At 35.1% G+C, this 121,896-nt stretch overlaps 2 protein-coding genes across 3 annotated transcripts; one reads left to right on the forward strand and one right to left on the reverse strand.

Annotated features, from left to right (window-relative positions):
• Positions 1-19,366: 19,366 nt before the first annotated feature.
• Positions 19,367-113,403, reverse strand: LOC126745840 (dynein axonemal heavy chain 7). Its single transcript, XM_050453859.1, has 57 exons — positions 113,300-113,403; positions 103,710-103,953; positions 103,360-103,583; positions 97,860-98,161; positions 97,498-97,801; positions 97,256-97,441; positions 96,831-97,201; positions 96,548-96,769; positions 96,293-96,499; positions 89,377-89,671; positions 89,199-89,319; positions 88,851-89,142; positions 88,417-88,797; positions 88,117-88,366; positions 84,821-85,007; positions 84,650-84,765; positions 84,452-84,593; positions 84,262-84,398; positions 84,014-84,206; positions 83,755-83,958; positions 83,515-83,660; positions 83,209-83,457; positions 77,834-77,994; positions 77,606-77,777; positions 77,369-77,551; positions 76,946-77,299; positions 76,699-76,896; positions 69,747-69,870; positions 69,516-69,691; positions 69,301-69,452; positions 69,095-69,242; positions 68,827-69,039; positions 68,596-68,768; positions 59,128-59,437; positions 58,818-59,063; positions 49,734-49,963; positions 49,458-49,668; positions 42,909-43,106; positions 42,629-42,854; positions 42,421-42,578; positions 42,182-42,365; positions 39,247-39,475; positions 37,764-37,917; positions 37,576-37,709; positions 37,331-37,522; positions 37,109-37,277; positions 36,869-37,054; positions 31,254-31,495; positions 30,951-31,135; positions 26,489-26,787; positions 26,031-26,402; positions 25,811-25,967; positions 25,593-25,759; positions 20,112-20,498; positions 19,914-20,051; positions 19,717-19,860; positions 19,367-19,664 (listed from the first exon to the last, which is right to left on the reverse strand). Exons 2-57 carry the CDS (start codon positions 103,939-103,941, stop codon positions 19,458-19,460), a joined length of 11,940 nt encoding a protein of 3,979 aa, XP_050309816.1. The 5' UTR covers positions 103,942-103,953; positions 113,300-113,403; the 3' UTR covers positions 19,367-19,457.
• Positions 113,137-116,949, forward strand: LOC126745844 (elongation factor Ts, mitochondrial). Of its 2 annotated transcripts, none has more exons than XM_050453869.1 (5): positions 113,137-113,273; positions 113,574-113,729; positions 113,788-114,039; positions 116,220-116,373; positions 116,432-116,949. In XM_050453869.1, the coding sequence occupies exons 1-5, from the start codon at positions 113,271-113,273 to the stop codon at positions 116,800-116,802; spliced, it is 936 nt and encodes a 311-aa protein (XP_050309826.1). In that variant the 5' UTR covers positions 113,137-113,270; the 3' UTR covers positions 116,803-116,949. The 2 variants fall into 2 exon arrangements, with proteins under 2 accessions (XP_050309826.1, XP_050309827.1); XM_050453870.1 differs by having other exon boundaries at positions 113,172-113,273; positions 113,577-113,729.
• Positions 116,950-121,896: the final 4,947 nt, after the last annotated feature.

A 121,896-nucleotide genomic window follows, 5' to 3' on the forward strand; every position in this document is an offset into this window, starting at 1 on the left:
AATATTGATTTGTTACTCGTTAAGAAAAAGTTATGTTATGGTTGTCACAGAACTAAGTATTAAAAAAAACTATTAGTAACAATATTTAATATTTGGTCATTATATGCAGCCATAAACATATTTCCTTTTTTTCCCTAGATTTTCAAGTACTCATCAAGTATATTTTATCCAAGAAGGTTCTTTTTTATCATTGCCATAATAATGTTACACGCCATATGAAAAAAGCTGGCTTGGTTGTTACAAAACAACGGAATAGACTCAACGCAGAATCGGCTCGTTCATTGCTGTGCTTAAATTCATGGTACACTTATAGATTAAAAGATTAAATAAATATTGACTACTGAAACTTAACTTTTTATTGAGTATTTATTTATGCCTTTTGGTATTTATTAGCAATTTGATCTAAACATTTTACGTACATAGATAAATTTGAACTAAATGTCTATTCTAATTAAGTTTATACTTATATCTTACTTGTGATGTTATATTGTTTTTTAAATGTATTTATTTGTTGTTGCTGTTTATAAAATATATTTATTTAACGTAAACTTAATTTGTTCTCGTATTTTTAATATTTAAGTTTCAGAATTTATATTATTTCTTTATGAAGAGTGCAATGTAATAACTATAATGTAGGTACCTATTAAAATATTAAACATAGATTTGTGTATTTGTTTGGCTCTATATTTTTTTATTCTAAAATTTATAATTTAATATATTTACTTTATTCCATAATTAAGTAAGTAATTTATTATAAAGGGTATACACAGCCTTTGAAGCATGGCTTAGAAGGTTATATAGGAATACTTATTTTAAGAAAAAAATTCCAATAATCATATCGAACATATTACCTGTAGACGTCGACATTTTTCATAGCCTTTTTTAACAGATGATAAAGTATCATTCGATTTTGTTTGTTCGAGACAAAAGATAGGTATTAAAAAACATAATATGTATGTAAATATATTATTAAATAGGAGCCTCTTTAAATAATAATTATAAAGCAAATTGCAAAATGTGGCAAAACCAAAACTCTAGGGACAAATCAACACGTTATGAATGCAGTTATTACCATTTTTCGGAGGGTTTCGATAGAGTTTAGTTTTGTAACAGTGACGCAACTGTTCCGTCCGGTGAATGCAGGTAATATTCTTATATTTTTGGTAAATTCAAAAAATATAATAATATATGATGTTTGTTTAAAATAAGAAAGCCCACCGTTTTATAACACACCTTGTATAAAAACGTTAAGTTGAAAAAAAAATGCGCAGCTAAAATAAAAACAGACGTGACTGGTCCAAGAGATTTAAATAAACATACCCCTAAATTCTAAGGATATTTTTTCCAATGTACACACCACCTGTTACACAAATCGTAAGCCCATTAGTATATTAATGGGGAAATAAAAAAATAATCAAAACCTATTCCGTGATTTTAATGACAATTTTACCACAATTACTGGAAGCATTTTACATATATCGAGACGTCTCGTCTCGTCTCGTCTCGCCTTGTCTCGAACATTTTTATCTCGTCTCGTCTCGTCTCGATATTCGAGACAAAATACTTTCGAGACGAGACGAGACGAGACATCTCGTGTCTCGTGTCTCACGGCATCCCTAAGTGGAATAAGGTCTTCGGGGTCCCATTCCTCCGGTTCTTCATCAGATAGTGATATTACCATATTATCCGGTTCTGATAAATTATTTGTGATTTCTGGCTCGTCTACATCATTTCCATTACAACTATCATTATCCGACAACACCCATTTCGCATTAATCTGCCAAGCACTCGAGAGCCGCGACTCAGAACCCTATTTGGTTAGCTGGATAGAGGCCATACTCTCGAAACGTCATGTATCTGCCCAGCTCAACAACGAGATTGTCGAAACGTCTCTTTTAAACAATGCTGGCCTATACATACAGACCTACGCTGATGATCTGGTAATCCTTTGCCCAGGGAGAGACGCCGTCTCAATGCGGGGCCCTATGATGAGAGCCCTGCGTATGGTGGACATATGGTGCCTCTCGGGGGGTCTCAGGATTAACCCCAAAGAAGCAGAGCTCCTACTATTCACGAGGAGACGTAACTTTGGCACGCCCCCTGTTATATGTCTAGGTGGCGTGCAGCTGCATTACTCCAGGACAGTTCGATTTCTGGGAATCAAGTTAGATCCCAAACTCTCCTGGCACGATCATGCAGACACCAGAATGAAGAAGGCTACCTGCGCGCTATCGGCCTGCAGGCGGGCTTTCGGCAATACCTGGGGTCTGTCTCCTAAGATCCTCCACTGGATCTACTCACGCATTGAGAGACCTCTTCTGAGGACTGCGTACAGGCTATACGTCCTCGGCGAACTACGTGCTGGCGAGACCGGTTACGCAAACATTTGGTCACGGGCCATACAGCAATGTCCTCTCCATCTGATGGGCAGTGACTGCATGACTCCAGTGATTGTGGACTGCGAGGGATTCGTTACGCACATTGCAGGCAGAGAGGAGTGGCAGCATTCCAACACCCTGCATTGCTAAATAGGGAGACCATCTGGTACACAGATGGCTCCAGAATGAATAACAGAGCTGGATCAGGGCTTTGTGGTGGGATTCCACATACCAGTAGGGCATACTTGCTACGGGAGCACGCCACTGTCTTCCAGGCCGAAGTATTCGCTGTATTAAAATGGGACAGAAAATCCTAAGCTGCAGACACCGCAATACAGTCGTATCAATATGCTCGGACAGCAGAGCTGCCATTAAGGCTATCACGGCCGCAAAGGTAAGCTCCAAGCTTGTACTAGAGTGCATAAAAGTCCTGAAAAAACTGGTACAGGTTAGCTGCAGGGTCCAGCTCGTCTGGATACCTGGCCACGCAGGCCATGCAGGTAATGAGGAAGCGGACTCTCTTGCCAGACTGGGATCCGCGAATGTGACGATGGGGCCGGAACCCATAGTTGGTATCGCCAAATGCGTTGCGGTCGCGTCAATGAAAGGTCTGCTGGACAAGTGGACCCACCGAAGATGGACTGAGTCTCCTGGTATGAGACAGGCCAAAGCGCACATAGGTGGGCCCTCTGCCTGTCTCACCAAAAATCGACTACGCCTAAAAAGACGCGAAATTCGGCTAGTGACAGGTCTTTTAACCGGTTACTGGCACTTAAGAAGCCATCTCCATACTATCGGTATTGCGGACAACCCGGAATGCCGATGGTGATGTGAGGAGGATGAAACCGTTGAACATGTAGTCGGGGAGTGCCCAGCACTCACGCGCGCCAGGTTCAAATACTTGGGTAACACTTTCAGTGTACCGAGTGACTTTAAGCCCTTCAGACCAGAGAGCCTTATCGGTTTCTCTAAGGCCGTTGGGCTCTGGTAAACCCCGGTGGGGCATGACGGGTCCATCAGGAGACCTATATGCATAACTGCCTTGGCAGCCTACTGTTTCGACAATTCAATTCAATTCAATCATTATCCGAGTCGATATCTGATGGAATGCCTACAAATTCACTGTCCGAATTTTCAATATTCTCAATTTCATTATAAAGATCCTTTTTGGTCGAACCAATAAGCTTAAAAGGTAATGGTTCTGGAAATCGGTCACTTGCCATATTTTGCTCCTACCTAAAAAAAAACCGTACTTGTATGATGGGACAAAAGTTAACCCATAGTTAAAAATACAGAATATAGAAGTAAGAACTCAATAATTTCAAGTTATTTAGTATTAAACAGTTATATAAAAAGTATATCAAATATTTTTAACAAAACAAACAATAAAACTTAAAAAAAACAAAAATACCTTACCCTTTTTAGAACGAAACGTGCAACAACAAAATATAGACAAACGAATAACCACTTGAATCACTAGGCACAATCTAGCGACATCTGCACTTTATACGCTTAATCTCTGAGGCTTATATGATCATATAGTCAGACAGTTTAATAAATAAACCGACGTACATTACTGGGAAAAAAACAATTGTAGGTGGGTTAAATTTTGTCCCTAAGTACTTCAAAGAGTTAAACAAGACTGCGTTTTATAACCAATGTTGTTCAATCTCTACTCAGAAAGAGTGTTTTTGAGTCGATTTTAGATTACCCTATAGTTATTAGAGTGAACGGGATACATATCAACAATATCAGATCTTCAGGATTTATTAAATAACGTAAATGAAATAAGAACAAGATTAGGTCTGAAAATTTATATAAAAAACGAACTTTATAACCGTTAATAAGACTAATATTGCACAACTTAAAATTCAAGTAAATAAGAAGATCATTGAGCAAGTGACGCAATTTAAGTATCTAGGATGTATGTCGAATCAAAATTGGCCCTCACAAACAAGAGATGTAGAACTGAAAAATCTAGAGCAACCTTCTAAAATTCAAATTCAGGTACTGAACCCTAAAAAGTAACACTTGGTCAGTTCTTTAATACGGTGTAGAGGCCTGGACATTAAAAGAAAGTTCAATGCATAAATTGGAGGCATTCGAGATGTGCAATGCTGAAAAAGTCATAAGTAGACCACATAAGAAATTAAGTAGTTCTTCCAAGAGCATAAATAGACCTAAATAAAACTATTACACTATAATAATGACTGTAACTAATGTATATTATAAATTTTTATTATCTCGAGATTTTGAGCATGTATTTTGTTAATATTATTACGTCTGCAGGATCAATCAGTTCAACCCATTGAACTGTTTAATGATATTAATTTTATGAATAAGCTACCTGACTTAATGCTTTAAATATAAACAGTTAAGTGTTGTTTGTAACATATTTTGCAGAAGGGTAAGTATTTTATTAAATACTTTTTTCGTGAAAAAGAATCTGAATCCCTTGTCGTAGAAATTGCATCTCTTAAGACTAGATCTTTTAAACCTCATATCTTGCTCAAGTTTGGAAAAGCTACTAAAAATTGATCAAATTAGAAAAAAAACACATAAACCAGGTAGAAAAACCTTTAAATTTTATTATTGTTAAATCTCATTCAAAAAAGTTATTGTAATAATTTCAATTATCCTACGAATTGTATTTACAACTTGCTGCCCTGAACATGAACTAATTTATTATTTAGAAATGATATTATTTGCCCTTAGGACATGCCTAATTAAATTAAAACCTTTTGTACCTGTAACATGTTATCAAAAACAAACCGTAAATTCAAAATTGAATTTCTAGCCCAGGGCGTTTCCGTACTGGCTCTCTATTTAATTCCATATTAAAACATCTACCTGAAAATGAAATTAAACTTGTTTCGGAACCTGCATCCTCTTAATTTAAAAAAAAAAACATTTACTCGCATATTTTCCACGGTTCCGAATGTTTAAACGGTTTAATTAAAATATGAAATGTTTTTAAAGATGTCCGGGGAGCTTAAGTAAATGGGAGCTGTATTTTGTACATGAAAAAAATATATTTTAATTAATGAAAAATGTTATTTTTTTTTAATTACATTCAAAGATATATAAAAAAAAACAAAATAATAAAAATAGCTGTTTAAACACATCGCTTGAAATATTTACGAAATCTCAGCTGCTGTATAAACCCGAGAAAGGCGATACAAGGAGCTGCGTAAAAACACCATAAATTTTACTGACAGTAGTGACAGAGGCCTATTAAGATCAGTTTACGATTCTTTGTTTAACGTTTATTATCGTAGCTGAGAGCTCTGTTGTCAGATTGGGGATTTAGTGACACTTTATATAGGTACCTAATATGGTTAACGTTATAAAAAAAATATTAGATTGTATATACCGGGTGGCACAGAAAAAAGGGTACACTCTATAAATTTAGTATGGAAAAATAATTAGGTATTTTTCTTTTTTCATGTGCTTGACAGTAATTTCTATCTTCTTCTTCTGGTGCCGTCTTCTACACCGATCATTCTTGCTCTCTATAAAATAAGATCCGATACTTATTCCATACCATTCTCTCATGTTTTTACTGTGTTGAAGATTTCGGTCGTTGTATTTAGATGTAGCAAGCAGTCCAGGAAATCCTCAGTATGTGATTATAAGCCCAACTTTCAAAGGCTTTAATCTTTTTGTCAAGTCCGATCTAACAGTGTTCAACCCTCTACTCTATAAAGCAATATAAGAAATATCTAGCATTATCCATGCATAGTATTAAACTTAGATTCAGCCCCTTCAATTCACTGTTTAGGTAACATCCGAATAATTAAACTTTTAGTACTTCAAAAATTCCTATAGAATGGAAAACTGCTATAGTTGTGGCGACCCATATCAAATGACAAAATATAGAGCAATCTCACTTCTAAGTAACTTTTCCAAATTACGGGAAAAATGTGTTAAAGCCCGCCTCGTGGATTTTTTTGAATCAAAAAATCTCAATTATAGTAAATACTTTGGGTTCAGGCAAAACAGAAGCACTGAAGATGCTGTGTTTTGTTGGCTCCGGGATATACTATACTTGGGTTACCGAACATATGGAGTGGTCATGTGATCGTTCTGCGACGGAGGTAGATAGAGCCACGATAGGGTTTTATTTAATTTTATTAGTCGAGCGGCTTTAGATCGTTTTGGTTGAATTTTCTGCTATTCGAATATTTGAATCTTAGTCCAGTTTACAGCAGAAGCAGCAGGTAATAAATATTTTTAATATACAGTGTGTCCCAGGATGAGCGAATTTATACGTGAAAATGACAAAAAATTTTGTGGTTAAAATTTGCTTGATTGAAAAATAAAATTTAGCATATTATTATTTTTTTTAAATCAATCTTGCCTTGATACGAACTTAGATAGCGCTCGGTTCTGATGAACCTGGCCAATTACACCCTAAATGTTGGACCTGGCACGATTATTTAAAAGGATTACCTATCCCTTTTCGGTAAACCCCAATATATTAGCATAACTTTGCATAACAAAATACTTAAAAGGGATTATTATATCATTACCTGGCACAACCTTAAAATCGGTTTGGACCCATTTTACAGGCGACCGTATAATATTTTAAAAAAAACTGCTTACAAAGCAAAGCTGTACGGTAAAATAATTGAAAATAAGTATGCATAATTCTCCTCGTCTAAATCTGCCAAGGTTGCATCGATGGGCGGGCCTATATTTCGCGCACATCATTTACTCCATCTGTTCGGTAATCCGACTATATCTAAAATGCAGCAAAATAAAAAATGCATCACAATCTATATGGATTTTGCTAAAGCATTCGACACGTATTGGGACTGTATTGGGGTGAGAGGCCGTGTGTTAGATCTTTTTAAATCATATTTGGAAAATCGTATCCAAAAAGTGCGGTCTAATGATACATTAAGTAGCGTACATTAGCGCTGGAGTACCTCAAGGCACAGTCCTGGGACCAGTTTTATTTTTAGTTTATATTAATGAATTGGGACAATTGCTGAAAAATGATTCAATTATTTGGTTTGCCGATGACTGCAGTAACATTTACAGACAACAATTGGGAAAATAAATTTTTGAAAGCTGAACAAGGCCTTAGCGTTTTACAAAAATGAATAAGTAGCAATAAAATAAGCCTAAACGTTGTAAAAACTAAATTTATAGCATTTTCATTAACGGCTGCCGATCAACCCGAACAATCTGATATTAAAATTAATGCCACAACCTGTAATTTATTAAATACTTCTTGTACCTGTCCAAGTATATAGAAAATAAATAAAATTAAATATTTAGGCTTATATATTGATCAACATCTTCACTGGAATGAGCATACTATCGAAACGGCAAAAAAACTTCGAAAACTATATTACAAATTTTACCAGCTTAAGTGGAAAAACAATAAAAATAGTTAATAACTCCCTTGTAGAGTCTATTTTGAGATACTGTCTACCAATTTGGGGTGGTCTTCGTGAAACTGCATTGCAGATTTTAAAGGTGTGCTAAAACAAAATCTTAAAGATAATTCTATATAAAAGTATCCAGTATCCTACAATTAATCTTTATTCTGAATGTAATGTTTTAAACATAAGAGGATTATTTGTAAGTACAAGTCAAAGAAAATTTGTAAGGACAAAAACACCCTGGAAAAAAAATTGCAACAAAGAAATTCACGGAAAAAATTCTACAAGAACTACAATCCTATATCCTGGACAAAAAATTCATGGAAAAAAAACTGCTTCAACGAAGAAATTCCCAAAACCAAATTTTTCAAGGAGCGATGTTGCAAAAATATTTTGTTCAGCTAAAAAATTCCCGGAAATTGATGGAATTTTTGAACATGATATTATACAAATCCATCTAACCATTTTATTTTTAAATAACATATAAGGTGCTCCATTTAAAAAACATGTATACAATTTTTTTTGTTTAAACAACGTACAATTAACCATCCTTATCGCATCTTCAAGAATCAATAAATAAGTTATCAATAATATCGTCAACCTAATTTCACACACTCCATATACACTTCTCTAATCATTGTTACCTAAACATGCACAAACTCAAGTTTTGCCATAAGGTGCCCGTTTTACTTCGTTCCACGACAAATCCGTATAAAAGCTGAACTATTTCAGTTTTATATAAAGAAAAAAAAACTTTAGTGTAATTACCAAATAAACTTCGCGTATTTCTATCGATTTAACGGAGTTTATAGAGCTTGTCCCTTGATAGACATTTAGTTATTAGGTAGGACATCGGAATAATACTGTTTTCATATTATACAAATTTTTTTTTTAATACTTTATTGATGTACTTATTTTTACACGACAAGATTTCTTTTTTTTTCGTTTAGATATATTTATCGTCTTATTGCTTTTTTTTTGTTAAGTTTTATGAAATATATATTATATTATAACAATTTTAATTTTGATTTAAATATATATATTCAGAAAAATGTTTTGTTTCTTTTGTACCTTAGTCATACATCGTGCGGTCTGATTTTTGAAAATATCTCAAAAAGTACAAGTTTCTCAAAAAATTCATAAAAATATAAAATAAGGCATTGATTTTTTGTTAGCGAATGCTTTTTAAATCATCTTTATAACTATAACAACAAAAAAGTTATAACGAATTTTGTTAGGCACCAGTCACAAACTCATTCGTCAAGCCCAACTTTTAAAGATATCTCAAAAACTACAAGTTTGTCAAAAAATTTATAAAGACATAAAATAATTCCTTGGCTTTTTGTTAATGAATGCCGTTTAAGTCTTCTTTTTAGCTGTAATAGCAAAAAAGCTACAATAAATTTTGTTAGAAAGCAGTCACAAACTCATTCGCTTGACTCAACTTTTAAAAATATCTCAAAAAGTACAAGTTTCTGAAAAAATTCATAAAAACACAAAATAAGGCATTGACTTTTTCTTAGCGAATGCTTTTTAAATCACTTTCCTAACTATAACAACAAAAAAGTTATAACGAATTTTGTTAGGACCAGTCACAAACTCATTCGTCAAGCCCAACTTTTAAAGATATCTCAAAAACTACAAGTTTGTCAAAAAATTTATAAAGACATAAAATAATCCCTTGACTTTTTGTTAGTGAATGTCGTTTAAGTCTTCTTTTTAGTTGTAATAGCAAAAAAGCTACAATAAATTTTGTTAGAGAGCAGTCACAAACTCATTCGTCAAGCCCAACTATTGAAGATATCTCAAAAACTACAATTTTCTCAAAAAATTCATAAATACACAAAATAAGTTATTGACCTTTCGTTAGTGAATGCTTTTTAAATCACCTTCCTAGCTACAATACCAAAAACGTTACAACGAATTTTGTTAGGCAGCAGTCACAAACTTATTCGTCAAGTCCAACTTTTGAAGATATTTCAAAAACTGCAAGTTTTTAAAAAAATTCGTAAAAAGATAAAATAATTCCTTAATTATTTGTTAGTACACGCCGTTTAAATTTTCTTTTTAGTTATAATAGCAAAAAAGTTACAATAAATTTTGTTAAGCAGCAGTCAGAAACTCATTCGTCAAGCCCAACTTTTGAAGATATATCAAAAACTACAATTTTCTCAAAAAATTCATAAAAACACAAAATAAGTTATTGACTTTTCGTTAGTGAATGCTTTTTAAATCACCTTCCTAACTACAATACCAAAAACGTTACAACGAATTTTGTTAGGCAGCAGTCACAAACTCATTCGTCAGGCCCAACTTTTGCAAATATCTCACAAAGTACAAGTTTCTCAAAAAATTCATAATAACATAAAATAAGGAATTAATTTTTTATTAGCGAATGCTTTTTAAATCATCCCGCTAACTATAATAACAAAAAAGTTACAACGAATTTTGTTAGGCAGCAGTCATAGACTCATTCGTCGAGCCCAACTTTTAAAGATATCTCAAAAACTATAAGTTTGTCAAAAAATTTATAAAGACAAAATAATCCCTTGACTTTTTGTTAGTGAATGTCGTTTAAGTCTTCTTTTTAGCTATAGTAGCAAAAAAGTTACAATAAATTTTGTTAAGCAGCAGTCAGAAACTCATTCGTCAAGCCCAACTTTTGAAGATATCTCAAAAACTACAATTTTCTCAAAAAATTCATTAAAACATAAAATAAGTTATTGACTTTTCGTTAGTGAATGCTTTTTGAATCATCTTCCTAAGTCCAATACCAAAAACGTTACAACGAATTTTGTTAGGCCGCAGTCACAAACTTATTCGTCAAGCCCAACTTTTGCAAATATCTCAAAAACTACAGGTTTTTCAAAAAATTCATAAAAACACAAAATAATCCCTTAATATTTCGTTAGCGATTGCCATTTAAATCACATTTTTAGCTATCATAGTAAAATAGTTACAACAAATTGTGTTAACCAACAACGGAAAACGCATTTCGCAACTAATGTATAAAAAAACTATATTAAGCTCTTTGAAGTGTTATTATTCAGAATGCATTAAAATGCATGAAAAATCGGCAAACAACATGACGACGGTAATAGAAATAAATCTAAGAGAGTATCATGATTACGCATTCTTACTTTTGAAACCTGTTCGCTGCCACAAACAGAATAAATCAAACAAACCTGCAAAAAATATGTACTATTCCACCCATTTATTCTATAAATATTACTCATAACATTATATAAAATTCGATTTCGCCCTCTTGCACCAGCAGAAAAAAATAAAAACATACACATGCTCAAAACTTTTCTGATGCCGTCCTTGTCCCTCTCGCTTCGTGCGAGGAGAAAAGGATGCTTCCCTGAAAAGTCCCTGCTCCCGCACACTTGTGCAGATCAATATCCCGGGATGCCCGTCGCTATGGTAACCAGCTGCTGCTAGACAGAGTGCCGCCCTCGATAAGCTGACCACGCCCCGAAAAGCAGCAGCGTTAGCTCGTTTTCCGTCGCTTTCGCGCGTTTTCCTCTCTTCTTTCCCGGACTTTTAATCTCTTTTTGCGTGGCCGTTGCGAAATTAATTACGAACCACTAACAAATTTCGTATCTACCTGGAATAAGAAGGGGCTTTGGCCTGCAAACGTCAACCCAGAAGCAAAAGCAAATTACTTTGTGCTGCCACCCCACTGGAGTTGACCTCATTCTTGTTGCACATTTCCTTAATATAATGAGATAAAAAAAATTATTTCCCTACTACGGTTTTTATGAGATTGCATTTATTATTAACTTAATTGCTACTGCTGCATTTGGATTAAATTATTTTTAATAAGATAATAGTTTATTTGAAAAGTGCAACAATTTTGAGTTTGTCATCTGTTTCTAGTTAGCTTCTGTAACTCACAATACATTAGAAACTGTGAGCTCTAAAATAGTTAGCAGTAAATATAAGAGAAACATTATGTATTTATTATTAAAGAATCTGTTGAAGTACACATTTTCTTAGTACTCAAAAAAAGTATCAACAATTTTCCAAAAGACCTGTCGCATCCTTGTAAGGTTCTGAGTTCAGTCCTCTTTTTCCAATTTCCTCCTTTTACGCTCAACTTTTTCTTTTTTTAGTACCTAAATTAGGTATTCATAATTTTTGGATACAAAGCTTCAGAAGACCATGATGTGCCATAATACGCTTCGTTCTTTAGTTAATAAAAAATAACAGGAACTCTCAAAACTTTAATAAATCAAAATTATATCAGTCTTCTGATATTATGTAAAATCCTAAACCAAGTTAAAACTAGAAATATTTTTAAAATATTGTTTGTTAATTCTTTAAATATGGTTCTTTTGTGCGATAAAAGAATTATTTTTAGTCACATCCATTGGTTACAATGAAATTATAGAATTCTTTCTATTAATATTTTCAATAATATAAAGCATACATTTTAACTTCTAACCATTATTTAAAATTTAATTGTTCCTTGGAAAAAAACCAATTAAAAACGTCGACATTGTTTGGCAAGTAAACTGCGTAATTGCTTTAAGTAAAGCCAGTTAACGTATTTTTTCATGCTATATCACTCTGACGTCACTATCAAGCCCAAGCTATAGAAATCGCACAAAAAGAAGTAGAAGAATTCTCACATTCTGGCTGAAGCATAAACACCACCAGTGTTTTGTGACATCATAAACTGTCGAACTGTCATAAGGCTTTCAAACAACTGTTGAGAACATTATAAAATTTCATAAGCAACATGAAAATTACACACACATAAAAAATCTTTTAAAATGCAGTTTTATAATTACTAATTTTTCGTAAAATTGTTGAAATTTATGAAAATCCATAACAATTGTTCTATTTTTATTTTTTTTTTTGATGGTAAACACAAGCACAAGTGTAAGGCCTATGTCACTCTTGGAGTGGTGCTTGCGCGAAGACATTTGTGGGCATTTATCTTGAATCGCTGCAGGTTGTATGCGTCGGGAAATATGTGAGGTGGAAGCCCGTTCCACAAAGAAGATGTTCTCCAGATGAATGAGTCCCGATACAGCGACGTCCTTGGAGTAGGCAGGTGGACTCGATGTTGATGAGCCGCAACTGCTAGACGCGTCCTTCTTGCCGGAACAGAACTGGGTGGAATCAGGCCTGCCAGCTCAGAGGAGCACTTACCGTGATAACAACGGTAGAATAAACAGAGATCAGCCACCTTTCTCCTGTGCTCCAGACTATCCAGACTCTTTGTCAGTTCTGGTTTGTCGATAAGACGAATAGCTCTCTTCTGTATAGAATCTAGCAGCTTTAAACTATGCTTGGGTGCAGAGCTCCAGACATGCGAGCAATACTCGAGGGAAGGGCGTATTTGAGCCTTATAAAGAGTCAGCAGCTGTTCTGGTGTATACAGTTTTTTCGTTTTGAAAAGCACTCGCTTTTCAAAAACGTGGCGCGACCACACAACGTGGTCATGCCAGGACACACTGTTGGTGACTTCGACTCCTAGAAGATGTAAAGATGATTTCATTGGCAATGTTTTCCCTGGCATAACCAGCTCCGGGCCACCAAGGTTAGTCTTCATCGTAAATACTGCAGCCTGCGTTTTTTTAACGTTAAAATTGACCAGATTGTTACCGCCCCACTCCAAGATTGCTCTATTATTATTGTTGGTTGAAGCTACTTGTTGCTGCCTAATATTCTGAGAAGTTGCGGCTGTCGTTGGTTTGGCGGACTTAAATGTGGAAATAAGTGTGCTATCGTCCGCAAAGCTGTAGATTGGATTGACAGTGGTTTCTAGCAAATCGTTGATATATATCAAGAAAAGGGTAGGGATAGAATGCATCCTTGAGGGAGTCCAGCGTTAATGTTAAATTTGTCGGAGAGGTGTACATCGACGGCTACTTGGATTATTCGTTGTTCAAGAAAATTTTTGATCCAATTCAATAATGAGTTTTGTATGCCGATTGAGGAGAGCTTGGTTAGTAGTCCCTCATGCCACACTCTGTCAAATGCCTTGGAAATGTCAAGAGTGACTGAGCGGGACTCGCCGTGCTTCTCCATGGCCTCCGTCCACAAGTGTGTGACGTAAGCCAGAAGATCGCCGGTGGATCTAAGCTTTCGGAAGCCGTATTGATGATCGCTAATTAGTCCAGATGATTCCAGATATCTTAACTGTTGTTGGTTGCTGCTTTCTCCATAATCTTCGATATTACTGGAACTAGTGCAATCGGGCGGTAATTGGAGGGCATCGTCTTCTTACCCTTTTTGGGTACAGCTTGCACTTGAGCAGTTTTCCAGCTTGTTGGAAATGAGCCCTGCTTATACGATGCCGTGAACAGTCTACATAAGGGAGGAGTCAATTCGTCTGCACAACGTTTTAGTACTAGGGCTGGAATTTCATCGGGTCCAGAAGCTTTGTTGGTGTGTACGCATTTAAGAATTTTATTTATAATTCGTTGGGAAAACGAAATTTCTCCCATCGATGAATTCACCCTTGGCAAATATGGCGGTGTTTTGCCTTGCGAGTGCAGAGTAAAATTGGACGCGAAGAGTTTACCCAGTAAGTTGGCTTTTTCCCTTGCTGTTACCCCGATAAAACCATCATCTGCTGTTAGGGATGGCAAGGCCGACTTAGCAAATCCTTGACTAACGGCTTTCGATACCGACCAGAAAGATCTTGTTCCATTTGGGCAGTTTAGCAATTTGTTTTTGATCCTGTTGTTGTGACTCTCTTTGCATTCATTAATATTTCGCTTGCAGCTATTTCTGGAGGTTACAATTGATTTGATTTGACGTTTGCTATTTTAGTGTAGTTACACTAATAATGGTAATGTTTTGCACAAGATTGCACGCGTTATAGCGAACACCTGTCATTTCTTTAGATCCAAAATATCTCCTGGATAGAAGGAAATAGATGTCGCTGCTAAGGAATAATAGTTTTTCTTTTTTATTATACTTAACAAGTCGATTCTGACCCAATTTAGCAATTGATGCCATTTGCTTAAAAACCATGCGGATCTGGTCATACGCTGCCCGATTCAGAATGTGTCCCTATACTTTTACATTGGGTGCTGGACCACTTATTAATTGGACCATGATACCTCTCCGTATAAAGCCAACTTCAACCCTCTAATATACGAAACTCAAGGAAAAGACTGAGTCAGTCGTATCTACGCTTAAAAGTTAAATACATCTATCATGGAAAGCACACTTTAAGAGAAGTTTCAAAGTTGCAGATGAAAAGACAACTAAAACTTAATGCTTAAAACAATGAGGCCAGTCGGGTAGTCAGAATTCGTCAAAGTACGAGGACAGTAACAAAATCTTCCTAATGTAATATCTGCTTCTACTGGAGTTACAACGGATGAAGCGGCAAAGATTTCTAGAGTATTAGACTGAATAGAAGATAAAACGTGTATTGCAAACTCATAAAGATGGCAGGATCTACTGTCAACTTCTAGAATATATCTCATATGGTAACAAACAAAGAAACCTTAAAAATCACCGAGGAAACTACACATTGACATACACACAGTAGAAAAATTTGACTTTAGTGAGGAATCTTATTAAATTATTAAGTCATTATGGAGATGGGTACTGTAGTAAAATAGTGCAAAATTTTTCTCAATTTGTCTCCAAGATTATTCTTACAGTTTTTCTGAAAGCATATAATTTCATATTTATAGAAATCAAATGGAATTTTAGAAATGGAGCCCTAGGTTACGTAACGCAAAAGTGTTAAAGTTCTCCCTGGTATACTTTATTTCAGTATCCATTTTCTGCACCTTTTGAAAATAAAATGTATAAAAACTGAAGCAGATAAAGCGAACTCTATTAATAAAATGTTGAAAATCCATAAGAACTGTTTTTGTCAATGGAGGGGTTAAGTATGAAAATCTGCGTTATTGCAAATTGAAGAATCACGCGGTTCAACATTTCCTAAAATACAATTTGGATGCTATTTACATGTTTACCAACGCTCCTGGGCATAGTGCCACTGGGCTCTTAGCAAACATCTCTCACGAGTTATCTAACCACGTGAACACTTTGGTTTGCATCTGGATTCGAAAGAAACTACGATCGATATGGATCTCGGAAGGCAGAATTTTCAATGAACTGGCGAAACAGTTTCACAAGCTTGGAGTGAGTTGAAAATCGATGGTTACGATGTTACAGCTGCAATCAAAAATCAAGATCACAAAGATCCTTCGGTCAAACATCAAACCTGGTACGATGCTCATAAATCCCAGTATTTGTTACAAGTTGTGAAATGAAAAGATGATTCCTGTTCCTGCTGCACCTAAGATGATTCCTGCCACCTCCATGTTTTTTGTTAAAATTAACTTCAGTTAAGATTTAGAAACAGCAACATTGCCCCAGAAAGGCACCTACACATTAGCTTCACTGTTAGACAGACTCGTTTAATATGTCAGCCGATTTCAAAAATTTCTTTCAGATACCTTCTGACATCTACTATTACTTTTTTGTAATAACAATAAAAATAACAATAGTATAGCTCAGACCTTCGTCCTTTTCCCACACTACCCTTCTACTCCCACTAATACTCATTCTATAAAATTAGCCTCATTCGTTTGCATGCTTTATTTATATTCGTAATCATATAGCTGTCCTTATTCCGCCCATTACCCTGAAAATGTAAATCTGTATAACGTCATCACACGGTGAATTTTTTTAGCTCAATAAAGATAAATCGATAAAAGATAAGCACATATTCGGAAAATTCAAAGTTGCCGGATATCGTCGATACCATTTTCCAATCATTTCGACCTATTTTAGGCCTCTACTTTTCGAAATTAATGTCGGTTCTGACCCAATGTAGCAATTGATGCCATTTGCTTAAAAACCATGCAGATCTGGTCATACGCTGCCCGATTCAGAATGTGTCCCTATACTTTTACATTGAGTGCTGGACCACTTATTAATTGGACCATGATACCTCTCCGTATAAAGCCAACTTCAACCCTCTAATATACGAAACTCAAGGAAAAGACTGAGTCAGTCGTACTACGCTTAAAAGTTAAACACATCTATCATGGAAAGCACACTTTAAGAGAAGTTTCAAAGTTGCAGATGAAAAGACAACTAAAACTTAATGCTTAAAACAATGAGGCCAGTCGGGTAGTCAGAATTCGTCAAAGTACGAGGACAGTAACAAAATCTTCCTAATGTAATATCTGCTTCTACTGGAGTTACAACGGATGAAGCGGCAAAGATTTCTAGAGTATTAGACTGAATAGAAGATAAAACGTGTATTGCAAACTCATAAAGATGGCAGGATCTACTGTCAACTTCTAGAATATATCTCATATGGTAACAAACAAAGAAACCTTAAAAATCACCGAGGAAACTACACATTGACATACACACAGTAGAAAAATTTGACTTTAGTGAGGAATCTTATTAAATTATTAAGTCATCATGGAGATGGGTATTGTAGTAAAATAGTGCAAAATTTTTCTCAATTTGTCTCCAAGATTATTCTTACAGTTTTTCTGAAAGCATATAATTTCATATTTATAGAAATCAAATGGAATTTTAGAAATGGAGCCCTAGGTTACGTAACGCAAAAGTGTTAAAGTTCTCCCTGGTATACTTTATTTCAGTATCCATTTTCTGCACCTTTTGAAAATAAAATGTATAAAAACTGAAGCAGATAAAGCGAACCCTATTAATAAAATGTTGAAAATCCATAAGAACTGTTTTTGTCAATGGAGGGGTTAAGTATGAAAATCTGCGTTATTGCAAATTGAAGAATCACGCAGTTCGACATTTCCTAAAATACAATTTGGATGCCATTTACATGTTTACCAATGCTCCTGAGCATAGTGCCACTGGGCTCTTAGCAAACATCTCTCACGAGTTATCTAGCCACGCGAACAGTTTGCATCTGGATTCCAAAGAAACTTCGATCGATATGGATATCGGAAGGCAGAATTTTCAACCAACTGGCGAAACAGTTTCATAAGCTTGGAGTGAGTTGAAAATCGATGGTTACGATGTCACAGCTGAAACCAAAAATCAAGATCACGAAGATCCTTCGGTCAAACATCAAACTTGGTACGATAAGCATGCTCATAAATCCCAGTATTTGTTACAAGTTGTGAAATATAAAGATGATTCCTGCTACAGCCAGCCACGAAATGCAATTAAAAAAGTTATTCGTGAAAGATTCCTGCCAACTCCATGTCTTTTGTTAAAATTAACTTCAGTCAAGATTTAGAAACAGCAACATTGTCCCAGAAAGGCACCTATAGATTAACTTTACTGTTAGACAGACTCGTTCAATATGTCAGCCGATTTCGGAGATTTCTTTTACATGCCCTATGACCTCTACTCTACTCCTTCTGTTAAGAGTGAACTCAAGAAATGCAACAAATGTGGTCTATACTTCTTATCTCAAAAAATACCCAAGCAACATACTTCTATGACGCACAAACTAACTCTTGCAATTAAGGCAAAAATTAGGCCCTTAAGTATCGTCGCACAATGAGCAAATGAACTACTTGTTATGAGCTCCATTGTTAATGATCCAACAATGAGCTCCATTGTTAATGATGAAGAGAACTTTGGAGATGCCGAATAACTTGAAAGAGATGATGTTGATCTAATGATTGTAACTACTCATGTTTCATCCTCTGTAGCGTCGAGTCTTCTAATCATGTATGACGCAGAATTGTTGTCTACTTCAGGGACAAAATGCCAGTATCATAAAAATTAATTATTATGCTCGTAACCAATAAAGGATATTTTTTAGTAATGGTAAGAAATAGTACACACAAAGCACAAGAGGTTAATATTCTAGTATTCGAACCATTAAATCCTCATCGTTTAGCGAAGGTTTGAATAACAGTTCAAATAGGAATTATCATAGTAGCGGTTACACATGTAGATATCAGTCTTTGAACAACATAAACACTTTCATGAAAAACAAGTATTTTTTGAAGTATCACTTCACCGAAGACTAAGGCTGGATAATTTTTTTTTAAAAATGCGTTAGGTCACCCACCAGGGAGGGATGAGAGAATCAGTCTGTTTGTTACGATGCGTTAGGAGGAGGGACAGGGGGATAAAAAATCCCTAAAAAGTGTATTACGTAATACTTGACTGCTCCCTTTGACCAATCTCCATTAGTGGCCAGACTTTTTGGATTACAGAGAAAGACTAACCGATTAAAAGCCGGTATGGGCTTGTAAGCACGCTAAGGGAAGTCCACAGCTATGAGACAAGATAGAAAACTTGTTCATTCCAGCTTATTATAGACTAAAAAAATGTCAGGAAGACCCACGCTACACAGCTATAATATTTTTGAATACTCTTCTATATTACATACAAAAAATATGTTTTGATTAAATTTAATATTCCACTTTGGTGTAAAGAAAACTTTATCCACATCAGTCTGTACTATAACCAGAGCACCTATCTAAATTTGGTAATTTAGAAAATTCCAATAAAATGCAAATTTGATCCACAACAACAAAACTCTTTTTACTATAAAAGGGGTTTCATAAAATATATTTTTTTATGTTTAAGAAACAAACAAGGTCTGTTTTGCTTTAGACTTTCTGAATAAATTTACATTAAAAAACCACGTTGAATAATGAATCTAAATATATTTTCATTAATCAATATATAATAAAACTAAATATTAAGGTAAAAAATTATAAAAAAGTGACACCACACATTACTGAGATAATTGACACAGCATAGCTACTCCTCTCATTATCCAATGAGCTTGTGTCTGTACGGTAGGTAGCATCATAGCTATGACAAAATTTGTAGAATGCCCAGTCGTCGATAACACGCCCCTTCTTTCCGCTGTTTTATAAACTGGACATACGTAAGTTTGGCGATCTGCCAAATCGTCCCGCTTTAAAGGTTTTAACCAAATCTGGAGAAATATTTATCACTAATTTATAGCACTTTAATAATGTGAAACTTACATAAGGCACCACATCATACAAAACTTTTGGCAGAGACTCGTCAAGGATCATTAAGTCGCTGTTCCATCTTGCTCCATCTAAGAAGAGGCCGTAAATATATACTCCATCTTCGGGAGGTTTTGTAAATGATGACTGTTTAAGAACCTATAGAAATATGGTTTTTAACAGAAATTTAGTAAATAAGATTAAATGAATACTTCATAATCGAATGTCAACAAGTCTATAGGGATGGTGTATTTTCTGGCATAGTTTTGCTGAGCTCCAGTAAGAAAAGCTTGAGTAAAAAAGAACCCTGATAACCAAAAAGTTGCTGGTGCACCCTCATCCATCCACAGCTAAAAGATAAGTAATTTTTTCCTAGTAGTATTATTATGATATATTTTTTAAATCATTACCTGTAAAAAGGACAACCTCTGAAGAAAATCACTAATGTAACTTCCCAAGGGCTTCAATGAGGGGTAAGACTTCTTTGCCCACATGCCAGGTATCCTTCCCGTTAACATGCTGGTGACAACTTCCTCTAAATCCAACGACATCACAATAAGACCTTTTATAGCCTTTTGCACGTTTTTCAAGCTACTTCTAATAATCGCCAACAGAACATTGAATCTGTTCATCTCTTGAACTAATACGGTGTTCATACTTTGAGAATAGGAAACTGGGTATTTTTCCATAGCAGCGTCACGATCAAAGTCAGCAGGTAGTTGGGCCAAGATGGCGTTTGCTACGTCCATTACAATTTCGTCGGGTGATTTTGATGAACTTGATGCTGACATGGCGTCCTAGTAGTTGTGTAAGAATTAATTAGTAAATGGGTGACTAATTGAAGTAACCGTCTAAATTGCAGTAAATAATAATTTTTTTTATAGCGAGTAAAAATCTAGACAGTAAATATTTTTTTACGAAATAATATGATTCAAGTTGGGGAAAATCTCTGTTATTCGTTCCTTGAGGGTTTTCCATCTAAAATTCACGTCAACTTAAGGAGTCGTCCTGGTCTCATATTCATTAAATGAATGTTACTAGAGAGTTGAATTTACAATAAAGATAGATGAAGTATTTTGCAATAAGGATGTCAAAAATCTATATCTATATCTATCTTCTTCGCACGTTAGAACTAAATTCTGTGTTTTTTCTCTCACTGCTTAGTCCTGCGATGTTGATGTCCAGCTTTGTTACCATTGGTTTGGTGGTCTCCGGGGAGTCTAGAGCTGTTGGGTTTTTGGTCTTCAAACTCTTCTTTTTGCTCTAACCCATCTTACAACATAAGCGACTTAGAGATATCTATAATTTCCTCTCTTCTTTTCCTATCGTCAAGTGTGTTCCGTTATAATTCTTAAACCCGCTTTGCTGCTGTTCTTATTGTATTTTCTGCTCTTGTTTTCATGCTCGTGTATTTCTTCTCCAGATGAGGTCTCGTAAGTATCTCGATATTAAAGCGGGTTAATATTTGAGTTGAATATTTGTGACTTGCTAAATTTAATGGAAACCCTATATTATGTAGACAGATTAAACAGATGAATTCTGCAACAAACTAAAATATTAACTCATTAATTTGGAAAAACGTAATTACAAATATTAAGAACATTATCTAGTTTGTTTCTTTTCTTAAAAAAGGTTTTAATACGAGGGTGGTCCCAGAAGTACCCGACCCAAGAAAGGAAACACGAAAATTTTGAAAAAAAAAGTATTTATTTTTCAACATAATCTCCTTTCAGCTCTATACACTTTTCCCAGCGATGTTTTATAAGTTCGATACCCTTTTTATAATAAGAACTCTCTTGCGCCTCGAAATAGCCATTAACTGCAGACATTACTTCTTCATCGTTGGAAAATCTTTGACCTCTGAGCCAGTTTTTTAAGTTTGATAACAGAAAATAATCTGAGGGGGCTAAATCTGGTGAATGCACCTCATGCACCCTGAGGTGCAATTCAAATTTTAATTTGTTAATTTTGGCCATTGCAATAACGGATTTGTGAGCTGGTGCATTGTCTTGATGAAACAATACATTCTTCTTAACCAAATGCGGTCATTTTTGCTCGATTTCTTCGCTCAAACGTTGCAATAAGTACGCATAATACACGCCGTTGATAATTTTATTTTTTTCCAGATAGTCAATGAAAATTATCCCTCACGCATCCCAAAAAACCGACGCCATGACCTTGCCTGCAGATGAAACGGTTTTCGCCTTCTTTGGAGCCGTTTCTCCCTTTTGAGTCTATTGTTTTGATTGTTCTTTTGTCTCAGGTGTGAAGTGATGGACCCATGTTTCATCCATGGGTATGAAACGACGCAAAAATTCTGCTTTGTTGCTATTAAATTTCGCTAAACACTCAATTGAAACATCTTCACGACACTGTTTTTGCTGGAGTGTGAACAAACGCGGCACCCATCTTGCACACAGCTTTCTCATGTCAAAATTTTCAGTTAATATGCGATGTACCGCACTTTTTAAAATGCCTACTATGTCCGCTAGCTCGCGCACTTTCAGTCGACGATCATCCAGTACCACTTTGTGAATTTTCTTTAAAATTTCTGGAGTCGTCCGCTCATTTGGTCGACCACTGCGATGCTCGTCTTGGCAGTTCGTACGGCCTCGTTTAAACTCTGCTACCCAATATTTTACTGTTGTTAACGAAGGAGCAGACTCACCCAGAGTAGAATCCAGTTCAGCTTTTATATTGGTTGCGCTGAGGCCTTTCAAATAAAAGTATTGTATCACATAACGATGACCAACTTTCTCCATTTTCACAAATTCACTGAAAACGTTCACTATTGATGGCTGCCAAACAAATACTAAACAACGTGGCATCTTCAAACTTGAAACATATGCTTTATAGATTGTATACTTTCTAATACACTGATATTTTTCAAACTACTACCGACATCTCTAGGTCAGGCCGGGTACTTCTGGGACCACCCTCGTATATAAGATATTGAGGTTCTCAGGAAGGATGGCATAGGAGGGATGTAAATCAGCAATATCACATTAAGGTTTTGATATACCTTACCGCAAATAAATTCAGTGACATAAGAGTAATAAGTAGTTTGCTAGTTTTATCAACTTTTTGATAGGGTGTTATATAACTAGTAGATTGCATGTTGCAATGTAAACCAAATTATTTATTAGATAAATTGCTTTATTAAATATATGGCCTCAATAGATAAGAAACTATCAACAGCTTCGTGTTCTTGCAAATCACAGGCTTTCAAAAATAACACTTAAATTTATTTTCGGTTTAATTCTCATGGATAATTTAAATGCACTTTACTGGGTGCCGATTTTTGCACCAGCTTGTAGTTAGTTGCAGTCATATATTATTATATTTATTTTCATTTCATTGCAGTCGCTTTATGTTCTCGATCATAATTACTCGTATTATTGATAGGTCTATTATTACTCATCAGCGGATCTTTAAGTATAGTGCAGTCTCAGTACAATATCTTCGTTATTTTTTCATTCTTCATTACTTCATTTATTCTTCGTTATTTCAGGTAACATTATTTTGACGTGCCTTCCATAATGGGGGATGTTCAATACAACTTTTTTACTTTAACCTACTACTGTGATTGATTAGACTAGCTTACATTACCCTGGCCTCTATTATACTGGACTTAATGATTTATAGATCCTAACTGCGTTTGTTTCTCCAGATGATGTCTCGTAGATAAATGATATTAGAACGGCTTTTGATGTTTGAGTTGAATAGGTGTAACTTGCTAAACTAATGGAAACCCTATAGTATGTAGACAGATGATACCGACGAGTTTCACAACAAATTGACTCATTTATTTGGGAAAACTTAATTACAAATATTAAGAGCGTTATCCAATAGCCCAATAGAAATATAAAGTTCTTTTCTTAAGACAAGTTTAAATTTTTCAAGATATAGAGGTTCTCCAAGAAAAAGACTGGCATAGGAGTGATGTAAACCAGCAATATCAGATCATGCAAAATCAAAATTGCGATATAGCATACTTCAAATGCCAAGATAGTATTAATCAATAGAGATCTTATCGATTTGGTCAGGTAATCTCAAAAGCATGAAGTCCAGATAGTCATGAGTATGATTACAATTCTCCTTGAAGTTACCCTAACAGCAGATGAGGGGCAATTGCAAAAATTATTGAGCTATAGTGAACAATGTTAACGATAAGAAAAAGAAGAAGAAGAAGAAGCAGAATAAATATATCCAAAGTGCGGAAGGGGTAATTAAAAGCAACGCACCAGAGATGAAGATAAAATTATCGAGCCTTGAATACTTTTCGGACGATCTCTATTTCGACGTGAAAGCGTTTTGAGAACTAAACCATACTCTCTTCTTTAACAGAGTGAAATGTTACTTGAATGGCTATGATAACAAACAAAGTTGCTCTTAATCGCTACAAACATTCTTAGATGAAGCCTTACAAGAAATATGAGGCAGCTTACTGTCACCAACTAAAAAAAATCTACTGCATGGCAAATGCCATTAAAACGGGCTTCTAAACAGTTTATCATATTATATCAGCCTCTAGAAAGACATTAAAATGTGAAAACTGACATATTCTCCTAAATTCCTGAGAAGATATACTAATTACATTTTTTTACCACTCCTGGCATGCTTAATGACATGCGTCACCGGTTCTAAAAATCGTGAAACCATCTTTTTTATTTAAGAAAACTATGTGATCTTCTCGCAATTTTTTAGTTAGAATTGTTTTTTTTTTTATATACAAATAAAGTATTTTCAGTGTAGAGTGACACCTTAAAGTAGGGTATACACATATCGATATTATATACTTATTTTGCAAAATATCTAATATTAAAAATTGTCAATTTTCTGTTCTAACAATTTCCATCAATATAATTTTTCTCTTTTTAAAATATTGGAAACTCCGAGAATACGAGCGGCATCTCAGTCATTCCGGAATGACACAAGTGACAGACCGCACGACGTTTCGGGAGACGCGTGGAAGGTCAGCGAATCTTCCGGAATCATGGTCAGCCGATTATATAAGGAGCCGCTGTGTGTCAGTTGGCAGTTCAGTGCCGTGCAGTTCGAAATATTGGCGCGATATTTAAATCGGACATAATTAGTAGTAAATGAATAAAGTGAAAATAAATATTTCTAGTAGTTGTAAGTGTGTAACTAAATCAGTTAACTATTTTTGTGTATCGATTATTTTAATTCACTACTGAATCACTAGAGAGGAATATTGTTATGTTATCAGCAGAGAGACGATATTTCATGTCAACCCAAAAATCCAGACTTTTTTTGTAGGGTTTCATAAAGAAGTAACTTTAATACAATAATTGAACCTCGATGGTTGCAAACGCACAAAAGAAAGCATGGAAGAAATAACCGACAGTGACAATTCTAAAACGTCAAAATAAAATAATTTGTTTTCCATTTTTTATTGTATTATACCAAAGTAAATAAAGACATAAATAATATAATAAAATTATATACAGAATTGAACTGAATAAATTTAAAAATGATTAAACATAAAACAAGCCAATAGTCAACTTACCCTTTCCAGCAGCTACGAATAATATTATGTTATTTAACATGTTGTTTTAATTTTATTTTTATACCCCTTACCTTCTTTTTATAAAGATCCTATTCAGGCATAAAATTTAATATTTTGGTTATTAGCATTAAATTTTATCTTAAACTACCAACCTAACCACTTACCACTCGATCCTAATAGTTGCGAATAAAAAACAAACAAGAAATCATTAATACTAATTAAACGAAAATAGCGAAATTGTTTTTTTACGATACTTTTCACTCAACTGAATTTAAATGAAGCTAAAAAAGAAAACCAACTCTATTCAAGTGTAACTTTTCCGAACAAAAGACCGATAAGAGAGAATAAATAGGCAATATACCTGTGTAAGTAAAGTGCTACTGAGGAGCAAATTGCTTTCCTGCTGATCTTTCATAATATCGGCGTTCTCGTTCATACCGAATACTCCCGGATGAGTGATCAAAGGGAGCGATTTCGTATAGTTCATAAACTCGTCGTATTCGGTTTTATCGGGGCAATAAAATACACCTAATAAAAAAAAGACGGTATAATACTATTTTTAATTACGAAAAATCATACCGCTCAGATCATAAGCATAATTTTCCTCTTCGACACAGCTAGGACAGTAAAATTTCCTTAATATCGTATTAAGGGTTCTTCTGTCCCAGTCATCTGTAACTCTTCCACCATAATTACATTCCCCAGTTAAGTACAGTAAAGCATCAAACTGAATATCCTATTAAATGAACGATATTTATTTCAAATTCAAAAGAAAATTACTTAAGCGGAATGTAATTACCTCGTATTCGTTTAAAAACATCTGTAATTGCATCACGCTAATCCTCAGGTCTGTCTCATTAAACTCGTAAGGTATATTCCAACCCAATGGTCCGAATTTCCGTCTTTCCTGAACTACAGCATGGAAAAAGCATAAGCTGTACAACAGTTTCTTGAACGCCAAAGGCTGTTTACAGTTTTCAAACCATTCGAGGTCAGAAATAGGGTCGCTCATGTAAGAACGTGTAATATTGGCCCTTAGGCCTTTTGGAGGCTCGTTGGTCATTTTTACGCCGTTTTGTAGAACCAGCACAGGGAAGTGGTCCGCTGGATAAGACGTTAACCAGAGACGAAAGTCGGGGTGGGTCGAATCGGGTGTGAGATTTTCACAAATCTATTTAAATTTTTGTAATTCATTCACCATATAATGCGTCAATTAAGGCTTGCGTCTTTAAAACTTCATTAGTCAAGTATACTTACTCTTTCTAGGGTCGGCATAAAACTCTTAGCCAAATGACAGTTTTGCAACACGACCCAAGTACCATTTTTGACCCCCTCGTCGATTAGTTTGACGGCGATGGGACCTTGACCTTGCCCCAACGACAGGGCAAAGAGCCTGGCTGCTCCAAAGCCTTGGTCGTCAGCAAATTTTAATAAAACGGCCGTAGGATCTGCACCCGGGGTCAACACGAAAATTAACGGGATACAGCAGTGGGAGTCCGCAAACGATGAGGTCAGATCAAAGGGGGGCGGCTCGACGAACTGTTTACCCAATTTCCCTAAAACCGAAATCAAGGTCGAGTTTTTTTTTTGCTTTAAAAAATAAATGTTACAGAATGAGGCTCTTGACTTATAATAAGTTTGTGATATTTTGCTGATTGAAAATTATTTTGATTGTAGTTTTGTATAAATTATTATATTTGTATATTTGTATTTAACTCTAATTTGGGTGAGTGCTGGGCACTCCTCTATGAAGTGATCAGCTATGCAGCTTCTTTCTCCTCTTAACACCAACAGCAATCTGGGTTGTCCGAAATACCTGAGATAAAGAGATGGTGTCTTAAGTGACTTTGAGACTTACTGCCAGTCATATTTTGCATATCTTTAGGCGCAGTAGTTGTCTGTTGAGATAGGTAGAGAGCCCAGCTATGTACAGGTATGCCTTAGCCTGTTTTAGACCAAGCGTTTCTGTCTAAGTGTGTTACTATTGAACAGACTCTTAAGTGGCGCAAGTGCTACACTTTTAACTGTGCCGATTATATTGTAACGACCTTGAGAACGCCGCGAATATCAGCTGATTGAGACAAGGGGCACACCGCACGACATCTCTGGAGACGCGTGGAAGTTGACCGAATTTTTCAGATCAGTGGTCTGCCGAGTATATAAGGAGCCGCGTCGTCGCTGTAAGGCCAGTTAACACTTCAGTTCAAGTACAGTTCGTAATATTAGCGCGATATTTAAATTGGACATATATAGTAGTAAATAAATAAGGTGTTAATAAATATTTCTACTAGTCTTACGTGATGCATTGAGTCTTTTAATTTACACCTTAATAAACGGTAAAATTACTAAAATTTGTTTGGGGCCTATCAGAAATTTCTCCGATTCTAAGGTAGAAAGACTTTTTCGTTATCAGCATAATGGGCATTTATACATTCCAGTAGAAGCTTGTAGCTTAGTTTATCGGTCGGAAATAGACACGACTATGCTTCAGAGCAGTTCGAAAGACAGTAACGCGTTCTTTCAGCTTGTGGGTCCTGCTGGTATATCCCACTTCAGAAGCCTTGCACCAGCTACGTTCATTCTGGAGCAGTCTTGTATCAGATGGTCCTACTGTTTACTAATGCAGGCCTTATAAGAGCCCTGCGACTCCTCTCTGCCTGCCTTATGCCCTTATAGTCCAATGTCGCAGTTAGTATTAGTATTTGCTAGCCAAAAAGATTTCAACAATGCTAATCCAGCTGGTCCGTAGTTCCCGAAGGACATGTCATGTGTACGTAGTCCTTATAACCTCAAATTGTATCTAAAAGGCTAGACTAGAGTCTCAAGAGCTCTAGTTGGGACCGTTTGCAGATCTTGTGATGCTTAGACATACAAGGCATTGCAACTGGATAGAGACTCAGTTCCATCAGAAATTTTTTCTCCATGCACGGCCACCCGAAGGATATCTTCATATGTCAGAAGAAAATTAAAGATAGGTAGAATAAATTCAGTATGACATCTTATAAGAAATTTGATTCTCGATTTATTTACTACAGACCTATAGAGAGACCTCTTTAGTGAAATGCAATGAAATACATAGTCAAAGATTTTGGAAAGCTTACAGAAAACTGAACCCACAAAAGTTTTCTCCTCAAAGCCCTGACTGTATAATCACAAAGCAATCCCACAGCTTCTGTAGTTGCTGTGGGAATCTGAATTTCGGAAAGGTAGAATAGACTTGCATTCAAAGTATGCGTAGAGTAAGCAGTCACTCAACACTTTTCGAGACTACTGAGGTCAGGGAAACAGGTCTATAGTTTGGGACACAAAGCTTATCACCACTTTTATAGACTGGAATAGTCGTGCTTATCTTAAAGGATTTGGGTAGGCTCATTCATTAATACTGTAATGATATCGGTAATGCCGCGAATATCAGCTGTGCTTCGTCATTCCGGAATCATCGAGGTGAGGCAAGCGAGCACACTGTACGCCATCTCTGGAGACGCGTGGAAGGTTTCATAATTTTTCGGAACCATGGTATACCGACTATATAAGGAGCTCGCATTGCCTGGAAGTCAGGTCAAGTCGAAATATTGGCACACATTTGACTTTTAAATCAGATATAGGTATAAGTAGATCAGATATATTTCTAGTAATATTAAGTGATCATTTAGTGTGTACGTGTAAAATAAATTAGTTGACTATTTTTGTGCATCGAGTGTTTTAATTTCCACCTTAAGCAACGGTAAAATCGTTATCGGCAGTTTCTGGGATTTCAAGCTAGAAAGGCAGTTCTCGTTACCAACATTACCTAAATTATCGGTCATCCTTACAGGATCAACCCTGCAACCCTTCTTTGTCAGTTTCTTTAGGACATATATACACTTCAGTCCAAGCTTTGAGCCCACCTTTTCGGAGGTTAAGTACCCTGCTGATATATCCGACCTCAAAAACCTGTACCACCTAACTTCATTCTGAACCAATTTTATAAAATATCGTTTGTTCTGGAGCTATTGCCTGTTAGAGCTCTGCGACTAGTGCGACTTCCCTCTGACTACCTTATGCCCTTATATTCAAATATCGCAGTTGCCGTAAAGTTACTTCCAATCACAAAGATTTTAGCATGGCCAGTCTAATACGTTCCAGATCCAGAGGCCAAATCGGCAGCAGGCGTTGCCCTATCCAGGTGCATTCAAGATTTTGTTTTCTCCATGCCCTGCTGTCCGAACAATAGCCACGTATGTCAGAAGAAGTTTAATAATAACTGATCCGATACATTTTGAAAGAAATATGAATAGAAAAGTAACATTAAGATCGAACTATAGCATTTGATTACTGTTTTGTTGATTGAGTTTCGGGTAATAGGCTTTCTCTAATATCATCCAGCCAGCGCTTCTGTGTTCTTCCTCTACTTTTCTTTGTTTTAGTACTTAGTTTAACTAGGTTCAACTAGCTCAAGCTCGACAGGAATGGAAAAGCCTACATCCAGGAGCAGAACAAATAGAGCTCTAAAGAAACCTTGCCACATCGCATCTTTAATGTAGTGACCAGAGATCCATCCGATTAAATTAATCTGCAGCTGATCATTCTTAGAATTTCCAAAGGATGTGAGTTAAAATTATTTAATTTGCTCTTTATACCTTGCGGCGAACTTGCCATGACTGTATCATAAATCTTTACCTCAATAAATATAAAGGTTGATGATACAGTCGTTGAAAAATATCCATTTAAAAATTCCCCAAACGACACGAAACTGTATCATGTACTTACCATATGATCAACTCTATCAGCTGATTGCTGATGTATTGGAACATCATTATACTACCTTATTTATAGATTTAGGGTCCGAAATGCGTTGTGTATTTTTGTGGTCAATAGTCAATTTTCTTTATGATATACAGGAAAATATTAATAATTATTTTAATATTAAGTGGAATGCTGTTAATAATAGCACTATAGTTTTCCCCTCATATTTATATTTTTCCTCTTTAAAATGGGCTACTTGCGATGATACTATGATGCGTAGAAGATTAAAGAACTTTGCGGAGCCATGGTCTGCAGAGTATGCAAGGAACCGCGTTGCCGCTGGGAAGCCAGTTGACAGTTCAGTTCGGAATATTGGCGCGATATTTAAATTCGACGTAAATAAAAATGGTGTAAATAAATATTTCTAGTAGTTGAAAATTATCATGTTTAGTAGTCTAATAAGTATGTAAAAAAATCAGTTGACTACTTTTGTGCATCGAGTGCTCTAATTCACACCTAACCAACGGGTAAAAACGCTACAGTCTAACGAAATCTTTAGTACTTCAGATAGGAACTAAATATAATTTTTCTAATACGGACCTAAACTTTATATTTCACGTGTGAAAATAAAGTTTATTGCCTTTAAAATGGTATATGATGCAGATATTTTCAACGTTTTATAGATAAAAGAATCATCATCAGGGTTTTTTCCTAAGTGGTGGACCTGGTTTCTTTGCCCATTACAAATTTGAATTTTATCCGCCAAATTGCTTAAGAGGTAATAAAAACGCAAAAAGCGAGATCCGTACTTAATAATGGCCCTTCTTTCAATCAATTCTATCTGAAAAGTTTCCTACAAATATTAGTTCATTTTATAGAGAAATTTTAAGTCAATAAACTATTTTTTATCGTAAATTAAATGTTGAGCAGCAAACGCTGCCCTAAACAATGAATATTATTATACACATCCATCGTTTCAGTGACGGCTCATTACCTGTGACAAAATCTTGTACTCCCGGTACAATTTTATCAAATCTAATACATCTCAGCACCAACAACTTCTGAAAGGCGTCCAGCTTATCATTCCATGGACTTGGTAACGGCACGGCTTGAGGCTCACCAGAGTCAAAAATTAATTTCCATTGAGACAAGTTATGCACGAAATGTTTCAATATTCCGCTGAAATAAAACATTTTTCATGTACAAGACAATTTAATTACAGACCCGTGATTGATCAACGTCACGTCAATTCCCTGATGAACATCTAAATAAATAAAAAAACAACCAGTCGACTTACTTGAAATTTGGCAAATCGTTCAACCGACAAAGCTCGTCCCAGGACTTGGTCACGAGCCAATCGCAAGGGTTGACATTTGGATTATCCAGGCCCACACCTCCTGTCAGCAGGAACATCCATTCCGCTAAGTCTATTTCGTTCCGGCTTTTCATTAGATTTACCCCCAACAGGAGAGAGAACAATAATTTGTCTTTTTCGAATAAACTACGACATATATTTACATACAAGTGATATGTGAAAACCTGGAAATAAACGGAGAATTCAGAATAAACATTATTTAAGTGCGCTGCGGATGGCAAGCTAGACAGTATCTGAGTGTCTTAAACAATAGTGAAGGAAATATATGGTACAAGCTTGAAGGGTTTACGATTTGTTTTATTTATTTATTTTTGTTTAAGTGATAAATAAATAAGCAAATAACAAAGATTGCAATACTGTTAACTTGGGTGGTTCAAAATAAGTGAAATAGATGAATGAATCGTGATTGGCATCATTAGGTGATTTTAAGGCGAAAACTAGGTCCTTCGAGCTAACCCTTTATTTTTTAGGACAGAGCGTGTTAAACTTTAACAAAAAATATTTATTTATTAAGCCTTGATTTCGCATAAAAAATAAATATTTAATATCTACTATTTGCTCATATTTTCAATGACTTAGTCACTTTTTTTTTAATAAAAATAATTTCTAGGTAGGGATCTACCGAATTTCAATATTTATTATATAAATCAATGTAAATAAGGAAAAATAATAAAACTAAAAATTATATTTGTAATTTTTTTATGCGCAAGTCTTGTAGGCAAGAAAAAGTTTTAAAAAATGGCCTAAAATGAAAGGGAATTTTAAAATTAACTTTTAATTTAGCCATGGTGTATTTCTATACATTTATCCCCTTAAGAATTAGATTCTTGTTTTAAAACATATTGTGTAAATAGTTAATTTGAATTAAATTAAATTCATTTATTAGTTATGCATATACAATTAAAATTTGCCTTTATAAAGTCTTATTTATAGGATATTAAAATTTGTATTCAAAAATTTATTAAAGGCATTAAAAATTTATAAAAAATTGATCCTTAATTTAAATGCATTGGGAGGGAAAGTTTTTAACAGAGGTGGGAAAAATTTCAAGGAAAAATTCCACTATTCTAATGTTTACAGATGATGTCAAACTCTTTAAAGGGTGTTTCAATAAAAAAAACGCAAGATTTGAATTGCGCGCCATGTTTGACAGTCATAATGTCATATGATTATGACGTGACAGATTAGTAAATTAATAAACGTGGAGCATTATCACGAACTTAATAAATATACCTAGACTGCCAACCCATTGAAAAATAAATGACCACTAGATGGCGCCATTTTGTGTGACTGTCACCTTTTGATGTTGGTCACTCTGACAAATTTCAGTGGCGCCAATTGTAAGGAAACAAAAGAATTAAAATTTTTGGGAGTTTATTTTTACAAAAACGAAATAGAAAGTTACATTTAGTTAAGAATTAAAGATAGTTGCATAAGTTCTAATATCTATTTTCTTGCACTTGTTGAAGAATCTCTTTAAAATTTACATTTCGATTAACTTACAGGAATAGATGCATGCACTTTAAAATATGTATTTTATTCTTCTCATAAACGTGTATCTTACGAATCCTAATATCATAAAATTGATGGTCTTCGCTTAAATTTTTGAAATTAAATCAAAGGTTATTGAAACCCTCTCATTTGGTTTTTATTATACCTATTTCAATAATTCTAATCTCTGACATATATGTTTTAATTTAGAATGTGGTTTAAAAACAATATCAATAAAAATGATAAGATGGTGAACGAACAACTAACTAAAAAGTATGTACTGGATAAACAGTTAATTTCAATTAACTTGAATTTATTTATTATATCTCCATATACAGTTATAACAAACCTAACCTAATATACACTAAAAGCCTAATTATAAGAAGATATTAGCATTTGTATTAAAAAGTTCTTTAAATTTATAGATATATAGATAATCTTTTATTAATTCTTATAATAACAAAAGTTACAAAAATGCCTAAGGCTATAGAACACATCAACATAAGCTTACTTTAATAAGTAAAATGTAATTCCCTATCCATTTATCTGGAAACTCGTCGTCTAGCCATTGCCGAACGGGAAGAACATAGTGAGAAGGAGCGCCGTCTTGCTGGAAATATATTTTGGACGACGAGTTTCCAGCTAAATGGATAAGGCGAAGGGGGCCTATAGAATGGCCTGCTAGATCTCCTGATATAACGCCGTTAGACTTTTTTCTATGGGGTCATTTGAAATCTATTGTGTTTACTCCCCAACCTGAAAGTTTGGATAAACTTCGTCAACGCATTTTTGAAAATGTCCGTCAGGAATTTGAACATCGCCTATATCATTGTTTAACCAAAAACGGGCAACATTTTGAACACTTATTGAAATAAAAACTGATATTTTCATGTTTTTGTTTTCTATCTGAACAAAGATTTTTCTAATTTTCTCGAAAACGAATCGACCGATTTAAAAAAATCAAACGTCAAAATAAAAGACTTCGAAAGACCGTTTAAACAAGCTATTACTCGATACCCCTTACCATTTAAAATTTTGAAAGGGATGACCCAGGGGGGCAGAGGGTGAAAGAAGGTGAAGTTATTTTAGGTTAGAAAGTTGTCCCCCTTAATAAACCTTTTGACGTATTTCGGCGTTTTTTTTCTTAAACAGTGGTTTTTGATAAATCCGTGGTGGGAAGTTTTCAAATGAACACCCTGTATTTAAGATAAATTACAAAGATACATTCGATTTATCTCAATCTGCAGTTCTTTAGATTAGTTATCCTTGGATCGAGTGACCTCTGTGGGATAGGGGTTTAGTCAGTAAATCTACACCAACTATGTGAATTCTTTAGTTATCCGCAGGAAGCTTTAGTTTTTGACCACTGAGGGGTCTGTTCACTCAACAATAAAAAACTGGAGTAACGAATATGTATACAATCTTGCTTTAAAATCGAAAAAACTTGTACAGAGATTATCAAAATTATGAAGATTTGGAGATGAGTCTAGCGTATACGTTTAAAAGACTAGGAAGGAGTGGGCCATTAAGCGTTTGGAACTTGAGCCAGCTGTAATTTTAACTATGGCTACTCAAATGTCAGGATGTTTTTATGGAAAATATAGTCCAAGTTTGTATATTTACGAAATGGGATGCTATAGTCTCGAGCAAAATTGGAAAATATTGGAAAATTTCTTTCAAAGTCGAGAGTGTTCAATCCAAGCCGTTAGAAATTTGGAAAAAAAATCGGCAGAAGTAACTGGCTTTCAAGTCAGTTTGTTAATCAATTTTTGAAACGAGTTTGTAAAAGCGGTAAAAAAAACCCAACCCAACCACTCTCGTCCGATGTGCACAGCCGAGAACTTTCCTGCTGTTGCTCAAAATGTGCATCAACGTCCATCCCCCTCAACTCGTCATTGTTTTCATGAATTTAATGTTTCTCGCACTTCCCTGGAAGAATTTTAAGAGCTCTTTCTCTTAAAAGAAAGCTCTAATTCTTCTCTAGCTCTAATCTCTCTATTATCTGAATGAAATTATTAAGAGAAATTAAAGAGAGGGCTTGAAAAAAGTTCTGGGGCTCTCTTGAAATCCACACATAATCATTGAAATTGAAATGCATTTACAACGAGTCACTGTTTGATGTGTTTTTTGGTTTGGCGGCATCATTAACTAATTGTTCTTCGAAAATGTTCAAAGAGCTGCCGTTACCGTCAATTGCGAGCATTACCCAGCCATGCTCAATAAATTTTTATTTCCGAAAATTGAAGAGGATGGAGCAAATATCGTCCTATTTGGTATCACCAGTTTAGCACAGCTTGCTACACAGCCTACGTAACAATTGGACTTCTGGAGTGCATGTTTGAAAATCAAATGATCAGCCGCAATTCCGAAGTCGTTTGGCCTCGTCGGAGCTACGCTTTAAGACCTTTGGTCTATTTTTTGTCGGTAGCTAGTCGGGAGAAATATTACGCCAACCATCCAACGATAATTGAAAACTTGAAACGCGAAATCGGAATTGTATCGAAAAAGTACTGGAAAATTGGTTTGATCGAAATGGCTATTGCAACGCAAGTCGTGGTAGCCACATGAACAATGTCATTTTTCATGCTTAAATAAAAAACTTCTATCTTTTCAAAACTTTTTCTAAAAATAAGAATTTATAGAATAATAAGAAGAAAACGGCCACAGCTTTCGTGAAACAATGATTGGCTCTTTACTCATTTTTTAGTACATTATCGAGGATTCAACAACCATCTCCAGCCAGTAGTTCTGACATATCTCCTTGTGACTTTTGGCTATTTCTATGATTAAAAATAAGAGCAAAGGATACCAAATTTGAACATATGCACTCGATTCAAACTGATGCAATGAATGCTTTTAAGATAATACCGAAGAGCGAGCACTAGAACAGCTTGAAAAAGTGGTAAGAAAGTTTATTGGTAGCTTGTTGTTTATCTTAATAGAAAACGCTTTAATATTATAAGCACCAGACCACATAGAATAACTCTGGGGAAGAAATCTGGTAGGTAACCCTCCTGGGCCTCGGCCTCTTCATGCCTCCTAGTTTTCCTGGTGTATCTTCCTCGCTATTAAGACCTTCTACCAAATGCGTGACCTGGAATAGGGAATGAGGTGCGTCAAGAGCTACAACGATCTTCGGTGTGTCCCAACGTCGAGATCGTTGCCTCGCTCCATTATCCAAAATGGAATCCTCATTCCGCCTTGTCGTGGTTCCATGGTGATTTGAAATAATTTAGTTTCTCTCAATATCCTTCCAGGTATACGCGTTATACGCGTCTAGACCCCACAGCCCTTTAGGTTGTCCAACGGCCTTTCCAGGGAGCCTATTAATCCTTGAATAGCCTAGTTTGCTCTTCTGAGTCGTCTCATTGCTTTTTCAAGTTGCCCAGATCAGCTACTTCTTCTAGCTAGTCTCTCTCATTTGAACTATGGTTCATGTTTCCGTCTCGACGAGTTGTCCCATTGTCTATGTCATCCATCATCAGTCCTCTTGGTTAATCCTCATTGTCCAATTTCTGCCTTTCTACTGCCTGTCATCTATCTTTGACTCGTCTTTCCTATCTGGGAGCTTTTATATCGTATTTATTCCGGATCTTTCCTGTTCAATCTGTTAATTTGGGAATAAAGGATGCTTTCGAATCTTTACTTGTTCATCCGATCTCGAGTTTAGAAGTTTTAAGCCTTATGGCCCTCTCTATTTCAGCAAGCTAATATCCGTTGGACTGGAAGGAGTTTTTGAGGTGGTTTATTTCTTGATTGAGGTGTTGAAACAAAAATTTTGCGTGCACGTTCTATTAGTACTTTTATGATTTTATGCTTGGGTAATGACTGGATAATGTGTAAACAAAGATGAATAAATTAATAGGAAAAAAGTAACGGTAACGTCGTTTGAACATGCTTGAATCAACCGTTTTATGTAAAGAGTTTATATTAAGTTTTTTTTTTAAATATGTTTTAAAATTTAATTTTAACTTAATATACCATTCTTATTGTATAATAAACAAACTTGCACGAACTTATTAAAAAAAACGTATCTCAAAAAATACCTTTTTTAAATCATCCAGTCTCATAGCAACATCTTCAACCTTATCGGTATTATCAATGGTACTTTTAAATAAATTCACGAACCACACCAAGGAATATTGGTACATGGGATCAATATTAGCCAAATCGGCAATAGTGAAGAATAAAATAGTTGAATGGACCGCTATAGGAGTATATTCCAACCGAGCCTAAAAATGTTTTAATAATGCTTATTTTTCGTATGATATTATCGAGGATCTAACCTTATCAATTTGTTTTTCTGTTACTTCTGCCACAGCTTGCTTGGCAGCAATTTCATTCGACAACTGTTTCGACGAACTTAATATTGTCACAGCAGTCTCATCCTCTAAAATGTTGCCTTGAGAAGTGCTCAATACTTCAAGGATCTTATCTTCGATTTCTTTTAAAGACCTTAAAAAGACAGTCATAATATTGTAAATTATTTATCATTGAGCTTTTATTACTTTTTATTCTCAGCTCCTTGGATAATAAGTGCATTCTTCTCCGCCTCAAGGTCAGGTCGTTCTTTGGCCACAACTATTCCTAATAACTGATCTTCCAAACCTGCACTAGTTATTACAAAGTTAACCAAAGTTACTTTAACAGCAACCTCTGGTAGGTAATGTGGATTACGAAGTTTTGTCGTAATATACAAGCTAAAATCAATATAGGGTTTCATTTTTAATTTATTTTTTAATTTTGTATTTACTTGAAATCTGGGCTGTATTCCACAACAGAATCTCCTAGTTTCAAGCACAAAGCGCCACCTTGCTTGAAAGTTTGTTGGGCTAATACCGGTTCTAAAATTGGATCTAATTCTTGACCAACGTTTTCCAAAAGCACCTGAGAATTATATCAATGTTAAGTTTATTTATGTTACTATCGTGAATTACCTACTGGTTGCCCAAATTGTATGGCATTTTCCAGGATTCTCACGTAGTCTGGTTGGTTCAATCGTATAATTGCCAAATTGTTTAGTCTCTCCATATTTTTTACCCATTTGTTTGCTTGTCCTTGTGGGTCAATCATTAAGGCGTACCTTCTGGCATTTCTGTAAATTTCAAATACTAACATTAGGATATCATTTATATAAGGTATTTTAAATATGGTGAGCATGTGGTACTATTGCTATGTTCAAAAGATGAATGAGAAAAAAATCGTCCTTTTTGATACTCATTGCTGATGCGTATCAAAATGAATTTTATTCAATGTCTTTACACCTGCATTTTTTATTGCATTTTTTAGGTGTATATCACAGTTATCAATAACATCATTCTATTATTACAGTTAAATATAACAACAACTAATATAAATATATTTCAAGCGTCAATGACACAATACTCTGATGAGGGAGTACAATAATTCTTTGCCGAAATTAGAAAGATATTGTAGGAATTGCCCAAACAAGAATTAACAATATATATGGGTTATTTTAAGGCAAAGCAGGTTGGAAAGGGACGGGTAGGAGATATCTCCTGGGACCATATGCTTGGTTTAATTGTAGTAAGAGTAACTTATGATCTGGTGAAACTAAAAGAAGTTCTGTCAGGCCCGAGCCATGAATACTAATTGAGTAAACTCAGCACGAAAATTAAGAACATCAAAGAGGACTTATTATAACCTGATGAAATGAAAAAGAAACTATGGATGACCGACGAGATTCTCCAGTTGATGGAATAACGAAGCAAAAAGAGAAACGATGATAGCTCATATAGCATAAACAAAATCATTAAAATAAAGGTCCGTCAAGCCAGAGGCATTAACGAATATGATACTGAAATAGAAACACTGGAGGAAAACCAAGATACCTTTAATATAGATCAAAAGGTTAAAGAGTCAAATGAGACGTCTAAACTTAAACATTTGACCACCCTGATTTTCAAATCCATCCACGAGGAACTAATTTTCCAGCAAGATGGTGCTCCTCCACATTATGCTACCACTGTGCATACATTGGAGGCCATTCGATGGGAGGACTTATCGAATGGCCTGCTAGGTTGCCTGACCTAACACTCCTAAGTTTGCACCATCTAATGAACAGCGGCATTATTTCTCTAATATAATGGCCAATGTGTCATATCGGATCATATTGAGCAACAAGTGATACTATTTATATCATAAAATTTTAATACTTAAGAGCACTGAATAATAGAGTTTATATCACACGTCTCAAATTATCGACTAATTCAACATTAATCAACCACATTTAAGGCTCGAAAATACAAAATAGAGACTAAAATCTGTCCATCAATATGCTATTGGTGGACTATATAGGCGCGTGAGGAAAGTGAGTATTTTCAAGTCAAATAGAATGTTTTAATAGTCAAGTATGTTTTGTCAGATAATACCAATTAATACTTTTACACATAATTTTACTTACGAAATAATAATGGCGTTTTCCACGCTAAAATTATCCGTTGGTAAACCGAAAATGTTCCACTGTCTAATCACGACCGGTTCGCCAAGAATCGCAGTTAATTGAAAATCCCTTGTCGTGACTATTCCGTAGCCGATAAGCTGTGTAACCCATTCTTCGATTTGCTTTTGTCTAAATTGCATTGTAAAGGCTCCTAGGTAAGCTACCACGCCGGCTGACACCAAAATATCACCTGTAAATGTAAAGGGCCTTGCTTAAATTTCCTAAGCAGTGGCCTTTTTTTAGTTTCAAAATATTTGTGAATAGAAAAATTATTTATCAAATACCCATCCGTAGGTAGAAGGACCAACCTGTTGTGGTATGGTGCTAATGAATGAAATGAAGTAAATGATAGGTAAAACATGTAACAAATTAAATCACAGTTAGACCAAATATAGACAATTATTGTTGAAGGTGGGTCTCTTATATCGGAAAAGGGTGAATCACTGAATAATTTAATAGTACACTTATGTTGGAGATAGAGTATCCAATATTATTATAAATTATTTTTGTATCCTCGTTGGAAATCTCATTTTCTAGGAGGGTAAATCCCTTATATACTAAAGCATAAGTAAGCTGGGGAACCATGGTTATATCTTGTCCTAGTATCTCTAAATTATTTTTGCTTAATTGATCCCTTATGCTATCAGGAAATCATCCCAGATGAAAATTAGACCTGCAAGCCTTATAACAGTGTGTGCTAAGTTATTTGATAAGTGCCCCAAAGATAGACTATATGACTATAATATTGGGGGATTAGTACAATTCATGTATAACTTTAGCTTACAGATTCATACTCTTACATCTTGCGAAGGCATTTGACACCATACCCCATGAAAAACTTCTAAACGTGCTTGAGTGCTCTGGTATTAGGGATACGGTTTTAAATATTTTAATTAATTGCATGATCTTGCTGAAATCTGAATTTTTAACTACTAATCGTTTTCAAGCAATAAAAATGTTAATTGATCTTCTGACTAAAAAAAGCTTTAAGTTGAAAAAAAGCTTTTCTGCTGTTTTCTCGGAAAGTTTACACTTCTGAAAATGGTATTTTTAAATAGATTAAAAGCTTTATTATCTTTGCTACCTATTTCTTCAATTGTAATACTGGCTGGAGATTTTAATATAAATTTTTGTGACTCTGCTTCATTTGCAATTAATTTAATTAAATATTTTAATTTACAAATGCATGGTCAATGTCTAACTCACTTATCACAGTTCTCGTCCTCATTAATTGACTATGTTTGTCTTAATTGTATCAATTGTTCAATAAATGATGACTGAGATGGAGTAACTGCGGCAGCTTTCTGTGATTTATCAAAACATTTGATAATGTTAATCATAGAATTCTGCTGCGTAAGCTTTATCAATATGGCTTCAAGGGTGTGGCACTTTCATACTTTAAATCTTATTACCTATTTTAGTGTTATATATATGTAGAAGATAATTGGGGCGTTGCTCAGTTCTTGACCTACTTTTATTCCTAATTTTTACAAATTATCCTCAACTTTTAACCTTCAAAATACTTCTGGTAAATTTATTTTGTTTGCTGATGATACGACCATTCTATGAAATTCTTCTGACAAGCAGGCTCTCATACAAGCAATTCTCTCCGATCTTCAAAAGCTGAAATCCTGGTGTGACTGAATTCTTCTTCTTGTGAACTTGGCCAAAATTAATTTCCTGCCTTTTAGGTGTATTGCAGCTCTGCGGCAAACTTTATGAGTTGCTATTGATGAGGAACTTAGTTTTAAGCCTCATATTATTCCTACTATTGTTCCACTCCTGATTAGTTCCAGGCCTCATTCTTTTTACCTTTGGGTAATAAGCATTCCCCGTCTCCACGAATCTCGCGAATAACCTTTTAAAAGATTTTTAATCTATACATCTATCACGAACTGAAGGAAAATCGATTGGAAGAAATGGACCCTTTAATTGGCCAGCCATATTGCCTGACTTAACAAAATTAGATTTTTTCTTATGGGGTTTTATAAAAGATGTTTATAGATGCTGTTTATAGAAATCCACCTACAACGGCAGTAGACATGGAGCAGAGAAAACGAGATGCGTTTGCTCAAGTAACTCCACAAATGTTAAATGCTGTAGAAGGAAATTTTCAGGAACGTATTAATTTATGTTTTGAACAAAACGGAGGACATATTGAATACTTGATGTTATAATAATAAAATGATTGATATTTTTAATATGCTTGTTTAATTATTATCGTGAATATTCTAAAAACGACTAAAGATAGCTAATAATTTTACATAATAAAAAAATATGCGTTTATGAATTCTTCAATAAATGCATAAAAAATATACAAGGTTGTTCCATTTAAGAAACACGAGAAATTAAGCCTTGAAAGTCGTAAAATTTAAATGATAACGACGGACACCCTAGATATGACAAAAAGAAACCATTTAATTCAAAGTAATCCTTCATTCTACTAGAATCCGAATTTAACCTAATATTGATATTAAATTAACATTTCTGATGTCAAGATAAAATTAAATGATGTAGTGATTTTTTTTCTAAAAAAAAATCATAACAGTCAAACTACGCATGACAAAGTAGTGATATTTCAAGCATATACTAAGATGCCTAAGGTGGTCCTAAAAATGAAATAAAAAGAATGGCATTCTTGTAGCAAGCACCTGTAGGTATATTTTTCAGACATGTGCTATAACGTTAACCCTTTTTTTAGGCTTTATAGAAGACTGACGCACTGTTGCAGGACCTTGTATATACATACTTTGGTTCTATTATACAGGGTCCCTTTTTTCCTGTTTTTTTTTTTATAAAATATAAAAAATGTTTCCACATGCCACAGCTTCTGTTCCATTGTGGTTTCGCCACCCTATATATCAGCTGTGAGTCCACTAAATCTATTTTAACTTACCAACTAACATATTGTATCTTTCACCCAATGCCTTCGCTGTGGCCTTCCATCTGTCTTTTTCACCACCTAGCCCACCAATCAAATCCTCGGCTCTTTGTAGTTTCAACTGACACAGGTTAACTTCATCGGTCAACTTCTTGAATTTTTTCGATTCTTCTGCCAGTCGTTCCTCTAGCTTGGCTACCTAAATAAATAAAGCTAATAAGCTTATTCAAATTAGCTAGATGTCCATTATCTACCCTTTCTCTAGCCTCTCGAAGCTGTTGCCGCTTAACTTCTAAAGAAGCCATGGCTGTATTGAATTGGTCCTCAGCTATGGCTAACGCAGCCTTCTTTGGTGCAACTACTTTAGCTACTTTGTCGTATTTTGATATCGCTATCACCCACTTGCATATACCTAAAATTGAATTTTAATTATAAGAGTTTTATTTTTATGTTAAGAAATACCTTCTGCAGCGGATGACGCTGTTTTAACTTTCTCCGGATCAAAACTTTCGTCGTTTAAAATCTGCTCTTTCAACTTAGCCATGACCCTCGGTGGAATATTGTCTTTATCAAAGTTAATGAGACCCTCCAAAAATTTCATATCTCCTAAAACTTTTTTTGAAGGCCCCCAGTAGTCGTCTATCGTGCCTATGCCACTTGGGGCAGGCAACTTATCCGGTTTTAGATCCTAAGAAAATATCAAGTCTCTAAATTATATTTTTAACAGCAAGTCTGATAACACCTTTAGAATACAAACGGCTTCCATGACCAATTTAACGCCTTTCGGTGGATTTTTCATTGTTTTTACTATGGTAATATCGGCCGGTGTAAGGGTATTCAAAGCAGCCAGTGCGGAATTCAAAATAGGCATCGCCTCTGCCATATCGGCCTCGCATTCGTCTTTTATTACTTGGGCTGCTTTTGCTTGTTCGTTTGCGGCCTAGAAAGAAAAATTGTACTTTCGAATTCACCCAAAAGAATTGACTCCATTGGATCATAAAATCATAAATTCACTTTGTTTCAGAATTATTCAAATTGCTGATCAGTGTTCAAGAATGTAATAATAATGAATTAAGATATCCTACTCATATCACTGTTGTGTTATGAGTAGGAGTTTATTTTTAACCATTTACAATCAAGTGAAACGTTTAAACATTATATGATAATTTAAAGGTAAAAGTATAGTGTTTTATTTTAGTGCCAATTGCTGTGTTGCTCAAATATCCCTGGAAGATCTGGATATCCTAATAAAAGGAAACAAATTATACAGTCCACTCTTGGTAAGGTGCTTCCACGTGCCTTAAAACTACGACAGGAGGGAAAAGCTATCGACCCTCCCGTTCAATTACTATACGCAATTTAACTGAAAGAGCGCATGCTGGACATCTTGTTTGTGAACAGAGGCGTCACTAGTACTACGAAAATGATCCTCGTACCGTAGTTGTACTCGCTATTATTCATCTCCGTCCGCCTATTTGCAGTCACCAAGTCTAATAAGAACATGGTATACCAAGAAGAACGTTTTTAAGAACTCTAAGAGTCCTTAAATACTATGCATACCTTATTACTTGCAGGTTCAAGCATTACAGAGAATGTGAAAAATATGCAACAGGAGATGCAACTTGAAGGAGATTGCAGATATTGGTAGACGTCGACTAAGAAAGGAGGCCAAGAATGGGTACTCTAACAAAATGAGGCAACGCCACACTTTGCAGTAGTTGTTCAATAATTTTTATACGAAAATGACGCTGGGTGGATTGGATAAAGGGGTCGGGTTAACTGACCCGCAAACTCACCCGATACTACATTTCCAGGTTTTTACTTGTGGAGTTATTTGAAGAATGTTATTTTCCAACAATGACCTACGACGAGAGACAACATGCAGGATCGGATTCCTGAAGAATGCGCTAAGATTCCAAGACTTTGTTAGGCACCATACGAAAATTTCATTTTTCATTTCAACATTTGCTTCCTAGTTAAATTAGTGAAAGGCAAGGAGACTCGCGCTAATCAAGCACCTCAAAGGACACAGAACTTAGTCTACGTGGTTGTTTCCAAATAAACAAAATTATTTGAACCTGAAAATTACCCTGATAATTGACATCAAAGTTACGATAAAAAATTTCATTACAAAACGTAAAATTTCCCGCTCTTTTTGGGTGTATATATTAAAACATCCCACCCTCTAAAAGAATATAAGACCTTAATGCATTCTGCGTAATGCCAATGAGAGAATTAGTACATTTGTGGCATTTTGTAGGTGAAATATCTAAAAAAACTTATTTTCTACTCTTCCAATAATTGTAACGGTCTTAACCGCGAATATACCAGCTGTTCTCCGGCATTCGAGAATCATCTCGATACAACGAGCGGCGAATATACCTGGCGACATCTCGGGGCACACGTGGAAGATTACTGAATGTTCCGGAACAATGGTCTACCTAATATATAAGGAGACCTCGCCGCTAAGAGGCTAGTCTGAATATTGGAGCGACTTTTAAATCGAAATAAATAGCATTGGAAATAAATACAACATAAATAAATGTTTCTAGTAGTCTTAAGCCACTGTGTTTAGTGTGTACGTATGTAATTAGTTGACTAATTTTATGTATCAAGTGCTTTAAGGAAACTGGAAAAACTCTACAATGTATAATGGTCAGAATTGGAACACCATATTATCAAATAATACTCGCAAAAAGGATGAATATAAGTAAAATACGTCTTCAGTTTTAGGTGAAATATCTGCTATTACGATGGATAAAACCTAGCTGTTTGAATACATTTTATTTATATGACTATAAAAGTTTAGCTGCTATCAAACATAAATCCAAGGTCTTTTACATCGCCTGTCTTAGGTAGTGTAACATTGTCAATATGATATGGAAATTTGAATAGTAAAAATTAAAACACATGAACTTTGAAGAAATAAATTTGTTCGATATCTTTCTGTAATTGTGGTAGAACCTATCCGTTTCGGATGTTGGTAATTATGTTGGCAATTATAACTTTTTTTGTAACAGTTAGAAGCAGTTCTACTGGGCATTTCCGAAACCGCAACCATGATAACCTGTGATATTCCAAAAGCCTTTGACTCAGTTGATCACAGAATATTGTTGGAGAAGCTTAAGCATTAAGAATTCCATGATATTGCTCTTAATTAGTTCATTTTTAGTTTCTTGATTAGAATATCTTACTTAGAAAATTGGACTTGATGGTTGTCTGGTCAAATTAAATTATCCATTTTAATAGTTTGACGTAATTTTTTGCGACTGGTATTTGACGTAATTTGTAATTATCTTTATACATTTCATAACATCTGCTGGGCGTTATCTGTCCCGTTTTTAATGGAAATTGTCATTAGCGGATATTTTAAGGTTTTAACAATTTTTCGACAGGCAGCGACTTTGGAGGTCATTCTGATTGTAAACGCCGAAAAGCGAGCACGTTGTTGGTTTGTTGTTTGTTAAATTATGACATACCTTTAAGTAACACCCTGTATAATAGCAAAGTATTTTGATGGATTTTTTGTTTTGGTTTTTGCATTTTGGGTGTAATATTTGGCTACGGGATATATGTATCCCAGTGGGTTTTCTGATAGGCTGATTTATATCGCAATGGTATTTTACAGTATGTCAAGAAAGAAGTTGACTAGGGCAGAGCTTCAAGATCTTGCTGACGATTTAAAAGAGTTGTCATCCGGAGAAGAGGTGCAATCTCCATATGAAGATCCATTCCATAATAGTAAAGAGTCCGACGAGTTGTATCAGCCCTCGGATACTTCGGACGAAGATAGTGGAGACATTGAAAGTGATGCAAACGAGAACCTAACCCAACCCAACGACGGCGTTATTTCTGCTGAAAATTCAGATCAAGAGGCTAAAACTCCTGTTACAACTGGTAATATAATTTGCTCATTACCTACAAATATCTGTCCCAATACTTAGCATTCCAAATGAAAGTCAATGTATCATACATCCTTCAATTGCTGCAAATGCCTCCCCGCTGGACAAATTCACTAAAATTTGTCCTCGAAATTTATTTACTTTTATTGCTGAGTCTACAAACCAGCGAATCAAAATTTACAAAGAAAATAAAAAAAGCAGGCGACTTTGACTGATGCAGGGGAGATTATGATTACTATGAGCTGCACATTAGTTATGTGTTTCAATAAGGTGCCAAAACTTCGCCATTACTGGTCATCGCATCCATCTTTGGGAAACAAGGCGGCCTGCATCAAATCGGTCATATCCAAAAACAGGTGTTTGTTTTTACTAGCCAAGCTTTAATTCAATAATCCAGTCAAGCCAGAAGGGGCCAGTAAGATTTACTACGTACAAGAGCTTCTATCTTGCTTCAAATATACGTTTCAGAAATATCGATCCGACAGTACAAGTCAAACTATTGACGAGAGCATAGTAGGCTTCAAAGGAAGATCTTCAGTGAAACAATATATGCCACAAAAACCTGTGAAAAGAGGCATAAAATTATGGTCTAGATGTAATGCCAAAACAGGATATACACACGATGCAAATGTATATTGCGGCAAGGACGACGTTGAAAGGAGCGGAACTTTGGGCGAAACTGTTGTAAAAAAATTATGTGAAACTATACAAAATCCAAACGTAGTTCTGCCATTATTACAAGAAAATACATGCCAAAAAAATTATTCGAAAAACTAAAAATGTCTAGGGGTGAATGCGAGTTTTTATCAAATCAAACAAACTCTATTGCGATCAAATGGCAAGATACAAAGCAGGTTATTCTTTTGAGTAACTGCCAAACCTCTGATATGACCTGTGTGAAGAGAAAAGACAAGACCAAGCAGAGAATTGACGTATCATGTCCCACGGCTATTGCATACTACAATGAAATCATGGGTGGTGTGGATCTGGCTGATCAGATGAGTGGTGTGTATGACTTTGGCAGAAAATCATGCAAATGGTGAAAAAAGTATTTTATCGACTTTTGATAATTGCTGTTGTTAACAGCTGGGTAATATATAATGATTTACGTCGTACCCAAAAAAAGATACCCTTACAGGAATTTTTATTTACCTTATGAGAGAACCTAATCGAAGAAGGACAACAGCAAATTTCAGTCAAACTTCGAAGAAACAGTTGTGGAAGGCCATCAAAGAGATTAAAAGTAATGAAGAATGTAGGTGATCACCTTCCAATAGAAACATCGAAACGGCGAAGATGTACTCGTTGCGCTCTTCAGAAAAAAGAACGTAGAACCACTACTATTTGTACAATGTGCGATGTAGGGTTGTGCAAGCATTGTTTTGCGCTTTATCATTCGTCCTAAAATACTTACCTTTGCGGGTTGTTTTTTTGTGAATAAATTAATAAAAATGTTGAAATACAAAAATGTGTTTATTTGGCCCCTAGGAATATTTATAACCCACCTAAAAATCCCGCTGGGATATATTTGTTCCACAATTTTTTGCTCTTCCTGTATATATTTTGTTTTATTTTAACTAGTATATATTGCCAAATGATCTCTTAAAATACCATAACTCGCGAAAACATCCTTAAAATCATTAAAAATTAAATTGGGTCCCAAAGGGTTAAAATTGGTAATAGGCGCACGCCCCAGGGTTTGATTACATATCAAAAACCCTCTATTTATCACAATTGTTTTTAATTTTAATTTTTATTTTTATTTGTTTACATTCTGTTGTTGACAAGCACTGTATGTGACATCTATGGTAGAGGTTCTAAAGGTGCCATGGTACCTGATGGTGTGTTACTACAATTTTTTTTGTGCTTGTCAACTACAGAATGTAAACAAATAAAAATAAAAAATTAAAATTGAAAACAATAGTAATAGAGGGTTTTTGATATGTAATCAAACCCTGGGGCGTGTGCCTGTTACCAAATTTAAACCATTGTAAGTGTACCTTATATTAATTTTTTCTGTGTCTGTCTTTTGTTCGTAACTATTTCCTTTTATTATCCTCTGATGATGGACACCACTGTGTCCGAAACACGTAGGGAATTTTAAGCTAACTGAATGTTTAATAAATAAGTGGAGGGAGATTGGAGGATTTTCATTTTACTTTAACCTACGACTCCGCTGCAAGTATGGACTATTTCTTCACTGTTATTTTTAATGTTGTATTTGTCACTTTTTTTTCTTTTTGAGGAATATTGGGCTTGAATTGACACTTCGTTGTCTACCAGTTAACGTTATAAAGGTCATTTATTTGTCTTAAGTTAACGGTAATCAAAAACTACTATCAATATTCTTATAAAATTAAAATCTTAAAAAAAAGGAATTAAAAGTAATACAAAATTCCTCTCTTAACAGGTGCATTGAAAGTTTACTAGTGGTTACCTCTTAAGAGACTCTTAATGTTAAATTCTTACCTGGTGGGGGTGAAAATTACTTTCGTCCCTAAGGTAGAAAAATTTATTCTATAAAAGAATAATTTTACTTTTGTTCCAAAGACAGTATAGCAAAAAATCAAGACTAAATATCTAACTTAGGTAACGCGTGCTGAAAATTCTGACTCATTTTATACGTCGCTTCTGATTCTGTAATATACTACTATTATATCACTTTTAATTTAATTATACAAGTGCTCAACTTAATACTATTGCATTTGATAACAGCATTAAAAGGAAAGGCAACATCACAGCATGTAATTAATATTTACACAGTTTAATTAAAAATTGGTTCGGTAAAAATAACAGACCCTTGCAGCGTAAATATCGCTGACATCGCATGGAACATATTTTATTAAAAGTGTACTATTAATAAAAAACTTAAACTAGAAAGAAACCATAATATAATAAAATAAAATAATTATCTCTTCGACGAAAACAAAGAAAAAACACAAAGTCACGGTCTCTCACAACATATAATCACAGGCTACACGTGTTTTGCTCTGGTTAAAGCATCATCAGGGCTAAAATTAAAAATATTACTTAAACAAAATTAAAAACACTAAAAAAGCTTTTAAAAGCCATCCAGACACTTCACAGTACATAAATAAACAATAATTTTTAGGTTATAATTGTACAAAACAAAAAATTAAAAAGTGAAATGCAACAACTGAGACTCATCGAGAATCGAACCGAAATTTTTTTAGTGTTTTTAAATATGTAAGTTTTTAGTTTTGTAATATTTTTAATCTTAGGCCTGATGATGCTCTAACTAGAGTGAAACACGTGTAGCCTGTGATTATATTTTGTGAGACCGTGACTTTGTGTTTTTTCTTTGTTTTTCTCAATTTTGTATGTTGGTCTCTCGGAGAATAATGGATGATATTTTTGTATTTAATTACCTCTTCATCAACCATCACGATCTTCTCCACCTCAGCGGCGTCGGCAGACTCAGCTTCAACGATTTTCATAGTTTCTTCCACTTTAGCTTGAGCAACTACCAGTTGGGGTTGCAAAGCTTCTAAGGCCGCCTGCATTACCGCTACCTCTGCACCCGCAGACGCAAGCTTTTCCAAACCGATCTCGTATCTCTTTTGACCTAAGAGCAGCTGCCTAAATTTGAAAAGAAATATTTTATTAATAAAAATTAAATGGGGGCTAATAAACAAACAACGTACTTTCGTTTATTTCCCAGGAACGTCTTAAAAGTGTTAATCATCTCCAAGTAAGAGGTCGGAGTGACGTAGTTGTACCTCTTTAATCTGAGAAAATATTCATCGGATAGCTGTTGTGTGGAAACGTGGAAAGTTTGACACATATCTATGCAAACTTCACGTTCGTGGTCTGTTAGCTCGATTTCTCCCAAGAATTTCTTTGCAACGGCTATTAGAGCATCTTCTGGCCAGCTCTAAAGAAATCTTGTCTTAATCATGATAATAAACAAAATTTATACGGAGTTAAATGACGATAGACAAACAGATTCAATTGAATCAAATTGATTTTGTTTTGATGCAACTGATGTGTTAATTAGGTTATAAATGGACATAGTTTTCTCTACTAGGCGAAAACCCACATTAAAAAGATCTTGAAGTTCATACTCAGTAATGGTGTGGGGTTATGAATAGGAGACTTTTAGGCCCAAACTTCTTTAAAGATTGGGTTCATTGGAAGAACATTGAGTTTCTTTAGTTTGGCCATATTTAAGCTTTTATCGCACCTGATCTGAAAAGTGACCAGTTATTTTTTCAGCAAGAGGGTGCATTCCAATTTCTTTTAATTTTCATGACATTGAGTAGCCCGCGAGATTACCAGAATTAATACCAACCAAACCATTATTATTGGAGATAAATGAAACAACTCAAGAAGAAATGCTATTGAGCACACCGGATATTATTAACAATGTACTGATTCCAAGAAAGGCCATTATTGCCAAAGAGACTCACGATTCAGTTATTAACAAAAAAAAAAAGAAAAAACGAAACCAAAGCTCACAAATATGTAATTGAAAGATTAAACGCGTTTCTCCTATTTAGGTCTTTTCAGATCAGTTGTACATCGTCGATATTACCTAAAGAAGGAAGATTAAGTGCAAGAGTTGTCCTGGCTCTAGTAAACTCCAACTTCTAAGCATGACCTGCAAACTTTTTGAAAGATTGTTATATAACAGGATTGGTGCAACAATACTGCAACCTGTGGAACAAGAGGATTCTGTCTGAACCGCAGGTGCACAGACCGAGTACACGCAACAAAAATAATCTCTTGCTTTCATAGGGCACTGGCAACAAGAAGTTATATATAAATTAATGTGAACTATCTTAGATGATGGCTAAAGATGTAATAGATCTTTTCAAGTCATTATGGGCATTAAGACCGGTATAAAAAAGCAACTGAATAATGGTCTTCCGCAAGGGTCGGTGCTTGGGAGATATTTTCGCTACTAGAGATTGCAGCCCAATGCCGTAAAGACAGAGGTATCGTGCCTCTGTCTAAACAACAGGATGACCAACTAATAGTCTAAATATTTGGGTGTAATACTCGACAGACTAAGAATCTTTAAAGAACTCCTTATGGAGACAGCTACAAAACTCAGAACCCGAAATATTATTCTGCAAAAGCTGTGTCGTATCACATAGAGCATCTACATTTAGATTGCGTCGCAGAATAGTGTGCACCATTGTGGATCAACAGCCCACACACCAAACGTGTTGAAGTCCAACTCAATCAAGTTCTGCATACTATATCAGGCACAATCAAGGTCACGTCCACTTATTGGCTACCCACAGTGAGCCACGTAGCTCTGTCATAAATCCGCCGAGAACATTGCTGGAGTATGGAAAAATTAACGCCGATCCTCTGCTCCGCTCACATGTTGGAATAACCGGAAGAACTATAAAATAAGCTACGTTCACGAATCCCCCTTAAAAATCCCTTTAAAAGCTCCCTTTAAAAACGGCAGAGACTCTTATCGAAGAAAACTTTAACATGATTGAGCGGTGGAAAGAATTCTGGGAGAAGAATACAACACTTGACAACCGAGATATGCCATCCGTTACAAGCAAGCCAGACGTTTTGGTTTTAATCAACAAAGATGAATCTGGATAACACTTAATAGAATAAGGACGAATTGCCGACTCAGGTTTCCAACAAGTGGGGAAAAATACCTTTCCCAAATTGTGTGCGGCGCTGAAAGACAGACTATTAAACAACTGGTAGAGGACTGTCCAATAAATTGCTACAGTGGTAACCCATCCGATTTCCTGATTGCGACAAGATAGTCAATAGAATATATTCGTAACTGTTACAGTTACAAAACAGTAGCCACTTCCATTATTATTTAGTTTACCCGGGCGGACATGCGCACTAGCACATGCTTAAGTGGCATCGTTCAGTTCCTTTCCGGTCGTCTCTCAATTACAACCGTTTTAGGGTTGGTATTATAAATATTTTTCGGAAGTTAACTTTTACCATCAAGTTACCCTTAGCAATAAAATGTTAGTTTTATAAACGTTCCATTTCTTCTTCTTCATCTTTGAGACATTATTAGAGCCATGTTCTATTGTCAAAAGATGGAATTTACGTGTTTTTATTTTGGATTGGCTTGGCCGTATATAGATATGTTTTTAGATAGAAAGCCTCTACAAGCCAAAGAACTATGAAAAATTGTGACATTTTATATGACATATCAGATGCTTGATAGTCCGGTAGTCACGAGAAGAGAAATTTAATCTTTTTACCGACATCTATATATCGAGGAATAGAAATTTTTTTAGTGTTAGGTTATATTCAAACTTATTGACAGAATATATGTCAAAAACCAGGATAATATATTATAAAGTTAACTTTAGCTGATACCCCATCCACCCGATAAAGTTAACTTCTACATTTTGAAGTTAATTGTGACATGTGACATTATTCCACAAGTTAACTTTAAGTTATTTGTCAAAATAGATTTATAATACCGGCCCTTAATCGTATTCTTTTTTTTGTTTTATAAAAGGTAAAAAACACGAAATCTACAGCATCACAAATACATTTAATAAAATAACGAAAGTTACATGTTTCGCTCGACTAGAGCATCATCAGACCTAAACAATAATTAAAATTATGTAACCCGAAAAAAGGAGAATTCAATAGATTACAAATAGAGTGGTGGAAAAAGAGTGGCAAAGATTACAATAAAGTAGCACTATCTATGTACAAAGAACTCAACTAAACAATCAAATCACTTTATACATTTTAAAAATCTAACCATCATTTAGAGTCTAGAACTACTTGAGGTTATTAAAAACTAGGTGGCCATCAAAATCAAACCTTTCATTAACACAGGACAGATCTGGGCTTTTAAAAGCTTTATTAATCTCCATTGTCTCCAACAAGTCTAGTTTTTTACTTTTGTTGCATTGATGCAGTATTTTTATATTTTGGCTGTCAGGAAAATCATATTTGGAGTCGAGAAGGTGATTAGCAAAAGCTGATCTAGTCACTGTGATTTCGGTATTTTTAAATTTATTGTATTGGGCCTTGTGTTCACTAATCCTAGTAGAAATCTTCCTACCAGACTGGCCGACGTTTCCTTAATCGTATTGTTTCGTCAGCTAGCCGTGTCCTTGTTAGTAGGTGTTAAAAGTCCCTGACTGTAAAATAAATCGGTGTCTGATTTAGAAAGCTCGATTCACAACAGTAACCTTAGTGTTTGTTTGTAAAATTTTAAACCTGTGGTGTAGCCATATGATAAATAAATAAATAAATAAATCTCCAAAATCTACTGCAAATTATCATATGTTCTTAACACCTTCACAATAATCCGGCAAAGACGTAGAGTATCCCAAAAGCAGAAGATGGTTTACAAAAGCCAATTTAGTCTTGGTTGCATCAGTCTTTAATTTTATTATATAGGTTAACAACATAAACAGCTCCACAGCAATATAAACGCCATCAAATAATCACATGCTCTAGATATCAGACAGTTGTTACTTTAGATATTTCTCATACTAATAAGTACAAATTCTATCTGATAGACCCTAGGACTCCTCCCTGCTTCATGGATTATTCAATGTCCAAGATCAGGATATCCAATAGGACTGGTTGTTGCATTTCTTTACTCTGCTACTTGTTCTCTTCACTGTCTAATAAAGTTCCAAGGGGAACGACGGAATTTATGTATGGTACTAAATATGGAGATATGGACTAAATATAAGTCTTCAGTTTGAATTTTCAAAAAAATTTATTAGGTGGACAGTGTTAACACTGATTTCTCGAAGACATTTGATAAAGTAAGTAATATGAATGATTTGGTGTGCCTTTAAGCACAAAGTCCCTATTATGGGAAAACCGTGGTCTGAAAAATGGTCTAGGTCTAGAATTAAAAATAGCATGCACAGTGATAAGCATTCAAAATTTAGACTAAAGAATACTATCTGAATTTGCACTGACTGGTTTTACCTTTTTGTCTGTGGCAGTTAGATTAATTGTACAGTAATATCTTAATACACTTAAGCGACATATTTGATGATTTTTGTTAATTAAGGAATACTTTTATTTAAATGCACAACTTGGCACAGAAACAACTAACCCGCCATAATAAAGGTTCCGCGTTATGCTTTTATTCCCATTAGGTTTAAACCATTTAGTGTAGATCATGTGTCATGCAAAAAAATTTTAGCAATTTGCAGGCTAGCTTAAGAGACGCTTCGGTGTCAAATAATTTTAATTACTATGAGGCATTTTTTACGAATATTGCTGGATCAGCTAAAGTAATTACTAGAAGATGCCAAGGTACATCCAATAACATGCAATAGAATATCATAAGCATTACACAACAATACACTTCAACGATTTCCTTCTCTTTATTCAGAGTAGGAGACACGCTATCTTTCTTCTTTTAACTTGATATGTTTTGAGACTTGGTATTGCAAGATAATGATTTCTGCACTCAAGATCTCTATTTGCCTGCTGTGTATACCAGTCCAATTGTGACTCGATAATTCTGGTCAGCTGAGGAATATATCACGTGCAATGTCGCTGGTTCTATTTATTGCCCTACTGTGATGTTTGCGAACGTGAATTATGTGAAGCACGAAGTCAGATGCTGATGACAATTATACAATTGATAAAAAATGTATGGAAAGGATGCAAGGTTAAAACATTTGAATTCCTCTAGGGGTACCAAGACTCTCCTCATTTCAAATAATTAACTTTCGTTATTTCTTTCTTATCAAATAATTCTTCAAACACTTATTATTTTCAGATACCATATAAGCGACTACCTTATCAAGAAAAAAATTAATTGATTATGTGGTAAATATATGGTTGTATTACAATGGATTTTAGACGACGCCACATGACCTTCTCTATGTTCAAGTTGAGTCTAGTTATAGTTAGTAGAGGGAGAGCAGGAGAAATACTACCTTTCTCCTTTTCACTTGATGTGATTTTGAGATTTGGTATTGCAGTATATTGATATTCGCACCTAAGATCTATATTTGCCGGCCGTGTATAACCGACCAATTAGGTCTCGACAGTTCTGGTCACTTAAGAAAAATCTCGTGTACATTATCCCTAATCCTCGAAAGGGTTTTGTGAGATTTAAACGACTTTCAATTAATGCATAATCATGATTAGCAATAAAAAAAGGCATCCTGCAATGCCTGAGAATAAATCCAAGCATTTTTGATGATTTAACTGTAATTTCGTTTAGGTGTTCATTGAAAGATAGATTTTCTTGGAAAATGACCTCCAAATCTCTTACTTTAATTACATATTTTAACTGTTTCCATCAATAAGATAGGAAGTATTATGTTTTCTGACCCCCTTATGAAATCTAATAAAACAGCAATTATTTGACACATTCAGATTAAGCTTACTATCCCTACAACAATCAGCAAGTCTGTTCAAGTCTTTCTGCAAAAGTGTCTGATCCCCTTGACAGTGAATTATTTTCATAATTTCAAGTCAAAGCAAAACTGTTCTAAAGACAATTAAAGATAGTATTTGCAAATAAATTAAAGAAAATTGAAGAACAATGCTCCTTGAGGTACCACCAGGTAACAATAATTACTTCAGACGTTTCGGTTTGCGGTGTATTGCTCTACTGTGATATTTGCAAGAGGAAATGTAATACGTCGCACGACCTTCTTTAGGTTCAACTTGAGTCGAACACTAGTTTGTAGAGGAAAAAGTAGGAGAAACACTACCTTTATCTTTTTTTAATGTGAGTTTTAAAATTTGGTATTGTAATTGATTTCCACACCCAAGATCTACATTTTCCGCCCGTGTAGACCTGGCCAATTGTGTCTCAATTATTCTGGTCAGCTAAGGAAGATGTCGAGTGCATTGTCTCTGGTCCTTGAAGGTTATTTTAGTCGGTGGTGTATTGCTCTACTGTTATATTTGCCATTGCTGGTGTATGCTTGTTCCTCATTGCGTACTATACAAGCATTCATATGAAGGACGGTAAGAGGAGTTCAGCAATCTACTCCAGATAAAGTTTACATAAATAACCTGGTATTGGTGAAGTATCAGCGAACGTGAAGAATGAAGTAAAATGCTGATGCTGACCATAATTATATAGATATATATAAAGAATGGATGGAAGGTATGTAAGATAAGAACATTTGCATCCTCTTGAGGTATCAAAAATTTGCTTATACCAAATAATGAATTTACATCACTCTTTAAATATACTTATTATTTTCAGGTTCTATACAAGGTATCCGAAGAAAGAAGGCCAATCCGCCGGCCACATATAGGGTAGACCAAAATAATGCGACTTTATGCCATTTTTTAATTGGGCGCTCGGTATTTAATATCAGGGCGTCAAAAGTCGAGTTTTTAATAAGACATTAAAATTTGGTGTGAGGGGGTTTTTTGAAACGAGAAATTGAAATCCGTTCACGGATTCGCTAGACCTTGCAGAGGGCGCCACCTGCAGTATATTGCATGTGTTAAAAATGCCAAAACTTTTTCGTACCCCTGTATAATAAAGTTCTAGTAAAAAATTCTAATTATCTAATCTTTTCTTGTAAAAAAAGTATTCTTAGTAAATGTCGGCCTGAGAATCCATTTATTAGATATCTTAATTTTAAAATCTAGATACATTTTAACAAGTTAAAAAAATAAACGTATTTTTTTTTTCTAAATTAATGCTAAATTACCTATTATAATAAAAATCATAGAATAATCACCCTAAATTATTTGTCCTACGTAACCTCCATTCATTCGTATACACATATGAGCCCTCCTTATTATTGAAAATCTAAGGCTTTGAAAAATGTTTGGTTTCAACCTGAAATACTCTCCAGCTGTAATAATTCTTTCCCTTAAATGATCCTCGCTTAAAATCGGAACCATATATATAAAGTCTTTCATACATCCCCAGGCTGAAAAATCCAAAGGTGTAAGGTCGGGCGAACGGGGTGGCCACGGAACAGGAGCATCTCGACCCCTACCAATCCAGCGATTAGGAAATACTTAATATGAATAGTTCCTGACATTTATATAGCAAAATAAGCCGGAGCACCATCGAGTTGAAACTAAACATTTTATCTTAAATTTAGAGGCAAATCATCAAGCAAATCGGGCAGTATTTCTTGTAGAAACAATATAAATTAATCACCAGTCAAATCACCTGGTAAAATGACAGGCCCTAAAAGAAAGTTATCCAGAATACCTGCCCACTTGATGATGCGTCTCAACTATGGCCCTAGGATTCTCTTCAGCCATTATGTGTGCGTTATGGATATTTGTCATGCCGTTTCTCGTGAACGTGGCCTCGTCACTAAACAGAATCGCCCTTATAAAATCCACATTTTTATTATTCATATCATATAACCATTTACAAAGAGCAAGTCTTGCCTCGGGATCGTCGGGTATTCGGGTGAAGATTAAATGGCTAAAGTTGTTGACTCCGTAAAATATTGTGTTTCTCGGTTTTCTCAATTCTCACCCGTTCAGCCAAAACCCTAGTACTAATGTTTGGCGATTCTTCGACAATTCTTAAAATTTCTTCCTCTTGCCCTGATTGCACCGCACGAGATCGGCCGCAATCACCCTTCCGTCTTTCGCTAAAACTTTCAGTCTCCCTTAGGCAGTTAATCAAATTTAAAAAATATTTTCTTTTGGGATGAAATCGGTTTGGGAATGTCTAGGTATAGTGTCTAGCGGCTAAACTAGTATTGGAGTCACATTCTCCTAGTTGAGAATTGACAGGTATTTAACGTTTACAATAATATTTAAAACTTGCCAAACATCAAAAACATATCCGCCATTTCGGAAAAGGGTACATTTCTTGGTCTATGAGCCATTATGGTTTTATAAGTTGTAAGAAAACACATCAAATACAAATATTATGTAATTAAAAAACGTAGATTTAAAAAACGTAAATTTGTTACTTTGACAGTACATAAAAAGTTACTGGAACCTGAGGTCAGCAAATTTGTTTGGAAAGAAGTATCTAAATTTTAAAATTAAGATATCTAGTAAACGGATTGTCAGGCCGACATTTACTAAGAATACTTTTTTCACAAGAAAAGATTGGATAATTAGAATTTTTGACTAGAACTTTATTATATAGGGGTACAAAAAAGTTTTGGTATTTTTAACCCATGCAATATGTGGTGGCGCCCTCTGCGAGGTATAGTAAATCCGTGAACGGATTTGAATTTCTCGTTCCAAAAAACCCCCTCATACTCAATTTTAATTTAATATCTTATGAAACACTCGACTTATTTTAAAAAAACGTTCTATATTTCTCATTTTGACACCCTGTATATTGAATACCGAGCGCCCAATTAAAAAATGACATAACAAAAGTCGCATAATTTGGGTTCACACTATATGTGGCCGGCGGATTGGCCTCCTTTTTCCGGACACCCTGTATAAGAGACAACATTATCAAGAAAAAATTTAATTGAATATGTAGGAAATATATCGTTATATTATAATGAATTTAAGACGACCAATACATTTTCAATACTTTCCTTTGCTGATAATAATTTAGCATTAATATCAGATAAGGATGTTTAATTATTTATGTATAGCAAGCGATAGTGACAATTCAATATCGTCCTGTTTTCGACATCTATATTATTATTTTTTCAATAGAATAGGAAATAATTAATATGAATTTAATTTAATAATTACATAAAATCTTAATGGATTTTATACATTTAAAAAAATGTTATCTAAATCCTTAATTTTTATCATCATTCTCGCATAAATCCAGCCGAAAGCGTTTCCGAAACTTTCGCCACAACTTTACCTACCTGGAACCAGTCAATAGTGCAGCAGTTAACTAACGCTGGAAACTTTCGAACTCTGTTCCTAAAGCTCTCGCCTATGGGGCTCATTGCGAGCACGACGTGAAGCTGTTCCCTCACGATTTGCACAAAGAAATTGAACAAAGCGGCCGGACTGCCGTCGGTTTGCATGGATTTATCCCTTTGTCGGTCGAGTTGTCGCATCTTTTCACAGATTTCCATTTTTTCTTCTGTGGTGAAAAGGTTTGGGACCTATCATATCAAAAAAATCAAAGAATAATGAATTTTTAATCAGCTTTGTCTATTTTTAATGTACCTCTCCTGAATTCATCAAATTACTGACGTCCTCCAAAAAGGCCTCTTCCTTAATCTGGGTGTCGGTAAATAAAAACACCCCATGCTGATCGGAAGCACTGGCCTTTCTTAAGATGACCTTAACATCTTCCCTCCATTCATTTACGCCATATAATCTCGTAATTTCTACTTGGAAAAGTTCATATTCCGAAATATGAGCGGCTAAACGGGTTAGGGATTGACGTCCAGAGCCGCCAACCCCAACGCAAAGACCGTGAGATCTTGGCTGTTTGAGAATCCTGCATAGTTTTGAGAGGTGCTCTATAGCAAACCTAAAAACATTTATATGATTTTTATATAATTTACGCATCCTCATATAGTTTTTGATAAAAGAACAGCTTCGATTCATAATCAGTGCTTGTGCACCTCTAGAGCCATCTAACGGCTGCCTTATTCTATTAATTGTTTGATATGCTGTTTACAGAAAGCATGTCATATTAGTAACGGAAGATCGTTTGATAATTTTATATGTTTTTTATATAATACTAGAGTTGCCTGGTTATGTTAGCTATTTTTCACCTCAGGAAACGTATCGACAAAAGTGGAGCAGCTAATACCAATGCACAATTACGTAAAAGAAATGAGGGTATCAGATCAGAACCAGAAGTTTATTTTTTTTTCAAAGGTTTCATAACAGCTGCCTCAGTTATATTCTAGAGTAAGATATTATCTGACCAGCTGACATATTCCTAATAAAAAGTCGCATCGAAGGCAATATCTACAGGGTGTCCCGAAATTACATAGCAATATTTTACCACCTGCATCTTTGTCTAAAAATAAGGCAAAAACTTCATATACAGGAATCTTGAAAAGTGAAACTAGAAAAAAAGTTATGATATTTTTATCTCTGCTGACCACTAATTTTAAACGACCCTCTATACATTTTAGCATGAAATGTTATAAAATCAGTTAGTAACAATAACAGTAGTTTACGATAAAAATTTCGAAAAATAACGACCAGGCGTTTCGAAAATATTAACAAAAAACCATCTTCTATAGGAATTATAAAACAGCCTGCAATATCAAATCAATTTACTTTTCAAGATTCCTGTATATAAAGTTTCTGTCTTATTTTTAAACAAAGATGCGGCTGATAAAATATTGCGATGTAATTTCGGGAGACCCTGTATAATATTTCGAGGATATTCTATGCTGAAATCATAATAGACAATAAAACCAGATATAACATGCGTAGAGTCAACATTCTACACTTATAGAGCCGTGCGCCTCGCCTAACTGCTTGGGCAACAAATATCTCTACTCGAGAATATTATTTCGTGTTTTTGTTTTTGAATGAATATTTATAGCGCCATCTAAAAGTCATGTTTTTAAATTTGAATAAGGTCACTGGATCTAAAAAGATTATGTGTCCCATTTTTACGTTTATATTAGGGCTCCATCTGACGGTCATACTTTAATATATAAATTAAGATTTGTGGAGCCTAAAAAAGCAACCTTTTCAAATAAATATGATTGAAACAACTTAAACAAAACTAAATTGAGTTGTACAAAATCAAATAGTTTATTATCCAACAGAAAAAATCCCAATTCAAAAAGAATCTCAAAGATATATAAATATATTTGTGAGCAATTTAACAGGTAATGGCATACAGAACAATACTTAATAAGTAAAAATAAACAATTCATTACAGAGTCATTACAGAGTGGAAAAAAATATGTCGGCAAAATCCAAAAATACGTCAAGTATGTTTGTCAGGGGGACAACTTTTGACATAAAAACAATTTGAAATAACTCCCTAAGCGGGGGTGACATCCCCTCATTTTTTTCAAATGGGACGGGGGTCAAGTTGTACCTCTTTAAAAGAACCTTGTCATTCCATATACAACGCTGCTTAGTTTTTAAAAATCGAGTAACTTGTTCAAGAAATATGGGTCCTTAAAAGTTAAACAATAATGTGAGACGAAAAATGTAAAAAGCGATTTAATAGCCCATATTTATAAAAATGAAACATTTACTTCGAAGTAAAAGGTACAAGCAAAAGGTAGAAATAAAAGATTTTGCTCTAATTCTTATTCATAATCTCTACCTCTTCCTTGCGAGCAAATGCTTAGGGAAAATAAAGTAAAAGCTACGGATTTCGACAAGATATGACTTGAAGCGTGCAATTAACGCGTATGTGGTATGTAACTGATGGGGTTAATCTTATTTGTCTCATAATTAAAAGCAGTTCGCACGTCAATTGATGTAAAGAAGATTCAACTAATTTATTTGTGCAGCTATTTTAAAGTGAATAAAATATTTAAAATGTCTGACACCGATAGTGAACAGGAAGTTACCGAAGATGCCCCTAACGAGATGATGTTTATCGCTGAAGAAGTCACTCCAGAGATTCTCGAGAAATCTCAAGTTCCAGCGATGAAAGGGAAGAAAACTGCTGCATTAACTGATATCGATAAGGCATACGTTACTTTATTTGGCAAGGAGATGTATATTAAAGCTTTTATGAAAAAAGTGAACAATATGAAAACGCTACTGAAAAATAAAACTGACAAAAATAAAATAGGGAACAAGCCCATTCGTCTTTTGTCCAAGGAGAAAGTTATGTTAAAGGCTATGGATGCGGACATAAATCCTGTATTAAGTCGGGTACCAGGTGAAAAATAGATTCAGGTCTTTACTATTACCTTGTAGGTCCTTATCGTGCACATATATTTTTATTAGGAGCTCATGCAATTGGCGTGGCAAGTCAACCTTTCTTACCTACTTCAAAGGATCACATTATGTTGGAAAACGACGCTCATCAGACGATTATGCCTCAAGTAGTAGCTAACAAAAAGCGATCCTACACATCAATTGAAGAGGTTGCTAAAAAAAAATCCCTTCGAAGCCTACCTTTGCTTCGGGCAAACAAGAGTCGGACGAGACGAGGCAGCTAAGGCCAACCCAGCTTCAACGATTAGTTTTAGTTGAACAACTGAAAGTTGCTCGTCACCAACAACAGTATTACTCTGCCAAGCAAATAATTTAAACGAGGCATCAAACGAAAAAGCCCCGCAAGAATATGTTGTTGGAGATAATATTTACTCAAACTTGTAAATAGACGTAAATGTAAGTATCATTTATAAGAAAGAAAATAATTGAACGTTTTTTTCCAGTTCAAACGTGTAAGTTTATTTCTAGTTTAACTAAATACATCTTAGTACGCTTGAAGTAAACGAGATATACATAGCATTACAATAAAGTTTTGTAATGCTATGTATATCTCTATCTTCATCTTCGTCATTTTCTTGAAAATCTTCATCTCTTAATTGCTTAGCTATATTGTGCAACACAGCACATGCAATTATAACTTTTGGAAAACTGGTCAGTTTTACTCTGCATCCATACTTGCCCAAATCTATGCTCAATCACAACTGGCTCTGATGTAAGCAGCCTGTTAAAGACTCTCTGATATTCCTCGTGGGGGTCGGTGTAAGGTGTCATAAGACATGACATTATACCATACCCACTGTCCCTTAGAAGAAAAGTGTTTCTTGTCTTTTTCATGACTTCACACAATTCTTCCATATACGAGCATCGTGGAGTGATCCAGACCAATTTGCATCTATACTAGTTATAACAGAATTCTGCTCGCATGTAACCTGTACATTAATACTGGCAAAACATTTCCGATTAACATATTCGCCTCCAAATTGGGCTGGTTTTTCCATCAAGACGAATAGCTGTGGGAAAACGGAACCTGGTCAACCATTTCTCTTTGGTCTGCATAATTTGATTTTGCAGGCCAAAATCAAATTATGCAGCAATCAAACTATGCAATTTTGCATAACTGTATTTGGGAATCTGATGAATTCGCCAGCTTGTTGTACAATTCGCTCTAGCACGTCATGAAATATTCTGGACACTGTAGGCTGCGAACATCCTAATTCTTCAGCTATTCCGCTCTGAAATCCAAGGTTCGCACAATATTTTCATTTTCTGCACAGGTGACTGACCTGCTGCACGAGTTTCAAAATCCATGCCAAGAAAGTAATTTGCCAACCACACTACATTTTCCTCCTCAAATTTAAACAATGTCTTGAAATCTGACTCACGAGGTGTACGTCTTGGTTTGTAGTATTTTCTTGTACGTAAATTTACCACATTAGCCATAACTAACACAATACTGCGACTAATTAACCAAAGATCACTTAAACAAGCTTATACAAATAGATTTTATTAAACGAAAATGCACAAATTTTAAGATGCAGGCTCTAAGATGCCGAGACAACTATTGATAAAATGAGAAAAGTTGCTGTAACCTAGATTTCTTTTTTTAAAAGCAAATCCTTTAGGTTTTAAGCAAATGCTTTTTTTTATAAATAAGAAAAAGTTAACACCTTTTACTTTACAGAAGCTAGACCTTTTCCTTCACTTCTTTTTATCCTTATACTTTGAAGGAATTGCTTTATTTTTTGAAAGCCAAAGGTAAAACTCTTTTTTATAAATATGGACTAATGCTTGGCATGTTATTCAAGTAAATGCTCGAAGTGCTATCCGCCAACGTTCATACAATGATACAAATTATCTTCAAACTGTTGTCGAACGTTTAGAAGCATTTCCGGTGTCACTTCGCGACATACGTTAATAATTCTTCTTCGCAACTCTTCTAATGTAGCAGTAAGCAGGTGGATTTTTGTAAACTACGGATTTTATGTGTCCCCACAAGAAAAAATCTAAAGGACTTAAGTCGGGTGACCGAGGTGGCCACTCAATTGCGCCCCTGCGTCCTATCCAGCGCACTGGAAATCTATTATATGGAAGTCATTTAAATAGTTGCGTACATTTAGTGAGAAATGTGGAGGAGCTCCGTCTTGTTGGAAAATCAATTCCTGTTCATTGTACTTAACTTCTGGGAGTGTTGTGTGTGTGTGTGTTTCGTGGAAAGTCCTTGGATTGCTGTCAGCCCAATAACGGCAATTGTGGCGATTAACTAAATCATTTAGGAAAAAAGAATCTCATCCGAAAAAACGCATTAAATATGAAATTATTATTGTTTAACGCTCGCTCACTCATAATTTTGCAAAACTGCAAGCGACGATCAAAGTCGTCTTTTTATAGGGATGGAACTTGTGTTTCTTCCATACCCTTTGGACGCTTATTCGAGACACACTTGTTACAATGGCCAATTGTCTTGTACTTAGCATACTATCCATTGCAACTTCCCTCAATACTGCAATTTCCATAGCTTCATGAAACCTTGCATTTTCAATACTCCTCTTTTTGTTGTGACCTTAACCTGTTTAATGTGCCTAAAGGATTTGCCGTAAAAATTACATGTTCATTCAAAAGGCAAAAAATTGTTTCTCGCATTTTTATTGTTTGTTCACTTGAAATGATTAGTGTTTCGACTTAAAAATGTGTTTTATGTTCACCTTAATAAATTTTAATGATATCGTAACACATTATTGTTCCACCTTTAAGGCCCATTATTTGTGAAACGAGTGACTTGATTTTTAAAAACTAATCAGCGTTGTATAAGGAATGGCAAGACCTTTTTAAGGAGCTATAACTTGACCCCCCGTCTCATTTGAAAAAAATGAGGGATGTGACCCCCGCTTAGGAGTTGAGTTTTTTTTGAAGTGGTTTTTATGCCAAAAGTGGTCCCCTGACAAACATACTTGACGTTTTTTTGGATTTTGCCGAAAAGTTTTTTCCGAAGACATTTTTATTCAATACCTCTCTTGGGGTATATTCCATTAATGTTAAGGGAAATGAATTGTAGAAAACTACGCTAGACGTGTTCCAGGCTGTTGATGTAAACACTGTATGTGACAAACTGCAGCATAGAGCCATACAATAACTTAGACATAACTAAAGAATAATATAGTGTAGTTTAACTTGATATGTTGTTAAATTGTGAAATATTCTTAAATCTTAGGGCAGTTTAAGTAAATAATTAGTTTCTCTTGCTCCACTTAAAGCGTCTATTAACTTCCTGTTGTTTTCTGTCTCAACTTTACATCTGCTTCTAGAAAATGTATGATGCAAAAAGGCCTTAAATCATCTCTGAACAAAAGAGAATCAAATTCAATAAGATCTTGAACACCATTGATGAACAAACCGAATACCATTAGGGCTAACTTACTGCAGTGGGGTGCACCACTTGACGCTAAGTAATAAAGATTTAAAATCATTATATTCGACATACTGGACTCTGTGACTTGAGAGATAAAATGCCACAGGATTGGAATGATAACCAACCAATGCTAATAAACCATAAGCAGGTCAAAAGCATTTGAGAAGGCCATGATCAGCACATCCAACTACCTCATTCTATTAATTACTTGATATGCTGTTTGCAGAAAGCCAATGCAGTCGCGTAAAAAAAATCAGATCAGAACCCGCAGTTTCTTTGTTTTTTGATTCCTTTAACCCTCCGTTAGGCGCCTGGTTGACCATTGTCACCCACGTGTACAATTCAATACGCAAAATTATATCCGATACCTTTACGCAGACGACGCTTTTAGTACCTTCCCAACTCTGTTTGAGAAAGCATCTTCGCGATCGGCAACGTTGTGGTGATTGCAGTTTTGTGTTTATAAATAGATTATTTTACCTGGGGGACAAAGGTCACCCGCGCGCCTATTCGCGTTACTTTATAAGGCAAGTATAATTTATTTATTTTTTCTTTACATGATTTGTGATATTGTATTTACTTGATTTAGAAATATTTCACATTATTTTATTTATGTAGACAATAATTTTTTATTATTTGTTTTAAATATTTCACTCCACAAATGGACATAAATATGTATGTTTTAGGAAAACATTCGATTTTTTTATTATTTTGTCTTATTTTTTATATCCAAGCTATTATATTCATGAATATGTTTGTTTTAGAAAAATGTCTGAGCCAAAGAATAAAAAACTGAAAGTAGAGCCAAGTAGGGATCCTCAGGTGTGGCTAAAGTGGTTTGAAGAGCCAAGTGATGACGCAATTTCTGAAGCTGAGGATGAAAGTGATGTAGACGAGGTTGACCATATTTCAGAAAGTGATCACATGACGGACTCTGAGGAAGAAGTTAGTGATACAGAGGAAGTGGTCGAATCTACACACACCGAAAATGACTGCAATTTGTCACAAAATGTTTACATGGGGAAAGATTCTTCGACAAAATGGCGTAAGTCACATCCTATTACAAATGTTCGTACTAGAGCCCACAATATCATTACCCACCTTCCTGGTCCAAAAAATAATGCTCGTGAGACAAAAACAGATATTGAAATTATAAGTTTATTTTTGGATGATTACGTATAATTTGTCATTCTACTAATATTTACATCGAAAAGATCCGCAGTAAATTTCAACGTGATCGTGATGCTAGGCCTACGAACATAATTGAAATCAAGGCATTTATTGGACTGCTATATCTAATAGAGTCTCTGGGAAATTCAAGGAAGAAGGTAGGGTTTTGTGAGGAGGAAGGGTTTTGTGGGATAACGCAAAAGGCAATGGCTTCGAATCTTGTTATTTGACCAAGAGCGAAAAAAGATTTAGATTTATTTTGCGATGTTCGATGATATACGAGATCGAGAAAATCGCAAAACTATTGACAAACTTGCACCAATCAGGGAAGTTTTTGAGCTAATCAGCTAAAAACCAATAATTTTCAAAAGTATTATTGTCCCAGTGAGTATCTTACGGTCGATGAGCAACTGTTGCCATTCAGAGGTAGATGCAGTTTCAAGCAGTATATACCTAGTAAGCCAGCGAAGTATGGGGTAAAGGTTTTTGCTTTGGCTGATTCCAAGACAGCTTATACTATTTATTTAGAATCCTATGTTGGAAAGCAACCTGATGGCCCATACCAAATGAGTAACTCAGCCGAAAATATTGTTTTACGTTTGATAGAGCTTGTTCAAGGTAGTAACAGAAACATTACGGGCGACAACTGGTTCACAAGCCTTCCTCTGGCTAAAAAACTTCTGAATAATAAAAAACTAACATATGTTGGCACGATAAGGAAAAATAAACGTAAAATACCCCAGGAATTTCTACCAGATGAATTTAAAATGCCAGCGTCTTCCATTTTTGGATTTCAGGAAGACGTAACTTTAGTTTCATATTGTCCAAAAAAAAAAAAGACAGTATTATTACTGTCAACTATACATCATAGTGTTTCGATTGACCAGTCATCTAACGGTAAAAACAAACCTGAAATTATAACATTTTATAATTCGACAAAAATTGGTGTGAATTTGGTCGATCAGCTTTGTGGAAATTATGATGTGTCAAGAACTACGAGACGCTGGCCTATGGTACTCTTTTTTGACCTGCTTAATATAATAGGAATTAACGCAGCATGCATTTATAATTCTCATAATTTTAACAAAACAGTGAGAAGAACTGATTTTTTACAAAATGTAAGTTGACAATTGATAAAGCCATAAATAGAACGACGATCAAATATTGTGTCTATTCCCAAAGAATTACGAAGGCGGGCGAAGTTGTTATTAGATGGAGAGGAAGCTGAACCAATTATTGCTCGCCGAAATGGATCGCGCGGGCGCTGTTATCAGTGTCGACGTCAAAGAGATAAAAGTACAAGAAAATGGTGCTTCAAATACCAACAGTGGACCTGTGAAGAGCATCTGCGCGAAATATGCACGAATTATTTTAAAAATTAGTAATACTCACTTTATCAGTAAATAAAAATTTTTCACTACCATCTCTGTATTTATATTTATTTAATTTACGAATTATTTAGAATAATAAATAAAGAAATATTTTTTTGCAAATATTTAATAATTAGGAGTTGGGTGACACATGTCACCCGCGCGACTATCCACGTAACAAACTTATGCGCGCTTAACGGAGGGTTAAAGGGTTTATAAGATCTGCCTCAGTAATATTCTAGAGTGAGATATCATCTGACTTTCTTAGATTCTATGAAGAGTCGCTCCGGATTAATATAGAGGCTTTAGGAAAAGTCAGAGCAGGCTTTTACAATATTTCCAGAATCATCCACGTTAGAATAAATATCTTAAGGTCAGGTATATGTGAAGTGTCTATAAAAGGTATAGAATTTATCATGTGTGGAAGCAAAAATCTACACTCGTAGAGCCGTTAATCTCACCTAACCGCTTGGGCAACAAATGTTTGTATTCGAGAATATTCATTCCAGCATTAATTCCTATGACGCCATCTAGAAGTCATGCTTCAAAACATGAATTAAGGTCACTGGATCTGGTTTCCATTTTTTAGATTACGGCGCCATCTGACAATCATGTTTTAAAATATGAATTAAGGTATTTCAAGCCGAAAAGTTAAAGTATTAAAACCAAAAATGAATTGAATTTATTGATAGTATCCTTGACCCAACGGCTTAAGTAACAAACCTCTGTACGCTTGTACAGTTTGGTTTGTTTCACACTTATAAAATAAATACTATTGTAAAAATAGTGATAGAAAAAAAATATAGTTACCTAAACAGAACTAAATTCATAGGCTTTTTGGACATATTATTAAATTCATTTAAATAACCCTCGGTGATTGTCTTCAGCATTTCTATATCTTGTACTTCAATATAGTGCCTTTGATCGGCTTTCGGATTAGCAAAATCACAATAAATTAGTTTTCTTAGTTCCGACTCACCAATCTTAAAATTCACAAAAAATAAATAAATTTTTTTAGGTCATCTGGATCAAAATACTTACAACTACACTTCCCGGCGTGGCTAATCTAGAAAACATGGAATTCAAATCTTCTTCCAATTTATCCTTACAAACTTCTCTTAATGCCTCAATTATCCAGGTTCTGTCAGCATCATCCACCAGTCTATCATAGTAAACTCTTAATACTTCATGGACCCATAGTCTTTTCATCGCTAATAAATCCTCCATTGCTTCTGGTACTGATAGAAGAACTCCCTAAAATAGATTGTTTTTAATAAATATATGTTTTTTTCATTGATAGGTGAGTTGCCTGTATAACTCTGGAAAAGTCTCTTAAATTAAAGAGATAATGAGATTTGGCGGGCGTAGGGAGTAAATTGGCGCGAGCTAGCTTATAAATATCCAAAGTTGCTAAAACAATTTCTTCTATACATGGATCAAAATCTTTGGAAAATCCTCTGGAACAATAAAGGTTATGCATCAAATGGAAATAAATTATTAAAAATTATTATTAACCTTGTGTCCAAATGCCATAACATAATTCTGCTAAAGATATTTATTAACGTGCCCTCTTGGAATTCGTCTATGCATAAATGATTAAAATGTCTACTGAATCTTGGAGTTATGGTGTTTCCACCACCGGTCGGTGGACACATAGCACACATAAACTAAAAAAACATAATTTTCTTAATATTTGCTCTAACAAAAATTGGCACTAAGCCTCTTATTACCTGTATATCAATGAGCTTCATAGGAATAACATCTTTTAGATCATACCACATTTCATGATCGAACCACTGCCTTAGAAGTTCAATGGGGGGCTGAGCCCCATAAATTTCTTTAGTAGGCATGTTAACGTCATCCACGAATATGACGCAACGTTTAGTTACTGGTGGTCCAAATACACCTAAAATGTCATTATTGGAATAATGGTAGTCGTTTAATATATTTAACGTGTTCACCTTTTCTTCGTTTATCCAGTTTGGCCATTATTATATTTTGTGTCTGGTTAGCAGTTGTTTGAGCCGAGAAGTTTATGAACAAAGGAATGTATGTTTTTGTGTCGTTTTTCTTTAACAGGAAATCCTGAAAGAAAAGTAAAGTATAGATTATAAGGTATTCAGATGATGTGTAGACTTTAGGAAAAGAATAACAAGAGAATATGTCATATAATTTTCCAATTCTTATATAATTACCCTGAAATAACAACTGTCGACCTGGACTTTTCAAATAGTTATTCGAATTGAAGAACAAAAGTGGAAAGTCAGAATATTTAATATAATGTTTCTTACGAACCCCTACTTTTTTGCTTCTTTTTATGTTATCATTGTTATCATTACTCAAAAAGTCTATTTAACAATCTTAAGCTATACAGAGTAATTCTTTTTTAAAATTGATGATACACTGATGATATGTTTTCTCTGGATATAAGTATTTTGTTTGTAATGATCCTCTACGATCTTTCTTTTGATGGATTTCTCTTCTCTTGTCTAGTCTCCTTTTTACCAGATTCATAAAGATTCAATTTTCTTGTAAGACAATTAACGATATTAGTAAAAATTCATAAATTTGTTAAAAAATTTAATTAAATGAGAAATGCTCAAACAACTGACTATAATGTAGCGTTTTTCTCGTTCGTTTAGGTTCGAATTGATAATAAAAATAATGGACTACAGTCGAATACACGGAAATATTCAACTGATTTATTTACACACTACTAAACACGATCCCTTACGACTACTAGAAATAAATTTTCATCCTATTTATTTACTACTATTCATGTCCGATTTAAATATCGCGCCAATATTCCGAACATGACTCCTAGCGGCGACGCGGCTCCTTATATACTCGGCTGACCATGATTCCTGAAGATCCGATGACATTTGTGCGGTGTGCCACTTGTGTCATTCCGGAATGATGAGAACAGCTGATATTCTCGGCATTTCCAATATCATTACAATACTTTTTAATAAAATATATGAAGATATCTTTAAAGGTAAGGTTAAGGCTTTTTAATATTCTTCATTCACAGATATATGAGAAACTTGATCAGAACATACCAGACTTTTAAAATAATTTAGGCACCAGAAAAGCTTAGTTCAGTATCACGCGTCCTTTCTGGACTTCAAAAGAACATTTGATAAAGTACAGCATCAAGACAGAAACTGAATAGATGAATTAAAGACACCAGCAAAATTTCCTGTAAAGATACTCTCAACCATATTATTCAGTATATATTTAGAGAAGTTATTCAGGGCATTACAAGACTCAATAGACGGTGTATTTATTAACGGCAGAATAATCAATAATCTCAGATAAGCAGACGATTAATAAATTTTATACTTGGCTGATGCCAAAAGTACAGTGGCATTATCAAGTACCGCAGACCTACAAAGAATAATGGATCGTATAGTAGCCACATGATATGAAACTTAACTGTAAAAAGACTCACATTTCCGTAGTAAGTAAAACAAAGAACGCACGAATACCAGGGCTGGGATCACTCTCAAAAAAAATAATTTAGAATAGAAAGAGCTCGGAAAATTCATTTAATCGCATGAGGAGTATCCTGTGTAACTAGAAAATAATCATTATTATGCCAATAAGAATCCTTCGTTGGTATGTCTTTTCTGTCATGTTTTATACCCATAGTTTAGAGGCTTGGATCTTGACTGATGCCTTTTGTATACAACTAAAAGCATTTAAAATGTGATGTGATCAGCGCATGCCTCAAATATTTTAGATATATTGTGCACTCAATGAAACAGTTCTAGAACGAATTGGGACAACAACCGAAAATCTAGAAAAGCAGCGAATTTTGGACACGACAAATATTCCCTTTTACAGTTATTATTACAGGGTAAAGTTGATGGCAGAAGAAGTCTGAGGAAGGATCTTGAGGAAGAGTGTGTTAAATTCTGGAAAATAATGTGCAAATTCGGTATTCTTAAGAATTTTCAAGAAGACTTGGTTGCGTACGATATGAGATCAAGCTCAACCTACCTCAGAGCCATACTATTGATTCCAAAGTAGAATCAGTAATTTCTCTACATCGTATCGTGGGCATTTTAATATATGCACCAAAATTACTCCGAAAATAAGCGAGGACAGAGGAGATATATATCTGTGGAAGGACTGTCTTTTACTGTTTTTCAACAACGACGTACCATGAGAGACAACATGCAAGATCGGATTCGTGAAGCATGCGCTGAGATTTTAACGTTCCGTTTTCAGGCAAATGGTGACAATTTCGAACATTTGCTTCGTAATTAAAATCATGAGAGGCAAGCGGACTCCCGTTAATCAAGCACCCCAAAGGAAACAGAATTTACTACGTTCACGTCTTTGTTTCCGAATTGCCAGATCTGAACAGAAGATCTTTGAACTAAGACACTCCTAATGACTTGACATGAGACTTGGCTTGAGGTCCTTCTTCACCATTTTCGTCAGGACCATTATAGACTCTAGTACAAGCTTGATGGTGACATTTTCTACCGTAATTGCCTTAATGGTAAATCTGCCATAGAAACAGAGTGGCGTCTACAATTTAAAATGTTCTGTCCACATTTTGACACAGCAAATACTTCAGCTTGTGGGGCACCAACACAGAAACTGGCTCACTAGACCCTTTTACTTCTCACTGCCTGGTATATGGGTTACGAAGTCCATATAGTAGACTGTAGAAAGTGCCTTCGCATTAAAAGGCGTACCTTCTACCAGTTTGTACCATCAGTTTCACCAATCCGTAGTTCACCAAGGATATGTGGCATGTACGCAGTACTTATGGCCTCTTTGTGGAATTGTAACGCAAGTTCCAGGGATGGAAGGCTGAACAGAGTATCAAGGCCTATAGTTAGGATCGTTTGCGTAGATCCGGTAATGTTTAGGAATGCGAGGCGTTGGAGTCTCCTGCACTCGAATTTTTGCTTTTACCGAGCAAGGTCCCTAAGGATCGGCCCCTAACTAAGAAGAGCAGATCCAGTGAAGGATCTTAGGGTGCAGGTTCCAGGTGCTACCGAAAGCCTTAGGTCCAAAGTGCACAGGCTGCCTGCCTAAACTTGATATTTTATTTTTATTATTTATTAAATTTACGGAATCCCCATTTTACAAAATAAATGCACAAAATAGATTATTACATAATAGATTACTTATCCTAGTGAGTTGATACAATGTAAATAAATAAATATAAACGTATAATAAAGGGTCAACTCAAAAGTATAACTATCTATCTAAGAACTGAGTTGACACCACACAGCACACAGCCGTAGTCTGCTCAGGCTATTCTTAAAAACGGACAGTGAACTACTACATAAATCAATGTTATGAGCGTTTAAGACACTCAGAGATCTATCGATAGGAGAATGACGGCCATATTCAGTTTTGTGTATAGGAACATGATAAAGGTCAAAATTGCCTAGAGTTCTATTTGGAACATTGAGACCTACTTTAGAAAGAAGGTCAGGAGCATTAATCATGCCATTAACCAGCTTAAAGACAAAACAAAGATCAGCGTTCACACGCCTTTTGGCCAATGTATCCAGGTTAAGTCTTACTCTCATGTCCTCACGATGCTACTCGTCAAAGCTAATGCCCATTCTAAATGCAGCACACTGCAAAAATCCATCTTGCACTCTCTCAATCATATCTATTGAATTCTGATATAGAGGAGACCACACTACTGAAGAGAATTCAGAATTAGATCTAACCAATGAGACATAAAGGAGTCTATAGGCTTGCAGAGAGAGATGTGAACTATATCTCTTTACAGCACCCAACACTCTTAGTCCCTTTAAAGTTATTTTAGAGATGTGATGAACAAATCTCAGATGCTCATCGAACCACACGCCCAAATCCTTGACTACATTCACATACTGCAAGGACTTACCAAGGATACTATATGTAGAATTGAATCTCTTCGAACCTCTATGAAATTATACGTAGCAACACTTGGAAATATTGAGCCTCAATCCGTTCATCCCTGACCACTCACATAAAGCATCAAGGTCTTCCTGAAGTTTGGCTATATCATTCACCTGCTTAATCTGCATGTAGAGCTTCAGGTCATCAGCAAACATACTTACAGAACTATGATTGATCACAATAACAATATCATTCACAAATAGATTGTAGAGCAGAGGGGCACAGTGAGATCCCTGAGGAACCCCTGAGACTACATTAGTAGGTGCAGAAGTACAGCCATGCACCTTCACACTCTGAGTTCTTCCTATCAGGAAACTCTTTAGCCATTTTAAGAGGGAGTCAAATAGCCCCCAAATGAAAGTTAATAGCCCCAAAGTCGGCATTCCGAAAATCGAAATAAAATTCATCAAGCATTAGTGAAGATGAGTCAGTTTGAATATTAATATGATAAGAAACGTGGTGCAAACTATTACTAAAAATGCAGTCAACAGCAGCTGAAATATTAACATTATGCAAATTAGAAAATACTAAATCTAAAAATCTGTCTCTGTCATTTGGTACGTTATTGCATTGAAACATATTATGATAAGAAAACATTTCAGCTAAATCTCGGGCTGCATAGTGTTCGTTGCAAGCTACACAAACCCCATCAACATTATTTGATCAAACCGCCTCAGGTAGGTTGTAATTACCGAACACCAGCACCGATAATTGTTGGTAGCTTTCACAGATTTCATGAACTGACATCCCATGTAACTCGTACTTATCGCGTGTAGCATTTGGTGGAATATACACTCCACCACAAACAAATGACTTCTTGCAAATATTTACTTCTACATATACTTGCTCCACTGAGATGTAAGGAGTAGCATTTTTTCTAGAACTAAATGTATTACTAACTGCTATAAGCACCCCACCACCTCTAATCTTTATACTTGATTCCAGGCTACGGTCAGTGCGGTAGATGGTATACCCAGGCACAAGGATTTCACTGTCAGAGATATCCTCATTCAACCAAGTCTTAACTAGGATTATGACAGAATAGTCAGACACAGACACAGTCTGCACTCCGTGATGAAATTGTTCAATTTTAGTGCGAGTACCACCAACATTTTGGTAGTATAAGCTTAATCGTTTTTTGAGTTGTTATCACCATCTTGAGACCTCACATTTTTCAACGGCACGATCTTGGACACTCCTCTAATGTACCTGATTCCCAGATTTTATTCTCCATTATTAAGGCGATTCGAAAGAGTAAGCTTTGATTCCTTAAACTCTTTCTCTGGAGAAAAGTCTGATCAGGACCTAATTTAACACCAGTGTCACTATACACTCTGCTCCTCAAAATCTTTAATGCCACTTGTTCATTAGCAAGAACAGCCTTGATAGGTCTCAGTTCTGTACCCCTCTTCCCAACACGAAAAACTTTACTAATTTGATCCTCTGTTCTGTCCTCCACCAAGTTCTGAAGCAAGCTTTTAACTTTGTTCGTATTAAACGCCACTCTCTCTCTGGCATCCTCAGATGTCGACTCAGTCACACTGTACAGCATAATGTTCTTAGATCGCCTCTTTCGCTCTTCAATTTGCTTAAAAAAATCGCCACCTGTAGCAATGAGTGCTCTGTTTTCACTTCACTCTGAGAATTAGATCTAGAAAAGGCTACTTGAAGGTCACTTACCGCCTGTTTCAAGGTAGATACTTCCTGTTCCAGACTTTCAATACGCTCTGGTTTTTCTTTAGTCAGGTTGCGTATTTCCTGCAAAGCCTCATGCAATTCAGTTCTCTGATCAAACATAATATTGAGCATATTTGAAAATAATGCAATAACATCTTTGGTGTTCACATTCTGTTTGTTCAGAAGAGATGACATCTGATCCTTAACTCCATCAAAGGGAGAGGTCAGGGAACCGCCGACCGGGGCTTTAAGGGAATTGCTATTGTTGCGTCTTGTCCCATTGCTGCCGCTGTTTGAATTAGATTTCAATGGTTTTGTAGAAACCTTGGGTTCAACACCCATATGTGCATGATCGTTCCAGGAGGGTTTGGAATCTAGTGTGATGCTTAGAAACATACCGTCCTGGGTTTCAGCTCATTGCCTCCCAGAGATATAATAGGTAGCGTGTTAATCATTAGCTTTTTTGAGAGGCATCACTATCATATGCAGAGATTTTATCCTGAGACCCTGTTATTTGAGAATTCAGAGCCACGGCTTCCGACTGTTTTGCAAAATAATGCGAAAGGAGTTTTGACAAACGTTGCTTCAATATCAAGAAACGCACCAAGACAAATCTTTCGCAAAGCATCCACCACCTTTCTTATAGGGTAAGGGGCCAGGTTCATGTATTTTCAGCATAATAATCAGCAGAAAAAAATAAGTTAGAACATTATTAACCTGGCGTGACGGGAGTACTAAATCACCAATGTTCTTTACCTTTGTAATACTCTGTTTAGAAATAATGATGCAACGTAAACAATTGCTATTCCCTGAATAGACCAGACATATCTTTTACTTTCATTTTGTTGATAACATATTATTCTTTACAGATTCAAAAAACGAATGTCATCTTGACATTACTGTGTGAGGCGACATGAAGAAAATTGTTATTTTTAAAGATATTTAAGACTTTGAACCTATATGATTGAGCAATCAATGTATCAAATCTTAATATAGAAGAAGCAACAATAAACGCAATTTACAAGTCATAACTGACTTAAGACATTTTTAATAAAATATTCCTGAATATCAATCTTTGAATAAGATTTTCCAGAATTATTTAAATTCTTGACAGATCATTACCTGAATGTCCCTGAAAAATAAATAATGTTCAATGTGAACATTCCGTGACTGATCATGTTTTGTCATTGATCAGTTTTGGGTTGTATCTTATACTATGGTAACTAATTAGAAAAACAAATCAGTATTATAAGAAATATTATACAATTATTATAGGAAAAATGATATCTTAATTAAAAAATAATATGTTCAACTTACTGTCACATATACGGATTTTCCTGTACCAGTAGGTCCAATAATCATCATGGATTTTTTATGTTGTACCAACAGTTGCATAACAGCAATTCCTCTTATCGTTTCTACTGTTGTTACAATAATCTGATTCACTGGTATGTCCCTCGGGATCGGAGGCGCATTCATTAATTCATCGGACCACAATTTCCATTTTCCTTTACCCTACAATAGCCGATAAATAATTTTTGCCTTAAAAATTAAGACAACTAACCTCTTTAATAAACCTGTAATCGAAAACGGTTTCTGCAACAGGTAAAGTAAATATATAAGGCTTTTCAGGCTTGTTAATCTCAAAGGGTATTCCGAAATCGGTTATGACCTTTTGAGGAAATTCTCGTTCCAGAAGTGCTCTAAACAGAACGTTAAACTTATTTCTGCTGTCATTATCTAAAGTACCACCCATTGACCATATACAAGCGAAGAAAAATGATCCTTCAATTTGGGCTCTCACATCCAAATCGGATACTTGTTCACGATACTTCTCGTCTAGGAAGTCATCCATAAAACAGTCAAAGAGGTTCATTGTGGCTTTGACTAGGTTATGATCAGATGTTATGGCAATTTCCTAGTTAATAATGCACAAATATTATTCTCAAAGAATAAATTAAGAGGTGTCATAAGGAGATTTACTTACTTTTACTCCTCCCTTACGAAGAAGCCAAATAAGGGGCTTACAGAACCGAACAAACAAATTAAAAATCATCGATTTATAAAAATCATTGTTAATAAAAGCTGGAAGAGTGTTAAGCCAAGAGGATAACAGAGGCTTCCACCCTAACGATTTCGGTTCCATATAAATCATACCACACCTGGACACCTATAATTTCAAATAAATTACCGATAACATTAATAAAATATTTCAATTAATTACTGTAGCAGGTGAGGCAACATCCAAATCCATAGGCTCAAAAATCAAATTGGTCGAATTCGAAAGCTGAATTATTTCACCGGACATTAAGCAAAGCTTTTTATTGTCATCTAGTACGGTGTTCATATTTTCGATCCAAACTGCGTCTACAGGACCGTCAAAAATGAGCCATTTTCTAAAAATTACATTAGAAAATATACTATTGTAAAAGCTCATGAAACCGTTTTTTACCTGTCTTCGCTAGTTGACATGGCAAATTGTCTAAAACTTACAGCCAACACTCCATCTGACCATTCATGTGAAACTGCATCGAATTGACCATACAGCTGGCCCATAGTAATTGACTTTGGATTCATTATTGTATATACTGCTCTGTGTTCATCCATACCGCCCTAAGTAAAAATATTATACAGGGTGTGCCAACAAGGTGTACGGCTAAGATAGTGCCTTAACTATACGAGGTAGAGCAAAAAGTTCTACAGCAAAGTTGTAGGGTTGACAAAAACCTGCAAACTAAAAATATTTTTATGTATACTGGGTGTGTCACAAAAAAGTTAATATAAAATATGATTTTTTTTTAAATGGTACGCCCTGTATATTATGGTACTAAAATGTGAGGTAAAAAGAGTACTTTACTTTGGTATAAAGTTTTTAAAATTTCCGTGCGGCGTTGCAACGTAATTAATTTTTTTATGTTATTTTTTGCCTTTTAGAGGGTTCGTTTAAAAAATCATAATTAACTTAAAATTTATTTTGCGCCTATGAAACTTGTTCCACAGTTAGTCTAGGGTACCTCCTCTAGGCTGACTATGATAATTTGTAATTTTTTAATACAGGGTGTTTTTAAAGAACTTTCAAACTTGCTGAAATTAAATACGCAATATGTCAAATTTTTCAAACGGAAGACCCTGTATATTTTTATCTAATTAAGTTTGTCCCTCAAATACCTTCATTTTTTATTAAATATGTCCTATAGCTAAACCAAGTACTTCTTGAGATATTTTAACTTTTCTGTAAAATACTATGCATAAAACGGGTATTCTTTAAGTTTTGATCAAGATTGCCTAAAAACATTGGTTTAAATGTCATATAATTGTCAGATTATTAGTTTCATGACAGCAGTAGACTAGATCAATGTTTCTTCTTCAAAAACCATTTTAGAAATTAGTTAATCGATTTTTAATTTTTATTGTTCATTTTGTAATCAATATGAATTTTCCTCGTGAGGAATTTGTTGATATGATATATGCCCTTGGAGCTGCTGAAAGAAATAGCCTTTTGGCATCTAGAATTTATGCGCAACTTTATCAAAAAAGATTTGAGAGAACAGGAAGTGTAATTTATGAAAAACATGAACGGGTGAAGCCAGTTACAAATGAGGAAAACAGTATGACAGTAGCTTTAAGTGTCGTTGAAGATCCTCATAAAAGCGTTAGGCAGCTTGCTAAAGAATTACCCTTTAGTGCAACATCAATATCTCGTATGCTTCGAAGCGAAAAATTCTATCCTTACCATATTCAATTGTTGCAGGAATTACTTCCGCAGGATTATGAAACAAGAATGGCTTTCTGTCAGTGGGCGCAAAATAAGATTCGTCAGCCTGAATTTTTAAATTTTGTGCTTTTTTCGGATGAAGCTACATTCCATAATAATAGCAGTGTTAATAAACATAATTTTCATTATTACGACACCAGCAATCCATTCTTCACCCGAGAAATTCATCATCAACATAGATGGTCGCTTAATGTTTGGGCAGGAATAATAGGACATTACGTTATTGGACCGCACTTTTTTAATGAACATCTGAAAATGAAAATGTGAAATGTATTTAAACTTTTTACAAAACGATTTTAATGTCCTTCTACAAACATTGCTTGACCATGTTCGAGATAGGATTTGGTTTTAGCATGATGGCGCTCCAGCTCATTATAGCCATGCTATTAGAAATTTTTTAAATGAGCATTTTGTTGGCCGGCGAATAGGGAGAGGTGGGCCGGTCTCTTGGCCCGCAAGGTCCCCAGATTTGACCAAACTGGATTCTTTCTTGTGGGGATATGTGAAGGAAATAGTCTATCAAACAACTCCTACCACAAGTGAAAATATGAAAAATAAAATTCGGGAGATTTTCTAAACAGTCACGCCAATTATGTTGGTAAAGGTTAATGACTCATTCCCAAAAAGGGTAAACGCTTGCGTACAAAATTTAGGAGGTCATATTGAACACAATTTATAATAATTGTAATTGATCTTTAAAATTTGAAATTAGTGTAACGATGTAAATTTATGCATAAAAAAACGTAAGTACCTACTAAGTATGTAATTTAATTTTGCTGTTTTTTTTAGCAGTTTAGGTGAATAATTGTGTTGGTTAATTTTTCAAGTATGTAATAATAATAATAATAATTGTAGGAAAAGTAATAATTCTAATTCTTCAATAATTTTTTCAAAGCAATCTTGATCAAAACTTAAAGAATACCCGTTTTATGCATAGTATTTTACAGAAAAGTTAAAATATCTCAAAAAGTACTTGGTTTAGCTATAGGATATATTAAATAAAAAATGAAGGTATTTGAAGGATAAACTTAATTAAATAAAAATATACGGGGTGTTCCATTTAAAAAATTTGAGATATTGCGTATTTAATTTCAGCAAGTTTGAAAGTTCTTTAAAAATATCCTGTATTAAAAAATTACAAATTATCATAGTCAGCCTAGAGGAGGTACCCTAGACTAACTGTGGTACAAGTTTCATAGGCGCAAAATAAATTTTAAGTTAATTATGATTTTTTAAACGAACCCTCTAAAAGGCAAAAAATAAAATAAAAAAATTAATTACGTTGCAACGCCGCATGGAAATTTTAAAAACGTTATACCAAAGTAAAGTACTCTTTTTGCCTCACATTTTAGTACCATAATATATAGGGCGTACCATTTAAAAAAAATCATATTTTATAGTAACTTTTTTGTGACACACCCGGTATACATAAAAATATTTTTAGTTCGTAGGTTTTTGTCAACCCTACAACTTTGCTGTAGAACTTTTTGCTCTACCTCGTATAGTTAAGGCGCTATCTTAGCCGTACACCTTGTTGGCACACACTGTAGATCATTGTTACTCTAGTCCAATTCGCACATTTAGTCCTTCAAGATATTGTAAGGTGTTTGGAAAGATCGGTAAACTATAAGGATGCACTCCTGGTCATTTACAGGTGCATTAAATAGGCTTCTCTCTCTGAACAAACAAGCTGTCGGAGAGGTATTATGGCCTCTCCTGTGAAACCTAGAGAGCCTGAAGAACACTCCTAAGCCTAATTATTGAATACTACACAATAGCACATTCAAAGAATATCACCATGCCAAATTTGTAGGCTTGCAAACTGGCTCTACGCACACTGCAAGCTACACTAAAAATGGTGCGAGGAAAACTGTCTATCCAGGAAAGAAAGGATCTCAAACATGACGGTAAGGTTTTCTGGCGAGGCTCAGTATCTGGAATTAAACTGCAATTTCACCTGAAGCTCTAGATAAAGGAATTGTTCGTATGCGAAGTTAATTTTAAGCTGAGACAAAGTAAATAGACGCATTATAAACTAAGTTACAAAATATTCACGGTATACTGATTACTCCTCGTACGTTTAAAACCGTACGTCCACAAGCGAAATTAAGAAATGAAGAATCATGCAAATCCACTCGGATAACACAGAATCAACACTACATAAGGTCCAAATGCTGAACCTATGCGAAGATATGATCAGCAAACGAGTGAATCTCACAATACTATTGCTACCAGGTATGGCTGTGGTAATAGAAAAATTGTCGCTGAGCAGAAAAAAGAGTCTGAAGAGCGAGAGAGAGAAAGAGAGAGAGAGAGGGAAAGAGTAGATATGTCTGACAAATGGCATCCTAACTGGGCACTGTTATTTAAATTAATATTTATTAGACTAAGCCTGCAATTAGATAGACAAAATGATATAACCTCTGTGTTCTTTTGTCAAATCCTGACCATAGGTTGAAGAGTTCAGAATCTCTACGTGCTTATGATTCGTCAAATTGCTAGGCTGAATAAAGACATTTAAGAATGCACTATTAGATTAAGACGTAAGTATTAAATGATCATCTATAATTATTAAGGAATTTTACAAACATATTGTAGCCTTTTTCTCGTTCGCTATGGTTCAGTCAAATTCCAATATTGTACCATTACTCCGAACCTTACTGTAATAAACTATCAAGTGCTTCCTAGCGGCGATGCGGCTCCTTATATACTCGGCTGACCATGATTCCAGAAGATTCGCTGACTTTTCATGCGTATTCAAAGATGTCGTGCGGGGTGGGACTTGTGACTGCAATGACGGAGAATAAACTGGTATTCTCGGCGTTTCCATTATCGTTACTCTGCCCCCTTCCTAAGTTTATTTGGTCCTGAGATCATTCCAAAAATGGTGGATGTCTACTTGCAGACCTCTTTCCGAAAGAAACAATCAAAGATTTTTTCTTAAGAACGACGTTGGGGACTATAATAGCACACCAAAACTTGCACGCCTATAGACCTGAAGATCACTTCTAACATGCTGCGAATCATCCTCCATCCAGGTTCGCATGCGAGTTTTGAAATTGCTGGGCTTCTTGGATCCTCGGCAAGCAAGTCCTCCTTTAGAGAACCTAAAGCGTCCCAAACGTCCTTATCAGTTGGCTTCTGGTATGACACCTCTTTGGGAACTAGGTAGAAGATCTTTCTATCAGTCTTTTCATCGGTTTTCTTTAGTGGGTAACTAATATAAGATACGCAGACAACACCGTGACCTTAGCAGATAACAAATAAGACTTGCAACAAATGATGGCCCAGATTACACAACACAGTGAACGATTCCGATTAGACATGAAGACTTTCAAGACCAAATTAGTCGTTTTCTCCAAGGTACATATCACCAAAACGCCTTTGATCAATTGTAGAAATATCGAACAGGTACCATCCTCTCCTAACAACTCGTTGTGTGACTCAAAGCGGAAGATACGTCGTTATAGAATAGAGCAGGTCAGGAAAATGTTTAAAAGAATGAAGCAGTTCTTCACCAGTCCTAATTCGAGCTTGAAGCTCAGAATGCGCATGGTCAGGTACTTTAGTGTATTGTTGTGTACGGTTGTGAAGGCTGGACTCTCGATTCCATAACTGGGATCACATGTGATCACTGTGATCTCATGGATTCACCGAGTTAATCAGAGGCAAAAAATACAAATTACTAATGCTGATAATTGAAGGAAAGATTCAGGAAAGAAGATCTGTTGGAAGACGCAGAGCTCCTGGTTGAAAGAATTAGAAGATGGATGGTTCGACTGAGATTTTTAGAGCTGCATCCGGAATAATGTTACCCATATGGGTTCGTGAGAAAACGGCGTGATAAGAAGAAGATAGTACTAGGAGAAACTCTATTACCCTATTTTAAACAAATTTTGTTATTGCATCTTAATACATCGATTTTCGATACTTGACGTGGATATTGATTTGCTTAGGTATATTATTATCTAAGGAAGGTTTGCTTAACTTTATTAATGTGAAAATTAAGGAAACATTACAATTTTTTTACATAATTGATTCAATCAACTTACCCTTTCTTCCACTAGTCCCAGAGCGTCAGCCAACACTCTATAACAAGTGGTTTTTCCAGCAAAAGGCATGCCAACTATCATTAGTCCATGCCGTACGACAATCATTTCGTAAAGCTGCTGAACCTTTTCCAAGAAAATTGGTGTACATTGGATATTCATTGTAACGCAAGTGTCTTCAACGGCTTTGTTTAATACCACATAGTCTGGTTCAGGCAAAACTATACCGGGGAACAAATCAGAAGTAATGCCCTAAAGAAACAGGAACTTTAAGAAATTTATTTTGGAAATAATATTTCAACGATTTACTTGGAACAGTGGTACATCTTGATGTAAGAACTTTGCCAAGTTGATATCCTTAATAGATCTTAGGACCAAAATATCTTCTTTTTCATCTGGATAGCGCAATTTTAGGGCTCCTGCTGCACGCAGTACTGACTTAACAGCTCTCATACCTAAAAACGAGCACTATACAGGATATTTTCTAACTGAATATCGATATTTAAGGCTGTAACTTTTTACGCGGGTTCAGTTATTCGTTTAACTCACCATAATCGTAATGACATTGAGACGACAACTGTTCAGAGCATAGTCGATATGTAGCAACAATTTTCACAGCCAAAGGCTTAGCAATTAAGAAACCCGAAGCATAGAGCTCTATCTCTGATATTAATGCGTAGTCTGGAACCATCATCGCCACTGATCTAAATAAGGCTTTGAGGTTGTCTGGTAGTTCAGAACGACCAGCATAACCTAAAGAGAATAAATGTAAAAAATGTTTACTGATAGTATTAGAACTAGAATTTACCTGGATTCATTGTAATAAATACAGCACAAGTGGGATCCAATTTTAACTCAGTACCCTCAAAGAACAGTTTTTCTTGTCCAGCATTTATACCACGCTGAATAGTTAAGATTTGTTGAGCTACCACCGATAATACTTCCAAATCAATCCTGTTAAACTCGTCAAAGCATGACCAAGCACCACAGGAAGCCAAGCCCTACGATTGTTGTTATTTTAAAACAATATAATTTAATAGCAAAAAATCAATATACCTTGAAAAATTTACCCAAAGCAATATAGTCCAAGCCATCAGAACAATTGAACACCACGCATTGCTTAGCGACAGCTTTGGCCAAGTCTTTGGTGGTTTCAGTTTTTCCGGTACCTGCAGGACCTTCTGGTGCTCCCCCTTTAAAAACAAATTATTTAAATATGTTCAGTTTATTATCTGAATGCAGGTACCTAAGTGTAAGTGTAATGCTCCAAACAATGTCCTGTAACATCTGTCGGTTAGAGGAGTTACAACTAGTCTAGCAGTATTTCCAAGATACTCGTAACCATATTTTAATGTGGAATTGATCATGGCTGTAATCATTTGATTAGACTTAAAAGTTTAAAAAAATTAATACACTTTTTTCTTAAAATTTAACACCAATATACCTCCCAATAATACCGAAGTTGACATAACCAATTAAAGTCATGTACGCTTTTAACGTTCATCTCAATAATTCCAGAGAGTACGTCTCGTTGGTGGACGTCCAGTACCACTAGTGCTCCTATGATTAAATTTAATTAATTACTGCTTTGGTTCTAATTTAGAAAAAAATGTACCTAAGGTTATTCTGTTCTGAGTGTTTAGTTTACCCCTGACCAAATCAACAATTTTCATAATCTGCGCATTACATTTGGTCAGGTAAGTTTTCAGTGCACCGCCGCCAGCACAGATTGCTTGAGTGACTTCTGTAGTCCAGAAAGTAGAGCCCACAGACTGGATACATTGTCCTGGCCATTTTAGTACCTGTTAAGTGCAAATATTCATTCGTTAAATGTATCTGGCATACTCAAGTACAAATAGAAAGACTATAATTAACTATGTGGAGGGCTGAGAAATCACAGCTCTCTTGCATACTTTCCCCATCGGAATAGGAAACTAAAAGAATAACCTTCCCAAATCCCAAGGTTTATTGGTGTTCATGAAAATGAAGAAGGAGCTTTGGATAGTATATTTGTCTGCAGTTCGCTAAGAAATTACGCTATAGTTTTGTCTAAGAAACCCACAACAGGAAACGCAATGAGGTGAAAGCAATACTCGCTGAACCCGTGCTTACCCAGACATAATATTGTTGTGCTTTTACCGTTCGTTAGGTCATAATTAAAATAACTGATAAACGAAAATAGTCAACTGATTTATTTACACGGTACTACGACTACTAGAAATATTTATTTCCACCGTACTTATTTACTACTATTTATGTCTGATTTAAATCACGCGCCAATATTCCGAACCGACTGAAATATCAACTGCCCCCCAGCGGCGATCCGGCTACTCGGCTGACCATGATTCCTTAAGATTCGCTGACCTTCCACGCGTCTTCAAAGATGTTATGCGGTGTGCCGCTTATGTCATTTCCGAATGACGGAGAACGGCTGATATTCTCGCCATTTCCAATATCGTTACACTGCCCCTGGACCTCTTGTAGAAATAACAATCATCCCCTTTCTTTAGAAAACGACGTTGAGGAGTATAACAGCACATCAGGTCTTGCACGCCTTGTTGGTGGTTTTCAGGACTTTGTATGGCTTTTCCCAAGGTGTTTGACGTTTCGGTAGCAAACCCTTTCGCCTCTTAGGGTCATAAAGTCAAACCAAGTCACTGGTGTTGTTTCTCTGCTCTTTGGCATTGACATGATATGCGTCCTTTATCGGATCGCTGACATCTTAAATAGAAATGCGAACATAATTATGAATGAAATACATTGTTCTACGCAGTTCACTGACGTAGTCTTTCTCTGCAAAAACGGCAAAAGCCTTAAACCGATGCCCGACGACGAGACCAGCTCTTCTATTTCTTTGGGAATGGCTTCCCGGTTGATGTCCACAGCCGCAACTTATCATAGTATTACTGAAACTACAGAGCAGTATCCTAACTACGTGCCTTTCTTTAACAACACAGGATATATATAGAGAAATACTTCTTCTAACACTTTCAACAAGGGTCTTTCCGATTGCTATCCCTTGACCAACAGCCTCGTCATACATTGCAGGTTCGAACATGACTATTTCTCCGTCAGTGGTAGACGCTATTTTATTTGACGAATCTTAGTATGTCAGGTTTTAATATTTTTGGTCTAATTATCTTTGTAGCATCCGTATCCAGCAGCACAGTCCCGAGGGTTCCATCCACACACTCATCGACGAAACCACTATGGTTCTGCAGCAAGCAGACCTAATGGCATTTACTTTTACTCTACGATCGCCCCTTCGCATCGAATTGCTTTAGTTTTTCGAATCATTCGCTTGACCGATTCCTCAAAGCTGTCCTCTCCTGAAATTATTTGCCAGACACGAGCCTGACCCTGTGCGTGTTCTTGGCAGCTTCGAGTTCAAGAGCCGTCGTTAATCCATCTACTAGCTTAGGTGAATGTGCTAGTAGTAAGGCCTGCCTCATTTCCAAATCATCACAAAGTCCATCCAGAAATGGTTAATCTGCCAAACGTTCCTGGATATCTCCATATGATAGCCAAATCAAGCATGTTATATCGGCCTTATATTCTCGCAAGAACTTCTTTGACTTTTGGCCAGATAATACCTTTATGTTATCTAAAATTTTTTTTTCCAACCGGGCAGAATTTTCCTTTAGCCTCTCTCCAAGCTCTCTTTTTAAATTGGAATTATTTTCGAAAATCTTTTCTTCCAATCTGGCATAATTCTCTCTTAGCTTTTGCCCAAGTTTTAAAATTTAGCTTCCAAGTTAGCAGAATTTTCTTTAGTTAGCAGAATCTTTGGATCTTCTTCCAGCAATTTAGATTCCGGGTTAATAATATTTTCTTGCAACTTCACTTCGAGGTTGTCGGAATTTTATAGCAATTTAGCTTTCAGACCTTGCAACATTTGACCGATATCAAATGGATTACCCTCACGGGAGTAGATTTAAATAATTGAAAAAGCTGCTTGAGAATTCGCGTTCTTACTCAATCTTAGGCGGCAAAGATCAAAGTGATTTAAGGAAAAAGTCCACTGACACCAGATGCAGAAGGCGCTAGGTCCACAATTTTTGCTGATGATTTTATTAAGTCTTTTTCAACATAACTGCTTCCCAACAGGACTAAAATTCTTCCATGAATTTTTTTCTTTATAGTCTACTGACGCTAGATTTAGTAAGCACTAGGACCACAGTTTTTGCTAATGGTACTATATTACCTTCTACAATATTTTTGTAGCTCCTCTTAAGCTTCCTCTGTAATGTAACGATATTGTAAAGTAGAAAGAGAAATATTTTCTTTATTTCAAATTATTAGTTGGACTGGCTTAAACCCTAAGGAATATTCGTAGGGAATACATTTTTCGCATCATCTGCCTGTTATTTCATAAAAAACAGTGTACCACTTATGTCACTCCGGAATAACAGATAAAGTTTCGTCGCATAAAGAAAACCAGAATACATCCACACCTAGACGTAACAGAAAACGTATTGGTGTTCAGTATTGAGGTACTTGAGTTAGGGTTAACCAACCAAAAGACTCAAGCATCTAATATCAAGTTATTTTAAAAAGGGGTGTGAAAGTGGTTTTAGTAGCAACATCACAAGTTCGAAAGTTTATAAGAGAAATAGGAACCAAATTAGAGTCAATAAGATAGAAAGGGTTCCACCAGAGCTTAATCATTTTGATATTCCAGATATAGTTCGCGCAATAGCCCCTTGGTTGCCCACTGGCCAATTAATTTATTCATGGTCAAACCATTCAGCCAATAAACGACTGCAACACTTATAAATATTAGATAAAAGCAATCTGAGCTATACAATAAGTTTTTAAAAGGAGTCAGTCAATTAACCTGAGAAAAGTTTATATTTTACTAATAATAAAATTATTCAGCTATAAAACTAAAATAACTCTATAACATCTTACCCAATTTTCTCTAGATCTCTTTGGATAATCCTCAATAGACCTATGTACCATCAAATGAACCGCTTTTTTCATGTCCGTCTCTAGTTCCACAAGCCATTTCTCCACCTGACCTCTTGCCAGAGCGGTTTGTATAATATCAGGCAAGGGCACGATTTCGCCTTCGCTAGACTTCATTTCAGTTACCTCCAGGTCTTCTGTGAATGTCAACTTGGCAATACCCTCGAAACATTTTTTGAGATGCGGCTGTACTCTATAAAAATAATTTGTCTTATAACCTAAATGAGCATGATGGATTTTTACCTTGTAGGATCTTTGGTTTCGGACAAAATTTCCAACAATTCGTCGTTAGATAGGAAAAAGAATCTTGGGAAGTACAAGCGTTTCTTTTCCAAGTAATCATTGAGACCTCGTTGAATTAGTTCCAATAAATTGTTACATTTCTTTAGTCGTTCAGCCATCTTGTCTATTTCCACTACTGTTAATACTTTTGGATCGCTAAATACCGTCTTCATTAAATCTCTCCAGATTTTATCAACAGCACTGAATCTCCTGCCTTCCTCGGGCATTTGTTGCTGAATATCTGGTGAAGAGAAGATTGGTTCCAGGTACATCCACGTCGATTGTACCTTTAGCCATTCATCTAGAATTTCTTGCAGTAGTTGAAGTTTGCTTTCCCACTGCCTAATCATAAGAAACCGATAATATATATTATGTATAAAATAAAACTTACTAACAATATTTCATTCTGGAAGGGCTTGATGTATGGTGAATTTTTCATGGTTTGAGTTTTAACAATATGATCGTCCAGTTGCACCTGGATGTCATCCACGGCAGATAAAATATATGTGCCAGTATCTCTGTAAACAAGAACGACAAACTCCATATCCGTCCATTCGCCTATCATCTTGTTTAAACTCTTCTCCAGATTGTTTTCTTTGGTAGCAGCTTCGGAAATAGCTTCGAATTTTTCGATATAATCGTTTAATCCGTAATCGATAATCTTTTCCAGCGTAAGTTCATCGTCAACTAAAAATAAATTTAAACATTACAATGCTTGTTGGCTTATGAGTATTAAACTGTACCTTTTATAGGGAACCCAACAATTTCTGACACTTTTTCCCAATGGCGCTCTTTCATTCCAGGATTACCTAACGTTTGGATAATCGGCATATTTTCTTTAAATTCCTCAATTTTCGTTCTCACCTAAATAATTTATTTAACATAAAATATCAAAACTTAACCAAGAAAAGCAATACTAACGGTAGTAGCTAAATTAAGAGTGGCGGGCCTGTCAGTAAAGATTTTCTCCAGCTTATAAACGTTCCTGTAATAGGTTCCCACGTCAGTTTCAATTTCTTCAGGATCATATGAACCAACCCTGGATTTCATCCAAAGTTCGTGTTTATTTATAAAATCTGTAGAGTTATCGTATAGTTTTTTGTAAGGCCCTAATTTATCATGGATCTGTTTTCTCAACGGATATTGTGATAGTTCGAAACCGAATGCAGCTTCTTCTTCGTTAAATTGGTCTATCCTTTCCATTGCTTTGACTAATCTGAAAAATAGTTTAAAATTATCTTTATCTACCACTTGTAACTTATACATTTTTATTGTATTAAAAAGGCTTGATATTTTAATAGCGCGTAGTTCTGCATTGAAAGTATTCCAGTTTATGAAATCAGATTAATTACTTTTAGATGACAACGAGAACCATATAAACCGCATGGGAGAATTAAATTTATCAAATGGATTACCCTCATGGGAGTAGATTTAAATAATTGAAAAAACTGCTTGGGAATTCGCGTTCTTAGTCAATCTTAGGCGGCAAAGATCAAAGCGATTTAAGGAAAAAGTCCACTGACACCAGATCCAGAAGGCGCCCGGTCCACAATTTTTGCTGATAATTTTACAAAGTCTTTTTCAACAAAACTGCTTCCCAATAGGACTAAAATTCTTCCATTAAATTTTTTCTTTATAGTGTACTGACGCTAGATCTAGTAACCACTGGGACCACAGTTTTTGCTAATAGTACTATATTACCTTCTGCAATATTTTTGTAGTCCTCTTAAGCTTCCTCTGTAATATAACGATATTGTAAAGTATAAAGAGAAAAATTTTCTTTATTTGAAATTATTAGTTGGACCCTAAGGAATATTCGTAGGGAATACTTTTCCACATCATCTGCATGTTATTTCATAAACATATTATAAGTAGTTGTTGAGATATTGGGCACTAAACTTTACTGGAACTGAAACTCTGAGACCTATGGTTTCAATTGCCTGGAAAAGTTTTAATATGCTATTTTCCAGCCCTCATTTTAGAAAATTTCACAAAACAACCGGAAATTTTCAAAGCCAAGCACTCCCTGAACCCCTAGCTTTAACTGCCTGGAAGAATTAAATAATTCGAGAGAACTAGATAACCAGGAAGATCTTGTTTTTTTCTTCTGTAATCGAACTTGGGCGGCAAAGGTCAAAGCGATTTAAGAAAAAAGTCTACTGACGCAGGATCTGGAGGGCGCTATGGCCAGAATTTTTGGAAATGACTTTACTAAGTTTTAAGTCCTTTTTAAAACCCTAGAATCTGGTTGGCACTAGAGCCACAGTTTTCGATAATCATACCACATTGTCTTCTGCAACATTTTTGATACTCCTCCCAAATTTCCTCTGTCAAATTTCCTCCCGATAAAAGTAAAACTTTTTTAATGTAGTGTCTTGCCTCGAGAAGAACTTTCATAAAACCCTGAGCAAGAAAGACTAGTATTACTCACCCTGTATAGAATCTACAATAGAGTGTGATATCTCATTTTAAAGGTCTTTCATATGTATATTCAAAAAATCTACATGAAATAGATTAATTACTTTTAGGTGACGACGAGAACTATATAAACCGCTTGGGAGAATTAAATTTATCAAATGGATTACCCTTACGAAAGTAGATTTTAATAATTAAAAAAGATGTTTGGGAATTCGCTTCCTTAGGAAGCGGCAAAGATCAAAGCGCTTTAAGGAAAAATTCTACTGACGCCAGATTCGGAGGGCGCTAAGGCCACAACTTTTGCTGATGATTTTAATAAGTCTTTTCCAACAAAACTGCTTCCCAATAAGACCAAGGTTCTTCCATTAGGTTCTTTATATCCTTCTGATGAAAGTATAAGCATCTATTGCTTCTCGGAATGGTATCATAACCTGCCTCCCTGGTTGTGTGTTTGATTCTGTTTCTTGCTTGACAAGTTTATCGACTTTCTCATAATCCTTATAACCTATGACCCGTCCCGTTTTTCAAGGCTCTTATTGATTTCTGGCTGTCAGATCCAGATTGGTATCCTGCTTTCCACTTATAGATCCTGAATTATTACAAAACCAATTTCCTATTGACTCATTACTGCAAATCATCATAAAAGACACTATCACCTCCTCAGCCAAACCCTTGGATAAAATATGTAATCTTTCACTTAGTAACAGAGTCTATCCACATAGCTCTAGCAAAATCTGTCAATGGAATCACTAATTGCCCTTAACACAAATTGTTTAAAAGGCCTGTTCACCAACCTATTCTGCTTTTTGGAAGTTTTTCCAAGATTTGGGTCAGGACCGATTGATGTGATGTTTACCAACATCTCGAAGGCTTTTAATAAGATTTATCATGTGATATTACTTCAAACAATTTAGTCAGTATAATTATAATTGAAAGCTTCTCAAGGGTTCACATCAAAGTTATTGATGTCCCTTATTAACTATTTGCAGATGATCTGTAATTATATATATCCATTCGACAAATCGAGCAACAAATGACAGCACTTGCTCAGAGAAATTTAAAAATTCTTTTTTCTAATATGCACATATTTGCATTATAATTTGCTAGATATGTTGGTCATGAATGTGCAGTACTTGCACGCCTTAAGTTTAAATTTTTGCATTTTACTGAATTCGAATATCCCGCGTCTTTCATGACACGGCTCAGTTGGTAAAGTAAATACCTGCTATATCGACTATTTATATTTATTTCTCAAATAGTTCCAATGGCTGCAAGGGTGCGCTGTAGTCGCGTCATAAATGTGATGCCATCTGGTATATAAGTGATCAACTCCTCTTCTTATTTTACTTTCTCTATGGCACGAGGGCACTTTGTACGACCTCAAACAAAGAATCCCAAGTATTACAGAAGAATGGTGTACATCAGTAGGGCTAAATATCAATTCGGCAAAAACTACGATTGTACCAATCAGTCGTAAAAGGAAAATACAACTCACCAGGGATATCTACCGGGACGGACAACTTATAGATACATCCAATGAAGTAAAACATCTGGGAGCGATACTGGATGGAAAACTTAGTTAGAATAAACATCTAGAATTTACAGTAAGTACGCAGCCACTTAAGCATTAATAACACTGCACAACAAATCGAAGGTTATTTTATGTTGACTGAAATATTTTTATTGTTGTTTACTAATTCGAGGCATCTGATTTCGAATCTGTCGTCAGTTTTACTCTAACAGCTCGAGTTGTTTAGATATAGCTACGTTCTTCTCATTTATCTTTATTTTTGGTTTTTTATCTATTATAGTCGCGTTTTAGATAAATTATTGTAATTTTCATCATGACTTCGCTAAGAAGGGTCTGCATTAACGATCCGAATTGTTTTTGTTATATTTGTGGTGAATATGTTTTTCAAAAATTTCGATTGAATATGTCAGACTTTGTGAAACGAGCGTATTTAGAGTGTTTTGGTTTTCCTTTGGAAACAGATAACAAGTGCTGGGTGCCCAATATTGTGTGCAAAATTTGTGTTGAAGAATTACGTTTATGGGCCACTAAGAAGAGACTCTCTTTTAAATTCCAATCCCCAATGATTTGGCGTGAACCTTTAAATCATCACGATGACTGCTATTTTTGCGTTGTTAATATAAAAGGAATCAACAAGACGAACCGCTACAAATGGATTTACCCCACATCAACATCAGCTGTGAGGCCTGTAAGGAGCTCAAAAGATACATCTTTACCATTACCATCTACATCTACAGAAAGTTCTGATGAATTGAATGAACTGAGTAGCATGAGCGATGACGAGTTTGTTCCAGAAAATCTCTTTGAACCAAAACCATTCGATCAAAGTGCACTTGATGATTTAATTAGAAACCTTGGACTATCCAAAACTTCGTCTGAATTATTGGCCTCCAGATTAAAAGAGAGAAATCTTTTAACTAAAGAAACTAAAGTTTTTTATTACCGCACTCGAGAAAAAGACTTACTTCCCTTTTTCGCTGAGGAGGATAATTTTGTATTTTGTACTAAAATTTCTGGTTTAATGACTGCCATGGGCTTGCAGAAATATGAACCAATCGATTGGCGTTTATTTATTGACTCGTCAAAACGGAGTTTGAAGTGTGTACTATTGCACAACGGAAATAAACTAGGCTCCATACCAATAGCACATTCAACTAAAGTTAAGGAAGAATACCCCACAATAGCACTGGTCATGAACAAAATCAAATATAACAATCATAAATGGGTGATTTGCGTTGATCTTAAGATGGTGAACTTCCTTTTAGGACAACAAGGAGGCTACACTAAATATCCTTGTTTTATGTGTTTATGGGATAGTAGAGCAAAATCAGAACATTGGTCAAAAAAAGAATGGCCCTCTAGGGAAGCACTACTTCCAGGTAGTCTTAATGTTATAAATGAACCTCTAGTGCCACGAGATCGTATCATATTGCCACCCCTGCACATTAAACTAGGTTTATTGAAGCAATATGTTAAGGCATTAAATAAAGATGGTGAATGTTTCAAATATACTTCAAGGAAATTTCCAAGTCTAAGTTCAGAAAAACTCAAGGCAGGTATATTTGATGGTCCACAAATTCGCAAGTTGGTAAACGATCCTAATTTCACCAGCTCAATATCAGAAATTGAGAAGAATGCATGGGATTCCTTTGTTTGGGTTATCCAAAATTTCTTAGGTAATAGGAAGGGTGATGATTAGATTGCGCACGTCGAAGAGATGTTGTCACACTTCCAGCGACTTGGATGTAACATGAGCATCAAAGTGCACTTCCTACACAGCCAATTACACCATTTTCCTGAAAATCTCGGTGACATGAGTGAAGAACAGGGTGAACGATTCCACCAAGATCTTCGAACCATGGAGGAACGATTTCAGGGTCGCTGGGATGCACATATGTTGGCCGATTTTTGCTGGAGTATTCAGAGTAGCAGTTCATTCAAAACTAGTAGAAAATCATATAAAAGAAAATTCGTGAGTATATAGTTCTTGTAATTAAAAATGTTTGTACGTTGAGTGTATTTTTAATTCCCAAAAAATACTCCCTCCTTTTAACTCAAAAACTAGAGCTGACACATATAAACTGATGACATTATTTAATATCAGCATTAAAAATAAGCCTAGAATCATAAAAATATTCCATGCAACATACATGCTGTTGGGCGGTGTAATCTATAGAAACCTAGCCGGGAAGAACTGGGGATGTTCTTCCAAAATACTGCAATGGATGTGCAGAATGGTAAAACTCTATAAAACTTTGTAAGTTTATACCATAAACTTGATAAAGTGCAAAGACTGGCATGCGTATGCATCACAGGAACTATGAAAACATGCCCACAGGAGCACTGAAGGTTATAGTTGACCTCTTTAATCTAGTAGTAGAGGGCGCTGCTAAAAGAGCTATGTTTAGATTAGCCAGGGATAGAAGGAACAGCAAGAATATCGATCAGAAAGCTTGGTCATCTCAAACAAAATCTATTTCCTTGTACCATCTTCGCAAGGAGAAAATAACCAGAGAGTATGACTTTGTGAAAAATTTCAGTACAAAAATTGATAGAAAAAGTGACTGGAAAAATAGAAAATTGAATACCATCAAATATTACATGATAAGATGGTTCTAAAACTGAAAAAGGAACAGAAGCTGGAGAACCCTTGACATTGCACAAAAAGATTATTCACATTCTTATTCCTAAAATCGCTAATAAAAATTTTGAAATGGAAACACCACGGGCAAATGCTGATGTTGCAAAATGTCATCTTGACAAACGGCTTTGTGTTTACATTCGGCATTTCTGAATTTCTGTTTTTTCGTTAGATTTTGATTAAAAAAGTAAAAAGGTTGAGTCATTTAAGTGTTTTTGTGAACTGTGACAATAGTATATAAAAACTTGTACCGTTTGTGCCACACCATGGGAAAAAATGCGATTTAGACCGATCTTTTTACAAGTAAATACCGACATTGTCATAACATCATATCGAGCGACAACCGTCGTCATAAACGTAGAATAATATAAACTTAATAAGAAATCTATAATAAATATAATATATTTAATTTTCATAAAAATGCTTTTTATTAGATAAGTACCTTTACTCTAATGACTTACGTTAAAAAAACGTATAAAGAATCCATAAACGGTAATATTATTTGTAATTTAAAACATAATCTATTTATAATAAATATTTATCATGTAAATATTTTTTGACGACGTCACTGGTAAAGATTACTTGCGTCGGTGGAATCAACAATGCGATCGAGCGGCGTTGCGATGTTGTTGCTATTTTCTTCAATATAGTTATCTAAATTCGTTTAACTTTGAATGTTGACTTCTTTATAGAGTATCTTATCATATTTTATGAAAAAAAATTATTAATATTTCATAAAGGTATTATTTTGCGCCTTTTAAAATAAGTGAAAAATTTTTATGATATTATAAAGTGTGTTTTTTTGCTATTTCTATATAAGCATTTGGCATCATTGCATCACAGATGTTGCAAGCCCATAGTTCCGCAACAATGCTGATTCTAGCGTTCTAAGATTATAATACATAAATGATCAAACCGCTCGTTTCAATCACCTTAAAATAGCTTGCATAAAAAGCCTTTTAATAAAAAGCCTAACAAAATTGCCTATATCTACTCGCTTTATACCAAATCTAGTGCTTTAAAACTTTTATGTTATTTTGTGGAAAACCCTCACGTGCCGGAAATTACGAGAAAATAATAACTTCTAAAGTCTCGAATTTCATACAGCGAAGACGGGACGAAATAAATTGAAACTGACATCGATTTCATCTCACCCCGGATATTGAATTCATTTTTAAAGCTTCCTTGTCACGCTTTAAAAGTAAAAACATCATTTTGTACTTTTAGAAAGAAGTTTAATGACTTACCTCTCGTCCAATTTCGTTGCTTTTTTATGATACCGCGGCAAATCCTCGAGGTTACCGTTGTACTGTAGTTCATCCACCATTTTGGCATATATTTCCAGATCTTCCTTAAACTTCTCAATCTTTTGTGTGAGCTGAGCCTGAAACTCTTCCATTTTTGAATCGACCATTTGACGATGTTCTTCGATCACTTTGGGCATATGCAAATACCTAAAAAGATCCTTTAAGTCCTCACACTATAAATAAATATTACCTTACCATTGGAAAGTAATATTGTTTTGCTTCATTTCAACTGGAGTAAATATGCAATGATCTGCTAAAAACAGCATGTAGTCCATTACTTCCCTCAATCTATCTTCCATTTGGTACAAAGTGACCGTTTCCACTTCCGTTACATATTTAAGCAAGTCCATGAGTTCTGAAGTGTTAGATGGGATGTTTAGTGCTTTATCTGATATGGCCTGATATTCTTCTCCTAACCTTTAAAGTATTGAGAATCTCAGTTGCAGAACTGAGGAAATTATAATAAATTTATACTCACTGCTTGCACAAATGCTGATACGTTTTTACACATTTCTGAATCAGCCTATCGCGAAAAGAGTCCGCCTGCATTTCCAATGCCTTAATTAACTCAGCCCTATTCATATCATACATTTCCATCGTTATGACATGTTCAGTAGCCAACGGAACCGCGTCCATAATGGCTTTATACTTTAAAATTTGCTGTTGATATTCTTCAAGCTTATGATCCTCATTAAGGAACTTGGTTATCCATTCTTCGGCTTCACCGTTGATCAGCGGCATATATTCATCAAAATCCTGAACGCGAAGCTCCGGTCCAATTCTCTGGTTTTCCAATAGTTCTTTTATAATACGTTTGTATTCATCGATGGTTTCATCTGGTATAGTAGGCTATAAGACATTAGGTTTATATTGTTCAGAAGTAACGGTATGAAGCCTGAGTACCTTTAAGTAAGCTTCATTTGACCAACCTAAGTATAGCTTTGTTTCTAGCCTAGGAATGTCCATGACAGCATCAACGATAGCATCAATTTCGTAAATAAGAATATCTTTGAAATTTTTAAAGGGCGGCTCGAATGCTAGAATGTTCACTCTTTGAACCAGCTTAATTTGGAAGCCTTTATTAGAATACTGAAAGCAATTAAGTGTAATAATATTTAAAAGAAATTGTATGAGATGAAGCATACTTTAATATCCGTAATATACTGAATATAATCGTACAAAGATTTAAGACAAAGCATCTGTAGATGATTGGTCATTATAGTGGATACTGCATTGAAAAAAGACAAAAGTCGTTTAGGCTTCGCAGGGTCTGGTAGTTTATTTTTTTTAGATCCCTGCAGAAACACGTCTATGACGGCATGATAGTACTGGTCAATGAGTATGCTTTTGCATTTCTCGATGCTTTTTTTGCAATAATATTTAAAATCTTGTAAGTCGAAAGCGCCTTTATGTTCTCTCAGCTCAGCCGTATCGATTAGACGTAGCTTTCTAAAAGATTTTATTAATAATAACAAAATTAAATTAAACTCATTTTATTCCCTCTCACCTAAATCGACTGTACCAAATATCTAATAAAACAGCAAGGCAGGGATTTATTACATGCAAATTCCTTTCCATTTTTAACTGCGCATAGTCGAACCCGGGCCGAAAACTGTTTCCGATTTCCTTTCTTTCCAGTTTAAATGGGGAATCGTCATCTCTGATTGCCGTTAGAAATGACGGGTCTTGTAATACGAAATCGATAATGGCTTTCTTATTCGCCATCATGAAATCTTCTTTGATATCCTTTATGATATTGCATAGGGTATCTTCCCAGATCATTAGTCTTCTTGGAACAAGATATAAAACCTGCAGTATTAAAAATGTGGATAAAGAATATAATGAGTTAATAATCGAGAATCATTAGATGAGAGATAAAAATATAAAACATTTGCTACACTATCTCATGGTAATTTGGGGTGAAGTAATCTTTCCGTAAGTTCATAGTGACTTTTTATTGATTTGATGACATTTTCCACCGTAAGTGTATGAAACGTTCGATCCATAGCTACATCTCTACTATATTGCATATCCTTTAACCTACTACTTCCTATGGCCGACGCTTTCATTGCCATACCAGTATATGATGTGTTGAGCATGATATGTATGTTAATGTAACTGAAACTTAAAATCTATAGTTTTTAGGCGTTAAATAATTTGATAATAATTACACTAGAAGGTTGTAAATGATTAAAATAAAGAAGTTAAAATAAGAATTTGAACGAATCGAACGAATTATATTAGGGTTATTGTATATTATTATTAAAATACTATAATAAGATAAAATTAATCTAAAGGCAGTCAAGGGTTGAAGCATCGAAAATAGCTAAGCATTTATTTTTAGTTTGAGGAGATCTGAATATGAATTTATGGCAAATCATACAACAGCTTGGTACAGCAAGTCGTTGTCGGTATGATATTAGGGAAATATTGACAATGCCGCATATACCAGCTATTCTTTATCATTCCGGAATGACACAAGTGGACACACCGCACAACATCTCTAAAGATGTATGAAAAGTTAATGAATCTTCCGGACACTGATCTGCCGAGTATATAAGCAGCCGAGTCACTGCTAGGAGGAAAATTCAGTTCGAAATACTGGGGCGATATTTAAATCGGACATAAATAGTAATAAATAAATATAGTGTATAAATAAATATATTTCTAGTAGTCGTAAATGATCGAGTTTAGTAGTATAAGTGTGTAAGTTGACTATTTTTGTGCATTAAATATTTTAATTCACACTTTAACGAACGGCAAGAACGATATATTGGGGTTAGGTGTGTGGTGTGAATTATTATCAAATATTGCAAGGTTTGAAAAACCAATTACTAAAAAATTCCGCCAACCTGGAAGCGATGTTGCAAGAAAATTCTGTCGACCTGGAATCTAAATTGCTGGAAAATTCTGCAAAAGTGGAAGAAAATTCTGCCACACTAAGGGAGAATTATGCCATGTTGGAAGAAAGGATTTTGGAAAACAATGCCAATTTGAAAAAGAAGTGAAAGCTGGAAAAGCGGATTCTTTCATTAATTAAGGAGAGAGTTCAGGACGTTCAAAATAGAAATATTGGACGTCAACACTTTTGATAAGCTGCCTTTTAGACATTAAGCAATGGACCACAAAAACGAATTTGTGCCAATCCGGCATCTGTTGGTGAAAAATCGGTGAAAAAAATCAGGACAGCCATTGCAAAAATCTGAAGCTGATGTTGCACGTTTAGAGAAGAGAAGATGAATAAGAATCATAGAACGTTGGAACTTGGTGAGATAAGGCAGTACTTACTACTAGCACATCTATCTAAGCTAGTAGATGCACTAATACGAACACGAACAAGGGTTAGGCTTGTGGCCAGTAAGAGACTCCAGGAGGAGATCCAAGCAAGCAGTAAAAAAAGGCTTTCTTCGAAGCTGTGCAAGGATTGTCAGTGGGCAGAGGAGAAAGATGCTCAATTGTTAAAAACAACCATCATATGATACTTGGCAAAATAGAGATCTTATAAGAGACCAAGAAGAAGATTCCGAGTTCTAGATAGTTTTAACTTGGATAAAGAAAGGAAAGGAGCTTACTTAGGAAGAAAATGCCAAATATTCTCTCAAAGTCAATGGCAGAACGAAAATTAAAGGCAATAATGGAATCAGATCCCTTATTTTCGGAGATGTACTTTGGCGGCGAGAAATACTTAACCACGACGGCAAAGAGGAAAGAAGGCAAATCCTAAATGTTAGAGTTGCTAGATGAAATCTATGCCGGTGTATTAGGAGGAAACTAAAACCAAGAGATCTCTTAGGGCTAAAAAGCCGTGACACATTCATCTGGAAATATGACATGGTACTCATTTTCGGATCATTTTTCTTGGCTAATTCATTGGTGAAATCAGATTTTTGGTACCGCTAACCGTTCTCTCAAAAACAAAAAACCTTTTCAAAAATCACAATAAACCTAGTGATATGGTACTCATTTTTAGCTGCTTTTTCCTAACTAACACGATGGTGCAATCAGTTTTTTGATATCGCCAACCTCAGTCCAGAAAAATTAAAATTTTAAAAAAATCAGAAAAACTTTATTGACTTGGTACTCATTTTTAGCTAATTTTTTCCAACTAATTGAATAGTGAAAACAGATTTTCGATACCATTAACCGTTTTCTCAAAAATCAAAGAACGAGGTGAAAAAAATCAATTTTTGACTTATTGGGAAATTTTTTTGAAAAAACAGTTAAAAACGTAATTTTATTTTTGCATTTTAATGAAAAGTGAAGTTTTCTTAACGGCTTAGTGAAAATTTGACCAATTTTTGCCGAAGCTATTAATGTTTTTCTACTGAAGGTCCAAAAAAATGGAAAAATCTTTACCATCATCTTTGAGGGCCTGTCAAAAAAAACAAAGACCTTAACAAAGACCCTAGGAAAAGTGAGTGAAAGATTTTACTGGATCAAGAGCAAGGCAGAGGTAAGGGACTGGTTCAGGAAATACGTTGAATGTGCGGTAAGTAATGGGTCACAGAGAAAGCAGAAAGCTTGTTTCCGTATCAGAACCAAGGAATAACTACATCACTCATCATTTGAATGGCCCAAACAGTCAGTCATGGTACGGCGTGACCTGTGAAGTGCAGCAAAACCTATTTGTTGTTCTTGCTAAATATGCTCTGGCAGATTGTGTACCTAAGGATTTATAAATGTGTGGAGGAATAGGAGTGGGGCTTTCCGTAAAAAAATCGGAAAAATTCAAAAGCTACGTCGATCTATTCAGACAGCCGATGAAGAGACTGATAAAAAAAATTCTACCTGGTTACCAAAGAGATGTGACATCAGAAGCTAACTCATAAGAACATTTGGAACCCTTTGTGCTCTCTAAAGGAGAGATTGCTTGCCGAGAATCTGAGAAGAATGACAATTCCCAAGCTCGCATGCTGACCCGATAACCTGCACTAGAGTATGATTCGCAGCATGTTAGAAGTGGTCTTCAGTATATTATACTCCCCAACGTTGTTCTCTGGAAAAGAGAGTTGATTGTTCTTTCTACAAGAGGTCCAGTTACAAGAAAGGAAGTTTCTGCCGATTTATCCACCATCTTTGAAATCATTTTGGGGCGAAATGAGCTTAGGGAGAGACCACCTAATTTTCTGTTATTTCGGAATGACACGAGTGGCATCCCGCATGACGTATCGAAGGTCAGCGAATCTTCCGGAGTTGTGGTCAGCCGAATGTGAGGAACCGCGTCGCCGCGCCTTCAGTGCAGTAAAATTCGTAATAGTAGCGCGAGATTTAAATAAATGTTTCTAGTAGTAGCAAGTGATCGTGCTTAGTAGTGTAAGTGTGTAAATTAGTTGACAAGTTTCGATTGACAAGTTTCAATTCAAACTTATCGAACGGAAAATTGCTACAATATCATTTTGGAGTGGAGTGAGCGCAATTTGATTAAGTTTAATGCAGCTCAGGCTGATGTATTTACAAAGAAAACTGCCTCTGCCGCCCTAAGCCTTATGCCCTAGCTCCGTTTTCTTAAGGCCTCCTTTTCATCCTTCACGTCACCCAGGACGTCTTCAATTCGGACTTTGTAACTATCTAATGCATCCAATATAAACTGCATAGATTTTTTAATATCATGCATCTCTGCTTGTATTGTTTTTCTAAAATGATTCAGATATTCCTTAAATAGGACCCTTTGACTTGTACCGCTCTATACCGCTTCGTTTTTATCCATTTCACACTTTTTCTCAATTCTAACCCCACTTTTAGCATACGTTTTGGAATTTAATTTTTTAATTTCAATATTATTTCATATAGTTCTATATTCGTCAGTTCGCTTGTAAGGTGTGGAGGTTGGAACCAATATGTCTTGACATGATCATGTCGAAAAAATATGGACCAGGATTCTTAATAACAGAATAATAGGACCACACTTCTTTAAAGCAACTTCTGAGCGACAACGTTCTCTTGACTTTTTGGTAGACGACTTAGTTCTAGTACTCACGATATTGTATCCTAATACACCTAATCCAGATATGCCAAATAAAGTGTTGAGAATGGGTGCGCGCACTGTACTGCGATTGTTAGAAGATTCCTAGATAACATTTTACATATGCAGACATGGATCAATAAATAAGTGGCCATCTAGGTCACCCGATCTAAAGCCATTGGACTATTTTCTTTGAAGTTATCTCAACACTGAAGTGCAAAAAGATCGCATTCGTAATATAATTAGGAATATTTCTCCAGATACAGTTGAAGATGTATAGTAAAAATAGATCGATCGTGCCACATGCATGTGGGATGCAACTCTATAATTTACATTTTTAACGTGTAGGACAATATGTGCTTCAAGAACTTAACTGAGCTGATTAGAGCTCTGTTCTGTAATGGAAAACTCTTGTAAAAGAGTAAAGTTAACAATCTATCTCTTGATTCGTCCATCTCTTGAGTATTGGTCGCACATATAAAACTCTGCACCCAAACACATTTTAAAGCTGCTGATTTCATCCAAAAGAGGGCCATACACCTTAACGGAGATCTAGAGATAACTAGAAGCTTGGACAGTTTGGTGCATAGAAGTAAGGTGGTGGACCTAACTCTATTTTATTGATAGAACGCTGCTATATCGGGATTCCTTTTTATGGAGAAGCGCAATCTGTGGAATCAACTTCGAAAGCACGTCTTTCTCGAACAAATAACTTGCAAAACTTTTAGAAGAAAGTCTATAGACACCTTTGTAGAACTGCCACTCGCGATATTCGAGTACCATAGAGTTGCTCTTTTGTGTCATTGTATTCCGTAAAAAAAAGAAAATTTGAGGGACTTCAAGCATGAGTGACATTAGCATACATGTCACTGAAATTTTTTATAGTTGAGCCTAGGGGAGCTTATTAAATTTTTTTAGAAATATGCGTCATGTTATTAAATATAATACTTTTCTACCTAGCCAGAAAGAAACAAAAAATGAGAGAGTTTATTATATTAAGCTTTTAAGCACTAGAAGTAAATATTCTATAAAATCTATCATTTACCCTGTTAAGAACTTTTTCATCCAAAGGAGCGACGTGAACAGTATCAACCCCATGTTTTACGTAATAATAGTATCGTAGCATTTCCTGTTCCTGTGCTGAAGGAATATCGTCATAATCCATTGGCTCGTGATTACCCGTTATTAAATTAACCAACCGCAGACGAAACTCCTCACGCTGCTTTCGCAAGGCGGTATACGATTTTAGTTTGTTTTTTAATTCATTTGCTAAAAATGAAATACAAATATACTTGACCTATATTATATCAGTTTTAGTCCAGAGTGTGAATATTCTGATTTGACTAAGAGCTACGGCAGCTACAAAGAGAGGGTCTTACGTAAGAATAACTTTACCTTTTTTCTTTTCCGCAGCAATTTTTTTGCGATATTTAGGATGAGCTGATGCTAAAATAGGCTTAAGAACCTCGGGAGGCAGCGAAAAAATCGACCTGTCCCGAAAGTTATAGTCGGAAGGTAACTGTAACCTAGGAATTTTAATGTTAAGGTCGGTTCGGGCCTCAAGCTTTGCCTTTTTTTCATCAATTCTTTTTAGCAATCTGTCACGTTCTACCTCCTTTCCGGACATGATACTCTAGATCTACAATTGAAAAAGGAGAATTTAAATAATACACTTCTTATATAAATTAACAATAAACTTATTGCACAGTGCCAAAATGAAAAAAATTCAGTGTGTCATGTGGCAGTGGCCAATATCAAATTTCTCATTTTAAATACGACACCTTATACTATCTCATTTTTTAATTCTTCAGAATATTCTTGACATATTTCATGTATAATGTCTCGGATGATGACATATTTCAGATATATTAAGATTTATCGAATTACAAAAATTCGTTACTATGTTGTAACAAATTTGAGTATGTACTCAATACTTATTTCCCATTTCAGTTTTGGTGATGGGAAAGTAAACACAAACAATTTCAACATATCTGATATATCTGGCTGATAAAAGATTTTAAAAAAATAAATAAATAAAATTGTGTTCTTCACTTTGGTTAGGGCTGCTTGGCCTTGAAAATTAATAAAATTAATGTCTGTCAGCAAGTTATTAATGTCATAGTCATTTGAATTTCGTTAACTGCTTACCACTAGAATTGTTCATTTAACAGAAACGCACAAAATATTAATTCTACAGATTGTTGGTTAGGGAGATAACACACGGACAGAAATGCAAGATGCTTGCTTATTACATGAAATAATTCCCAATTTTCCTCCTATATCCCAAGAGACGATTAGTAAAATAGAAAATCAGTTTCGCGAGCTTTGACATGTAAGGCAGATTAAAAAAGCAGCTGCGAATAAATTAAATGATGATATTAAATTGGGTATTATGCTTGAGTTTGACGAAAATCCACATTCTGGTCCAAAAGCAGCGCCAATATTCGACGTTAGCCATTCATCGATTATTCGAACATTGAAAGAAAATAAAATAATGGATAAATTGATACCAACTCAGCAACTCATGGAAGATGATTTTGATAGGAGAACGGATTTTTGTGAACAAATGATGGCAAAGTTAGATAACAATGAGATCCAATCAGAGCACGTTTTGTTTTCTGATGAGTGTACCTTTACACTTCATGTTCATGCTAATCATGTTTGACTAACTGGATCATCGAATGCTTTCGAAAAAATTACAGAAAGGAATAGTTTGCAGGCAGAAGCATAATGCTCACTAGACAGAAAATCACATAGTATTAACATTACACAAAAAGTAGTAACACTAGATATAGCATGCTGCATATATGTATTATTGCTATTAAGTAAAAATCTCCACCTATTGTCAAAAATATCCTTCTAATATGTGCCTCCAAAAACAATTTTTTTACTTTTTTCTTAAAAATAAGTTGGAAAAATAGACGCATATTTAATGGAAAAAGGTTAAATGTTCTTATTTCTCCATAGTACAAATTATAATGTAAGCATTGGTTTAAATGTCAGGTGGAACATCCTTTCAAAGTTCTTCCTTTGAGTTGAAATTGATCATTAATAAATACTTCGAGAAATTTGCTGAATGACACTCAATGTGAGTAAATCCTATATACATTCACACCAACTCTTTAAGCAATTAAAATAATCTAGAATAGATAGACAGAAAAAGTAGATCCTGATTATTACACAGGATAGTGGAAATGTAAATGTGTCTTGACTGCCTCCCTAGCACTTATGCATTGCATACTTTTGAGTATCTATAATTTTATTCAAATGAAGGCGCTTCATTGCAGCATTTCAATACACTGACGAAACACAAGAGAATTGCTTGAAATGTTTTCTCACCAATGGTAGACACTTAGGATCATGTGACTGGCCTCTGAGACCCCTTGATTTTTGCAAAAATCCCAAAGAAAAATTTTCGACAACACCGGTATAGAGTAAAGATCTGCTGCAATCAGTTATCAATTGCTTTAAAGAACCGAGTGCCACTGAGATAAATGGAGCTACTTATTAATTATTATTGTAAATTGGAGACTTATGGTTTCAGCAAGATGAAGTAATCATGGAGTAAATCAGTCAATGTCCGGTAGTACCTCAACCGAATAATTTCAAATCGGTGGATAGGGAGACGAGGACCGATGGAAAGGCCAGCACGATCCCCTGATCTGACATCGTTAGTGTTCTTTTTATGAAAGTACGGTGAGAATAACGGTTTCGATTAATTCGCTATTAATTCGATTAATTAACCAAATATTTTTTTAAATTTTTAATGTTAATTCTTGCCATAAATCGAAAGACACTTAATATCTTCGAAACAGTTAAGAATTGGTATAGGACATTGTATGTACATGAAATATGACTAAAATAGTCTGAAGAATGCAAAATATGAGTAATATACAAAATAAAAAAGTTGGTATTGACCACTGTTACATGTTAAACCTTGTATAATTTTTTTTATTGAAGAAAATAGGCAAGTAAAAATACCGATAGTGTCTGAGCATTTTTTCTGATATTTCCCTATTTATTGATTATGGAATTTATCCCATTTGGCTGATTCAGACTACAGTAATTATAAGGTTTTTAAAAATAACTGAAGAGGATAATGCAGTAGAGAATCTATATCTTAGTAGGGTAGCATCCGTTATGCTCAGCAGGGTACTGATAGGCTACTGTACAGGGTACTGTAGAGGGTATTGATATTTTCTCTTCATAAGGCTTTTCCTTACACTAACAAATAGGTAAAAAGATGTCTAGTGTGAATTTAAAGAAATATTATATACAAGGTGTTTGGCGGAGAGTTAGCCAAACTTGGTGGGCATATAGATAGGCTCAGATAGAAGACATTTTCTTAATATCTTGTGTTCTAAAAGTCTCGGGTTTTTTTATATCATTGATTTGGTGTTATTTTCAGGATTTTCAAAAAATTATGCCTTTTGACATCTTTAAATTTTTTCAGCATATTTTTCACGTTTTTTTTACATTTGTATTTAGTCTGTAATGTATCCTGAATCTAAAAAAATCAATATCAAGTACAAATAATACCGAAATAATTCGTTTTCAGCTCAAAAAGTTAATACAAGTAGCAAAAAAAGTTATGAAAGGTAACTTTAACTTGACGCAAAAAAAAAAAAAAACTAAAATCTATCGAGATGTTCAGGTAGTTTTAACTCCAGATAATACTCTTTTCAATGATATACGATGTGTAACACAAAGCCGACTAACTTGCCACATTTCATGACTTTAAAGGAAAATAAAGTAAAAAAAAAATTTTTTTTTAATTTTATGTATTATTTTAAAATTACAATTTTTATTAAAACTGCGCTCCCCTGGCTCTATACATGCCCTACGTCGCCGTCGCATTTCCACTGTCGTAAGACGAAGCCGCATCTCTTTTCTGATAGTTTGAAAAGCGGCATCGATTCTTTGAATGGTCAAATGAAGAGATGTGGATGAGGAGACGTGAAACATGCTATGGGATTGTTGTTGTGATAACAACAATATGTGCTACATATTGCTGTTGTCATTTGACATTTGTCATTTGTCGTGGTGTAACTTTTTAGCTTTCTTACGTACCCAAGTCGTTAATTTAGTATTGTATCGTTTCTGTAGTTGTTATTGTTATTGTTAATACTCTTGTTATTGTTGCTGTTAATTGAGTTTTTATATTGTTTTTGTGACTTTCCTTATTTACATCATTATCGCCAGCCATTGTCTGCATACACTACCGAAGAATACGCCGATATTGTCTATGCTTATGGAAAAGCCAATGGTAATACGCGAGAAGCACAAAAAATTTATGAGGAGCAATACCCCAATAGGAGTGTGCCCCACCACAACACTTTTGCTAACACTTTTCGTCGATTAAGGGAGACAGACAATTTAAATTTTCAAGAACCGAGGATCAATCGGAGGCAGTATGATGTTGCTGTAGATGAAAACGTAATTCGCGCATTCGATAAAGATCCTCCCACCACTAGTACAAGGAAAGTAGCTACAGATCTGAACATTTCTACATGGAAAGGATGGTCAGTTGTCAAGGCAGAAGGAAGGCATCCTTTCCATTACACCCCAGTGCAAGGTAATTTCATTTCATTTTACATCAACAACTTAATTCCGCAATTTTTACTGGCATCGTGATACTCTATTCTAGGTCTTCTACAAGCCGACTATGAGCGACGGGTACAATTTTACCGCTTTTTGCTTCACGCAGACGTTGAAAATGGACACTTTTTAAAAGCATCTTATGGACAGATGAATCAACATTTACACGTGCGGGGATATTTAACCAACATATTTTACATTATTGGGAAAACAAAAACGTAAATCCGCATTTCACCAGAGCCAAGTCTTTCCAAACAAGATTCAGTGTTAATGTTTGGGCAGGTGTGATTGGGAGACACCTAATCGGTCCACACTACTTGCCGAGAAACCTCAACGGGGACAATTACTTAAATTTTTTACAAAATGATCTCCCACAATTATTGGCTGATATACCCATATTTAATGAAGACGGGCCAATCGTCTTCCAGAATGACGGGTGCCCTGCACACTATCGGGTCGCCGTTAGAGAATTTTTGGACAATACTTTTCCCAATTCGTGGATCGGAAGAGCAAGTCCCATCGCATGGCCTCCATGGTCCCCATGTCCTCTGATTTAACCCCTCTCGATATTTACGTATGGGGACGTGCGAAAGAACTCGTGTACGAGGTCGAAATTGACAATCTAGACCACTTAATTCAAAGAATCAATGCCGCTTTTCTAACCGTCAGAGAAGAGATGCGACTTCGCTTTACGACAGTAGAAATGCGACGGCGATGTAGGGCATGCATAAGAGCCAGGGGAGCGCAGTTTCAACAAAATTTGTAATTTTGAAATAAATACATAAACTTTAAAAAATATATTTTTTTTACTTTATTTTCCTTTAAAGTCATGAATTGTGGCAAGTTAGTCGGCTTTGTTTTACACATCGTATATCATTGAAAAGAGTATTAACTGGAGATGTTTTTAAAACTACCTGAACATCTTGATAGATTTTAGTTTTTTTTTGCGTCAAGTTAAAGTTACCTTTCATAACTCTTTTTGCTACTTGTATTAACTTTTTGAGCTCAAAACGAATTATTTCGGTATTATTTGTACTTAATATTGATTTTTTAGATTCAGGATACATTACAGACTAAATACAAAGATGTCAAAAGACATAATTTTTTGAAAATCCTGAAAATAACACAAAATCAATGATATAAAAAACCCGAGACTTTTAGAACACAAGTTTATTAAGAAAATATTTTCTATCTGAGCCTATCTATATGCCCACCAAGTTTGGCTAACCCTCCACCAAACACCCTGTATAGAATTATATTATTATTAAATATTAAATATTATATATAATTATATAGATTAATTATTATATATAGAACGTTCAACTGGCAATTCTAATGCCTTTTTAGTTTGCATTGACGTCAAATCGATGAAACTGGAAGTCTGCAGCATAGAAACAGGACTCACAAATTTAGAATGGAAATTACAATAATGACATTAAACTACCAACAACTAGTAAGACAGACGTATTGAAGGAATTTATTTTAAAATTTAACTATAATTATTTTTTAAATAAAAATATGTTTTTGCTCTTAGCCAAAATTGGCCAAGCTATGTGTAAATAGCTTGCGCAACTTAGGGATGTTCAAAAGCTAGTGAGGAGGTGCAAACTGACATCCAAATTTTGAAAATTTAATGCAATTGACATGCTTAACACCCTAAAAAATAATTATTTCAAGGTACCAAAGAGAGTAGCATAAAACTCTTAAGAAGAAGATGCTTATTATATGTGTTGTATTATGTACATACATGAACATTTTAAAAGAAGGTGCCTGCTAGCAAAATTGGAAAAAACAAACCCTAAGTTTCATTATATGATTAACAGAACTATTTCCTAATACTTCAAACAGAACAATTTTGTTAAGATCCCTAGTAACATCAGAATGTGCATAATTATTATGTTATTTTGTTATTAAATTGATGCTTCAGATCTCTTGTCAACTTTGAGTTTTGCTCTTCCCTACATCCGTACAAGAAGACACAATGTATTTTATCTCAACACTTATGGCGCCAATTTGGCCGAGAAAGTGTCCATTTATAGCGAGCATGTAAGTTTACATTAATGCGAATTAGAGCAAAAACGATTCGGCATGTGTTTACACAACATTGAAGTTAACCGTTGAATAATTTTTTGATAAAGTACTGAAGTTGAGCAGTTTGGGTAAAAATATATCTTAAAAAAGAATATAATTCTTTAAATTTGGCGAAAACCACACACACCCGAAAATGTTGAAAAAGTGAAAATGTTTTCTCCCGGTCTCGGTTTTCAAATTTTTGTTACTTGGCAGCATTGAAAATTAATGCAGAGAATGAGTAGGGGAGAGTGGGGCAAAGCGGAATGAGGGGCAAAGTGGAATTATACATATGGCAACGTCGCATTGATAAGTCATTGCCCAAAACACGTGGTAAATTAGCAGTTCATTTCAGTACGTCAAGCGGTGAACACTGCGCGTATGTGCTGTTTAGATTTTTGACGTTATGTGAAACTGGTGGATATTTGTTTATTTCTTAAGGTGATAGATTTGTGTTAAAATCTGGATTGTAATATTTTAACAAAAACTGTAGCAGCTATTTTCAAGGTAGGACATATAACTAAGTGTACTAAATAATATAGATGGATCGAATCACAATTGTTAAAAAAACAAACATTTACTAAAAAGATGCCAAATGGGGCAAAGTAGAAAATGTCAAAAGGGGCAAAGTGTAATGCATTCCACTTTGCCCCATTAGAAAAACAATATTTAAACTAGATTTATTCGAATGCATATGTTTATCTTTTATTCCTATTTTTTTAGAGGTCCGACAAAAATGTTCATGGAGAGCAGATACTTTGGCTTAAGCATATCAGACTTGAGGCATATCAGTTCGCTGTAAGGAACGGGTTTAAGCCATCCATTTAATAATGAGAAAGGAAAGGCGGGAAAAGATTGGGTTTTAGCCTTTTTAAAGTGGAACTCAAGGCTTTCTCTGCGAACTCCCGAAAAAACCTCAATCGCTAGAGCTACGGCCTTTAACCGGCATATCGTTTCTGCCTTTTTTAGCCTGCTCATTGAACTATATGATCGCTACAAATTCTCGCCAAGCCAAATTTATAATGTGGACGAGACAGGAATCACAACGGTTCCAAACAAACCGTCAAAAGTGATTGCGTCTAAAGGCAAAAAGCAAGTGGGAACACTTAGTTCAGCAGAAAGGGGGACAACAACTACGTCAGTCATTTGTTTTAATGCAGCAGGGATATATATTCCCCCATTAATGATATTTCCAAGAGTAAGAGAAAATTTAGAATTGTTAGAGGGGACACCGCCTGATACAAAACTTGTATGCCTTCCTTCAGGATGCATGAATACAGACATATTTTACCCAACATGGTTCGATCACTTTTTACGACATGTCAAACCAACTGCTGATCAACCAATCTTACTAATTCTTGATGGTCACGCAAGCAATACAAAAAATATTGCTTTACTTGAAACAGCTAGAAAAAATCATGTTCATATTATTTGCCTACCTCCACATACCAGCCATCGCCTTCAACCACTTGACGTTTCGTTCATGTTTCCTCTCAGCACCTTTTACACGCAGGAATGTGAACTTTGGTTACGAAATCATCCTGGAAGACTAATAACAATACGACAAGTTGGATAATTGTTTGGGAAAGCGTTCCCAAGGGCCTCAACTGCGCGGAATGCCATTAGCGGGTTTGCAAAAATAGGCATTTGGCCTGTTAATCCACATATTTGCCCTGACGAAGCCTTTGCAGCAAGTGAAACAACTAATAGGTAGGTATCAATTTTGACAGTTTATTTTATACCTAACATAAATTTGTTATTTTACAGACCTGCTCCGGAAAACGAAGACTCGTCATCCAATGATAATATTCCTCTTATATTGTTAAAACGAACTGCTAAGCAAGGTGATAAAAAAGCCATTCCTTCCTGCAGCAAAGATGTTGAAGACGAAATACCATCATGTTCGTCGAAAATAGTAGCGGTACCAGCTCCCGATAAAGATTTTGTGTTAAAAATAACTGAAAAAGATAAAAAAGATCTTCCTTCTTGCAGCAAGCGTGTAGGCAAAATGCCCCCATGTTTCCCAAAAGTAGTAGTGGAACCAGTCCCTTTGTTATCAATTCATTCTTGTTCTTCAAATGTCTCTCCTTCCTGTTCTCCAGAAGTTCTAGAGGAGACAGGTCTTTTGACTGAAAACCAAATTTGCAGTCCCCGTGACATTATACCGGTACCTCAGGTGCAGCAGACTACTAAACAGAAACCAACAACACGTAACAGAGGAAAAACTGCAGTGTTAACCGCAAGTCCGTATTATCATGAACGGCTAGAAAAAAACAGTCCAACTCCCATGAAGTTAGTTACTGTAAAAAAAAAAGTTGAAAGACCCGAAATATCGTCAAAGTAAACGCAAAAGGGTAGAACACGTTTCTGCACAAGGTGTTCAAAATGATGATGATACAAGATGTATTTTTTGCGATGGTAAATTCCTTAAATCCAATTCGGGAGAAAGCTGGATATCCTGCAGTCGCTGCGAAAGATGGGCTCATGAACAATGTACCGCCTATGATATACACTCTAACTTTTGATTGACAGCATTTTTACACCTTCTTTTTAAATATTAAGGTCGCGAACTAAAAAAAAAGAAATATCATTCCGCTATGCCCCACTCTCCCCTATCTCTCCCGTATACACGGATAACCTTAATGTGCATTACAGGGACATCATCCACATAGTTAAAACGTTTTAAAATAATGCGAATTAGAAACGATTTACGCTTAACGTCTACACATGAGTTTTATCTTAATTCGGATTTCTCTAATGCGCCTTAACGGTTGTGTGTAAACATGGTAACTGATTCAATGATGTACAGTTACGGTTTAATATGGTTAACATAACTGAATGACTTCATATCTGTTTTTCAGATAGAATTAGATTGTTTCTTATTTAAGCATTTAGTGTACTACCTACTATTAGTTTTATATTTTACCATTTAGTGAATTTAATCTTGTTATTTGTTACATTACTGAATTGATTGTATTATCTGTCGATATTTTAATAATTTTATTATTATTAAGATTACAGTATTTGCATTTGAATAAGGAGGTTGTCATTTTTCGATGTACCATTATAAGCGCGTACACCCTGTAGCGCTATTTTTTAATAAAGGACGTTTATTACTTTTAAAATTCCTATACACGAAATAATGGTAACCACTCCCGAATAGCATTGACAGCTCGCTGCTGCATTTATAAACGTCAAAAATTTATAGGTTAACTATTCTAAAAATTATATCTAAAAATTTAAAAACTGCTAGTTTTTCTTAAATTTTCCCGAAAATAATAAACAAAAATGGTAAGAACTGTAATGTACTTACGTACCTTGACTAAGGGGTACTGACTAATGTAGTTTTTTCTTATGTTCTACTATTTTTTTCAATTATTTGGTGCATTATACAAGTTTTCAGTTTGAAGGGTTTGCTTACTTTGCTTTACCTTTATTTATTTTCCATGACAACCCTAATTGATTCGATTTTTCTGCAATCAAAACGAACATTTTCTTTATACTCAACTTAATAATTGCATACATTGATTTTTTCTGGTTCCCGAGGGTTAGTCACACCTTGTTTAATACAAATACATTTCTCCCTTTCAGCAGTTGATTTTACGTAACTTACCCCGGTTCTTCCACACGTCGATCACCAAATTAGCAGTTGAAAAGTCTGCTTTAGCAGCTCTAAGGAAAAAAACCGGATATACTTTTGCAAACTGTAAAAAGGCACTTGAAATGCACAATAACGATGTTACAAAGGTAAGCATAATAGCAACAACACTCCTAGGGCATAAGTTTGTTCAATATTTCAAATTAGGCAGAGCAATGGCTCAAGGAACAAGCCCAAGCCCTTGGTTGGTCAAAAGCAACAAAGCTGGAAGGTCGGACAACTGCCCAAGGCCTAATTGGTGTTGCCATAGATAATAGGGATGGAGTTTTGGTAGAGGTGAACTGTGAAACAGATTTTGTCGCTAGGAATGTAGAGTTTGAGAAGATGGTTAAGGAAGCAACAGAAGTTTGCTTGAACCACCTGAAGGCAAGCAAAAATTCTGCAGGTTTGGTTACTAAAGTAAGTATTACTATTCGTCATCCTAAGGTGCAAATTGCCTAAGTCCATTTTTAATAAAAACAAAGGTGTTAGTGCCATCTGGTTACAAAAGCATAAACCCATGACTTAACAATGGCTTAAATCCCTAACTGAACTTTTACACAAATCTAAAAATGCTGCAACATTTTCTCTAGTGCAGGATTTAATTTGTGCATATGATATTCCTTGAGGAGTTCGTAATGATAATTCTTTGTGCCTTGACAGAAAGCTGGCAAACCATTTCTTCCCAGCATATTCTTTGGCTACGCTAAATGGATTTTTTATATTATTAGCTTTGCATAAGCTATATGCCAATCTGCACACATCTTTTTGTGTGATACCAAAAAAATTTCTTTCCATGTCTAAGCAGTGCTTTGCGCGCAGCGATTCCATTTCTTGTAAAAAGACATTCACAATATCTTCAGGATTGCCTTCCATTTTTACGTACCTTTCCAAGGTTGTTTGGGGCACATCGTGGGTTCTCTCACTCTTTTTGTAACCCATCTGACCTTGTCTGACAACTAAATTTGCTGAAATCATTTGCTGCTTTTTCCAAACTTTCCTTTTTTTAGGCATCTGAAATAAAATATTTGATATTAATCAAAAAGTAATGAAAATCTCCTAATTAGGAATTGATAGGTACCCCATATTAGGAGCAAATCAGATTTTTGGAAGGGGCGACTTTTTACAAAAATTAAGATGTTTTTTTAAAAATCATATTCATTTTCATAAACTACGCAAAATGTAATAAAGAATAGTATTATTAAAAGTTTTAAAACTTACCTTTAAGTCGCTTAAAATATCCAAATTTACAACTGGCAAAAAAACTTTATTCTTTAAACAAACTTATTTTAACCTTAAACCTCAAAACAAACTACGGCTTTGCCTCAAGAAGGGAATAAGCGCTTCTGGCGCATCTTCGTGGTTGGTACGTAATGCAGATAATAGATGTCGCAACTAGTTCTAGCTCAAAATTGAACTACCCCATATTAGGCGACTTTCCTCTACAATGTTGAGCGCTTCTCGTCCATTTTAGAGTCTTATAGCTTTAAGCAAATGGTAGATGAACCTACCCACCAGGAACTAGCAGGTAAGATACTTCTAGATTTGTTAATATGTTCACACGATAATCTAATGTGTTCTTTAAAAGTTGATCAGAATTCTAACTCCATCACTATTTTGTTAAATGTGAACTGGCCCTTAATATGATAAAACCTCAGCCTTTTCTTTATATATATATATGGAGATTTTCAACATTTTAATAAGCGTCGTTTTCTTGAAGATCTTCAAACTATTCCATTTGATTATGTTTTTTACTGACAGGATATGAATGCAAAAGTATATGCATTCACTAACTTTTTAATTGTAATTTTTGATATTCACGCTGCCAAAAGATCTGCACGTATTTACCAAAAAACATATTCCTTGGATTACACCTAATTTAAAATATTTAGTGTCACTTAAAAATAATGCCTTAACTAGGGAAGCTTATAGTACTATAATGACACACCTTGTAAAATTTTTTACAGAAACACCATGTTTCCCTGACAAATGGGAATACTTCCAGAAGTCAGAAGGTACATAATCCACTTAAGCTGATGGACTTGCCAGTTAGTGTTCTCCCAACGTTGTCGAAAATTTTAGAACGAATCCTCAATAATCAAATAAGGAACATGTTACATACACCGACAATACAATCCGGGTTTCGACCAGGATATAGTTGTTCAACTGTGCTTTTAAAAGTAACAGATGATACATTCCATTCTATAGAAAATAATGAATTAACTCTTTTAATCCTCCTCTACTACTCAAAAGTGTTTGATAAAATAAATCACACGCTTTTTCTAGAAATTTTAAAGTATTTGGGTTTGATGGCATCTGGGTTTTGATTCTTCCTACCTCCATTATTTAATCAATGTTTCTTGCAAATCAAGATCTACACCCAGTTTGTGTTTAAGACCCTTAGATCATGCGTATCAAAAATATAACGGAAATGTTAATTTGATTCCCGGCTTTTTTTTCTTAAAGCAGTGTATTTTGTAACCGTTTATTTTTTTTTTGTATCTTCATATAATTTATCTATTTGTCTTTCATTAAACATTTAAGAAAGATCCAGTGTCTCCAATATTTTTTTCATTATAAAATAACTGGATATATTACAGGTCGGCTTCGATACAGAACAATTAAGATCTCTAAAAGGAAATGACGGCAAGTCATTGGCTGACAAATTGGCTCTCATGATTGGTAACGTTGGTGAGAATGCCACTTTAAAAAGAGCAGTAGGCATTAAAGTTAGTGAAGGAATCCATTTAGCGGGTACATTTTTTTAAGTGTACACTCCAAGCTTTTATTAATTCTTTGTTCTTCCATCCAGGATATGCACACCCTTCAGGAAAATCTTCAAACAACATTCTCTTAGGACGAATCGGCAGTATTTTGGCCATAAAATCTGTAAATCCAGAAAAATCAGAAGTAGAAGAACTTGGTAAAGGCTTATGCCAACATATTGTCGGTATGGCTCCTAAAACTGTGGGAAAAGGCGATGAGAAGCCCGCAACAAATAAAGAAGAAGAAATTATTCTTCTTCATCAGGATTATTTGTTAGATGATAGTATGACAGTGAAGGAAATACTGGAAGAAAATCAGGTGGCAGTTGTGGATTTTAAAAGATTTGAGTGTGGAGAAACGACGAATAATTCAAATGAAGAGGAACCGCAACAAGTGAAAGCAGAAGCCTCGCAGTAAAGGTCTGACACAAAACGGGTTATTGACCAAGCGTGTTTTCTTGGCTACAGAGTGTAACGTTTTATTTGCATTTTATAGGAAACTGTTTTGTATATAGAAAATATTAAGTGTTGAAATTAAATGTTTTATTATTTACATAATAATAAATTTGTTTATTTACGGTAAACATCATATTACAAACATTTCTACGAATTAAATTTATCTTCAATTTTAAATCGTGAATCCCCAAAGAGCGCTTAATTTTTTTATTTGAAATAGTGCATGAAGCTCTTGAACAATAATGTCACATATCCTCGAATGCTTTTATAAGATGGAATTCAGTACTGTTGTGTTTTATGAACTGAGTAAGGCGTTTGACTGAGGGGATCATCGAATGCTTTCAAAAAAATTACAAAAAGGAATAGTTTGGAGGCAGAAGCATAATGCTCACTAGACATAACATTACAGTATTAACCATGCACAAAAAGTGGTAACACTAATTATAGCACTATTATTGCTATTAAGTAAAAATCTCCGCTACTGTGAAAAATATCCTTCTAATGTGTGCCTGCAATAACAATTTTTTACTTTTTTTCTTGAAAATAAGTTGGGAAAATAAACGCATATTTAATGGAAAAAAGTTAAATGTTTTTGTTCCTCTATAATACAGTGATTATAATGTAAGGATTGGTTTAGATGTCAGGTGAAACATCCTTTCAAAATTCTTTCTTTGAGCCAAGTTCTTGAACTCAAACCTTTACAGTAAAGCACAAAAGAGCTCATTGGAAAGAGAGGAGATGCGTGAATAAAATTCAAATTGATCATTAATTAACACTTCGAGAAATTTACTGAGTGACACTCAATGTAAGTAGATCCTTTATACATTCACACCAACTCTTTAAGCAATTAAAATCATCTAGGATCGATATACAGAAAAAGTAGATCCTGATTATTACCTATTACAGAGGATAGCGGAAATGTAAATGGGTCTTGAGTCAGTATGCATTACATACTTCTGAGTATCTATAATCTTACTCAAATGAAGTCGCTTCATTGCAGCATCTCAATACACTGACGAAACATACAAGAGAAATGCTTGAAATGTTTTTTCACCAGTGGTAGACGCTTAGGATCATGTGACTGGCCTGCGAGATCGCTTGATCTGACACCTCGTGATTTTATTTCTGAAAAAATCCTAAAGAAAAATTGTCGACATCATCGCAATAGCAGATCTGCTGCAATCAGTTATCAATTGCTTTGAAGAACCGAGTGCCACTGAGATAAAAAGAGCTACTTATTTACTGTAAGTGAATACTTCCCAATTTTGAATTAAATTTTGGTTTCAATAAAAATGTAAGTATCCAAACAAATTTTGTAACATGAATTCTGTTTCTTTCCACTGTTCATACCCTTGCATGGTTAGACACAGTGTATCAGACTAGATTACCACTGCGTATGAAGAATAAATAGAGTTAAGTAAATTATCTTCTTCCATCTTTCGAAAAAGTTACCTAAGGCTAACTGCACAGAAAATAGTAAAATTCATAATGGAAAGGACCGCTTTTCCCGTTAAAAATCATATTGAAATTTTTTAGCTACCAATGTTACAGTAAAATGCTTCTAAGTCTTTTGGAATCGCGACTATTTTGGTATAGGAATATAGAAAATCAAATTAAAGGAATTTTATTTATCTATCCAAATATTTGGATGTCAGGATGTCCCGAATCGCAGTGTCCAACCTTTTATTCTAGAAATAAAAATTGTTTGTCAAATACTCATTCAGATTAGAGCATATTGGGTTCCTTGCCTTTTTTCCTAAAGTTTTCGAGTATAAAAATATAAACCATCTCCTGCAGATTCTAGTTTACATGGAAGTGACTAGTTTTCTTGCAAAATTTAAGATCCACACTACCTAAAGAAAAATATTCGAGATGAGAAACATCGTATTTATGATCTTGAGACAGAAACTCATTAAAGAATTCCATCCATTGGAAGACTGCATCAAAAATAGCAAAAACGGTTGAATATCCCAATGATTATTAGTATTTTGCTGAATTATGAAGAATTATCCTGGATATCTTGGTATCGTCAGTATTATTCAAAGGCCTTAATCATTTGTAAGAAAAAGAAAAGGTAAGTACTCGTAGGATCGAAATGTGAAACATCGTAAACAAGACTCATGATGAATCACGGGAATTTCACTGAAAGTTATCACAAGGGAAAGGGAGTCAAGGAAATGCACATGAAGTGTCCTTTGTCTTATAGATTTCATGTCCTCGAACAAGCTGTAGAGTGTAAATTGATTCTGAGGTACTGAAACGAATCAAAAGTTTACATAAGGATCCTAATGAATTTTTTAAACCTCACCTAGAGTTATCAGTGTCCAAAAACCTTGAAAGTGGCAATAATTCATTTTGATTTTACTTCTTGGACATGTCTAAGGATCTTGAGCTCGTCTCATCCTTTTCTGAAATCGATGAAGAATTTTCTTAGAGAATATTCAAAGCTAGTTTGGTTCCATGTCTGTAGATTAGGTGTAAAGGTGTTTGCTTATCTTATACTTCTCTTAATAAAATAAAGAATTTCGTTGCAGAATATTCAAACTTCTCGAAGAAAATCTAACTGGAGCCGATATTCGTGGACATGGTTGAGATCCTGAAAAGCAATCTAGGAAACTTAGAGGTCACTTTCAAGAATCGAATGATTAATGAATGACTTCTGTCCATTGGAGGTACTGACAGCAATCAAAAGTTCACATAAGGCTCCTATTTGATTTCTATATCCTGACCCACAGTTATTAAAGATAAAGAACTTGGAAATGCTAATAAGTCATTTTGGTTTCACGTTGGATTAGGTGTAAAGAGCTTGGACTTGTCTCATCCTTCTCTAAATAAAATGACAAATTTCCTTCCAGAACACACATGATTTTTATTTTTCTACTCGAAAATCATGAATCGTACGAATAAAAGGCAGAAAATTAAATTGAAAAAATAAATTTTGTTTGCAATTCGGGACAACTTGTATAAGGTGAAAATATTTTAGATTAATAGATAAAGAACACCCTAAAATTACTTAAAAATAAATCAGGAACTAACCTTCAGGTAGACAAAATGCACATACCAGTCGCCAAAAGCATCAAAGTAAAACTAGGCTGACAACTTCCAATCATAACTAAACGAAACAATGGCTTCTGAAGAAATGGAACAAATGTTCACTCCCAAAAGGATAATACCTTTAAAAAGGTCAGTCTCGGTAACCGATTTAATAGTACACAACTTGCAAAATCTAAATTTACGTGATACAAAATCATTTACTGGAAACATGGACGACATTAAATGCCACCATAAAATCGTCGATAAGATACGGGGAAACGACCAGGAAATTCATTTCATCGATGGTATCGAAACTAGAGATCTTTATGATAACGACACTATAGTGGTTAATAGAGACTTGCTGTCTCACAAGGGAAAGAACTATAGTATTCACGATATCGCTTTTCAATGGAAAAAAGATTGTCGGATGTGGTTGTGGAAAAACAACAAGGAATTTCGCAAGAACAAATCGGTTGGGGAACGGATCAAATCTAAATTGATCAAAGGATGATGCAGATGTTTCTTCCCTCAGTTAGAACTTATGGCTCTATTAATCCTTTTATTCATATTTTTATTATAATTTACAATATACTGAATGATTAATCATAGTAACGGTAGTATTTTATGAATTCATACCTGCATTTTATTAGTGGGGTTGGTTGTAAAAATCATATTCGAAACATGTTTATGGTTTGTGTCACAAAAATTACCAAACATTATATCATGTTGTAACAGTTAAAATAAAATTTACCCAATGTATTGTACAATATTTTAGTTTAAAAAAAACATACTTGGCTAAATGAAAAGGTAAACGAAACTTAGAGGAGTTAAACATTCATTGAGAGGTGTTAAAGGGAATCGCTTCCAAGTTAGTAGGACAATGATATAATATATTTAAGATGCTGTCCGATTTCAAGATTAGGGATATCATTATCATTATCATTAGGATACATTATCACACTGATAGCATTATGGTACCTATATGAAGCAAGGTATCTTATAAAACCTTCTCCAAATTATAGACACATACTCAAGCAAAGAGCGAAACAAAGCGCAAAAAAGTAATTTGAAAGACGTACACTATTTCTAGTAATAAATTCAATACTGCTCATACACTTATATAATACCCAAAATGTGTGGTAAAAAAGTTAGCTTGGCATTAAAAAGTATACCTAAATCTTTAACTGTATCAACTGACCTACGTTCATTATTGTTGATTGTGTATTGGTAATTATTTTATTAAAATGACTAATTGAAATACATGCACACTTCTTTCTTTTTCTCTGGTTCAACATTAAGCAAAGCAGATTCTTTGGTTGTGACTGTTGTCGTAATGCTCGACTGCAATAAGCTACTGTCACCTGCAGTGGTTGCCATCACAGAAAGTCGAGAGGAACCAATAAGTGGTTCGTGTGACACGGTGGACGAGTTTCCGCACATCAGACTCGTAGATAGTTGAGAGTTTAGTATCGCTTCAGGTGACAAGGCTGCCGAAGAGTGGGACTCTGCAGACCCGAGAAGCGGTGAAGCCAAGTTGGCATTTAACACCGGAGAAGCTATGATGGAAGCGTCTGAATTTAGGATAACATTCTGAGTGGCAGCAATGACTGTAACAGGCTTCGGAGGACTTCCCATATGAGATTCTAGCGTGGAGTTAAGGATTTCATCAAGTTTTTCAGAGTTCATTGGGGTAGAGATGCTGCCTTCCAAAGAAGTCGTAAGAGTTGTATTAGAAATTGTAAAAGTGCCAGTTATGATTTTGGTCGCTAGTGTCGTACAAGACCTTATTTTCCCTCAGTTTTAATTAACAACTCCATTTTGATTTTAAAATTCCTAAATATAAAAATATCTATTATTTTTGAGTATACTATCTTCACGCCCAGTCTCGAAAAACTGTGTTCGTTTGACAGAGAACCCAGCACAGGCAGAGGAAAAATGCTTCTCTCTCGAGTCCTTACAAGTTACTACGTACAATATGCGGCATCGCGTTTGTTTATGTACGTTACAAACAGGCTTCCTATGC

The sequence above is a fragment of the Anthonomus grandis genome, chromosome 16, assembly GCF_022605725.1.
Source record: "Anthonomus grandis grandis chromosome 16, icAntGran1.3, whole genome shotgun sequence".
NCBI lineage: Eukaryota > Metazoa > Arthropoda > Insecta > Coleoptera > Curculionidae > Anthonomus > Anthonomus grandis.

What these genes read in the sequence shown, in the direction of transcription:
- LOC126745840 (XM_050453859.1), bottom strand. Translation starts at nt 103,941, where the DNA reads ATGTCCGGAAAGGAGGTAGAACGTGACAGATTGCTAAAAAGAATTGAT. An exon ending in TTCGTAAGGGAGGAGTAAAA is followed by an intron (nt 77,300 to 77,368) that starts GTAAGTAAATCT and finishes ATTATTAACTAG; the next exon opens with GAAATTGCCATAACATCTGA. An exon ending in TGAAGCTCATTGATATACAG is followed by an intron (nt 69,453 to 69,515) that starts GTAATAAGAGGC and finishes ATGTTTTTTTAG; the next exon opens with TTTATGTGTGCTATGTGTCC.
- LOC126745844 (XM_050453869.1), top strand. An exon ending in ACAATAACGATGTTACAAAG is followed by an intron (nt 113,730 to 113,787) that starts GTAAGCATAATA and finishes ATTTCAAATTAG; the next exon opens with GCAGAGCAATGGCTCAAGGA. An exon ending in CTGCAGGTTTGGTTACTAAA is followed by an intron (nt 114,040 to 116,219) that starts GTAAGTATTACT and finishes GATATATTACAG; the next exon opens with GTCGGCTTCGATACAGAACA.